The sequence below is a fragment of the Acinonyx jubatus genome, chromosome X (assembly GCF_027475565.1).
Source record: "Acinonyx jubatus isolate Ajub_Pintada_27869175 chromosome X, VMU_Ajub_asm_v1.0, whole genome shotgun sequence".
Classification (NCBI taxonomy): Eukaryota; Metazoa; Chordata; class Mammalia; order Carnivora; family Felidae; genus Acinonyx; species Acinonyx jubatus.
In genome coordinates this window covers 87,391,028-87,535,206 of record NC_069389.1, presented here as the reverse complement: position 1 = coordinate 87,535,206, position 144,179 = coordinate 87,391,028, and the positions used below count along the sequence as shown (strand labels likewise).

Below are 144,179 nucleotides of genomic sequence, written 5' to 3'. Positions count from 1 at the left end.
TCTTCAAAATATGATGAAGTGTTCACAAGTGTAGCGCTGTCCATAGAAACTCGTGCTCACAGTGGTTTTAAATTAATTAACAATACTGATTTCAGCGTTCTGGCTTTCGGGCAGAGTATTTGAGTTATTGTTGTTATTAGAGAAAGTCTGAGTCAGGAGGATTGCATAGACAAATGATGACATTAAAGGAAGTCAGGGGAAATTTCACACATCAGGAGGGTTGCACGGGCAACGAAAGCCACTTTTACTTCACATGACACGCTTTAAGTAGTAGCGCAGGGACGGGGAGGGTAGGGAGGTGGGGAAGAATTGATTTGCTGCAAACCTAGCTAGAGGCAGCTCTTGCTGTTCTGGATGTTAGGGAGGCAGCGGTGAGCCAAAAGCCTCGCCCTCCTGGGACGTTGCTTCCGTTAAGGGTCAGCACACTGTGGCTCGCAGGCGAAAGGTGGCCTGTCACCTGTTTGGGTAAATACCACTTTAACAGAACACAGCCGTGGTCATTCATTTATTTACGTGTCGTCTATGATTGCTTTTGTGTAACAACAACAGAGTTTGGGCAGTTGTGGCGGAAACTTCCTGGCCCACAAAGCCTAAAATACTTATTAGCTGGTCCCTTATTTTTAAAAAGCCTGCCAGCCCCTGTTCTAGCAGAAGGAAACGGTTTTTAAAAAGAGATAAATATATAATATCATGGGGTGTTCAAAGTCTAAAGAAAACTAAAGCAGGGAGGGCAGAGAAGGAGTGTGGGGGGGAGCTTACTACTCTAGACATGCCCATCAGAGAAGATCTCACTGGGCAGGGGGCATTTGATCCAACACCTGAAGGGGGGCAGCGAGTGAATTACATTGATGTTTGAGTTGTATCCGGCATTGTAGGCCATTGCGAAGAGTTTTACAATCACTGTGTGTGACATGGGAAGTCACTGGAGGAATTTTGAGCAGAGGAATGACGTGATTAGTCCGGCTTGCAAATGGATAAGGGAATAATAGACTTGGGTGAGGATGGCAGGGACCAAAGTGATGAGAACAGTTGGGAGGCTAGTGCCATTATGCTGGGACCTGGATCATTGGGACTTCAACTAGGCAGTGAAAAGTCGTTGGATTCGAGGTATATTTTGAAGGTCGAACCAACAAGATCCGACAAAATGTCAGATGTGAGGAAAAGAAAAGAATCAAGAATGATTTCTAGATCTCCTGCCTGAGCAGCTGGAAGAATGGAGTTACCATTTACCATGATGGGCAAGACGGTGACGAGCAAGTTTGACAAGTGGAGTAGGTTTTGGTCAGGGCAGGGGGAGGTGGTGGTGGTGGCCCTGGGAGTGGCGGGGGGATGGGGGAAATTGAGAATTCAGTTTTAGATGCAGTGAGTTTAGGATGCTATGTCAAGCAGGGAGTTGGATATAAAAGTATGCAGGGGTTGAGGCTGGAGATACACATTTGGGAGTCATCAGCATATAGATAGTATTTTATTTTATTTTATTTTATTTTATTTTTTAAGTAAGCTCCACATCCAGAGTGGAGCCCAATGCGGGGCTTGAACTCACGACCCTGCAATCGAGACCTATGCTGAGATCAAGACTTGGACACTTCACCCACTGAGCCACCCAGATGCCCCTAGATAGTATTTTAAGCCATGAGAATGGAAGCATCACCAAGAAGATCCAGAACAAAAGCGAACTAAGACTTCAGGTGTTCTTTTACCTTTCAGTTTTAGATTCAGTCCGTGACAAAATCCTATCAATTCTTCCTTTATAATGTCTCTCAACCCAACATTTTTTTTTTCCTGTTACCAGAGCTACTGCCCTCATCCAGGATCTCATTCGACACCACTTGGCCATTTGCAATAGCCTCCTAACTGATTAACTTGTCTCTGTCAGTGTGGAACTCATCATCTCACTTGTCCCTCCCCTCCAAGAAATCCTCTCTATTCCTGGGCTCCCCATCTTAAAGAATGGCATCACCATCCATACCTATTTGTCCGAGGCTGAAACTGGTAAATCAGCCTTGCCTCCTCTGTCTCTCCTACTTTCCGCATGCAGTCTATTACCAAACACTGCCATTGATACCTCCAAAATATAACACAATTCTGCCCACTTTTCTCAGTCCCTGCTACCATCACTATAACCCAAGACATGGTCATCTCCCACATGGACAGTAGCCGCCTAACTGCTTTCCTGCCCTCCAACCTAGTCTCCATACTGATGTCAGTAGGCTCTTTCTAAAACAACACTGTATGGACCTTGCCTATCTGTTTTGTAGGTCCACAGAATAAAATTCAAAAAGCTTTCATCATTTGACTCAAACGATTCTCTCTAATGGTACCTGCCATGGTCCTTTTAGATATTCCTCCTATTTCAGCCCTGTGGCCTTGTCCATAGTCATTAGACCCACAGTATGCCCCAGTACCTTAGTACGGACCTTCCCAAGCATATTATAAGTATCTGAGACTATGAACCGTTCCCTCTGGTCTCAGCGGAGCCAGGGAGAGTGCAGTTGAAACTCCTAGGTCACTTGCCTTGAGGCTGAAGCTGCTTCCTGTTTGCCCAAATGTGGTTTACAAATACTATGCTTTTCTCTGCGTGCCATGACATGATAAGCATTGGGAAGCACTGACTTAGTACACACCAGTCCCCCAGCTTGTGAAGTGCCGCTCCAACCTCTTCTCTAAGTTCTAAGTGCTCTTCCATGCCATGTTCAAGACTTGCCTTCTTTTTCTTAAGTTTATTTATTTTGAGAGAGAGAGAGTGCGCGTGTCCTCAGGGAGGGGCAGAGAGAGAGAGAAGAGAGAGAATCCCAAGCAGGCTCCGTACTGTCAGCATGGAGCCCGATGTGGGGCTTGATCTCACGAACCATGAGATCATGACCTGAGCTGAAGTCGGACACTTAACCGACTGAGCCACCCAGGTGCCCCAATGGAAAAATTGTTTGGCAGGTGAAAAGAATATGTTCTTCATGAGTAATATGGAGGCAGTATGGAGCATGAAGAAAGAGCTTGTCGAGGACACTGCACAAAGTCATGGGTGGAGGAAAAGCCAGTGGGGTAGGGGAAATTTGCTGGCAAAGTAGACGTGCCCAGTAGTGGTTGAAAAAGCATGGCAAGCACATGGGACAGAAAAATTAAGTCTCTCTGTTGAGAAACATTATAACATAGCCATCAGATCCAGAACGCCTAGGGCCAAAGCCTGGTTCTGACACTTACCGGCTACATGACTTTGGACAAATTGCTTAATGTGACCTCGGACAAGTTGCTTAATGCCTCTGAACTTCAATTTACTCATCATATGGGAATAATAATAGTGCCTGTTTCCAAGGAGTTGTTGTAAGACTTACATGAGTTAGGGGCGCCTGGGTGACTTAGTCGCTTAAGTGTCCTACTTCAGCTCAGGTCATGATCTCACAGTTCGTGAGTTTGAGCCCTGAATCAGGCTCTGTGCTGACAGCTCAGGGCCTGGAGCCTGCTTCGGATTCTGGGTCTCCCTCTCTCTCTGCCCCTCCCCTGCTCATACTCTGTCTCTCCCCCTCTCTCTTTCTCAAAAATAAATAAACATTTTAAAAGAATTTTTTTAAAGACTTAAATGAGTTAATGTTTTAATGTGCTTAGAGCAGTATCAACCAATGCCTGGCACATAGAGCACTATAGGAGGGTGCATTACATTAAAAAAATGGTCTTCCTCTTCCTGGCCAAGCAGTACTCCAACCTCTATGGCTAGGACTTCCTCCTTGGGTCTGAGGCAAAGCCCACAGAAGCTTGGAGTTGCTCCCCAGAGTACATGTCTGATATCTGGGGTCCAGAGCCCAGTCTTCTGAGCCGGTCTGTCTCACTATTCATAGGATACTGGCCACTTTCATTAGGTTTCTAGCTTATAAAATTTCTTCGCCATTCTTCAGTCTTTTCAAAAGCCCAGTGGAGTTCACTGTGAGGACATACCGGAGTGGATTCCATGAGCTCGCCAAAGCAACTAGAGTCAAACTAGCATAATCCTTAAGACTAATGGCTTTGCAATCAAGCAAACATGAGTTTGAATCAGGGTTCTACAAATAATCAACTGGATGAACCTTGGACAAATGAACCTCTCTGAGTCTCAGTTTACTCATCTGTCAAATAAAGCCTAATAGGTGGCTGTCAGGATCAAATGAGAAAACAGACATGAAGCATTCAGCACAGAGCCTGGTACACAGTAAGCACTCAAAAAGTGTTAACTCTTACCCATTAATTCCTAGCATCACAGGTCTTGATTTTCCCGGCTCTAGAATGTAACTTAATTGTACTATAGCTCCTATCCACTATTGCTCTGTCATCCCAATTTGCCCCTTCCAAACTAAAAGGGTGCAGGAAAAAATTCTTCGAACCAGTAAATTACCAACACTCTCTCCGCATTTTATAGTCCATTTGAGGTTCATGCCCACATCGATAATTATGGAGAAAGAACCAGCAACTCTAAGCACGCCACAGATTTCAATGTCTGCAAATGCCTCAAAGACAATGGGGTCCCCTCAGCCTAGGGTGGACATCAAAATCACCATTTTAAAAAAATTTTATTAAATATATTCATTTTGTAAAATGGCAAATGATTTCTTTTCAAAACGCTTATACTTGCGTTTACCCTAACAACAGTTATCCTATTGAAACAAATCTCCAGTGGGGAGACAAGTGGCCAGGCAAGTATGTTTTGCAAAAGTCACCCAAGTGAGTCTGGTAGGCACCTCTGGTCTCGGAGAGGGACTGGAAAGTGAGTCTGGTGGAAAAGGCCAGGGCCTCCCTTTGAGAAGAAATCCAAGAAGGGTAGGTATAGCCACCCTGCCTCCCACACAAAGTGGGTGTGTAGAACTATGCCCTGCACCCACTGGGGGACAGCATAGTGATTTCTCCTCCATGCGTGAATCATGGAAGACTTCCCTCCCATAGCTATACAATCATCACATCTCGACACACCAGTTGGAGAATTATGCTCAGTGAGAATACAAGATTTGCCCCATGCTTCAAATATGCAACTATAGGGGCTCCTGGGTGGCTCAGTCAGTTAAGCGTCCAACTTTGGCTCAGGTCATGATCTCATGGTTTGTGGGTTCAAGCTCCATATCGGGCTCTGTACTGAGAGCTTGGAACCTGGCACCTGCCTCAGATTCTGTCTCTCTCTCTCTCTCTCTCTCTCTGCCCCTCCCCCGCTCATTCTCTCTCTCTCTCTCTCTCTCTCTCTCAAAAATAAACATTAAAAAAATTATAAAAAATGCAACTATATGTAATGACTGGATTAAATATACGTCATGCCTAATTATTAAATACTGTTTAATGTCTAAATCAAGATAGAATGATTACCAAATTATTTAATTATTTTGGGTTTACACATCTGTTTTCAATGCTAATTGCTAGCAAAAACTGTTTTGCCTTGATTATGATCATTAATGAGTGTGCTTGCATTTCAAATCAAGGAATCAGTCTCTCAAATGGCTTTAATCAGATCAAATAAAACCATAAATGCTTTTCAAAATAAAAGTGTAAAACAAAAAGAAAGTGTAAAATATCATAATTTATTTAATTTTCTTTTTAAAATTTTTTTTTAACATTTATTCATTTTTGAGAGACAAAGAGAGACAGAGCATGGGCAAGGGAGGGGCAGAGAGAAAGAGAGACACAGAATCTGAAGCAGGTTCCAGGCTCTGAGCTGTCAGCACAGAGCCCCACGCAGGGCTCGAACCCAACATTGAAATCATGACCTGAGCTGAAGTCGGACGCTTAACCAACCAAGCCACTCAGGTGCCTCAATATATTTAGTTTTCGTTATAAACTTTTTTTTTTTTTTTTTTTTGAGCAAGCAAAAGAGAGAGAGCAAGCGCTTGAGCAAGGGAGGGGCAGAAGGAAAGGGCCACCACAGAGCCCGATGCGGGGCTCAATCTCATGACCGTGAGATCAGGACCTGACCTGAAATCAAGAGTCAGATGCTTAACCTACTGAGCCACTCAGGCGACTCTAAAGTTGTCACTTTTTATTCCCTGATATATATATATCAACAACTTCTTAAATTATGATTTTTGGGTGGAAATGTTACTGATTTTTTAAAAACAGACTTTATATTTTAGAGAAGTTTTTAAAATTTTTTTAATGTTTATTTACTTTTGAGAGAGAGAGAGAGAGAGAGAATGTGGGGGGGGAGGGGCAGAGAGAGGGAGAGAGAGAGTCTGACACCGCAGAGCCTGATGTGGGTGGGGCTCAATCCCATGAACTGTGAGATCATGACCTGAGCTGAGATCAAGAGTTGGACGTTTTCACTGAATGAACCACCCAGGTGCCCCTCAAGGTGAATTTTTTAAATAAGAGCTTTTATGGAGATGTAACTCCCCATTTAAATTGTACAATTAGTTTTTAGTACCTTTACAGAGTTGTGCAACCATCACCACAAATCAATTTTAGGACATCGTCATCACTCCAAAAAAGAAACTCCATACTCGTTAGCAGTCACTCCCCATTAACCTACAACTCCTCTCCCCAGGCCCGAGGGTACCGCCAATCTACTTCCTGCCTTTATGGATTTGCCTATTCTGGACATTTCTTATGAGCAGACTCATCCAGCAAGTGGCTGGTGAGGGCCTATCAATGAATTTCTCTTGCTCATTTAATAGTTCGGGCCTAGGGATGAGAAAGTTTCACAGGAGACTCTAGTTTCCTTTTAAAAAGTTTCTAAAATTACAAAAGTAACATACACATGTAAAAAAGTTCTAATTTTACAGAATTATATAGGGAAAAGTAAAAATCTATTTTTATATCCATTCCCCCACCCATTTCCTTCCCAGAAATAACAATAACAGTTTGGTGTATGTCCATCCAGACCATCCTCTATGTATATCCATACATATGAATATATACATAAGAATACACACACACATATATATTTCTACATAAATTATACCTTACTATATATATTATTCTGTGACTTTCTAATTTTACTCAACAGCATGTTTTCAACATCTTTCCATTTGAGTACATAGAGATGTACCTCATTCTCCTTAATGGATGTTCAGCCATCCAAAGGATGGAAACGCCAATGGGTTACTTTTTAAAATCTTCAGTCATTGCTCTCAAGATAGCATCACGAGTCCCCAATTGCTGTGTGCTTTTTTTTTTTTTTTTTTTGGCTGAAAACCTGTATTTAACTATGTAGTGTGTAAATGTACAGTTTACAGCAAATTCATAGTTTGCATGGATCGTGAGTGTTTTATTGAATTTTCAGTTGTAGGGACAGAATGAAAGGCTAAGCATTCATGCAGAAAGGAATTTTCTTTAGGTAGGTCAGGAGGAAAAACAAGTCACTCAAATTACGACCAGCTTTCGAATATTTTTTCTTGCTGGGTTCTAATACTGAGAAACTAAATGTAAAAGAAGAATGGAGTGGAATGTGAGTAAATTCAAGCAAGATCTTGAGAAGCTTCCTCAATACAAAACTAACTGTTGATCTGGTGGATAAAACATTGAAATAACGGTAATAATCTTTTTTTTACTGCAAAGTTCCTGTAATAATTACTCTATTGGGTGAGAAACCAGCTCGGATAATTGAGAAATGCCAAAAAAGGGGCTAGCCACGTATTCAAAAATGATTACATTTACATAAATAAATACAGGAAGGAGCAATTAAAATGGATACTTCCAGAGTAAGCAAAATACATCGTGTCAATTTCCAACAGCCCTAAACTGTCTGTGCGCTAGTGATGGACATGTCAGAACTCTGGGCAAGTACTCACAAAGTTCACAAGTGTCATAACACTGAAGCAGTGTGGTTATGAGAGAAGAAAATGTGTAGAGATGGAATCATGGAAATGTCACTCACTGTAATATCTGAGCAGGAGGCTACAATCAAAGCAGTCAGCAATTAGAAAGTACAGGGCCCTAACTTCCACAGAATTTTCTGCTGTAAGCAGCTCCCACAGCACAGAGAACCGTTGTAAGATACTTTATGACAGAGCTTTGTTGGTGCTAATGCCTGCTTTAATGACATCTGGAAACAGCTGTTTTTCTCCAAAAGACAGCACCATGTCTGAGCCTGCCAAATACACATAATAAGGTGCATACCTATCATTAACAAAATTATGCTTTCCTTATTGACGGAAAAGATCTGTTCATATTGTGAGAAGAGAGTACATTACAGGACGAGTGAAAAGCTATTGAAAAGTAGCATATGGATGGCTGCGAAGCAGTGCTTCCCAGCCCTAAATTCACCACCCTGTAGGGTGTCTACAATTATCCTGAAGATCATCATGAGTTCTTTGAAACCGTCTCAAAACAAAATTAAATAGGAGGTGCTTTCATTTAAAAAAGTGATATTCCCATCCAGCATTTTGAGGGAAAGGAGGAGATGGCCCAAAATCAAGCTAACAATAACAGTGTGTTATTAACTCCCACAAGGTGGGGAGCCAATGATGGCAAGACTGGTACATTATGTGAATTCGGTGGCAGTTTTTATGAATACAGTATATTGTACCAACGCATGTCATCAAGATAGTTATAATCAAGTGCATGACTTTCCTCTGTGTTGCAAAAGTGGGCACTCACGTCACTAGCAAATCATGCATTTTGTCTCTAAGTTTCGGATAATTTTTGTAGTTAACAGTTTCCTGAGAGTCTGAAAATCTATTCCGATGCCAGCAAGGAAATCATTCACTCATGAAGAAATATTTATTGAGGGGCATGCTGTATGCCACATACGGATCCACAAGTTGCCAGATAGAAAGTTTGTATCAGTGATGTATAGGAGTACCTGTTTCTCTGAGCTTCTAACAGTGTGTTTTAAAATATCTTTAGCAGAACTATATTAGTGAAAAACAGTATATTATTGCAGTTTCCCATTGCTTTGAATATTCATGAGATTGAACACGTTTTCGGATGTCTATTGACCATGTGACCATTTGCAGTTCTTTTTTTGAATAATCTGCTCATACGTCCACTTTTCTACTGGTCTTTTTATTACTGATTTGTAAGGACTCTTTACCTATTACCACACCATGTATCTGACATTATTATCTTTGAGTAGTAGCTTCTAGAGAGAGCCACACCTGCTAAATAACTATCAGAGTTCAATGTTGTCAAATATTTTTATAAGTTCTATGAGTACCCTGTAATCATCTTGATGCTGTTAACTTCCATTTCTGCATTAAATTTAATTTCCTGTACACTAAATCAGTCCGTGCCTTAGCCAAACAGATTACAGGAATGTCCAATAAGCAATATTGTTCAGTAGTCAATAGGGAAGAGATTGGGCTATATAATCTTGCCAGTGATTTAAAACAAAACAAAACAAAACAAAACAAAACAAAACAAAACAAAACATAAAAAAACTAAAAAAAAAAAAAGTTTCCATACAATTCTTTTCTTTCTGTGATCCAGAGTCAATAAACATCTCCTGAGCATTTAATAGGCCCAGGTGCTTTTACATACAATCTTTTTACAGTCCTTGTCACTGATCTATTACATAGATATCCCCATTTTCATGTAAGGAAATTGTAGCTCCAAGAGGTTATGTGATTTATGATCATACTAGTAGCTATTAAGTGGCAGAGATGGTCTTCCAACTGCCCTCCTCGGCGAGAGCGGATGACACATGTGAATGCCCCAGGCAGGTTTTATGTTTTGCTGCCTCTCCAATTCAAAATTTTAATTTTTTTAATGTTTATTTCTCGAGAGAGAGAGAGACGGAGCACAAGCGGGGGAGGGGCAAAGAAAGAGAGGGAGACCCAAAATCCGAAGCAGGGTCCAGGCTCTGAGATGTCAGCACAGAGCCCGACGCGGGGCTCAAACCCACAAACCGTGGGATCATGACCTGAGCTGAAGCCGGACAGTTAGACGACTGAGCTACCCAGGCGCCCCTCAGTTCAACACTTTAAAAATATTTGCTCACATTTACTCAATGAGAGTAGGGAGACACTGAGTTTCTATTAGTAAAAGTATATACCTTTTTTATTATTTTTGAAATATGGCCACCACATGCACTTATCACAACAATAGCTATTATGTATTGAGCACTTGCCATGTATCAGGCAGTGTGCTAAACGCTTTACATGCATTATCTCACTTAACCCATCATCATCATCATCATCCCCATTTAATATGTGAGGTCCAAAGAAGTGAAGTGACTTTGTCAAGGTCACATGGATAGTAAACTGTGGAGCCAGGATTTAAGTTCAAGCCGGCTGACACTTGAGCCTATGAGCTTAACCACTATATTTTATTGCCTTCAACCATAGCAAGAATCCCAAGTTGACATTTTAACCTGCAGATTTGTTTCATTTCTTTTGTTTTGTTTTGTCCCTCAGAACTGACTATGATGGAGATAATTTACAGGGATATAATTGTAAAACCACATTTAAAAGATTTTAGAATTTCGCCTGTGTTTTTCCATTTTCTTGATAATAAACCATTTCCTATTCTCCTGAGGCTCTTGTTTTGCCTTTAGTTTCCTCTTGCAACTTTCCAAACCAGGCAACTTTCAGGGAGGTGTACTAGAGGATGACAATTTAATTTTTTTAAAAATGTTTTTAATGTTTATTTATTTTTGAGAGGGAGAGAGACAGAGTGTGAGCAGGGGAGGGGCAAAGAGAGGGAGACAAAGAATCTGAAGTAGGTTCCAGGCTCCGAGCTGTGAGCACAGAGCCTGATGCGGGGCTCGAACTCACAAACCGTGAGATCATGACCTGAGCCGAAGTCGGATGCTTAACCGACTGAGCCACCCAGGTTCCCCGAGGATGAAAATTTTAGATAAGGAAATAAACCCTTCAGGGGCGCCTGGGTGGCTCAGTCACTTAAGCATCAGACTCTTGATTTTGGTTCAGGTCATGATCTCATGGTTCATGAGTTCAAGCCCCACATTGGGCTCTGCACTGATGGTGTGGAGCCTGCTTTGGATTCTCTCTCTCCCATCTCTCTCTGCCACTCCCCTGCTTGCTCTCTCTCTCTCTCTCTCTCTCTGTCTCAGAATAAATAATCTTTAAAAAGTTTTAAAAAAAGAAGAAAAGAAACCACTCGTTTCTGATAAACAGCACTGTATTATTGTTTCACAATCCTAGCTGATTGTGGAGAGTTGATCACTTTAGGCAACTCCCAGCTTGTTAATCTCACAGTTGGTGGCACACCCTTCAGCTTGCACGTGCTCATCACAAAAACGGTGTGGTTGGCACCATTGAGGGCTGGCTTCTTTTTGCTTTTGATTTTTTTACTCAAGGGCCCCAGCCTCCTTCGTGAAAGAGATGGCCAACTTCCATCTCACCAATTACTTTGGGAAGCATTGGCGGAAACCCAGGGTAGTCGGCACCATATTTATGATGTATCCCAGAGCTTTCTAAATACCCCTTTTAAAATTGGCAGCCCAGAATGTTGCCTGCCTGGCCCATGGCTTAATCCTTTCTGTCTCAGAAATCCTGTTTTCACGATGGTGTGGCAGAACTCCAGCGTTGGTGAAGAAGGAGGGTATGGTTTGCATACATGCATATTGACTCAAATATTAAAAGGCAATTTTCTGAGTTTTGGTAGACACTAGTGGGCATACAGTTTCCAGAGAAAGCCCCATTTGGTGGGTTTCCTCTCCCTGCTATTTGTAAACAGGTGAAACCAGATTATAATGAATGTCAGAGGGCAGCTGTGACCTGCAGGTGGAATACTGATGTTGACAGCTGTGTAATTACAATGGCGTTTTATTACTGGGGCATTTCATATGTATGGTTATAATGAAGTGTGGATAATTTAGAAAAATGACTGATCATGAGCAATGCCAGGGCATCTACAATCTGAACTTCACCTTTCTGTTAATTAAAGCAAAACTTTCAAACAGGACTAGAAATGAAAGGTAACACACCTGGTGAAAAGACTCCCCCGACCCTGGTTTCTAGTCTGTCCATTCATTGCGCGTACTTCTGTGGAAAACTAAAAACTTAATATTGACTGAATACATCTGGGTTCAAGATCATACCTCTTCCTCCACCCTCTGCCCTGCTAATTCTTCATAGGCACCGGTCTGCTTTGAGTATTACTAAGATGTCTCTAACTAGGATTGAGGGTTTCGAATCAAGTGCAGGGATTGGAGGCAGTTTTGTGTCTTGGTGCCTGGAAAAACAAAGCCTCCTTCAAAGGCTGAAGAGAAATGCACAGTGATCGCATTTGGGAATTTCAAATGGGAGCGCATGGTCTGAAAATGGAACAGAATATTTGAAATCAGGACTGCCCCAGAAAACTTGGATAATTATAGCTGTCATGTATTTCAAGCACTTACTATGTGCCAGGCACTTGGAAAAAATACTTCCCATGTATATTATCTCATTTAATCCTTTCAACAACTCTAAGAGGTAGGTCCTAGAATCCCCATCTCTGCAGATGAGGAAACTGAGGCATGTTGAGTTTAAGACCACTTGCCCAAGGTCATATAGCAATTATATGCCAGGCCTGGGATTCAAATCCAGTTGTAAGTCCAAAAACCTTTCTCTTGATCACCAAGGGGGTCTGCCATTCTCTTAGATGTTGAGGCTTTCAATAGTTTCTTTGCAGAAGTGATTCACAGGGTAGGAGTCAAATAAGTATTTCCATCTGTGTATGACCTGCACAGTTTTTTTTTTTTTTTTGCCATATCTGTGGACAACATAAATTATAGGAAGGGCGTTCAAGCAGGATCTCTCTAATTCCATGGGGGTGGGGTGGGCAGCCTTCTCCACCTTAGCCTTATCCCCATAAGCCTACCCAGGATCCTTTTTGGCCATCCCAGTTGGTCTCTGGAAAGTGAACTGCCAAGACTATACTACTTTCACCTCAACTTAAGCAATAGAAGTCATAAAATCATGAGTTGGATGATAGATGTATTTTTAAATCTTTTAAAAAATTTTTTAATGTTTATTTTTGAGAAAGAGGGAGAGAGAATGTGAGCAGGGGAAGGGCGGGGGGTGGGCAGAGAATATGAAGCGGGCTCTGTGCTGACAGTAGAGAGCCCAATGTGGGGCTTGAACCCACAAACTGTGAGACCATGACCTGAGCTAAGTTCAACCAACTGAGCCACCCAGGCTTCCCTATAGATGTATTTTTAAATGTGCATGAAAATAGGTAATGTTCATCTGTCATGACCCGAAATCACCTCATGTATTACCTGATCTGGATAATCTCTAACTGACCTTCTAACCTTGACATCCAGTGCAACAGTTAACCTCTAAAAAGAGTTAAGCCCCTGCTTAACTGTCCTCCATTTTCCGAGAGATTTGTCACAGCTTTTCAAAAGGAACTGGGGACTTCCAAGAGAACAAGCTGCTTCTATTTCCACAGCTTCTGACCTTCAACGTCCATCTCAGATGTCACATCCTTAGCAAAGCTTCCTCTGACCACCCAATCTGAAGTAACCCCCCTCTAATATAAAGTAACCCCTGTCTTATTTTTCTCTTAGTACTTATTGCTATTTGAAATCATCTTGTCTGTTGACTTGTATGCCGCCATAATAGTAAATGTTCATGGGGTATTAGTCAAATGAATGCACATGATGAAGTAGGGATTCTAAAGTTAGGGTAAGACCATGGAGCTGATCAAACAGGCAACATAAAGAAAGCTAAACTTTGGGTGATGTAATTTATCCAACAAGGCAATGATCCAAAAAGGCATAAAACTGTCTGAGATGCTTACATCACTCATTCCTTCTTGAGCACTTATTGTGTTCAGGACACTTATGCTAAGCTGTCCCCTGTGGACTGGGTACTATTCAGCCCTGGGGTCTATGTCATTGGTAACCCCCAGTTCCATTAATGTAACTCACGTTTACTGAGTGACTACTGTATGTCAAGCACCGTTCTATGCTGGGATACTGTAGTAAACCGGACAAAGTTCCAGCCCTCTAGTGAAGGTCAAATCAAGAGCAGGCACACACCTTTATATAGTTTTTCCCAGATGGCGTTTCCTAGTGATGCTTTACCCTTCTAGCAAAACCAGATCTTTGCTTTGAAGGTGGTCCTAGGTTCACCCTCCCTGACCCACTTATATTTATAACAGCTACCATCTATTTACTGAGTATGCATGATGTGTCGGGCACTATGCTGAGGGCCTTATATGCCTTATATGATAGAATTTTTCCAATAACCCCACAAAGAAAGAACTAGTATTACCCCCATTTTACAGAGGAGGAAATCAAGGCTCACTGAGATTAAACGGCTTGTCCAGTGACATGTAGTTGTTATGTGGTAGAGCGGATTCAAAGCTGGGCAGGACGCCCCCTGGAGCTGTGCAAACCAGCTCCTTAACCAGGAGTATGCAATGGTGCCTCGTATGAGTGACATATGGCCTCCCTTCACTTAGGAAATCTACCTCTGAGATTCTGACAATGCAGACACTCTCAGGTACAAGGTTTGCCTGAGGAGCTGGCAATGAGATAGGCAGAGGGGTTTCAAGATCTGCCTGTGTGGTTCAAAACACGAGGCACTAGCAGATATATGTTACGAAGCAGTTGCTATGATTCATTACACCCTAGGAATAACACCGACTCTCATTAAAGATCAAATTATCGGAGATATAGTTCAAAAGGAAAACTATATTTCTGGACTTCTTTCATTCGAAAATGATTAACCACAAAGCAGTTAAAGAAAAGCTGAGGAAAACCGCCAGTGCATTTGTGGAGAAAATATTAAAACTATATCTCAATATAGGCGACTCAGATTAAGAGAATAAATACATTTCTGCTATCAGTTTTATCATCATATATCGTGCAGGTTCAGTATAGAACTGAAAGTTAGAAAATATGTTTTGGTTTTACACCGATTCTGCATTTTACTGAAATCCATTGATTTGATTAGCAAGTTTTCAAAGCAACTTGTCTTGTCTTCTTTCATTTAGGTCTCATAAAAACCTTGTAAGGTAGATCTTAGTTTTAGAAAAGTCTACACTTCAGGTACAGAGTGGACAAGTAAGTTTCCAAGAATACCAAAATAGAATTAAAGCAGCGAAATTTGGTCTACACCACCAGGGTGCAACAAAATGCCACATTTTTAAATCTCCCTACAACAAATGAGATCTGCTCTGCGCCTTCCACTTTTCCAGCTGGCTAAAAATGCACTCTCGTGCATGGTTTTTAGAGGCCTTCCCTCTGCCAAGGTAGTTGAAAGCCCTAGCAAATCGTGCAGACCAGAACTTTCAGGGCAGGCCCTCTGCCTTTTGTCCATACTGATAAGTTTATCATGCAAATGCACAGGTCTCTTGTGGTAAGATTTGTCACTTGCTTCTGTGTCACCCTTGGACATTGGTGAGGGGGTGTCTTTGCTGACGTTGGCAGCCTGATGGCCTAGTATCCAGCCTCTCTTAAGTGTACCATGCAGCCAATCTCCCTTGAGATCCTATCTCCTCTTTGGGCCACTAAAAGGGAACAAGGCTAGTCCTCGCTGCTCAAGGAATCTGTCATCACTCCCACCTGCTCTCGAGTCTTAGACTTTAAGAACTTCCAGGTTGGGTATCTTTGGCCACCTCTACTCAGAAGTGCCCATCTCTCTCTTTTTTTTTTTATATTAAGTTTATTGTCAAATTGGTTTCCATACAACACCCAGTGCTCATCCCAACAGGTGCCCTCCTCAACAGAAGTGCCCATCTCTTAACCCTCTGGGACAAGCCAGCATAATTCCTCTCAGTAAACCTTTTGAACTCAAAAGCTCTGGATTCAGGTGATCTTCAAGGTGCCTCTCAACTTCCGCTTTTGACATTGTAAAACAAAAGCTCCCAAGACAAGGGAATGGAAAGACTTGGCTATGTGTCGATGTGGGGGGAGGGAAACATACCTACCATAGCAGAAACAAATTATAAAAAAATTAATGTGTCTATAAATAACCCTACTGAAAACATTGTTACAGTTCCTATTGGCAGGTTTTTTTTTTAAATTTTAGGCATGTTATTTGTAAGTCAGCAGTAACGATGGGTCTACATTTTAGCAGCTGATTTCAATACTGTGCCTGTTTGTTAAACATGCACAATTCTCCTACTACTATACTACATATTGTATGGCATATGTAAGGAGAAAATGTATGGTTTTGTCTTTGAGATGTAAGGAAATGAATCCACAATGTGCTCTTTGACAATCTCTTGTTGGTGACTTTCAGATCCCACTATCCCAGGAGCTAGGATTTTCTTTTCTAAAGATTATGCCATTCACAGGGAGTGTCTCCTTTTCTTTTTTCCTTTTTTCTCTTTTTGCATTCACTTGAGAAACATTATATGCTAGCCATGGGGCCAGGGCTATGAGGAAATGGTGCTGTCCTTGCCCTCAAGAAGTAGAAACTAGGTGGAGGAAGAAAATAGACCTGCAATATCAGAGTAGCTTGATAGAGGAGGCTATATTTAATTCAGGGCATAAAGGATGAGTTGGAGTTTACTAGAAAAGAAGTGGGAAGGAAAATTCCAGAAAGAAGTAACCACATGGGCAAAAAAGGGAAAACATTCCCTTAAAATAAAAAATTAAAAAAGAAAGGAAATGAAAGAACATAGCAAGCTCAGGGAACTCTCAATAATTTGATTGGAGTACAAAGTCTGGGGGTGGGGGACAATGATGAAAGACAAGGCCTGGGAGCTAGTCTGGGTGTGATTCAAAATGTTCCTATATGCAATGCTAAGGAGTTTGGGATTCTTCTTAAAGGCCATGAGAAACCAACCAAAGGCTCACGTATGGAAGTGGCAAAACCAGAACAGCATTTTTTAAATGCTCTTTGTGGCAGAAGTGCCAAGGATAGACTAGAGGAAGGTGAGACTAGATATGGAGAGAGTAATCTTGTGGCTCTTGGTGAGAGTTGATGAAGTGAGTCAAGAGAAGTGGGAATGGATTTGAGGTAATATTGATCACTAAAAGGTGAGAGAGCCAAAGATGACTCCCAGGCCTGGGGTGATCAGGTAGATGGAGAGGACATTAACTGAAATCGAAAATACCCGAGAGGGCCACGGTTGTGTACAATGAGTTCTGTTTTCGGTATGTTGAATTTCAGGTATCTTTGTGATATCCAGGTGAAACTACCTAATAAGCCATTTGAAGGATCAGCCAGCAGCTTGTTTAGAGAAGTCAGGGTTGGAGTTAGAGACTTGAGAGTTGTTAGAGCACGGTTGTTGAATAGACTATGGCAATAAGTGTGGAGAAAAAGAAAAGGCGGAGTCTAGGGGTTTGAGGGACAGGTAGCTGGAGTAAGAGAAAACCCCAAAAGAGACTGAGAGAAGCAGCAATCAGATGAGGGCAGGAAGAGAAAAGGGGCATGGAAGACACAGGTAAAGACAGGTCCTGGAAGGAAGGGGTGGTCATGCGTAACAGATGCAGAGTAGAGGTAGGTGAGATAGGACAAGGATTGGAAGGGCCATCATGAATTGCGCAACTTGGACTTCACCGGTGGCTTTTGTTGGAGCAGTGTTTGGGAGCATAAGGCAGACTGCTGTGGTGTGATGACATAAGAGGAGATAAGGAAGAAGAAAATAGTGTATGAGGTTTATTCGGTCGAGAAGCCCGGCAGTAACTGGAAAGTGAGAAATATGATGGCAGCACAGTAGGCAAAGTTAAAAGAAAGATTGTTGAATGTGGGTGAATGCCTATGGAGAGCGAGAGGGAAGCTCTGGGAGAAGAGACAGCTGATGCATGGACTTGAGTCTCAGACAAGTCAGGGGAGGATGAGTTCTAGTCCAGTACTTCTCAAACGGTCTGTGATGAAGGATCAGCTTTTTAAATTTCCAGACTGGTACTCGTGTGAAATGTAATAAAAATTGCTAGGAAAATGCAGTAAAAAACATTCAAAATATAAGCCCCAACTTTTCATTATCAGATCCAATAACATACAATTATCTTATCAAATTGCTATCGAAGTTTCTAAATTCCTACCCTTGATTTCAGTGCTTATGTTGTTGTGGATCACTATCAAACAGTTTGAGGATTGGAAGGGGTCACCACCATACTTTGTATAGCACAATTCTAGACCGTAGGACCTAGAAAGGAGGAAAGAAAGAATACTCCTTCTTCCAAGAGAGAGGAAGGAAGAAAGAAAGTACAGGAGATTAGAGAGAACACTTAGGAGTGGAATGAAGGAGAGTTGAGGGAATTCCCACTGTCAGATAATTTTTTTTTTGTAGTGAAGTAAAAAACCTGACCTTTTCAAATGAGTCAAGCATGAGAGGATTTGGTGGGAGGATTGGTGGAGTGTAGTAATGGGTTGAAACAGCTGCTATGGGAAATGAAAACTGGAACTGAATAAAGATGAATGAAAGAGTTGTAAAAACAATAGAAGGAAGGCCCAGCTGAGGCTGGAAATCATAAATTGGTTGTGGAGCCAATCAGTTCAATTTTGTGATTTTTTTCTCCCCCTAGCAGTTTTGCAGCTTCAGGGCAGGAGCAGAGAAACATACGGTAGGGTTCTGGTAATATGCTGGGCTCTGTGTGCAAACTGACACGCCCACAGAAAACAACTAAAAATGCTGGATAAAATGCAACACACATCTTAAAGGTATCGAAGAGCTGGAAAGGTAGTAAGGAATTATAAGCCCAGATTGTAGTGAAGGCCAATTGAGGTAGTTCCTTCTTCGAAAAAAATTTGCTGAACTTAATTTAAGCTTCGGAGAATAAATCACCAGTGATGTGAAAACACAGAGTCAGGGGCCTACCCAAGGTGGGGAGCCCCTCCCCAGAGAAAACTGGCGTAACAAGGAGCTAAACCATCAGTGTATTCGTGAGCCAGAAATAACCCCCTACACACCCATAGGGAAACTTTGAGGAAAGAACCCTTGGTACTGAGTGGAGGGGGAAGCATCTGCCCCGAGAGGTTTAGAAACAATCTCATCTAATAAAGGTTTGCAGCCTAAATTCACATTACCCAGGTGCTCCAAAAGACCTCAAGCTCTGAATTTAGAGTAGACCCCAACTAGTAGTGCCAGGAAGCACCTGGCATATCGCAAATCCTCTCTGCAGAAGCCACCTCCTCCTGAACCTCAAAATAGTTTCACAAATCATTTTTCAAAACAATGAGAAGATCTTAGTTGAAAAGCACTAAACACACAACAAAAGGAGGCACCATGCATAAGGCAAATCGGAAGTTCAAATGAGACAGAGCTGAATCCAAATAATTCAAGTAATTACATTGAAATACAAATTGACTAAATGCTTATGTTAAAAAAGACTAAATTTAAAAAGTCTCACCATATGCCGTTTACAATAGTTACATTTAAAACATAAAGATACAGAAAGATTGACAGTAAAAGGATGGGAAAAGATACTCGCACAAATACTAACCAAAAGAAAGCTGGTACTACTATCTTAGTATCAGACAAAATAGATTTTGAGGCAAAAAGCACTGCTAAAGATATATAGGGTCATTTCTTTTGAATAAAAGAAATCTTTATAAAAGATTTAATTGAATAAAAATTCAATCCCACAGGAAGATATACAAATGTTAAATTTTCATGAACCTGGTAATGGCCTTAAAATAAAGCAAAACTCAACAAAACTATAAGGAGAAACAGACAAGTCCATAATCATAATGAGAGATGTTAACACACCTCTCTCAATAATTGATAGAATAGACCAAAAATATCAGTAAGTATCCAGAATATTTAAATAACACAATTAACAAAACTTACCTAATAATGTATAGAACACTGAACTCAACAATTACAGAATACGTATTCTTTTTAAGCCCACATAGAACATTCACCAAAATTGACCATATACTGAATCATAAAACAGAGGATTAAGGTAATAGAAATGACATTTTATGATCACAGTGCAATTAAGCCATAAATCAACAAGAAAATGATAACTAGGAAAACCACATATGTTTGAAAATTTAAAAACATACTTTTTATTTTTTTAATGTTTATTTATTTTGAAAGAGGGAGAGCCAGGGAGGGGCAGAGAAAGAGGGAGAGAGAGAATCCCAAGCAGGCTCTGTGATGTCACCGCAGAGCCCTATGCGGGGCTCAATCCCACAAACCGTGAGATCATGACCTGAGCTGAAATCAAGAATCAGACGCATAACCAACAGAGCCACCCAGGCTCCCCTAAAAACATCCTTTTAAATAAACCACGGGCCAAAGACAAAATCATATTGGAAATTGTAAAACATTTTGAACTGAACCAAAATGAAAATACTACCTATCAAAACTTGTGGGATGTAACTAAAGCACTACTTAGAGGAAAAGCTATAGCCTGAAAAAAAATTACATTTGAAAAGAAATAAACGTTGAAAATGAAAGACCTAGGCATCTATCTTGAGGAGCTAGAAAAATAAAAACAAAATAAACCTAAGAAAATACAAGGAAAAAAAAAACATGGTGAAGTTGATCCTGGATTAAAGGTTAGCAGGGCAGATGTGGTTGAGGGCAATAAGTGTGAGGGAATTGTGGAAGCTAGTGGAAGTACGGTAAGAGATTACTGCTAATGGGAATCAAGCTGAGCAGAAAAGGAGGTGAGCAGAGGTGGGGAAAGGAGAGGATGTAAGGAAGATTGGAGAACAGATATGGATCCAGGGACATGAGGTCACAAAGCCATGAGATCCTAAAGCAGTTCAGTGGGAGTTAGGAAGTGACAGGTGATTGCATAGGAGTTTTTGATTAACAAGCTATCCATAATTTTTTGAAAGCCCTCCTTTGACCCAACATTCCTCTCTAGCTATCCTTTCATTTTTCTGACCCTCTTTGAAGCCATATGCTTCAATCGGGTTGTCTATATACACTATCTGCAGTTCCTCATCTCCCTATTCACCTTTCGAAGGGCTTTACTCTGGCTTCTGGCACGTCCACTCCAATGAAACTACTCCTGTTACCGCAACAGGCAACCTCCATATTGCCAAATCCAAGAGACACTTCCCTACCCTCATCTTACTTGAGCTTCCTGCAGCATTTGCCAGTGAACGGTTTTTTAAATTTTTTTAAAATGTTTATTTTTGAGAGAGAGAGAGAGAGAGAGAGACAGAGCATGAGTGGGGGAGGGGCAGAGAGAGAGGGAGACGCAGAACCCGAAGCAGGCTCCAGGCTCCAAGCTGTCAGCACAGAGACCGACAGGGGACTCAAACTCACGTATCTTGAGATCATGACCGGAGCCGCTGAGCCGAAGTCAGACGCTTAACTGACTGAGCCACCCAGGCACCGTGTCCCCCGCCCCACCCCGCAGCATCTTAAAACATTTTCTTCTTTGGCTATTGTAACATGACGCTGCTGGTTTTCCCCCCTACCCCACTGACTGCACTTGTTTAGTCTCCTTTGCAGATTTCTCCTAACATTGTGATATTTCAGGACTTGGTCCTTTTTCTTTATATCCCTTCTCTAAGTCAGCTCATCCAGACAGGGTGTCTAATACCATCTGTATGCTGATAACTCTCAAATTTGTTTCTCTAGTCAATATACTCATCTGAGACCATGACATGCAGGTTTGACCATCTCCATTTGGGTACCTGACAGATACCTTAAACTTCTTATGCCACAAACTCTTTTTCCCTCCTCCAAACCAGCTTCTGTCCCTATCCTTCCCCTCCATCTCAATATGTCACCACCACTTATTCAGCTACTTAAACAAGAAATCGAGGCATCATCTGTAATTTCTTTCTTCACCTCGCCTCAGGAACATATCTATGTTAGCCTTATTGACTCTACCTCTAAAATTTATGTGAATACCTCCCTTCATTTCATTTTAAATGCTACCACCTATGTCCAGTGGGGCCTAACCTGGATTGTGGACATTTCTTGACCGATCTCTTTACCTTCTCTCTGTTTTCCTACTACATTCTAATTATTCTAATTAGAATATATTCTAATGTATTCTCCACCCAGCAGCAAAACTGATCTCATTGAATCCTTCAATGGCTTCTCATTTGGCTCTTTGCATAAAAGCCAAATTCTTTACTATGGCTATGCATGATCCACTCTTGCACCTAAATAAGTAAAAAGAAGACTAAATAACACTATACAACAACTAAACCTAACATACATCTATAGAGCATTCCACTCAATAACAGCACAATACATAATCTTCTCAAGTGCATATGGAACATTCTCCAAGATAGACTATATTCTAGGCCATAAAACATCAAACATTTAAAATGATCTAAATCATACAAAGTATATTCTCTAGCACAAAAGAATAAAATTAGAAATAAATAAAGAGATTTGGGGAATTCACAAATATTTGGGAATAACACACTCCCAAATAACCCATGGGGCAAAGAAAAAAAAGGAAATTAGAAAATATTTTGAGATTAAAGAAGGCAAAACTACAACATACTAAAATTTATGTGATACAGCTAAAGCGGTGCTCAGAAAGAATTTATAGCTGCAAGTCCTTTATTAAAAAAGAAGAGGGGCTCCTGGATCAGCCAATTAAGCGTCCAACTCTTGGTTTCAGCTCAGGTCATGATCTCATGGTTCATGGGTTTGAGCCCCACATCAGGCTCCGTGGTGACAGTGCAGAGCTTGCTTGGGATTCTCTCGGATTCTCTCTCTCTCTCTCTCTCTCTCTCTCTCTCTCTCTCTCTACCCCTACCCTGCTTGTGGTCTTTCTCTCTGTCTCTTTCTCTCTCTCTCTCTCAAAAATAAATAAATAAACATAAAAAAGAAGAAACAAATCAATAACCTAACCTTCAACTTTAAGAAACTAGAACAGAAAAGACATCCAAACATGAAAAAAAGACAGTAGGATAAGAAACAGGGAACAATGGATCTACAATACAACCAGAAAACAATTAGCAAAATGGCAGTAGGAAGTCCTTACCAATCAACAATTCAATGTAAATGGATTAAATTCTCCAGTCAAAAGACATAGAATGGCCAAATATATTGAAAAAAAATCCAACAATATGCTGATTACAAGAAACTCATTTTAGCTTTAAAGACACACATTAACTGAGAGCAAAGAGATAGAAAAAGTCTTTTCAAGAAAATGGTAACAAAAAAAGCAGAGGTAGTTATATTTGTATCAGACAAATTAGACTTTATTTTTTTAAAAAGATTTTGTTTTTAAGTAATCTCTACACCCAATGTGGGGCTCAAACCTACAATGCTGAGATCAAGAGTTGCACACTCTACTGATTGAGCCAGCCAAGAGCCCTCAAAATAGACTTTAAACTAAAAATGGTAATAAGAAACAAAGGTCATTACATAGTGATAAAGGGGTCAATCTGTCAAGAAGATACAACAATTGTAAATATTTGTGCACCCAACATTGAAGCACCTAAATATATAAAGCAAAAACTAACAGAGCTAAAAGGAGAAATAAACAGTGAAACAATAGTATTTGGGGACTTTAATACACTTCTCTCAACCATGGATAGATCATATAGACAGAGAATCAATAAGGAAACAGTGTATTTGAACAATATTTTAGACCAAGTGGACCAAACAGACACATACAGAACATTCCATCCAACAATAGTAAAATACAAATTCTTCTCAAGAGCACATGGACTATTTTCTAAGAAACTAGAACAGAAGAACAAATTAAAGCCAAGCAAACATAAGAAAGAAAATGGTAAAGATTAGAACAGAGATAAATGAAATAGAGAATTAAAAAATAGAGGAAATTAACAAAACAAAAGTTCGTTCTTCGAAAAGACCAGCAAAATTGACAAGACTTCTGTTAGACTGACCAAGAAAAAAAGAAAGAAAATTCAAATTATTAAAATCAGAAATGAGAGAGGAGACATCAATACAGACCTTACAGAAATAAAAAGGATTAGAATAGAATATTATGAACAATTTTATCTCAAAAATTAGTCTAGATGAAATGGAAAAATTCTTAGAAGCACACAAACTACTGAAACTGACTCAAAAAGAAATTGAAAATCATAATAGACATATAGGAAGTTATAAGACTGAGTCATTAAAACAAAACAAAATAAATCCCCCCCAAAAAAACCCCAGGACCAGATGGCTGGTCCAGATGGGCAGAGAGAGAAGGAGAGAGAATCCCAAACAGGCTCCATGCTGTCAGTGCAGAGCCTGACGTGGGGCTTGATCTCACGAACTGCGAGATTATGACCTGAGCCAAAATCAAGAGTTGGACACTTAACTAGCTGAGCCACCTAGGCACCCTGAACTCTACCACATTTTTAAAGAAGAATTAACACCAATTCCTCTTGAACTCATACAAAAAATAGAAGAAAAAACTTACTGTTTTATCCTATGAGGCCAATATTATCCTGATGCCAAAGCCAGACAAAGATGTCACAGTAAAATTCAGACCAATATTTCTTACGAATATAGATGTAAAAATCCTCAACAAAATACTAGTAAATTGACCTAGCAACATAAAAAAGGGTTATACACTGTGACCAAACAGGATTAATCCCAGTATTTGCAGGTTGGTTTAACATTCAAAAATCAATTAATGTAATACACCATATCAACAGAATAAGGGACAAAAACCACATGATCCTTTCATTAGAAAAGCATGAGACAAAATCCAACCTTTCAGGATAAAAAGACACCCAACAAACTAGAAATAGAAGGGAACTTCCTCAATCTAACAAAGGGTATCTTTAAAAATCCATAGCTAACATCATACTTAATGGTGAAAGACTGAAAGCTTTCCTCCTAAGATCAGGAATAGGACAGGGATGCTTGCTCTCACCAATTCTTTTTGACATTGTACTGGAGGTTCTGGCCAAAGCAATTAGGTAAGAAAAAAAAATGCATCCAGATTAGAAACGAAGAAGTAAAAATATCTGTTTGCAGAAAATATGAACTTGTATATAGAAAATCCTAAGGAATCCAATAAAAAACTGTTAGAACTAATAAACTAGTTTAGCTAGGTTGTAGGATACACGATCAATATACAAAAGTCAGTTGTGTTTCTATACAATGAATAATCAAAAACTGAAATTAAGAAAACAATACCACCTATGATAACATCAAAAAGAGCAAAATACTTAGGAATAAATTTAACAAAAAAGTGCAAAATTGTACTCTGAAAACAATAAAATATTGTTGAAAGAAATTAAAGAAGACCTTAATAAATGGAAGAAAATCCTATGTTCATAGACAGGGAGCCTTAAAATTGTTAAGGTGTTGATATTCCTCAAGTTTATCTTCATTTAATGCAAGCTCTATCAAAATCCCAGCTGGCAACTTTTCAGAAATTGACAAGATGATCGTGAAATTAACATGGAAATGCAAAGGTCCTGGAACATCTAAAACAATCTTGAAAGAGAAGAACAAATTTAGATGGATCATACCTCCCACTTCCAAAATTTATTACAAATCTACAGTAATCAAGACAGCATGGCTTTGGCACAAGGACAGACATATAGATCAATGGAATAGAATTGAGGGTCCAGAAATAAATCCTTTTATTAATTTTTTATTTATTTTTGACAAGGGTGCCAAGACCTTCAACAGGAAAGGTCAACAGGGATGGAAAAGTCTTTTCAACAAATGTTTCTTGGATGACTGGATATCCACATGTAAGAGAATGAATCTGGACACCTTCCTCATAATATACACAAAAGCTAACTCAAAATGGCTCAAGGACCAAAATATATGAGCTAAAACTGTGAAATTCTTAAAAGGTAACAGGTGAAAATCTTCTATGTGGCAATGCTTTCTTAGATATAATATCAAAAGTATAAGAACAAAATGATATATGGATTACATCAAAATTAAAAACTTGGTTTCGAAGGACAACATTAAGAATGTAAAGAGACAAGCCACAAAATGAAGAAAATATTTGAAAATGATAGGTCCAATAAGGGATTGGTATCCGAAATATAAAAAGAATTCTTACAACTCAAGAATAAAATGAATAATTTAACTTAAAAATGGGCAAAGGAGGGGCACCCAGCTGGCTCAGTCTCTAGAGCATGTGCCTCTGAATCTCAGGGTCATGAGTTCAGACCCCACATTGGGTGTGGAGCCCACTTAAAAAAATGGGCAAAGGATTTTAATAAATATTTCTCCAAAAAAAGATACACAAATGACTGATAAACACATGAAAAGATGTTTGACGTTGTTAGTCACTAGAGAAATTCAAATCAAGACTACATTGAGATACCACTTCTCACCCACTAGGATGGCTACAATAATACATTTTTAAAAAAGAAAACTATTGTTGACAAGGATGTGGACAAATTGGAAGCCTCATACACTGCAGGTGGGATTTTTAAATGGTGCAGCTGGTTTGGAAACAGTATGGCAGTTCCTCAAAAAATTAACCATGGAGTCACCATAACTCAGCCCTCCCACCACTAGACATATATACACAAGAGAAATGAAAACACACATCTACACAAAAACTTACACACGAATGTGCATTGCAGCATTATTCATGAAAGTCAAGAAGTAGAAACAACTAAAATGTCAATTGATGAATGAATAAACAAAATGTAGTATATCCATTTCATGGAATATTATTCAGTCATAAAGAAGAATGAAGTACAGGGGCACCTGGGCGGCTCAGTCAGTTAAGCATTTGACTCTTGATTTTGGCTCAGGTCATGATCTCATGGTCGTAAGATTGAGCTTTGGGACGAGCTCCACACCCAGCATGGAGCCTGCTTAGGATTCTCCCTCTCCCTCTCCCTCTCCCCCTCCCCCTCCCTCGCTCATGCGCTCTCTCTCTCTCTCTCTCTCTCTCTCAAAAAAATAAAAGAATGAAGTACTGATATATGTTGTGCCAAGGAGGAAACTTGAAAACATTATGCTAAGTAAACTTAAGGCAGCCACGAAAGGATAAATATTGTATGACTCCATTTATACAAAATGTCCAGAATAGGCAAATCTGTAAAAACAGAAAGTAGACTATTGGTTTCTTGGGTTTGTGGGAGTGGGAGGAAATGGAAAGTGACTACTAATGGCTATAGAGTTTTTTGGGGGATGATGAAATTATTCCAGTAAGTAAATAAGAAGAGATGGCTGAATATCTGCCACAATCATTGTGCATTGCCCATTCTGAGAGAATAAACTGTAAATTATGAACACTTCAGCCGTGAATAGAGTGGGGTGCAATGAGGTACACTTCAACCAGGATCCAGTCAAGGTTACGGGGCTCAGATTTCCTCCTCCTCGGTGCCATGAGTGAGCCTTAACTTTAAATCAAATATTTGCACAGAAAGGACTTTTAATTCAGAAGCTACATTTTTAAAAATATTTTGTATGTGTATTTATTTTTGAGAACGAGAGAGACAGAGCACTAGGGGCAGAGAGCGAGGGAGACACAGAATCCCAAGCAGGCTCCAGGCTCTGAGCTGTCAGCACAGAGCCCGACGCAGGGCTCGAACTCACCAACCATGAGATCATGACCTGAGCCGGGGTTGGATGCTTAACCGACTGAGCCAGCCAGGTGCCCCAGAACATATTTTTATATTTTAATTGGCAACGTTACTCCTCACCCATCCATAACTGTGCCTTCAGGCAACTGGAAGAGGTGTTCCAGAACATGATGAGTGCAGTTATAGAAAAATAACTGTATGTTTATGATTGAATTTAGAGGTTGGGCACAGCTGTGGTATATGCATTTTCATACCCCATTGTATGCCTAAATAAGAGTAGATGAAGTCTTTAAGGAGGAGAGAAAAGAGAGTCACGTAAAGATTGTCCAAACTATGGTCGACACCTTCATGTTTTAGTTGCATGTGACTCCTCTCACTACCCAAATATTACTCTTTTTGATCATCTCCCTAAAAAGCTTCCCTCTCCAATCTACAACTAGCTAGCGTTGTTAATTCTTCCGCATTCAGTGTAGATATTGCATATCTAAATGTCATTAAGGAGTTTATATAACTTTGTCTCAAGGAAATAGCTAGCAAAACAACATTCAACAAGTTTGCACTCCAGTTGACGATAGAAGATACAGATGAAACAACTAGAAAACGGTCCAAAGTAGATCCTGGTCCTTTGGCTCTTTGATGTGTTCATGGGATAAAGAAAGGACCCAGGAGGGAAGATCTGTTTTGTCATGAAGAGGACAAAATGGGATTTATCAATTTGAATTGAAAAGTGGGTAAAGAATCCCAGTATTTATTCACATATTCATTCAACTATAAAAGGGAACTAATCACCACCTCCACCACCACAACCATGTGTTACATGTGTACAAGGTTAGATCAAAGTGGTAGCTAATAATATTACATTCTGCAGTTGTTCAAGGATGACAGTTGAGAAAGTTTGATGACAGAGGATAAAAATAACACTTGTTTGGGCATAAATGGAAGTTTTTTTTTTTCATTGAACCATGGGAACATTCTTCGTCCCACCCACACCCCCAGAAACCTAAGAAATAATTTTGTGACATTAACCAGTATTTACTACCTGATCAAATTATAATGATTGTCTATTTTCTGCAATTAAAAAATGACTGTATTGGTAAACATGTGGATACACTGAGGTAATGATAACATAATCAGTAACTATTGGGTTAAACTCAATTTTGAGTTTTCCCACGTAGCAAATAATGTACATAACCTTTGTTCAAGAGGTTTTTAACACTTGTATAATAAAACATTTGACAAGAGTTAGCTAATAGCAATTTAGAGGCAGATGTACAGGCAGAAATGCTTATAGTTTGAATGTGCCTTGTTGACAAAGAGATAATGGCCTGTTTATCATTTTTTTTATTTAAAAGAAACATGGAATCTTTACCTCCAGCTTGACAGTTGGTTATAAAAAGCAGAAGACACCTTAAAGTTTCCTCTGGAGGGTATTATCACTTCGTTCCAGTATCAGTGGTGGGTAGAAACACATATGCTCTATCACACTTCGACCTTTACACTTCAAGTCAAGAGAATCCTGAGTGAGGTCAGTTTTCCCATCTAGTGTGCACTTTGCTTAGATGTAAAAACAAACAAACAGGCAAGAAAGCAACCAAAAAACCGTTTTCACAGAATTTGATCTGTAGATTTCAGTTACGCTTGAATGAAATACGTTTGTTTCTACGCTGGTGACTTTGCAAGAAAACAGGGCCAGGAGAGGCATTTCCTCAAAGGCTAAAAGGAGGCATTACCACCACCACCACTACTTGCCAGGGGATTTGCAAAGCATGTTGAGGCTCAAGGTTAGCATGGGAGATGAGCCAGGCTCAGGAGAAGTTAACACAGAAAAAGGTTAGAGTGTTTTTTCCCCTTACAACAAAGTACTTCAGATAGTAACTCCCGGTGGTCAGGTAACGGTGTGTTTTCTGCAACGATCAGGTTTGGGATTGTCTATTTTCTTTACGCTTGTGAGGTTTGAAATTGGCATTTCAAATCCTTGGGGGGAAAGCTATTTTTGTAATTCAGCTGGGATGTCCTTGTCTTAGGGTTTCCCATTGCATCAGTCCCTTAGCCTGGTACTATAGCCATGAGAGTGCTGTGTCTTTTAGATGAAATGCAGAAATAAGGACATGATTATGGTGCTTATTAAAGATTCCTTGCTATTTTCACAAGAGTAGGGGCGTTAGACTCTTGTCTACTGGCCAAATTCTAAATTGGGAGATTACATTCTGCTTTCCTAAATCCCCCTAGCAGAAGCAGCCATCCACGGTATCCTACTTTGCTTCCTTTGCTAAACTGTTGTGTGATATCATTGAATGGCACTGGTTTTCTACTCTAGAAGTGGTTACTTCATAGTGGAGTGGTGAGGAAATCAGTACCTATTGTCTGATATTGTGTTTGACCCAGTTGCAGACAAGTTAAAAAGTAGGCTCTGAGAGTTAAGGATGAAGTACAAAACAAAACAAAACACCTTAACAGTGTAGCAGTGATTGTGGAGCATTTTTTAAAAAATGAATCTGCTTTCTCTTCTGCAACATAGACCAAAAAAATTAATGTTTTTTTTTTTACTCCACTGGTAGTGGATAAGGAATAATCATTTGCTTCAAATAGGAAGATAGTTCTAACAGTGATGATGAGGTTTGAGAGGATGAGATCACATATCACAGAACAGTTAACCCATCTCTTTTGTCCTTAGGCTGCTGCTAACCATTCTAGACAGCTGATCCATTTCATAAAATCTCTTTTTAAGGAGGTTTTTTTAAAAAAATCTTTTCTTGGTAATATATTTTAGTGTTCCTCAATCTTTCCATGACAATGAAAAATTGTTTAATGTCACCATCTTTTATCCATCGCTAACCTTGCTATCGTGTCGTGGTTTTGAGAGGCAGTATAGCACAATGGCATGGTTTTTGAAATCTGACATTTAAATCCTTGCTCTATCACTTTCTAGGTGTGTGATGTTGAGTGATTTACTTCTAAGGTTCAATTTCCTCATTGGTAAATGAGCAACCTCAGAGGGTCGCAGTGAAGATCAAGTGAGAGGATATATTATTTTGAAGGGTTATGGGGTAAGGTGAAGCATAGTACTCAGCACCCAAAAAATAGTGGTCAATAAATAGTTATTTATTGGATTGTGTACACAGATCTGACTTAATTCATAAACTCTTTGAGAGTGGGAAGCATACTTCCTGGATTTCTACATAAGTACAGTGTTGTGCACATAGTATGGTGCAGGGGATCGATATTTATTGCATGAATGAACTTTTTTCGTTCCTGCGTGGAATAAACAGCCCTCAGCTATTTGCAAGATCCCATTTAGCTCAAAGGTGACAAAATCAATCAATACTCTGATGTCTCCAAATGTACTGACACCTTACTTTGTCTAGATGTTTTGGCATGGTGTAGATACAATGCAAATAACTTACACTTTCTATCAGGCTAATTTCTATGAATTTTAATACTTGAGTTGTCTTAGGTGCCCAGAATGGGACTGACTCAATCATACACTTTCTCATTCATCCAAGCCTTCTTTGATTGAGATTTTTTTTTAATGAATACTAAGAACCATCTAATTATATACCTGAACGAAACCTTCCAACTTGTGACTAAGTACACTACCTGCCCTATTTACCTGTAAGATCTGTGCTGACTACAGATATATTTCAAATTGCTTTGCTCCCAAGCAAAAAAACCCAAACCGAACAAAACAAGCACCCACCGCCGCAAGTTCCAGAGCGCAATCAACATCCTTGAACCAGGGAGATGTTGGTTAGGACTTTATTTTTTGCTTTTAAACGTTTGCACGGGGCTAGGAGGGAAAGTTGGGGGAACAAGGGAGAGGTACATAGATTCAGCCAGGCTCGAATATTTGTCAATAAGGAAGGAGTATTGCTCTTCGCCATAATCTTGGAAAACCCCTGGTGTGTGCTTAGGTGGGCATTAAAACGACCTCAGTGTGGCCATTTCCCTGATGGCTTTGTACATACTTTATAGGGGCGGTCTCAGGTGTGGAGCTCCAAGCACCTGCTTGCTCAACTCCCGCAGTTCAGAAACCAGCGTATTTGAGGCCGGTGGCTCAGGTTTCACGTAACTCGGCTCAAGTGTCACTAACACTATGTGCAGTGCCGGTCATCGAGCTGTGCTTTGGGACTTGGATACTTAACTTCGGACTTTCTTTCCCCCCCCCCCCCCCCCGCACTAGTTTTCCTTTCCCTTCTTCCTCCCCTGGAGTGCCCACCTCCTTCCTTTGCTCCCACTCTCTGCTTTCTCTTTCTTGTTTCCTTCTCCTTCCTCTCTCTTAGGCTTTCTGTCTGTCATCCATCCTCTGAGGGCCACAGTGCTTGAGGCTGTGCGGCTCGGGGAAGGCGCGAGTCCCCGCGGGACAGGCGCGAGGTGCGCGCTGGGCCAGGGGCGCGCGCCGAGCAGCCGCGTGGCCGGGCGGCCGGCCGGGAAGCGGCGCGCGCGCGCCCCGCGAGCCCCTGGCGCGCCCCCGGCGGCCGGGGCCGCAGCGTGCTCGCCCCCGCCGCCAGCTCGCCTCACTTATGGGTCGGAAGCGCTGCGTGGGGGAGACTGTTCCAAGATGGCGGCGGGTTGCTGCGGGGTGAAGAAGCAGAAACTGTCCAGTTCGCCCCCCTCTGGCTCGGGTGGCGGTGGTGGCGCCTCCTCCTCCTCCCACTGCAGCGGAGAGAGCCAGTGCCGAGCTGGGGAGCTGGGACTAGGAGGCGCCGGCACGCGGCTCAACGGGCTGGGAGGTCTAGCCGGAGGAGGTAGCGGCAGTGGCTGTACCCTCTCTCCCCCCCAGGGCTGCGGCGGCGGCGGCGGGGGGATTTCCCTGTCGCCACCTCCGAGCTGCGGAGTGGGGACCCTACTTTCTACCCCGGCCGCCGCCACCGCTTCCTCGCCCTCCTTGTCCGCCGCCTCGTCCTCATCGCCCGGCTCCCGGAAGATGGTGGTGTCAGCGGAGATGTGCTGCTTTTGCTTCGATGTGCTCTACTGTCACCTGTACGGATACCAGCAGCCCCGGACCCCCCGGTTCACCAACGAGCCCTAGTGAGTACCGTGCCCTCCGCCGCCCTCTCCCTTGCGCTCGGGATGGGGCTCAGAGTTGAAGCAAAGTACGAGTCCGCCTGCCCGCCGGCGGTGGCCCCTGCCTCTCTCTCTGTCCGGGTCCCCGGAGCCACTCGACCTAAGTAAGGGAGGGCACCCCGCGCTTTCTGCCCTCCGAGGCAAGCACCCCACACTTGGAGCAGGGTGCTGCTGCAAGAGATGGCTCACTGGTTCCCAAAGGTAGTTCGCTTTCTCTTTGCGATAACTTCGAGGAGTTTTGACCCTTTCCTTCTCTCCTTCGCCACCCCGCGTTCCCACCGCCCTGGTTTTGGAGATCTGGATTACTCAAGGTGTTGACCTCTCCTCACTTTGGTTTCCATTTACCCCCACGTGAAAGCCCCGCCAGTATTCCCGCCCCGCGTACCTTGCACAAGGAGAGTTACCATCCCATTGCAGGGTGAAAGCAACTATCCAACTTCTGTTCTGCTAGTGATGGAACTTAGCTCCGGAGCTTATGAGGTTACCCGTCTTTTCCTTCGGGTTTCCTTGAGTCCGGGGGAAGGAGGAGGTTTTTTTTGAAAAACACATTTTCCCTTCCTACCTATTTTTATCCGAACATACCCATTAAAATGTGTTTCTAGTGAAGCGCACCGCCAGCTCTCACAGAAGAGTGAGACCTCTTTTTTTTTTTTTTTTTTGTTAATTCCACCGCCTGCGTAATAGCTCATTCAGAGAGAGCTGTCCCCTATACAGTCACTGTCAGTTTGTACGTTAAGCGTGCATTCGCTTTTGTGTCGATTTCACTTGTAAAAAATCTGTTAGGCTCCACGATTTGAGAGATAATTAAACAATCCCAACAGTAAGTGTGTAGGAATTTTTATGCTTTCTTTTGGCTTGTGTACTTTCAGTTATTTTACCCTTCAAGTGTGTGGTTGAAATTGTTTAAAATAGCAGTTACAGCTAAAAGCAGGTTAATTCTAATCCCCATCCATTTGGATGTGTGGGAGATGGGGCATATGGTTTTTTTTTTTTAATGTGTAAACTGAGTGTAAACTGATTTTTTGAGTTAAATGCTAGACAGAATGTAAAGCCCAAGGAAGGGCAGAATGACAAAGAGGGTAATTGTTTTTATTATGAGTTCTTAGCATCATCAACAACAAAAATAATAGAGAAAAATTTCTGTGAAACTTCTGCTGAAAACCATCAACCCTTTTCCTAACTAACACAAGTGCCCCTTGTCGCCATATCATAAATACCTGAATTGATGTTCTTTTCAAACTGCTTCTTTTCATTTTGTGAGATTAGGGGATTAGACTACTACTGGATAAGTATAAACACTTCTGCCTAGACTAAAAATATTAAATTAATATGTAAAGTGCAAATTGCAATAAAGTGTCCTGGTAATTTTAAATTTGTATTGTTTGTTTTCTTTGGCTTAGTACTTTAAATGTATTTAATTTTGTATTTTTGCCACTGTTCTGTGGTCTGTGCATTTTCATTCTGACTTGCTTCATCTTTGGGCATTTATTCATAAAAAATGCATGAAAGAGCATCCAGACTGACACTTTGCCCAGTAAACTAAATATTTTAGAAATTTCATAGTTTTAATTCTGGGAATGTACATCCTAAACCCACACCTTTACTTAACCAATTTGGTTTTTGGTTAAGAAGTCAGATTCATTTGAAAGAAACTGCCATGTAAAAAAAAAAAAAAAGATCTGTGAAATATTTATTAGCTTGAGTCACTTATTTGTGACTTCTCTGCCTTCTCTTGGATGTCTATGATGTATTAAAGCCAGTCGTGGGATGATACATAGATTGGCTCTGCAAAGTCATGGGACTGCAAAAATTCACTCCTGTTCAGTTACATGACTTTGGCAAAGGCTGTTTTACTATTCACGCTCCGTTGCTCCAAAGCATATGAGAACACACTTTCGGGAGGTGCTATTTTCACACATTTTCAAGTGAGTTTGGGTTAACTGAATGACTATAACGAGAAGTTTAAAAGGAAAGTGAGCTTGACCAGTTCACACAGAAAAGGGTTTTGACGCTGTCATTTTAACTGGCCACTTGGCACATGTTTTTAAGGTATTGCTTGTCTTCTAATACCCCATCCCCTGGATTTCTTTTTCATGGACTTAAACAGATAAGGCACACTTTTCACCATCACAGATATGTTGAAACAGTGGTGGAAGAATCATAACCATTACCATCTAGCAGGCCTTGAATGTGTCATGTGTTCAACGAAACAACTAATTTAGAAGAGACACTGATCACGACCAAAGGGAAGACAAACATTTACTTAAGGGGAAGGAGGACTGCGTCTTATTTTCATTTGTCTTAAAGTCATTTTTGAGGTGTACTGTGGAAAATTCGAGAAAATTTCCTAAAAGCAGTGTTTGTGGGAGTGAAGTAACTAATCTCTTGACAGCGCTTTCATGACCACCACACATTTTCTGTTTTACATATTACGTATTTAACAGCATCGTGTACTTATTAGTGGCTTTGTGCTGGGGGGGGGGGCGGGGCATAAGCTGTAAATGGACATACTTCTTTTTTTCCCCGAGTTATTAGTATCATGTCATGAGCAGCAGTGTTTGAGGTCTTGTCTCTGTCCACCAAAAGACATGCTTTCAACAAGTCAGATTCTCACGTGTAAAAGCACACGGCTTTCACCCCTTCCCTGGGCCTTTCTGTCACAATGTCTGTACGTAGTGAAATCTGCCTTTTACAGGGTTAGAAGTTCTAGATCAAATTACCCTTCCATTCTGAAAGATTATTAGAAATTTCCTCTATGTGTTTCAGGTTTGGGGAAAGGATGTCAATATATGAACAGGCTGTATGGATACAAATTATTCACTGTTGGTGGCTGTTTCTTGGAGTACCTATTCACTGCACAGAGGTGGCAGTAGCTACAGCTTGAGAGGACAGTGAAAACTTGTTTAATGGAAGACAGATAACATTCATGTTAAAAGTTAGGAACGCATTACTAAATCCCTGGTCTCCGTTGTACAGGCCCATTTGCCCACAGAAATAAGGTTTAAGACATGATTTTAAACGTGACTTTGGTTGCTTTTTACTATTCAAAATCCGAGGTCTTGGACTCATGTGGGAACCCAGACAGTCATGTTACAGGAAACCATTTGCTACAATAAAGGGATCCACTGTGCCAAGTGTTGAGCCGGTTAGATTCGAAGCGGCGGTTCTCAACTTTGGCCACCCAGTGGAATCCTTGGGGAATTATTCAACCTATGGATACCCACCCCACAATCCCAGAGATTCGGATTGAGTTGGTCCTGGATGGGGCCTGGGCATCAGGATTATTAAATGCTCCTCAGGTGATTTTACTGTGCAGCTGAGGCAGAGAACCACCCGTTGTACAATATTCAGCTGGCCCTGTCTCCTGAGATTCACATGAACTTGGTCTGGGGTGGTGCCTGGGAACCCGTATTTTATAAGCAGCCCGGTGTATTTTTGGTAAACAACCGGTTTCAGAAACACTGGCAGTGTGGCCTGCTGAAGACTTGACCCGGGAGCTTGTGTGACGTGGAGGCTCTCAGGTCGCACCTCAGACCTGCTGGATTTGAATCTGCATTTGAACAAGCTCCCCAGGTGATTCGTCTGCACTTTAAAGTTTGAAGGGGAGCGGTTCTCCAACTTTAAAGTACATCAGAATCTCCTGTAGTGCTTGTTAAAGCACAAATTGCTGGGCCCCATTCCCAGAGTTTCTGATTCAGTCTGCCTGGGGTGGGGCCCTGAATTTGCATCTCTAACCAGCTCCCTGGTGAAGCGCTCCTGCGGTTCCCAGGACCACAGGGCTGAGACCCACTGGGTTATAGAGTGGTGGGGACCCCAGGAAAGTCCTGGAGCAACTGTAAAGGGAAGGGCAGTTTCCACCGCCAGTTTTCCAGTAAAGCACTTCCTGCTTCCATGTCACTATCCTTTGTCATGTTCTTTCTAACTTAGCACCAGGGAGATTGAATGCTGCCAAGATCATAGTAAGAGTCCCAGGTTCTTGGGATGGTTTCTGTCTGCAGTAGGGGGGAGGGGTGACTCTTAGAAACCGGTGGTGTGATTTTCGGTCTTCCCCCCACCCCCGGAAATGTTAAACGTGAGGGGCACATTTTAGGGGTTAAAAACAGCACTAATATGGTATCTTAAAGTGAGTTGTATTGATTTTGGTAAGGAAAGCCCCCTTTTGTTGCCGTAAAAAAATGCTTTGATGATTAGCTCAACTAAATAACACGTTGTGATAACATTTTAAAAGCTTTTCCTTACACTTATGCTTGCCGGATTGGATTTTAAGAATTTCCCTCATTAACAAAGAAATATAAAAGGATCCTGCCAAGGCACTGGGATTGTTCAGTCTTCTATGTTTAATGCTGTGTTGCATGTCCCGTCCCATGAACTATTTGTTTTAATCTCCTTACCACCTTTGAACTTAATGCAGCCCTACCTTGTGTATAGACCATGGCTCATAAAAGATACTTTACTATTAACATCAATACTATGGTTTTCCATTGCAGTGAATGACATATAGTTTTAAAAAATCCACCCTTGGACATGCATCTCTTGAGAGACTCCAATCAGGTGTTTGAACAGTTAACTCTTTCTTGTCTTGTCACAGCAGTCAAATTACTGTTTTCCAGCATACTTGGGAGGAATTGGGTTGTTTTAGAAAGGCGAAGTAGTAACAGTCCTGTGACATGTTTAAAAAGGTGATTGGACAGTGCAGCTCAGGTCAAAGTGATATTAATGCAGCATTTTAAACACAAGCTATTATATTTCTATTGTGTCTTTTTTAATGAAGACTGACCAGAATAGCCAGAAGGTTTATCTGTCTATTGCAGATGATGCTACTGGGCCAGTACAGATTTCCCTACCTATGTTGGCATAGTGGTTGGCATAATTTTTCTTCAAGAAAAAAAAAAACACCACACATCTTGTCTGGAAAATTGTTGAGCACTTTTGAAGGTATTATGCAGGTTGTTCTTCAACAATGTTGATTTCCATTGGAGGGCAATCTAGTGTCGTGTCTTATAGAAAAGAAAGCAGGCACCCCCCCCCCCAGTTTGTCATGTATTCTGTAAAAAAAACAGCCAGTGACTGAAATGGAAGGATGTAGAAATATAAGTTACAAAATTATTTTTATATCCATGCATAAAGGTGTATGTAGGACAAGGTATATTTAGTTAAAAAGAAAAACTCAAAGCTTATTTTACCTTCTCCCCCATATGGACAAAGGGAGTGATCATCTAGCTCATAATTTTGCTTGCTTAGGAATAGTGTTTGTGCTGCATCAGGTCCCATTTAGTGGGTGGCAACCAAGCAGGGATCTTTGCTGGGATCTCTCAGTCCAATAGGAAGAAAGACCACTGCTGAGAAAGTGACAAATGCTCTGTTAGCCCATGTGCATGAGTTGTTGGGGTGTTTTTCCCTAAGTACGGGTTTCACAGAGACACGCTAATGTTCACATTGCTGTCTTTAAAAAACTGTATACACTTTTTGAAATTGTATTTGTGTTGAAACACTACACCTTATTATTGCAAAGGATTATAATTTTGAAGTCAGTTGGGCTTCCCACTTAGAGACCATCTTACTTTCTGAGAATGTGTATGTGTGAAACACTAAAACTTGTGCAATGAGATTAGTCAAAGTTCCCTATTTCAATAGGCGTTATTCTGTTCTCTCGATGTCACACATGCTTGCCTGTTTTAAAGCCTCACAATGACCGGGGCTTTTTACATTTAAATTTTCTTCAATGGTCTTTTTTTTTTTTCTTTTAGAACTTGTGTAATAATGTCTCTTTTTGATACTGTTCTGAATCAATTAAGCTAAGTAAGTGAGGATCAGCAGTAAAAGCCAGGGGCTGCCAAGAATGGACTGTCAATGTGTAAGCTCTCTTTCCCCAATCAGTAATTGGGCGGTTGCTCACAGGACACTGGAGACAGTGTGGGAAGCCAGCGGTTGTGCAGGTGGGAAGAGTAGATTCCCCAACAGCAAACTTAGAGGTGAGCTTCTGTAGTTACAGTGCTGCTAAGAGCAAAAATGAGCTACAAGCTTACGTAGTAGAAATAAAAGAGCCCGAAGGAAGAAGCGTGGTGTAATAGCGTAGCTGGTTGGGTGGAGCATAGTTTATGTTTGGTCCAACAATAAGTGGCATCTTTTCTATCTAGTGTGGGTGTATTTTCTGTAGCCCTTAATGTACCATACTTGCAAACTTGCTCAACCTTAAAAATGTTAGTTTTGAAAAGCTGCATGGAAATTTTATGTCATTTTATGTTATTTCATGGAAAATTAAAAAAAAAAAACCTGTTATTTCTTGTAGCATGTACGTTAGGCCGAGTTCCTTGGTTGGAAAGCGAAGAAACAGTTCTGTCCTCACAGAGCTTACAGTCTTGTTCAAGGTGTGGTACAGACATCAAAGTCACTTCAAATGCTGACACTGCAATATATACATGATTGTATATGAATTAAAACAAAATGGAAAACACCGTACGTAAGCATGGTGATGCCATGGAATAAAGGAGTGGTTAGGAAGAAGGCTTTTGGGAGAGGATGACTCCTGAGCCAAGTTTTGAAATGGCAAGGGTACAGAGATCACTGGTGAAGAGTCTGGTGTGACCAGTAGATCTTGAAGTCTTACTGGCGGTTCTCGAACTCATTGGTCATCACCACACCTCTTGTTACAGTACGTGGGGATTCCCAGCAGCTGTCTTCAGCTGCCAGCTTGCACCCTCAGCATTCTTCATACCACTCCCCTTGCTCTGGTCTCAAAGATCAGAAAACTTCAAGGAAGCTCCAAGTAGGCTTTTGTCTTGGGAACCCTGTGGGAAGGCTGGATAAACGATAAGTGGATCTGGTTGTTGTTTTTCGTGTTAGGAAAAGAACAGTATTGACAGAAGAGCCCTCCGGGATGTAAGATGAATTGGAAGGAGAAGAGTCTCATGATAGGGGATACCAGCTGGGTTTGAAGTCTGAGGGCACTAGGAAGACTGGCATTGGAAAAGTGGGGAAGCCACCCTAGGGGCAGAGTTCATGCATATAGGAATGTGGCAAAAGCGAGACGTGGAAGAAGGTATCAGCATATGCAGGGACTCGCACTCCAGGGCCAGGTTTTGTGTGGGAGTGGAAAGATTGCAGCTCACCTGTTTTTTGGCTGCCATCCTTGCCTCCTCTTTTCTTGGCTCTGGGCCTAGCTATTCTTGTGCTCAGGAAAAGTTTGTTCAACAGCTTAGTTGGAATGGCTATGAAATTTGATCTCAAGTGTAAGAACCTCCCCTCCCCCTTCACCTATTCCCAGTTGTATCTAAATTTGAGAGAAAGGAGAGGAAGACACGTTGGTTTATAGAATTTGGATCAAGTGTAAATATCCCTGAGATAGCTTTTGGGTGAGGACCTGAAATTAATTGACTGCATGTAAGTAAAGAGGCATTGCAGACAAAGAAAATTCTACCAAATTCCCATTGCTGGGGGAAGTGAAAGGGAGAGAGGCTTTGAACATAATTTTGTTTACAAGCCTGAGGAACCAGGAGGATGGTGGTCCCACTAAAAACATGGAGCTGAAGGTATGGGAAAAACAAATAGTTGCCCAGGTGAAATCAGATTTCTCATTATGTGGTTTTCGAGTGTTGGCAGTTATCAAATGTCATTTCTTTTTCAATTAACAGAACCACAGAGCAGCGACAGAGCTATTGTGAGGGTTTGGTCAGTCTCTTGGATCCCTACAGCCTTCCCTGCCCTAGTTGGGACTTTGAATGCTCAGATGAGTAGAGATCAATGATAGTTTTCAGCTTTGTGTTGCTAGTAAAATACTTGACAGAATGTTGGGTCTCCTGAATGTAGCCATATATATATATATATATAATATATGTGTGTGTGTATATATATATATGTGTGTGTGTGTGTGTGTGTGTATGTGTATATATATATTATATATATATAATGTGTGTATATATATTATATGTGTATATGTGTGTATATATATGTGTGTATATATATGTGTATATATGTACATATATATATACACACATATATATACACACATATATATACATATATACATATATATGTATGTGTGTATATATATGAGTGTATATATATATTATATATATATATAATGTGTGTGTATATATATTATATATGTGTATATATATATATATATATATTCCATTTGTAGAGCAGTCAGCGATTCTTATGTTTCCTTATGTGAATATCATAGCAGAGCATTCAGCAAAAATAGAGCCTCATGGAGGACCATCTCAAGAACTTGTAGTTTCAAACCTTGGATTAAAGGAAATTTCTGAAGGGCTGGAAGTACGGTCTGGTACTAGATTCTCAGTCCTGTGTCGTCCTCAGGCTTAGCAAGTAAGAAATCAAACTGGATCCATTTTGCAGCATTGCTCACAGTGAATGATAGATGCTATCAATGGACAGGACTGGCCATATTGCTTCATGGTCATTGTGATCTTCAGTGGATGGGCAAATGTGAAAGCTCTGCTTGAGTCCAGGCCTACTAATATTAGTTTTTTAAAAAATGAGGTCTGTGATAGTCTTGATGATTCTTGCCTTTCCTCTATCTGTTTCATTTTACAGATAATCCACACTGTGACCCAAAGCCACATGCAATGCTGGGAGAGCACAGTTGACTGTATTATGCAATATCCTGCCAGAAGATGCTGACCAGCTCTCTAGTAATGGAAAGTAGTGAGATTGACTTAACAGCCTATGTAGCTTGCCTGGCCATTCCATATATTTTCTGTAAGCATATGACACGCAGTTCTAGTAATGTACCTTGTATTGAGATTTTGGATCCCTGCAAGGTGTCAACACCAGATTCTATGCTTTGCTTCAGGCATGAGTTGATCTCTGAGTCATTCTCATTGAATGGAATCTATGAAAAATTGGTTTTTGTGCTGTCAGCCTCTAGGCCCCACCGCACTGTGACTGCCTCAAAGAGATGCTTATGTGTTAGCCACACTAGTGTGCTGCTTCTCTGTGACATTATTATGGCCTATGTAGCCTAACAACCATAGAGGCATAGATGTTTGGGGTGTAAGCAAGTGATATAGCTGGTGAAACTTGGGTCTCAGTATATATGTCATTGTAGTAAGAGAAATACCTTTCGTATCCTGATTTTGAACAACAGTGAGGTAAGTGTTTAGATGATGGGTCCTTTTTTACATCCTTTTCAAGTTATTATTTGGTAAGTGGAAGCTGATGTTGGTAATTTGGTCACTAAGGGAGAATCTCACGAAGTCTTCTGGCCTTTTTCCATGTTAGAGCATTGCTCTCAAGGCATTTTACGAAGTTTCCCATGATTAAAACAAATCGACAACTCTCCATGCTTCCTTGGCACTCCAAACCCAAGACTTGCCATCAGCGTGGCATACTTGGTTTCTTAGTTCATGGAGTAGCTCTTTGATGTTAGGACTAAGTGTCAGGTAATCAGTGAGTAAAGGTTTTTGCATCTACCCCACCCTCTTGTCAGTTCAAAAAGCTCTCACAACAACAAATGGGAATGCTACTGTTCTCTTTCTCTGACACTAATAAGGTGATGATGTGTGGTTTCTGATGCGTTTTACCCCACAGACTCCTCAAACCATTGCTCTGTTTGGTAAGTCCTTTTGCAGAAATCTACTCTTTCACCATGGGAAAGCGTTAACTCTGTGGAGAAAGAGAGTCACAGAGGGCTGGAGGCAGGAATGGAGGGCACATGGGAGCCAAGGAGGGAGAAAAATGCGATTATCGTCAAGTGAGGTGAAGCCTGGATTCAGGGAAGAAAAAGAAGACCTAGTGCCTGGTCTGGAGTAGGGCTGCCCCAAGAGGCATATTTTGAAATATTACAAACCCGGGGATACCTCCTTTAGAACCAGTGGCCATGGTGCTCTTGTTAAAAAAAAAAAAAAAATTATTCCTGAGAAACAGATGCACAGCGTAAAATATAGTAATACTAGAAGACTTGTATATGCACCCCCTGAGTACTTCCAAGAGACCATGTTGAAATGAGAATGAGGTCTCTGGGCAAGTTTGGTGGCCATGGGACAGATAGCCTAAGTATACCCCAAACAGATAAAATGTAGGCACTCTCTGATCATCATTGTTTCTTTTTTTCTTGGCTTGTCTCCGAACATAGTTCTAAATCCTCAGGTGTTCAGATGTGTCTTATTTTTAGATCTGTGTTTTTCGGTGGTAAGAGATGTATGAAGTTTCATTTATAGCTTGCGCAGTTATTCTCCATAACCAAGATTATGGAGCAGATAATATTAAAGGATAGACTCAGCTATAATTTCAGACTGCAGAATGCGGTTATGCATAGGAAGGCATTCTGTTGACCAGATTCTGGTCTTCTATACCTTTTCTCCAGTGTCTCTCAACAGGACATACTATGGTCCATCTAATTTGCCGACTACATTCTCACAGATAACTGGAGGGTCGACCATTTTCAGTTAATCAGTTTCTCTTTAATCATACAGATGTATGCTTCTTTTAGAAAATTAATTGATATATCTATGAATTAGTGGTTAAAAAAAACCACATAACATGAGACCAACCCTCTTTCCAGATTTTTACGTGTACAGTACAGTACTGATAACTGTAAGTGCCATGTTTAGCTTATTTTTTAAAAATTGTTTTTAAAGTTTATTTATTTGTTTTGAGAGAGAGAGAAAGAGCATGCATATGTGCACAAGCTGGGGAGGGGCAGGGAGAAAGAGAGAGAATCCCAGGCAGGCTCCACGCTCAGCTCAGTGCGGAGCAGGACACAGGGCTCAATCTTCTCACCAACCGGGAGATCGTGGCCTGAGCTGATATCGAGAATCTGACGCTTACCTGACTAAACCACCCTGGTGCCCCTAGCTGATTTTTTTAAGGTACGTGGTAGTGGCTCCACCCCAAAGCAACTAATGTTTCATTAGAATTTGGGAAAGCTCTTAAAACTTAATCTTGCAAACATGTATTAGAGATGTACAAAGCTTATTGACAGGAGAGCCTAATTGAGGCTTTGAAGTATTTATTTTTCCAAGCTTACTGAACAGTATGAGTAAACTAGATTAAAGGCATTAGAGTCAGAAAGAACCGTTAAAAAATGTTTCACTCTAGTAGGGTGTCAGTATTTGACGTGGCATTTATCATTCACTTTATTAGTATACTTAATACCACCTATCTGTATTTGAATAGAGCTTGATTTTCTAGCTCTCTTTTTGCTATCCTCTGTTCTTTATGGCTTTCTAATGAATTTGCTAATGATCATATAAGGAAACATCTTTGATAGGTAGGAACTTTGCCATTGTTTACTCAGTCTTAACAGTGAAAGGACCAAGGGCCAAGGCATTACAGGGGAACGTTCGTTTTGACAGCTGAACCTGATATATCTGAGGAAATGTGTTTTCTAGAGAGACGGAAAATTGGAAAACACGTTGCCTAATGGGATACCATAAGTAAGGCCTTTTAAGTCCATATGTGTGTATATAAACCACTTTAGTTAAGCACTTCTTGAAATTGCTTCTTATTTGCTTTAATGAAAAGCTCATATCTAAAGCCAGTAGTGGAGTACTCACTTTGGGAGCACATATACTAAGTGTGGTAGTGGAATCTGAAATAATAGGTATGGTCAAGTCATGGGTCTTGAAAGTTGTTTATTTGCCTCATTGTCTACGCAGCCAATGCGAGATTCTTTAGCGGAGGTGTAGAAATTTTTTAATATTCTCCCTCAATTGTGATGCATTAATTTGGATTGTGGAGCAGTTTCTAACTTCTTCCATTTAGGGATGGCTTTGCAGCTTTAGAGAAGAAAGTAGAATTTCCACTATGATTATCCCTTTCCTTGCAGACCTTTTAAAATAAATATTTGTTTAAGCTTCAAGATTTATTTGACAATATTATCTTAAGACGGTGTATTTTACATCAAAACCTATCGTTCACACCTGGTACTGCTCTTCATATTGTAAATTCTCATATTTCAGTTCAACAAGTCATATAGTGGTTATGTGTGGAACACCATGGGTGTAAGGTAGAGGTCTATAAAATAGGCATAAGCCATGCTTCCTGCCCTTGAAAAGCTTGCAGTCATATTGAGGAGGTTCATGAAACAGATAATGGGGTCACATGATTTAACGGCTGAATAAATGATGGAGACAATGAGGTCTGTAAGAGTTTGGACAAAGACTAATGTGGGCTTGGATTATACAGGAGGGCTTCATGGACAAAGTAGGATTCAGGCTGGGAAGACCTTTCACAGATGGATAAAGCATTCTAGACAGGGAAACAACTTAAAGACACAGAGGTCAGAAAGAGCATTATACAGTAGTCAATGGGTACCAATCAAAGGTATATTGAAGCGGGGGAGATCGTAGCAAGAAAAGGGACTCGTCAAGCGATTGCTATAATTCAAGCATTGGGAAATGAAGGTCTGCCAGTTGACAATTTTAAACTATTAATGGCCTGTGAATTGCTTCTTTCTTGGTAAAGTTTCCCTTTTGTCCAGTTAATTATGCCTCAGCAGCTCCTTTAATGTCATGAATGTCATGAAGCCTGGACAAGAGACTTGGAAATAACGTAAGCAGGAGTCTGCTGTGTAGACAAAGTGCTTTCATTTATCAATAGACATTCAGCATAAGTCAGTTAGATTAACACTGGTTACATCACCCTTTGCCTGAGTGCCTTCTACATTCAGTGTTCTTTTTTTCTTCGAAACTTCAGTGTCTCAAATGTGAAGTTGAGAAAGTTGAGTACCAACAAAGATTGTGTAATTTAAAAAATAAGCTACCCTATTATAGAATTAAATGGCTTTAAACCACTTTTTTTCTCCTTAAATGAATGAAGAGATTTTACTTGGATGTTACAATTGTAACTCACATAAGGTAGGTCCTGGAAAATGATAATAATTATAGGAGAATTGTGTGCTAATCATTGAATGATGTTATTTATCAAATTAGCTTCAACATAGATTAGTCTAATGGGTATGTTCTTTCTGGTTCCTAACATGCCCTATTCTAGAATGCTACAACTCTAAGACACAAACTAGATAAACAAAATCTGTAAAAGTTTTGTAGTGTTACCCAAAAACAAAATTCTAAAATGGTTTCCTGAATTACAATAAAACAACATATTTTTATTTTATGTTGAACAAGGTTTACCCGTTGAAGAAGAAAGAGCAGATTCTTAGTATTTTTGTTGATGATTTGTCTGTAATTATATGAGATATACGTTTAGGACCCAAAACAACTTTTTCAGTGATCACTGTAAAATTTAGTTTCCTTTCATTTTATTTTAGTAACTCTCTTCTTTTTTTCCTCCTGACTATGTTTCAGAATAGAAGAAAATTATTTCCTAACTGTTAGACTGATCTCTGACAGGGTCTAGCCACATAACCATGAGTGTTGTGGCAACGTACTCAGGAAGGAGAAAAACAACACTGGCACAGTGCTTATTAGCAGTGTTCTCTGCCTAGTCAGTTCGGGGTTGTCGTTGTTGTTGTTGTTTTTTAATAAGTAAACGAGCTCTCCATGTCATAGCCTTGAAGTACATATTACTACAGTGAGGTAAAGGAATGCCAGATGTTAAAAGAAAAGAGTGGTAGTGAAGTCTTTTTGTGTCCAAGCTTTTGAAGAAGACATGGACTTTGACCTAGGGACACGATTGTAGACCTTTATTAATAAAGGTGAACACTCTCATCAAGGGAAGGAGAGGTGATTTTGTTTATACAGGGTTGCACTGTTTAGATGCCAATTTCACTTTTCACAGGCTTCAAACAATAGGCACGTTAAATGGGCAGTGGCCTCGCCTCCATAGTGTGGAGCACAATCAAGGAAAAAAAAAAGGCAGTGGTTTTCCGTTTTGGCTATGGCAAGAGAACAAGCAAATCCTATTTTAAAGTGAAAAAAATGGGTGTGGGTCCAAAGGGTCCTGGTTCCTGTCTCCGTTGGCTGCTCTTAGAACCTTTGCTGTGTTTATTTCAGTACAGTCTAGAGAAATTCAAGTCAGTTTTTACAGAAGAGGAGCATTTCAGTCTTGAAGCTTTCTTTCACTTCCATGAAGAGTATAATTATTCACCATCCCATCATAACCATGTGTTAACCCTTTGCTAACTTAATTAACTTGCACCAGCCCAGCAGAGCCACTGGTGCTGTCTTGTTCTCAGAATTATTGTTATACTTATTTGTGTATTTTTGACTCCTTATCTCTCCCACCCCAAAATTGAAGTATAAGTCAAGGAATATCCTTCTCTTCCCCTACCTCAACATAATTTCTCTTTGGAGCTTTGTCACTTTTGAGAGAAGCAGTCTTGAATATCTGAAGACTTTATAGCAACTACATTAAGTAATTTTTGCCACTTAAATTCTAGTAGTGTTTACCACTTTGCATTATCTAGAAAGCTTGCTGGTTCTGCTAGTCTTCCAATTTGGGGAGGTGGTAGAGTGATGAGGAATAAGAGATTGTAAATTGATGACTTCTAAGTTTTTTCAAACAGTGGATTTGAATATCTAAAGGAGTGTGTTTAACTGGACTGATTTTCAATTTGGGCAGTGCTAGATCTCAGAGATTTCTAGAAGTTTTTCTAAGAGGGTTTTAAAGCAGAGAATGAGAGATGGTTCATTGGGTTCCTTCCTATGCCTTACCTGAAAGTGAGGATCTTTGTGTCTGTATGCATAACTAACACCAAAAGATCTTTGTGGCTTTATTTGATATTGTTTACTATTTGAAGACTGACCTGGCTATATGTCGTTATACACAGGATGGACATGTGTTTATGATTCTTAAAGAGGCATAGCATAGGCTTTAATTGCCTGCTTATCTTTTACTCTATGATTCCATTCATATCGAATGTTGGAACACTTGGAAGGCTATTTGGTACTATTTATTTTTCTGGTGTTTTTATTTGGTACTATTTATTTTCTGGTGTTTTATTTTAAACTGTAGGTTCCCATATGTTTAGATAGATGCTTCCTACCTAATATTTCTACAGTCAGGAACTTTTCATCTAATGTCTAAGAATGGATTTTAGGGGGTCAGCAAACCACAGTGGATATCCTACATTTGGTGAAAAAAAGGAATACCTTTATTTGTTTTTATGGAAATTCTTGATGTGTCTGTTCTCACATTAATATAATTTAGAAGAAGGAAAACAGATTTGAAGAAGCCTGACCCAAGGGATTTTAAGTTATCCTGAAAGCACAAATAATATTTTAGCATGTAATTTCCATCATAAAATGTTTTATGGCAGACTTGTTTATGTCATAGTTCTGAGTCAAAGCTGAATTCAACACATTAGTCTTTAACTTATCCACAATTAATATCTTCTGGCTACGAACCAACACTGCTTCATGACTCTTAAACCATTTCCTTATATTAATCACCAGCTGTAGAAATGTGCTTTATTTGGGGGGGCTATTTAAAAAAAGAAAATGAAAAAAAATTTTCACTTCCTGAGTTACTGCATAGTTTACAATGCAAAGAAAACATCCAAGCGTCGTTGGATAACAGGATAGTTACTAACTTAGCAACTTATTCACCCATTTTAGCCTTAAAGTACACAAGATTCAGATTCTTCCAATTACCGTCTCAGCAAAATGAAAAATCGTTTAATCAAGGACTTTAATGGTTGCTCATAAATTCCTGAAATTGCAGATTTTAAGTTCATGAATTCTAAAGATACATAGTAGGAAAAGCCTACCATGTTATATACCTTCATTGTATGCTGATCCTGGTTTAAAATATGTATGCAATAGGACAGGGAAAGTAAATGATAGCATCATAAGTATCAGTGAGACTACTGTGGATTTGTATGAGTGATTTCCTCTATACTAAGGATCTGCTCAATTTAAATTGGTTTTCTTAGATAAGATTTGAATGGCTTTGTAGTCACTCTTACAGTGTTTCAAACATTTAGTGAGTGATTCTCAACATTTTTCTTCCTGAAACACGACTCTGTGCCTTGCAGCATAATTCCCAAACCCAGCGTTTCGCATACAATTCCAGGTGCTACTTTAAGAGGGGAAGGTCGGTTACTTTGAAAGTATTATGCATTTGTTCTCATTCTTCTCCCCACTTCTCCCTCCCCTTCTCAAACACACACACACAAAGGTATGAACAGGTTGTTTTCATATCGTACCTGCAGCTAAATTCATTCAGGACTCCCAGAACTACCTAAATGAAGAACCACTTATAATATGTTTGACTAGACATCTCCTAATTTAGTATGAGGATAATGCTACCATTGAGATCAAACTTTTTCACAACTTTGGTTTGGCAACATTATAATGAATCATCAATTGTGTGGGGTAAAATAGTAAATTTTCTATTAAAATGAGTTTTAAAATGTTTATGATTCTTTAGAGAGTTCAAGACTTAGAGCTTATAATCACCATCCACCTCATTTCATCTATGGAATACATTGAGACCTTTTCTTAGTAACCTTTCATCTGTTACAACTCTAGGCATTGAACTAGATTCTGTGCTTTCAGTCTTACCATGAGTTGGATAAGTCATCGTCTCTCTTGTCCTTTTATTTAAAATTAACATATGTGAATCTTTAAAAAGTAATACTTAAATAACACTGAAAATGCAGCCAAATGTTGATAACAATAAATGCCTTTTTATCGCATCTATTATCAAAAAACACATTTATTTCCTGGTAGTCACCAAAGGTAAAATGGAATGTAAATCTAGGCTGATCATATTTTCTCTCTTCTAATTTTATAGATGTTGATGAATACTTTAACCTAGCAATTTATGTGTAGATCTCACCAAGGACCCCCCTATATTTCTGGGTACTTTTAAGAGCTGAAGGTTACAGTCTTTTTAGAAGACACCAGTCTCAGAATGATTTTCAAACTCAAGAGGGGATTTCCAGAATATTGGCATAAGGATCTCAGAAAATCTACTCTACAAAAGCAGCGTGGACACTGGCAAAAATTTTCAAGACTAACCTTTTCAGAATTCTTGAAATTAATCAAAGACTTCCAACAACCTGAGGAGCATTTACTCATTAAAAACAGCTGATTTCCATGAGAACCGTGAGCTTTGTTGTGTTTTAACTTGCCCTATTCCTGTCTCCTTTTGCCCACTTCCACAGGGAAACCAGCAGCCATGCAACCACAGTAGCTGTGAAAACCAGTAGCCACTGGAGGGGTCAAGCTCCCCAAATATCCCTATCACCAAGAATTATCACTATTTGACCTGCCGAGCAGCTCCTGGAAGGGCTCCGTTCACAAGGCTTGTCTTTATTTGACCTGACTCATCCTTGCTCAGTGGAAAAGCATTATCAGGGCAGTTGTTGAAAACAGGCAAGGGCAATTGTTTAACATCGCATCTGCCTGAGCTAGTGATCCCCGGGGAGGGCAAAGAAGAGGCTGGCCGAAAAACTTAAAAGGAGGATCTGGGGGTGCGATAGGGGGCTTTAACAAGCTCCAGGATATTCCTGGGTATCTAGAAGATCACAGACATGTGTAGGGCTGTGTGTATGCCCAGAAAAGACTTAAGGAGGCCCTATTTGCTCACCACTGGTTGACTTTAAGAACCTACAGAATCAGGAAATGAAGGCTAAAGCAGAGTTGTAAACTGCTGGAAGGCATGCCCCAATACACACACACACACACACACACACACACACACACACACACACACACACACAGGGTCTCTTGACATACGATGAAAGATCTACTGGTTCAAGACATTTTAGAAAATCTCTTTCCAATCATTAGCTGACCCCTAAGCTAACTGAGTGGAGACTTCAATTGGCCACACATGACAGGGAATACAGATTTGACAGAGTTAGTCCAGGGAAGTCACTAAACAAACAGCAAACCTTGGGGAAGGATCTGATTTCCAAACTTGCTATGTTACATTATTTAAAATGTCCTCTTTTCAACAACAACAAAAAATAAAATACAAAGACATAGGAAAGTATGACATACAGGGAGATGAACAGTCCATAGAAACTGTTTCTGAGGAAACTCAGATGTTGTGCTTATTAGTCAAAATTTTAAATGAACTATTATAAATCTATTAAAAGGAAATCATGTCTCAAGAATTAAAAGAAAGTATGTGAATGTCTCATCAAATAAAGAATATCAATAAAGAGATAGGAATTATTTTAAAAGGAACCAAATGGAAAATTTGGAGTTGAAAATTTCAATGACTGAAATGAAAAATTTACTGATGTAGTTTAACAGCAGATGTGAATGATAGAATTAAGAATCAGCAAACTTGAGGATAGATTAATTGAGATTATATCCTCCAAGGACCAAGAAGAATGAAGGAAAATGGGCAGAACCTAAGAGACCTGTGGGACACCAGCAACTATACCAATATGTATATAGTAGGAGTCCCAGAAGGAGAAGGTGGGGCAGCAGAAAGAATATTTGAAGGAATAATGGCTGAAAATGTCCCAAATTTGTTAAAACAACAACAAAAACACATCGATCTACAACATCCAAGGGGCTCAGCTCAAAGTAGGATAAATTCAGAAGGATTTACACCTAGACACCTGATGGTCAAGTTGTTGAAAGCCAAAAACAAAGAGAATCTTGAATGCAGCATAGACAAGGGATCCTCAATAAGATTAACAGCTGATTTCTCATCAGAAAGCATGGAGGCCAGACGGGCAGTGGGATAAAATATTCAAGTGCTGAAATAAATGGATTGTCAACCAAGTATCTTATATCTAGCAAGACTGTCCATCAGAAATGAAGGAAAAATTAGGACATTTCCAGATAAATGAAAACTTAGAGAATTTATTGCTACAGATCTGCTCTACAAGGAATACTAAAGGGAATCCTTCAGGCTGAAATAAAAGGACACTAGATAGTAACTTGAATGTACACAAAGAAATAGCACTGGTAAAGGTGACTACATAGATAAATATAAAAGACAGTGTAAAGGTATCCTTGTTTGTAACTTTTGTTCTATCTGATTTAAAAACCAGCTGAGGGGCGCCTGGGTAGTTCAGTCAGTTAAATGCCTGACTCTTGATTTTGGCTCAGGTCATGATCTCATGGTTGTGAGATCGAGCCCTGCATCAGGCTCCATGTGGGGTGTAGATCCTACGTAAGATTCTCCCTTTCCCTCTCCCTCTGCCCCTCCCCTGCTTGTGCTCTCTGTCTCTCTCTCATATCAATCAATCAATCAATCAGTAAAATAAAACACAGCCAAGTAAAGCAATAATTATAAAACTATTGATTGGCTTATCATGTACAAAGGTAATTTTAATGATGATAGTAGCTTAAAGGAGCAGGGTAGAGAACAGAGCTATAATGGAAGAGAGATTTTGTACACTGTTGACATTGGTCACTATTAATCTGAACTAGATTTTTTAAAATTAGATGTTAATTATAGCTCCCAAGGCAGCCATTGAGAAAATGGCTCAAGCTAGAGTAAAGAATTGGTAGTTAGCTTTAGAAATCTCATTACTTTGCCATGCAGGTTAGATTCTGGGAGTGCAATTATAGATTCTTTATTTTCAAAGTGAAGTTTTATTTGAAAGTTTTTCATATGCTGTAAACAGGTTGAAGTATATTGCCTACATAGCATATTTTGGGCTCTTTCCAGGTAAACCTTAATAAAATACTAAGAAAACTTCATACTTACCAATTCTCAGAACAATCTCATGAACTAAGAGTTTGTTCTTACCCAGTTTTTAAGATGGGAAAACTATGGCAAAGAGAATTTAAGCCTTGCCTGTTTCTTCTTAGCAGGATTTCTAACATTGTGAAAGTTGCGGTACTCAAGCTTTGGTTTTATAACTTAGTCCTCCCCTCTCCTAAAAGTGGTTAATGGCACATATTTATCTTTTGATATTAAAATTAATGTGTTTAAGGGGCACCTGGGTGGCTCAGTCATTTAGGCATCTGGCTTCAGCTCAGGTCACAATCTCATGGTTTGTGAGTTTGAGCCTGGTGTCTGTCTGCTGTCAACAGGAAGCCCATGTCGGATCCTCTGTCCCCCTGTCTCTCTGCCTCTCCCCTGCTCACATTCCCTCTCTCTCTCACTCTATCAAAAATAAAAAAATAAAATAAACACTTAAAATTAATATATTTAAGGTGCACCTGGGTGGCTCAGTAGGTTACATGTCCGACTCTTGGTTTTGGCTCAGGTCATGATCTTGCACTTCGGGGGTTCAAGCCCTGCATTGGGCTCTGTGCTGATAGCATGGAGCCTGCTTGGGATTCTCTCTCTCCCTCTCTCTCTGCCCCTCCCATGCTCACGCTGTCTCTCTCTCAAAAGAAATAAATAAAAAAATAAAAATATGTTTAAGAATTTTATGACACCTCTCAAGGTTAACTGACAAGTTAAAAATCTCTCCCTGAGCTTGCTTCCCTCTCTTCTAGAACTAATTCAAAGAGACCTTCAGTCTGATGTGTAGCATCTGTCACAAAAAGTATATATCTATTGCCTAGAAAGTTGTTTTCAGGGGCCCCTGGGTGGCTCAGTCATTTAAGTGGCTGACTTCGGCACAGGTCATGATTTCACGGTTTCTGAGTTCAAGCCCTGCGTTGGGCTCTGTGCTGACAGCTCAGAGCCTGGAGCCTGCTTCAGATTCTTTGTCTCCCCCTCTCTCTGCCCCTACCCCACTCACGCTCTCTCTCTCTCAAAAAATGAACATTAAAAAAATTCAAAGAAAGTGGCTTTTAGCTCAAGTAGAGGTCTTAAGAGACTGTGGGAAAAAAATTTTTCTTTTCTGAAATAAGTATAGCACATCAATTAAAAAAATGTTGAAGTGTTTTCACAGAAATTTTGAATTTTAGAAATAAATCATCTGTCAGTCTGCAAATTAAATGCATCCTTGAAAAAGTTAATGCAAATAAGTATTTTTTAAGAATTTACTATGACCAAGGCATTGCAGGAGATTGAAGGATAGGTAAGATGTTTTTCTTGCCCTCATCAAGGCTTGTTATTAGGACAAGTGTGAAGTGTTGTAATATTTAATTAATTTTATATTAATGCTGACTTCAAAAACAAGAAAGAAGAACTGTAGAGTTGTAGTATAACCTAACCTCTTGGAATGTTCATAACCTAACTAACAAAGTACGGAATGGACTTACAGGTCTAGATGATAAATTCCGTTATAACCCACATTGTAACACTGGTGACTTGTTCCTACTGGGAGAAAATCAGCTGTAACTTTGACTCGCTTTCAGTTCTGTTGGTTTGAGGAAGAAGTAATGTGGCCGACACCAATGACTCAAAGCTCCGAACAGTTTTGAATGGATCTGGAAGCGGCCGCCAGTAGCAGGAAACCGGGAGTGCACTGCTTCTGGGGGGCTGGCTGTCGAGAGCTGGGGTGTCCAGCAGAAAAAGCAGGATTCCTTGTAAGTAGGAAGCTATTGAACCCGTGCTCTCAGAAGGGACTACCATCTTCTCTCCCCACCCCCTAAGGGATCTTAGTCTCCTTATTTAGCATTTGTTTACCAAGCTTAAAGGGAGTAGCTTAGCAATTTTGTAGTAATGTTTGGGTTTAGCAGCAAGCTGTGCGTGGTTGAGGAAGAGAGAAAGGAGGCAGTTCCAGTATACAGATAAAGAAGGTGCTGGTGTTACCTCCACAAGGCCAGAGCAACACCCTCGAGTGATGCTGCGGGGTTGTTTATGATAGCACAATTCCTGTCTATAATATACTTGTAACAGTCTTTTATTTGCCCTCACAACAAACCCACTGTGCTATTTTAAGCAAATTAGTTCAGTTATAAATTAAATTATTTTTTAAGTTATTTAATTTTTAAATTGGCAAGTCTTAATTAAATGAACTGTTCAAAGATGATTGACCTAGACATTAGTTACTTTGGGAATAATGAGATAGATACAGCTTCCCTGCCCTTACGAAGTTTATACTCTAGTAAAAGAGCTAAGTTATGCACTGAGATAACTGTAATACAAATAAGTAAACACCTTATAGAAGGACAAATAAACCCTACAGAGGTTAGAGAGTGAGGGGTGTGGATGGAAGATTTTAGCTAAGATGACTGAAGCGTCATCTGGTTCACAGACATACAGAGGTGAAAAGAAAAAGGAAATTTACAAACCACCTATATTCCCATGAAAAGTCTTGGCTTTACCAGAATAAGCCTGCATCTTTTTGAGCATGGCTGTCTGGGGATAGGCAGTCATCATGCTAATGAGAAGTTAATTTTCTAAACATCATGCCAGGGCAGGGGCAGACTCAATGGTAAAGAATCCTTCCAGGCCTGGGGTTTTAAGAGTAGGTCAAAAGGGACAGGATAATAGGTCAAATTAACTCAAAGGTAGTCTGTGTCCCTAGATATGACAGACATTGTGCCAGGTACAGCTAATGCTATGGTCCCTTGCCCTCGAGCAGCTAGCTCACTGTCTGGCAGGAGAACCCAGAATGCTGGATCAATGGAAGAACCTATCCCTAAATCCCACTCCATAATCCCTAGGCCTTCTAAACTGGGTGGAGGGGAATATATCAGATAGAAGGGATACTTTAAAACCTTCTGGTCAGAAAATTGTGCCCCCAGGATGAACCTTTTTCGAAGAAGTAGTATGTGCACATGTTATGAAATTCAGACATCACAAGGGGACAGTGACATGGAGCTCTCCCTCCCCCCCCACCCCCCTCTCCGGCTTCCCAGTTCCCCTCCCCTGAGGCAATCACTGCTGCCACCAGTTTCTTCTGCATCTTTACAGAGATAGCCTATGCACTGACTAGCACGAATGCATATACACATACCCTTTTGTGTTGCACAAAGAGTAGCATAGTATAATACTTTTCTACATCATTTTTGCAGTTAAGAGTCAATCTTGGACATACTTCTATATCAGCACACCTAGAAATGCCTAGTTCTTCTGTTTTCTCATTTAACTTTTAATTTTGAAATAATTATAGACTCATAGGCTGTTACAAAAATAGTACAGAGAGGGGTGCCTGGGTGGCTCGGTCAGTTGAGCATCTGACTTTGGCTCAGGCCATGATCTCACAGTTCATGGGTTTGAGCTCCACGTCAGGCTCTGTGCTGACAGCTCGGGGCCTGGAGCCTGCTTCGGGTTCTGTGTCTCCCTCTCTCTGCCCCTCCCCTGCTTACACTCTGTCTCTCTGTCTCTTGCTCTCAAAAATAAATAAACGTTAAGAAAATAGTACAGAGAGACTCTCATGTACCTATCACCAGCTTCCCCCACTAATGATATAACTATAGTATATTAACAATTTAAAAAAACTGATTGCCACAATATAATTAGACTATAGTGCCTCTTTTTTTTCAATGCCTGCAAGATATTTCATTGTATGGATGTACCATTTAACCAGTGCCTTATTGATGGACGTGTAGATTGTGGCATTGCTGGTATAAAGACAGGAGACAGTAAATATCCATGTATTCAGGGCCGCTGCTAGCACATATATTGCCTCTGTGTGAATTGCATGTCTATCTCCCACATTGGATGGTAAGCTCCTTTGATAACAGAGACCTGATATTTTTATCTTTGTATCTTCTTTCCCTTCCCCTCCTCACTCCACTATTATCCACCTAGATGGAATATTGTTTTATATAAAAGTGTTGAGCAAATTTTTGTTAAAAATTTTTCTTAAGCCAAGGAAGTTAACAGGTGATTTTTTAATCTGCCTCTTGGTACTGCAGAAGGTGTCATAAAAGTTTTAAACCCAAATTATTTTGAATTAAAATACCTACACATCCCACATTTGTAGGAGAGAAAAAGAGTGTGTCATGAAGTCAGCCAACTAATAATGGGGTACTGCAATTTCAAAAACATAAAGGCATTATAATATTGAAAGGAAGAAAATAGAGTAGCTGCACTCCTTGAGAAATTATAAGCAGGTTATTAGGTTCTGTCTGGTTCCACTGAATGTTAAAAAATAGCAATGAGAATAATCCCTGATAACGGCTTTTTAAAGAACTCATAATGGGTACAAAGGAAATATATGCTGTTATAGATAAAAGAGTTTATTTTTAAAGCTCTCTTAACAAAGAACCTATTTTATACGCTTATGTTTAATAAGTACAATTTTGAGAAGTTGCATAAACCTTATCCCCTAAAAATACCTAATTTCATCAGGTCTTAACTTCCTATGCCATTGGTTTAGAATGAAAATCGCCTGTTTTCACCACTGGCCTTTTCATTACTGTTAAGTGCCAGAAATATTTCAGGCAATGTTAATTACATTAATATTTCATTAAAACTTCCATCATTGGAGCCATACGTGTACATATCAGTGCTTCTATGAACACACAAAGAAGAACGGAAATGTATTATTAAATCATCTTGTATTGTGTAGACTTTATATAAACAGTGTAACTAAATAAAATCAGCAGACCAGCCATACAACCTAATTGGCATAAACCTTCAACAAGTGACAAGTTAAAATAGATAACAGTATTTGCAGAATCACTGGATTCTGAAGATTATGTCCATGGCATAGGCAATAAATGGACTTGACATCTATCGTAGTTATGTTTGCTTGTGTATAAATTTAGGGAGGTAAGCCTTGGGGGTGTGCCAAATAAAACTGGGGAGGGGAATGTCTTCGGATCTGAAGTTCACAGCGAATTATCAACTGAGAGAATTATCAACTGCTTTGCCAGCAGCACACAAATATTTTTTCATTACAGGGAGTGACTGTTACTGGAAGATAATTGAAGAAAACATTGGTTTTCCTTGATTTGCTGTAAATAATTTTTTATGTAACTGAATCAACAAACTACTGTGCGTTCATTATGAGAAAGAGCATTGTTATTTAGACGCTCTGTTATCCTGACGTTAACTATACTGGGTTTTTACCTGTATTCCAGGAAATAAAGCAAGTTGGATTGATTCCAGTAGGTTTTAATTTTCAGCTTTAGTGCTAAAATCAGATTGTGTGCAACTCTGAATCATGGTTCTATAAATTCTTGGCTATACTAAGTAAATTACAGTATATCTTCCAGTACAATTATAAGAATGCTGTAACATGCAGGATCCTTTTCTTGAGTGTTTTTATGATTAAAGATTAATTTCCTACTGCACGTGGCTGGATAGGTTCCCATTCAGCTAGTATTGAAGATCACTGTCAGCCACCACTTGAGTGCCATCTGTGTATTTGACAATTTACTGCAGACTAATAGGAGTATAAAGAATAGCTTGGTTTGGCAAGATTTCTTACAGGGATGAACAGGTGGGCACGTTTACCTTGTAAGTATGTGGGTTTATGCGCACACACATTTCATATTAATCTTGGCCTATAAACTACTAGTATACTTATAATAATTTACCAACTTGCTTTTCGCCGAGACATACATAAGTAAACCATCTTTTCTACGTAATTAAGCAGGTGGCTATTTCCGTAGCTAGGGGGTATATTTCAACTTTTAATATAAATGGACGTAATTACATTTTACATATATATGTAATCACCCCTCATTATCCCTGCTTCTGAAAGGGACTTTAATGCAAATAGTGCAAAATAGTGACTTCGTTGCCCCTTTTTCTTGACTTTTTCCCACATTTTTTGTAAGCTGTCTATATGTCCCTTCCCTGTCATGCTCCATCTAGCACATTTACCACAGTGGGCATATATATCCTAAGCCAGTATGTGAAAAGAAGGGATATGGTCACATGTGGATATTTGGGAGTTGGGTATTCATGATTATACGTGAGAATGGCGGAGGCATATTAGTCATACTAAAGTTGATGGACTGACTTATTAGGGAAGGATTTTGAATTCACAGGTGGGTTTTTTTTTTTTTTTTAAGTAGGCTTCACTCCCAGTGTGGGGCTTAAACTCATGACCCTGAGATCAAGAGTCAGGTACTCACTCTACTGACTGAGTCGCTCAGGTGCCCCTAATTCATTGAAGATTTTGAATTATGTTTGAAATCATAGGGATGTGGAATTTTATTTGGGGGGAATGGACTACCTATTCTAATCGGTGAAAATCATAAACAGAGTTGATTGAGTAGTTTTGTTCTGGGAACTATCAGGAAATGAAGATGTTTGAGAAATCTTGAATCATAGGTGGGTGGGGGGAGGCTTGGAATTAAAGCATCTGTTCATTCATTTTGACTTGATTTTTTGACTTATTGGGAAATACAGGCATAGGAGTTGTGTGGTTGAACCAGAGTGAAAGAATGGTCACATTTGAAAACAGATTCATTGTTGAAGAGAAGATTGGAGTAGGTTAGCTTAGGACTCTGGTTTACATAAAGATTTGCTGTGAAGTTAGGTTTGAGATGAAAGAGTAGGTGCAAATAGTGGTGCAGGAATGAAATGGTATAGGTTGGCTTTTTACCGAATAACGTGGGTGGTGATCTAGAGGTTCATGTTAGGCTCACACTGTTCATCCAAAGAGAAGGGCAATGCCATTGCCCAATGGATTTTGAAGAGTTCTGTCAGCCATACACTGTTGAGGCCCTGAAGAGTAAGGTCTGTATTTTTTCCTCCAGCTATACTTTGGAGATCTCTAGTTTTTTCTCAACTCCTGAGAGTGCACAATCTGATTCCTGAAATTCTGGTAGAGCTTGGGAGGAGAAATCAAGAACAGTGATGTTTGCTGGGCATTTCTGTGGCATACACCCTGCTGAGTGTTTTACACCCACTCTTCTTTCCTGTTTCTCCACCAAATCAAAAAGTCTTTTGTAAGGGTATATGTGCAGATGGATGGGTGAGTGGACATTGTGCTGAGAGAAGTCTCCCCGCTGTCAGAATCTTAGTCAACTAAAGAAGTCCAGAAGCAGTGGTGCTCCTTCAGCCCTGACCAGGAGCTTTCTAGCCTTCTCCCTTCCTTTTACTCTACCTTTGATGTGTACTATCTGGTGGCTACAAGCCACAGATCTTGAGCTAAAGTAATTTCCCCCATCATGGTCCAATACTTTCTTGCTTCCCTGAACTCCCACATTAAGTGGCCTTCTTCTGTGCCCCATCACTTCTCATTCATAGCTATTTCTTATCATTTGCTGTTTTATATTAAATTCTATTTATGTGTTTCTCTCCTTCATTTAACAAACTCTAAGCTTCTGACGAGTCGGGTTGGTCTTTTTCATTTCTGATCCCTAGTGCATAGCATATAGTAGAGAAGGTGCTTCATAATGGTTTGTTGCACTAAATTGACCCTATCAAGTGTACTTTGGCTTCTTATCTTGCTTCTCCCTGTGGGATGGCCCCCACCTTCTATTGAGAAAGAATGGGGCAAGGAAAACCTCTTAGCTTTCTTCGTAGTCTCTCTTAATCCAGACAACTGTATGCCCCCAAAACCTAATTCTGACGTGCCTCCAGACAACAGACTCTGTCCTCCAAGGGCATAGTATACCCAGCCCTAACCTGTACTACACAGTGTCAGGTAAACTAGTAACTTGGAAGATCAAGATACAAGAACTGGTTGAGGGGAGGAATTCTGAGCAGCAGTATACATGCTAATTTCTTCCTCAGAAGGATGGTACTCAGGAAACCATGGAGCCCTGGGTTACCTAAGGAGGTGTAACCGGCTCCAGATTGAAATTAGATCTAGTCCTGCTAATTGATGGTCGTTTGTGTTCTTTCCAACTCCCAACAACAAGGTGGCCTCTCTTTTCCAGGGTTGGAGAGGAAACCAGAACGATTTGAAATTCTTACTCAGCTAGGTCTGCAGACATAGCCATTTTGCTGAAGTGGGAGATCCTCTGGTAAAACAAGGCCTCCTCAGTCTCAGGCACATCAGATGCCTGCACAGTTAGGGTGTCTCTGCATTTTGATTTCTATGTGGGAAGAGCATTCCCAGAAGGAAAATTGACAGAACAGGAAGAGGTGGCTTATCCTTCATCCCCCTCTTTTGACATCCTACTTGGAAATTCTAGTAGATAGAATTCTCTTATCTTTCTTAAACCTGCTACTTTCACAAAAAGGTAGATTAGATTGTTCAAACTCACCTACCTGTGACTGACTTGAAAGCAGCAGGTCTCATAATTGAGGGAATCACTGGCAGTGAGGCCCTTGACTTTTCTAACCAGCCTTGTTTTTATAACCAATGGTTCTAAAATGCTGCTTGGCTATCCATTTGGATCTCAAGAAACTGCTAACTCATGAACATGATTCAGTATTGAAGGGCCTTGTATCCCTTCTTACCATCAAAGACAATGAAATATTCCAAACAGAACTCTTGAACTGGTATTAAAATGCATTAGTAGCTTTTCTAGGATACTTGAGATAAACCTGATGATCTTTTACTAAGGTCTCCAGATTTTGGCCAATGAATTTATAAAACCAAAAGGATCTGGTAGAATGGAAAGAAAGAAAAGATGACCCTAAGTAACTTCTCATACATGCTTCTAAGTTTTTAGGGGTCATGTGCCCATACAGCCTTCATCATTCAGGGTGAGTCATAACCAGAGACTGTATGAGGGTATTGTGAAATTCTGTGCAGTTCTTGAGCCATACGGGTATTGGGTTCTTTTAAAAATAGACCATTTCCAGACAGTTACCTATATATTCTGGATTTCCTGGGGCAGCCCTGATTTCAGTTTGGCCCATTGTGTCCACAAGTATGGTCATATTCATTAGACTGTACCAATTTTTCGTGTGAAAAATATAGATGCCAGACGTAAAGGACTTCCTTCTTGCCAAATGAGAAGAGTCCATCACAGCATAATCTTGTTCTTTCAGCTCTATCATTTTTACCGCCAGCGGTTTTCACCCACTGCTAGCAGTTGCTAGTTCTGTTCCCATCTTGTTTCCTTCCCTTACTTTAACCCTTCAGGAGTTAATTTACCTCTTTCCCTGTGGACTCTCTTTCCTCTGGAGTCCAGCAAATGGTGTATCCTTACACTCTCACGAAGCTACTTGTATTGTAGCATTTAGGTGCTACCCTTTGGGGAAATAACACGCTTTTCATTCTTTCCAGGGCATTCTTGGAGGTTGAAAACTGTGCCTGGGAGATGCTCATCTTCACAGGCCTCCAAAACAGATTAAGAAGAAGCACCACTACCATTTATTGAGTGTTTGCTGTGTACTAGAACTTGAGTATTTTTTTTTAATCTCACTTTATCCTTACAACCTGTGAGGATGGCCTTAGTCCTTCCTCACAGATAAGGAAACATGCTTAGAGAAGTTAAGTAAGCTGTCCAAGATCTCTCCTTAGTAGCCTCTATTTGGAAATCCTTGCTACATTCCAGATAAAATATTAGTTGTGTGCATACCAGACTCAGAATTGTGGATGACCTGGCCAAGCATTCCAACCCCATGTTAGAAAAGAACCTCTACCTTTATACTTCCCACTACCAGGAAATGTATATTTCTGTACTCTTGATAGTTGAATTTTTATACATTCTTCTTATATAGCAGTGGTCCTCAAACTTGAGCATGCACAAAAATCACCTGGATGGCTTGTAAAAATGCAGATTGCTGGCCTCACTCCCAGAGCTCCTGATTCAGTAAGTCTGGGGTGGGGCCTGAGAATTGGAACCTCCAGCTAGTTCCCAGGTGACCTCAATGCTGGAGGTCCAGGGAACACACTTAGAGGATCATTGTAATAGGCTGCTTTTTATTAAACAAATTATTATTTGGCATTTACTCTGTCCTAGGCACTGTGCTAAGCACTGGGAATATAATAACAGAAATGGCAGACAGGGTCTTTGTTCTCATTAGGCTTATAGTCTAGTGGGGGAAACAGATGACTAATTTTATTGGGAGTAAGTAAACAGGGTTCAACACAGTAACAGTTGCTCTCCTCTACGTAGGTTGTGAGAAAGTCATTTTGAGAAAGTCCTGTTTAATCTAAGACTTAAAGGATGTGAAGAGTTTGCTATGGCTTTCAGCATTGGTTTTCTCAGCTCCAACCTCTGTTGCTGGCACTGGTGATGACCACCCTGGGAGAACCCCACGAATTCCAGACTGACCTCTGGGCAGTGCATTCCTTGGGCACTTTCTGTGGCCTTGCTCAAGCTCGATTCCATACTTGCTCTATGACTGTTTCCCTCCTCTTCACCTCAGCCTCCCCCCACCAATACCCAATAAAGATACAGGGGTCAGAGGAATTTGAAGGGTAGGCTAATTTTGTCTTCTGGCTCCACCTAGGTCACATTCCTTGGTATCCGATGGCTTGGGAAGAATATATACCAAGGATTGGGCCTGTGAACCTACCATTCATGGTCACTGCCTTCACCTTGTAACGATTAGTGACATTTTAGGATTCTGCCTTATTTGCCAGTTGGCAGATTTGCTCGGAAAGGAGTGGCAGTATAGGAATCCACACAACTCCCTCGCTACCCCGATGCTGGGTTTCTTTAACGAGAACTCCCAGATTCTTGTGGTCTAAGAGGATGCTTTCTGCTTTCCAAAAGGCTAACAGAGCAACACAAAACCAAACCTTGCTTCTAGTTGTTGACCAAACCTGGAAAAATTCTAGGCATTTGACCATGACTATGCTCCCAGCTCTCCTTATCTCTTGCTCTAGATTTTTAGCCCTGAAATTGGATGATTTACCATGTTTGTTGTGTGTGTGTGTGTGTGTGTGTGTGTGTTTTGTGTTTTTTGTGTGTTTTTGTTTTGTTTTTTGCTCTGGATATGCCCTGTCAATTTTTAACTAGCTTTTTTTTTTTTAATGTTTTTATTTATTTTTGAGGAGTGGGGGAGGCAGAGAGAGAGGGAGACACAGAGCAGTCTCCTCGCTCTGAGCTGTCAGCACAGAGCCCGATGTGGGGCTCAAACCCACAAACACAAGATCATGACCTGAGCCGAAGTCAGATGCTTAACTGAGCCACCCAGGTGCCCCAAGATTTAACTAGCTTTTGCTTAGAACCTTCTGCCTCTGGAACCATTTCCTTGATATCCAGTTTTGCTCTGTTTTGATTAAACATTTCCTCTGGTATTCTGTTCCTATAGAAGTAAAGGGACTCTTACCAGGTATTTCTGTGCGTATTTTCAGGCAGAGCATTTCTTTTGGGGATAACAGACTTCCTTAGTCACCTCTCTATAAAATCCCTGAACCCGAGGTTGTTTATCATATGGGGAATACTGGAAATTGACTTTTCTGGTTGCTGAGGATATCCTGAGTTTACCTAAGAAATCCTTTAAAACAGTCATCCAGTGCAGGAATACCCACCTGCACCTAGGGGCCAGATGTAACTACTTCTCCCCAGATTGAGAATCACCCTTTCCCTGCGTATTCAGAATTTCTTACTGTTTATCTGGTTCCTGATGGTATAGAGTGGAGCAGCATTTTTTTGTTAGCCCATATATCAACCACAAGAATGACTGAAATAACACAAAAAGGAAATGGTGCATAAGCTCACTTTTATCTGAAGACGATAAACCTTTTCTGTGGCTTTGGAGTCAGATAGCCCTGGGTGATAATGTCAGGTCTGCCCCATTCTAGCAGTGTCTTAGGCTTAAGTAAACCAGCCTCTCAGCCTGTTTTCTCATCTGTAAATGCCTGTTGAAAACAGTGTCCTTGTGAAGAGTAAAATGCTATTTTATTCCTGTTTGCCCCTAGTATGCTCTCCCTGCATGTCGGCTCTTACTTCCCTCCTAAATGTTCTTAAAGTCCTGAACCACTTGACTGAGCAAGGCGCAGTCCCTCATGGTGCACCTGTCAGCACCAGAATCTCACATTTCCCAAGAAATGGAGTCCATTCACGAGCCACCTGTGAAATTATAATACTTACTGTAGCAAATTATCACACTAAATTATAATACTCAAGTATCCCTGCCTCTCCTAGGTATCCAAAGAAGGGATTTAACAGTTATTGAGGGGCTACTTAATAGAGGTCTCATTGGTCAAAATGATAACAATAATTATACCTTTATTGTTACAGCATTATCATACTTGGCAGCTTCAGGACCTTTTACAGGGCTAGTGTCTTTGGATTCCCGTGGCAGTCCATCAAGCAGACAGCACACTCGTCCCTATGCTGCATATCCTTGTCTAAAGCTGAGGGAATTGGATGAGTCCTTCCAGGCCTTTAGATTAATGGATGGTGGAGTTGAACCTCGGCCCTGTGTCTTTGGACATCCCATCACTATTTCTATGCCCTCCCCACCCTCTTCCAGCACTTTTATCCTATTATACCACACTGATTGGAACTCTGAGGTCCTAGTACATGATTTATCCGATCACTAGAATTCTAAGAATAAAACATGTCTTAGGTTTCCTCCTGATTTTATCCCTGAGACATTTATCTTCCTACGATTTCTCTCTAAAGTATGAGTTTTAAACTCTATGTAGAGGCCCAAGAAAGCTGTTCATGCCTTTGGTATCAATTCTGTGTGTCACGGTTAGAGGCCCACAACACACTTGAAAACATATTTGTGGGGCTCAGACCCACAACAGTCCCTTTTAGTGTGATCCTCATTAGATCTTTTAAATTATTTCCTTGATTCACCAAACATATATTTAGCCCTTACTGTGTGCCAGGGGCTAGGGATACAGCCATGCAAAAGACAAAGTGCCCCCTTGGAGCTTACAGTCTAGTAGGTCGACAGGAAACAAATAGTGGCATGCACTGTGAAGAAAAAGAAAACACCTTAAAATTTTTGCTCAAACCATGAGATTGTAATAGTTACCAGTGACCCCCGGTAGACTGTCTGAAAGAATCAGTTATTTGAAAAATGGCCTCAGAAAGGAATATTGCCTCTGACACCCCTTAGCAGTTTCTCCTTTTCATTCTTCAGACTAAGACCTTGCTTTTGTGTATGGTTGTGAGTAACCCTGGTAGAGCTGGACTGTAAGCACATGGCCAAGTACTTAAAGACAGATGGTAGAGGAAGGCCATTGAGGTATAAAACACCTCCGGGAGAAGCAGTCTCACAACAAACACTTGGAGAGTTGTGTTCATCTTTTATATTTTAAATGTAATGTTTTGCCTTTATAGGGTGTTACATGAAAACATTGAAAATAGATAGATTTTTAAATATTTTTCAACTGTGCTCTGTTTAAGCAAACACAGTATAGGGGCACCTGGGTGGCTCAGTCAGTTAAGCATCTGATTTTGCCTCAGGTCATGATCTCACAGTTTGTGAGTTTGAGCCCCTCATCAGGCTCTGTGCTGACAGCTAGGAGCCTGGAGCCTGCTTCAGATTCTGTGTCTCCCTCTCTCTTTGCCCCTCCCCCACTTGTGCTCTGTCTCTGTCTATGAAAAATAAACGTTAAAAAAAAAGAAAAAAAAAGAAGAAAACGGTATGAAAAAGCAGCCTCCTCAGATGCTTCTTGTTTTATGGCATAAGACTGTAGAATAAGTTTTTGGGTTTTTTTTTTGGACATAAGTGTTTCAAAAGTTTTGAAGAACAGGGAGTCTGCAAGTTGGAAGGAGGCCATTCTTACCATGAGGCAAATATACTTGAGTTTAATTTTTAAACTATAACTGCCGTTTGACCTTAAATTAAGACAGTCTGTTTCCATTGTGGTGTTTTACTGGTTTAACAATGAGAACATTTAAAGCAGCTGCCACCAATTAAAATGATTCATAAATGCTGGTTGTAAATAAATATTCTTGAAGTTTTAACTCAATGAAGTCAAAATTTTTTTAAGTGGCACTGTCGTTCTGGAAAGCAATTTGATAAAATGCATCAAGAGCTTTAAAAAATGTTCATACACTTTGATCTGGTAATTATGTTCTTAAAAAAACCACCTTATCCTTAATAAATCTAAGATCTGGATAAACTTTAAAAAAATTTTTTTTTCAACATTTATTTTTGGGACAAAGAGAGACAGAGCATGAACGGGGGAGGGGCAGAGAGAGAGGGAGACACAGAATCGGAAACAGGCTCCAGGCTCTGAGCCATCAGCCCAGAGCCTGACGCGGGGCTCGAACTAACGGACCGCGAGATCGTGACCTGGCTGAAGTCGGATGCTTAACCGACTGCGCCACCCAGGCGCCCCAGATCTGGATAAACTTTAATGCACAGAGATGTTCCCTACAGTTTTAACAAGAAGGAAATGATTGTCTAGATTATGGTACACCCATATGATGAAATATCATGGAGCCATTAAAATATTTTTGAAGAATCTTAAGCATGTAAGATAATGTTCATGTAATTCAGTTGAAAAACAAACTATCCGAAAATATACAGTATGGCATTAGCTATGTGAACCCATTTTCATAGAAAATGACTATCAGGAAATGTAAATTTTCATTTTCTTTGGGTTTGAGATTATGTGTGATTTTTATTTTCTCCTTTCTACTTTTCCATATTCTTCAACATGTTCTTATAGTGAACATGCCTTACATTTGTACTAATTAAAAAATGTTATAGAAGTGTTTTGATCCTTTCAGTGTGATGCTTTTTTTAATACCCAGTCCATTTATATGATCATGACATAATTCTTCGCAGATTTTCATCTTTACAGCACTTCTTCTTTCTAGTGTTTCATGTTTGAACCTTCTGTTTCTTTTAATTTTTATGGTATACACAGTGTCAACAATTGTATTTATGCTTGTGCTAGTTTCCAGGTGTTCCTCTTTAAAGCCAGTAATTCAGTTCCCAGTTGGAATACTATTTTTCGGGTGGTTTATATCAAACAATACACACACATTCATAGAATGGGATAAACAGAGGTGGCCCTGGGGCCACACCACAATACCAGGCTCCAAATCCTGACCCCACCACTTAGTAGCTACGGAACTACTGACAAGTTAATTGCCCCCTCTGATCCCCAGTTTATCTGTAAAATGGAGGGTAATACTAGTATCTTCCTCATAGGGTTATGGTAGGGATTTCAAAGAATTCTCACATGTAAACACTTGAGAAAGACCTGCCACATAATAAATGCTTGGTAAAAGTTAGCTATTTTTAGTAGTGTGTGTGTGTGTGCACGCGCGCGCACATATATAACCACATACATATTGTCATGATCACTTGCAAAATACTGCTTTTTATCTGGCTTTTATTCCTTTATACAGTTGTGATTTAAAATTTTTAATCTAATTGTCTCATTCGTAGGTAGTCAGAGTTCGTTTTCCTGTTATGCTTTGAAATTATTTTTTAAAGCTCCATAGAAATCTTATTGATTTGTCTTGCAATCACATTTTCCTTTTCCATATTTGGAATTGATGATCGTTCATGTGGGCTGGATGGAATGAAGGTTGGCTTTGTTCTAGGTATAAAAGAACTTCCATTTACATACAGATAGTTGATGTACTCATTAACAGTTATTCTCATTGGTTGAATTATTTACCTTCCTTATTAAACACCACCTTAGACAAGGAGGGGATGGGCAGTTAAGTAGGAGCTACCCCGAAGTAATAAAACTACATTTGTTTCATTGGAAACTCTATAATCCAGATGTCTCTAATTCATAAAGATTTTTTTTAATGTTTATTTTTGATAGAGAGACAAAGCACAAGTCGGGGAGGGGCAGAAGAGAAGGAGACACAGAATTTGAAGCAGGCTCCAGGCTCCGAGTGGTCAGCACAGAACCCGATGCTGGGCTCGAACTCACAAACCGCGAGATCATGACCTGAGCCGAAGTTAGAGTCTTAATCGACTGAGCCACCCAGGTGCCCCTGGATGTCTCTAATTCAAATTGATCCTCTCATATTTGGGGTGAAAAGAGAGCTGCCTTTTAGGGAATCATGCATTGGGCTAGGCGCGTATATTATGTAATTTTGTAGTCCATATGAGAACTATTTCATTATAAGTAGAACAGTCATTCGGCAATTTTGTTGTCGTACGCTACAAAATGAGAAATGTATTCCTATAGATAACTTGGATTTAAGTGATTAACTGTTCCTTATAGCTAATTACAATAATGTTGCCATTGCTCGGTTTCATTTCTTTAAATTAAAAAAATTTTTTTTAATGTTTGTTTATTTTTGAGACAGAGACAGAGCATGAACGGCGGGGGGGTGGGGGTGGGCAGAGAGAGAGGGAGACACAGAATCTAAAGCAGGCTCCAGGTTCTGATCCCAACGCAGGGCTTGAACTCATGGACCCTCACGGACCCTCACGGACTGTGAGATCATGACCTGAGCCAAAGTCGGTTGCTTAACCGACTGAACCACCCAGGCGCCCCTCGGTTTCATTTCTTTAAAGAAGAGGTGCTTCTGTGGCATGTTTACATTGGCAGAATGAGGAAAGACGCTGGGCGAGTTTGAAAGCATTAAGCTGGTCACTGAAGAACTGTTTTCAGATAAAAAGATTTTTCATCAGTCTAGCAGTAATCAGTGGAGACATGTAGAGTCCAGAGATCTGCATCTTTAACTGGAAATTTGGTTAGTGTTTAATGTCAAGAAGGGGTGGGAGAGGTAAGCCCGATGAGAAATTACATTTTCCCTGGTCTTTGGTTCTACAGCTATATAGAAACACTGGATTGAGCGTGAGGTTCCATAGGTGATTTTTAGATCTGGAAGTAGAGACAGCTCGAATAAAATACTTTATATCTGTCATATTGATCTGAAAAGCAAAGGCTTGGGGTATTTTTGCTGGTTTTAAAGAAGAGGACTAGGTAGGCTCAAGGGGAAAAATTAGCTTTCAGAGATGAGCATGTTCAGTGGCTCACGCAGGTGGCAAATCTTTCTTTCTTGTATTGCTGTAATGAGGCTGAGTAGGTCACCATCATTTCCAGACCCTGTGCACCACCTTTGGCTAATCTGTAGTCTTCCATGTACCTAGAAGTTCAGCTGGAGGCTTTTTAAACCAGAGTATTTAAATATACAGAGGAAGTTGTTGTACTGGCTCTCTTTGGTAGGGCTGCTGTGTTCCTTCTTATCTTCCCAGGGAGTTTGGTCCCTTTGTTTAGCTTCTGTTTCATTTGTTTACAAAGTTCTAGGCTTTGAAGTAGGCAGTTCTATAGGACTACCTAAAGAGAAGTGTAAGGCAAGAAGGTCAACAATTATTCTTCTCATTTCACTACCTTATTACCTTGGTTTCTCAGCCAGTACCATTCATGGATTTTGCTTTTTTTCTCACAGGCTCTGCCCTGGCTCCCGTACTGCTATCCTAATTTTCTGTGAAACCTTCCGTTATTTTGCGCCTCCCAAACTAGAAGCTGGCTCGATTTCCTTTTTGAACATCGAGCTATCATGATGTTGCCTGATGTGTTGGTTGTAAAATAATTTTTGATGTAATTTCATGGCACACACCACATGATTTTTCTGTTTGCTCCACCATAAAAGAAGTTGGCATATTTGAGTTCCTTGTTCTTAGGTGACTGCCCTTCTATAGGTATGGCTTTGTGATTGCAAGAGTTGTACTGTTAAGACTATGATAAACTTTGTGTTATCTAGTACAGTAGTGAGGTAAATAGCTGTGCCACTAAATTGTTTAAATCATCATAGCTGAAAAAATAGCCCTGCGAATATAGCAATAACAAAACAAACATACATCAGACATCATTCGTGATTATTAAAAACTTCCTCAAGACTTTTTAGGTGTTGTAAATAAGGCTGTTCAGATTGCATTTACTTTTTTTTTTCCATTTTAACTTGTATGGAGGGAGAATAAGAGGAGCGAGCTATTTTTGGCATCGACTTAGAAATACCAGTGTGACTGTTAACTGACACTTGCGTCAAGTTCAGTTTCAACCTGACTGTCTTGATTTTTTTTTTTATTTCATTACTCTGGATTTTAGAGCTCTTGAGTTGATATTTTTTTAAGATTGACATCTGTAACCTTTTGGTTCCGAGCAGTGCGTTGCCCCTGAAATTGGTTGAGTCACTTCATATTCTTCTAAGAGTTCACCACCTGTCATAGCTGAAGAGATCTGTCCCTTTTACTTTCTGCTTCCCAATCCATTTTCCTGTTTACTGTGGACTTTATTTGTGGGAGGCTTTTTTCCACATTTAATATGTGAAGCCTATCACAGAGTTTGACCCTTAAAGTGACTCAGTTTTAAAAGTCTTCGGGGGCACCTGGGTGGCTTAGTCAGTTAAGCATTGGACTTCGGCTCATGTCATGATCTCATGGCTCGTGAGTTCGAGCCCCACATCGGGCTCTTTGCTACATCAGCTTGAAGCCTGCTTTGGATCTTCTGTCTCTCTCCCTCTCCCTCTCTCTCTCTCTCTCTCTCTCTCTCTGCTCCTCTCCTCACATGCGCACGTGTGCACACTCCTCTCATAAGTAAACATTATTTAAAAAATTAAAACAATAAAAGGCTTTGGGAGTTCCACTTCAGTGCAAGAAGTTGTAACTGGTATAACACTTGTTCCCTTCTGCCTCACGTACCCTGTAAACCACCAGGAACTGGACAGAAGATATTAAACAACTGTTCTCAGATGTTGGGCAACAGGTACCACAGAACTGAGAAAAAGGGAACAAATGAAATGAACCCTACAGTCACTCTGGCTTTTTCCCTACAGGCAGTTTCTGGACCATAGCATTGTAAGAGGGAACCCAAGCAGAGCCTGCAGTGTTGTTGAATTGATGAGACAGAGATACAACTCCGGGAGGTCTAGGTGGCAGGAATTTGTAGAGCAGAGGACTGGGGGTGGGGGCCCACTCAGAAATAGCTCCAGAAATCTGCATAAATGTTCCCTTTATCTTTGGCTGAATATGAATTTGTGCATGTGTTGGGAGAACCACCATGGGGCTGGGCAAAAAACAATTGCTCAGGAGCTAGAAGTTGAAAATTTACTGGAGCTCATACAGGACCAAGAAATATTTGAATTCTTACAGCAAGAGGTAGGAGACCTTGTTGAACACCCAGAGTATTAAACAGAGACCCCAGGAAGGTCATACGTTAGTAATAGGGTGAATGTTAGCCCTAAAGTAAAGGGTACTCAGAACCCAAACTAACAAAACTTCAAGCCAAGCTTTGAAAAATAATTAGCTACAAATAATTTAGATGCATGACAAAACAAACTTCATTTCTTTGAAGCAAGACAGTAAAATCAAAACACTCAAAAATATAATGATTATAATATCAGATATCCCCAAAATTATTAGACAGTCCAAGAAGCACTAAAAATGTGACCCATAATCAGGAAGAAGTCAGTCAATAGTAACAGAACTGAAAATGCTGGTTATAGAATTAGCAGATGAGGAATTTAAAACCGCTATGAAACTATGTTCAACAATTGAAAGAAAAGCTTGAATATAATGAGGAAAGAAATTGAAGACCTATAAAGAACGAAATAGAAATTCTAAAGCTGAAAAGTATAGTATATGAAATGAGAAAGTCACTGGATGAATAGCAGATTAGATTGCACTCTGGAAGAAATGATCAATGAATTTGAAGACCTAACAATAGAACTTATCCAATCTAAAACAGACGATGGAAAAAAAAAAACAAAGAAAAAGAGTTTCAGCAAACTGTGGGACAATGTCAAGTAGACTAGTATACATGTAATTGGATTTCCAGAAGGAAAGGGGAGAGAAGGATAGGTATAAAAAAATAGTTGAAGAAATGATGGCTAAAATACTCCCACAGATCCAAGAAGCTCAATGAACTCTAAGTGGGGTAACCACAAAGGAAACCACACTAAGACTATTATAATTGAGTGCTGAAAACAAGTGTTAGAGGGAGCATTTGAAAAGAAGAGGGAAAAAAGAGACATGTTACATACAGGAGAACAAAGATAAGAGATCCTGTATACCTCATCAGAAACAATGCAAGCAAGAAGACAGTGGAAGGACATCTGTAAGGTGCTAAAAGAACAAAAGTACTGTCAACCTCAACTCCTGTCTCCAATGAAAATAAAAAATTAAAGCAAAAAGAAACGAAGGTGAAATATATTTTTTTCAGACAAACAAAAACTGAAAGAATTGTCACCAGCAGACCTGAACTACAAGAAATATTAAGGGAGGTTCTCCAGGATGAAGGAAAATGATTCCAGATGGCAATCTGGATCTCTACAGAGTAATGAAGAGTGCCAGATAAGTGCAGTAAGTGTGGGGTAATTAAATAAAGATTTTTTCCCTCATTTTAAAATGTCTTTAAAAGTTAAGTGATTGTTTAAAGCAAAATTAATAATCTGTTGTGGAATTTATTTATAAGGTATATAGATCTAAAAGATATGATAATAGTCCCAAGGGATGGAAGGAATGAAATGGAAGTATGCTGCTAAGGTCCTTATGTTAAAAGAGCAAGGAAAAGATGGGGAATGTAAAAACAAAAATATAAATATGGTAGACTTAAACACAATCATTTCAAAGTTACATTAAATATAAGTAGCTCAAATATTTATGCAAAATGCAAGACCCAACTATGTATTATCTATAAGAAACCAACTTTACGATTAAAGACACAGGTTAAAACAAACAGATGGAAAAAAGATATGCAAATGCTAGTTATAAGAAAGTTGGAGTGACTGTGTCAATATGAGACAAATTAGACCTCACGACAAGCAGTTTTACCAGGGAGAAGGAGGGACATTTCATCATGGTAAAGTGGTGAGTTCATCAAGAACACAGCACAATACTAAATATGTGTGCTCCTAACAAAGCTTCAAAAGACATGAAGGAAAAAAAAAAAGATACAACTGAAAGTATAAATACACAAATCTACAATTAGATTTGGATATTTCAGTGCCCTTAACTCAGTAATTGATAGAATATGTAGACCAAAAAAAAAAAAAAAAATCAGTGAGGAGTTAGAAAACCTGACCAACACTACTATACCTAATCAACTGTACCTAATTGACATTTATGAAACACTGGAGCTAAAACTACCAGAATACATTTTCTTTTCAGATTCACATAGTGCATTTACTAAAATAGACCACATTCTGGGCCATAAAACAAGCCTCAGTCTATTCAGAAAAACTGAAATAATACAAAGTATATTTTCTGACCAAAATGGAATTAAATGAGAAGTCACTACCAAAGGGATAGCTGGGAAATTCGCAAATATTAGGAAATTACACAGTACACCCTAAATAAACCATGGATCAAGGAAGAAATTATAAAAGAAAGTAGAAAATATTTTGAACTGAATGATAAAACACAACATTAAAATTTGTAGGATGTAGCTTGCACAGTGCTTATTGGGAAATATATAGCTTTAAAATAAGATCTAAAATCAATAATCTAATAATCCACCTTAAGAAGCAAGAAAATGAGGAGCAAATTAAACCATAAAAGGAATAAAATATTAGAAGAGTAGAAATCAATGAAATAAAATATTAACAATAGAGAAAAATCCATGAAACCAATAGCTAGCTGTTTGAAAAGATCGATAAAATTGATAAACCTGTGGCTAGACTGATACGAAAAAGATAAAAGCACAAATTACTAATATCAGGAAGGGAAGAATAGACATCACTATAGATCCTACAGACATGAAAAGGATAAAGGAATGTTGTGAATAAGTTTATGCCAATAAATTCTACAACTTAGATGAAATGGAAGAATTCCTTAAAGGATACAAATTACCAAAATTGACTCAAATAGAACTAGAAAACCTGAATGGCCTTATTATCTATTAAAGAAGTCGAGTTTGTAATTAAAAATCATCCCATAATTAAAATCTAAGCTCCAATGACTTTAATGTGAATTCTATCAGATATTTAAGGAACAAACCAAACTTGTAGAAAATAGAGGAGGACAAAATTCTTCCCAGCTCATTCTATGAAGTTGGCATCACCATGATATCAAAAACTGAGAAAGCTATTACAAGAAAAGAAAACCACAGACCAGTATTCCTTATGTTTATACACACAAAAACCCACCACCAAATATTAACAAATTTAAAAAATGAACCTCACAGTATACACAAAAAATAACTCATAATGGATCATAAACCTAAATGTAAAAGCTGAAATCACCAAACTTCTAGAAGAGAATAGGATAAAATCTCCATGACTTTTGGATAAAGATTCCTCTATCAGACACAAAACATGAACCAGTAAACAAAAATCCATTAAGTTAAACTAAATTAAAATTGTGTGCTCTTCAAAAGATACCATTAAGAAAATTAAACGGCAAACCACAGATGAGGAAAATATGTTTGTAATAGACATTTGTGATAAAGCTTGGTATCCAAAACATACTTTTTAAAAACCTACAACTCCTGTAAAAAGAAGACAATCCAATTTAATTTAAAAATGAGTCAGAGGTGCCTGGGTGGCTCAGTCAGTTAAGCTTCCTGACTCTGGCTCAGGTCATGTTCTCATGGCTCATGAGTTCGAGACTCACGTTGGGCTCTGCGCTGACAGCTCTGAGCCTGGAGCCTGCTTCACATTCTGTGTCTGCCTCTCTCTCTGCCCCTCACCTGTCTCTCTCTCAGAAATAAACATTAAAATTTTTTTTTAAAATGAGTCAATGAAGTTAAACAAGCACTTCCCAAAAGAAAATATGTGAATGAATAGTAAGCATTTGAAGAGATGTTCAGTATCCTTAGTTGTCAGAGAATTGCAAATTAAAACCACAATGAGATATCCCCTCACACATTAACTTGAATTAAAAAAAATACCGAGTGTTGGTGAGGATGTGTAGCAACTTGCACACTCCTACAATGCTGGTAGGAAGTGTAGTTGGTATGGCCACTGGAAATTGGTACAGCCACTTGGCTATTTAAATAGTTTGGTCGTTTCTTATAAAGGTAAAACATACACCTACTTATAGCCCAGCAATTCTCTTTATAGGTAGTTACCTGAGAGGAATGAAAACTTACGTTCCCACACAAATTTGAATGTAGATATTATCATAGAAGCTTTATACATGATAGCCCCAAACTGTAAGCAAACCAAATATCCATCAGCCATATCCAAATTGTGGTATATCTATTCAGTGGAATACTACTCAGCAATAAAAAGGACCAAACACATGCATGAATGTCAAAAGCATTATTTTAAGTGGAAGAAGCTAGACCCAAGAGAGTGCATGTTGGATTATTCCATTTATATGAAATTATGGAAAAGGCAAAACTATAGGGACTGAAAGCAGGTTAGTGTTTGCCAGAGTCCAGGAGTGTGGAGAGGGACTTTATTGCAGAGAGGCACAAGGGAACTTTTAGAGGTGATGGAAATGTTCTGTAATTTAATTGCACTTTAGGTTATGTGTATGTACACATTTGTCAAAATTCATTGAATTTTACATTTGAAATGGGTGCTTTTATAGTATAGAAGTTCTACTTTGGTGGGAAGTAGAAATAAAGGTGATTTTTTAGAAAGCACTTTGGAAGTGAGGATGTCAATTCCATGTTAAAAAGAAAAAAAAAAACAAACCCTCACCCTCTTGGGCATTTCAAAATAGAGGTTCTTGCAAGGTTGAACTCTTTCCTGCAAGGTAAAAGAGGGGAGGGGACAGGGGAAGGTAAAGGCAACCTAAGCAGCCCTGATACAAAATATGGTCTCAGTTGAGTGCTTTGCCCCTAGATCCTGCCTTTCTTCTAACCCCTAAAATGAGAAGGGCTTGCAGAATTCCTGCTACAATAAGCTGAGTCTCTCCAGCTCTTTTCTCTCAAAGGAGCAAGTAATCCAATTCAAGGACCTTGAAATCAAAACAGTTAACCTTTCTAAACCCCAAAAACTTCATAAACAACTACATCACAGATTTATTGCAGGTCTTATGAACCTGACAGATTACACTGGATCTCCTTGGAATGGGAAACAAGATGGAAATCTAGAATGAAGGAGCTAGATAGATTACTTTACAGCCCTTTTTATATTAGTGTTTAAATCTTTCAGCCTATTTATTTCCTGTCTGTTTCTGGTAATTGAGTGGGTTCTGAGGATAAGACAAGATGGTAGAGAAGCTAGATCATTAGCTGGGAAGTTAAGATACAGGTGAAAAACAAAACAAAACAAAAAACCTTTAGTTGTTTTCATTGTTTGAAGTATTAAGTATTCCCTAACCACCCACCATACGAGTTATAAAATGGAACCAAACATTTGGTACCAAATACAGTTCCATAAAAGTTTTTAATTGGCATAAAAAATAAAAGTTGACTGTATCAAAGCATTCTAAAACCCCTGAATCCAGTTCTCCTAGCTCTCTTAGTTTTGCTTATATTGAGTTTAGAATACATAAGACTTCATTAGAGGGTCTTTTTTTGCCTGGTCTGTTTTATATTAAAATAATTAATTCTTTTCATAGTAAAGGCAGAGTCTCTCCCCTTAAAGCTCTTTGAGCAAATTGCTTCAGAACAGGAATTCTGAATATAAATTATTTCACTTTGGAAATCTATAGCAATTTGTCATTTAAAGTTTATTTTATGAGTTTATGAGCCTCATCCTTAAGATGCTACCTATATTAAGTTTAATACTCACTGCAGTATAAACTAAGACTAGAAAATATGTGTAAATTTAGTGTTTTTTTTTTCCAATGCAGGCAGACCTTCTCATCTAATTTGGGGCCCTAAAAAATAAGACAGGCTATCTCAGTGTATCAAGTCTGAGACTGAATTTGTCTTTTAACTTTTTTTTTAATGTTTTATTTATTTTTGAGAGAGAGAGAGAGACAGAGTACGAGCAAGGGAGGGGCAGAGAGAGAGGGAGACAGAATCCACAAAGCAGGCTCTAGGCTCTGAGCTGTCAGCACAGAGCCCGACGCGGGGCTCGAACCCGTGAACCACAAGATCATGACCCCAGCCAAAGTCGGACACTTAACCGATTGAGCCACCCAGGCGCCCCTGAGATTGAATTTTTTTATGTTTATTGAAAATCATTGATTTGGTCTTGCTAAAAGGAAGAAATGTTTCTTTCAGGTAGGAATTTGGCAGAATCAATCTAATCCCTTAAAGGATGCTTGTGATTTGGCTAGTTGTTTGCTGGTGATCATTACACTTGATTTATAAGACACACACACACACACACACACACACACACACACACACACACACACACACACCATTCAACCTTCCCGGTCATCTGTAAGACTTCAGGCTGTCTCTCTTCCTCTGGCATTTGCCAGTTAAATTAGCATTATAAAAACGAGGGAGGGATATAATGCTGTCATGATAGAATTTCTGGGAACACCAGGCAAAGTACTGACAGGTTGGTAATTCCCAATTCCCATTTTCAGATATTTGTGGTCTTCTCTACTAACCCATGCTGTCTGTTTATGTAGGGTCTCCTTATTTTCCTGAGCCCCACGGGATACAGGCTATTTACAGAAGTTGGAGAGAGAGGAGTATTGTATAAGGCTGCAATGATGATTTGGTGTTTTTTCCTTATCTGCAGTAAAGGATTGGTGAGAAGGAGAAAAGTGTAAGATGTATTGGAACCTTACCTTCTCCGCTCGCCCTCCCACCCCCATTTACTGCCTCCTACTGTTCTCCTTTCAGGGTTTCTTAATTTGAATTTCAGATTATCTGGAAGAGTTAAGCCTCATTCATCCATTAATGATTCATTCATTCATTTAAAAGCCTTATTAAGTAATATGAATTAAACAGATCAATACCTAGCTTGGTAGTTGCTAACCAGTGGTAAATGGAAATTTTCATATGGCGGGAATTTTGACCTGGCAGAAATTTGTAGATATTAGAACACTTGACTTTGATCCAGGGTGGCTAGACAGTAGGAAAAAAATGAAGGAAAGAGGTTGAGAGGGAGTCAGAAAGGGTGCTGGGAGACCCCCCCAAAGATAAAATAGTAGGTTTTGCTATGGGCTTCTAATGGGAATAGTATAGAAGCTTGTAAACTGTATCTAGTGTTTCTGGGCTGATCCAGCATTTCTAGTTTGTCCTGATATCTTAGCTAATCTCTCCTTTCCTGGAAGGAGGAGAATGAGATTTGTGCTTACATGTTTACCTCTGTCATATTCCTAAGAATTTCTTATTCTCCAGGATATTAGAAGACATCTAGCCTTGCTACTCACAGTTTTGTTTTCCTGCACAAGTAAGAAAATTTGGAGTACTAGCCAGATTTTACAACTAACTAGCAAGGTGACTCTGCACTTAGTCTCCCTGGATCACTTTTGTTTTTCACCTGTACAATGAAGAGGAAATAGGCAACCTCTTAAAATTTCTTTCAGCTAACAACCTTAGATAATTATATAAACTTTGAACTATGTGCTCAAGCTCTTGTAGGGGGTTGCTATGGACTGAATTGTGGCCCCACAAAATCAATATGTTGAAGCCCTAACCTCCACTCTGATGGTATTTGGAGATAGGGCCTGTAACGAGATAATTAAGGTTAAATGAAGTCATAAGGGTGGGCCCCTGATCCAATGGGGTTAGTGTCTTTATAAGAAGAGATGCTAATTCTCACTGTTTCTGAATGCTCAGAGAAAAGGCCAAGTGAGTACAAAACAGTCCTCTGCAGGCCAGCAAGAGCTCTCACCAGAAACAACCCTCTGGAACCTCGATCTTGTACTTTCCAGTCCCCAGAACCATGAGAAAATAAATTTCTATTGTTTAAGCCGCCTGGTCTGTGGTAGTTTGTTATGGCAGCCCAAGTAGACTAATACAGGATTTAACCACATTGAGTGCCTTTTTACAAATTGAATCTGTAGTTTGTATGACTTGTAAATGAGATATGTCACTTCCCTACGCTGAAACAGGAAGTGAAATGTTTTAACCTGGTGGTGGAGGGAAGACTCCACCATTTCTGTTTTCCCGTGAGCTCCTAAGTTCTGGGGCAATTATGGTATTGAGTTGGGTGTTATGAGTATTTCAGTTGGATTATTGAACTGCGTAACAGAACCTTAGCATAGTTGAGAAGCAAGCATTCTTTGATGGCAAAACAAAAGAACCATAACTAGGTAGCTTCTCTTTTCCCATATCTGTGTATAATACGAATAGCCTTGTTGAATACTCCGTTGTAGTCAGTAGGGTTAGACTGGTGGGGATCGATACCAGATTGTTAACATTACTAACTAAAAATCTCATTCTAGGGAGAAAAAATTGCCAGATCGGGGACTTGCAAATGTCTAAGGCTATTTTGTTTTCACCTGTTTCTGCCTTGGTATGGAGGAGATTTGTGGTAAAATATTGTTAGGTAAATATACCTTTTTCATAGCTGTACGTTTCCCACAGAAATCTGTCTAATCTGTTCTGGTCTGCTTCAGTAGTATCAAAAGAGGGATGTGGGAAGTGGCATACAGCTTGGACTGGGAGTATCCTGTTCAGATTTACCTTGCTTTTCTGTACTTTTGCTCATTCCATGCAACTACATTTCCCTGAGAGCCACTACTATTTGACCTGATGGTATTATTGGCTGCCAGTTGGCAGAGAGGATTCACCTAGATTAGGTGGTTACTTCCTTTTCCTGTCTGTAGACTTGGAAAAATGGAGAGAGTTTACTTTCCTTCAAAAGGTTTCTCAACGTAATGGTACAAAATGTTCACAAGTAGGAAAATTCCTTAAAAAGCTCTGTCTGGTTACTCTCAGATAAACATTTCCATTAATATTTCATTTCATTTTGAGCGCCCTTCTAGTTTGTAGTATTTTTTTTTTTTTAGTGTATGTAGGTGGCTTCAAACCATATGGTAAAAGTATTTTCCAAAAACATTCAATCTTTGTCTTACTCTGAACTGTTTTCCTTATTTCCTTGTCGCCAAGCAGCTCCTCTCCACAGGCACAAATCCCTTTTTCTACGTTGATCTATCTCTGATTATGTTGATGTGGTGTGTCCTTTTGGGAACTCATACATGTTTAAGTAACACATTCAAGAATGAAATTGCCTATTCCCTCTGTGCATTGGGAAAAGAAAAATTTTTGTTGCTATTTTTAGGTAATACGGATTGAATGTTCCCATCGTCATTGCCCTTTACAGAGTCATTATCACACACAAGATGCAATCTCTTGTGCTCAGTGGTGTTTATTCTGTTTCAGTCTACTTGAAAATTCTTCACTTCCCAAGTTCTTTCCCCCATCAGATGTTGTGTGTAGGTATTTTGGTTTATTTTAATCCCATGTATGTGTTCTTTTTAAAAATCCTCCATTGAAGAATAATCATAATACAATACTGTATTAACTTCAGGTATGCAACCTAGTAATTCAGTATTTACAGACATTCTGAAATGGTCACCACAAGAAGTCTAGTTAGCGTCTGTCACCATACAAAGTTATTACAATATTATTGACTATCTTCCCTATGGTGTACATAACATAGCCTTGTACCCTGTAACCCCCTTCACCTGCTTCGTTCATCTGCCTCAGCCCCCTTCCTTCTAGCAGCCATCAGTTTGTCCTCTGTGTCTCTGGGTCTGTTTCTGTTTTGTTTTGCTTGAACATGTACGTGATCTTTATAAAGTACACCGGATAAGCATTTGTAAATGAGAAATTACAGCCCGAGATTTTGAAGGCATAGTTTGATTCTGTCTACCAAAAGGCTGGTTTCTTCCATCTTCAGGCATCTATCTTAAACACAGTGCAGTTATAAAGTAGCAGCCTCTCCCATTGTTGACACACACACTTCCCCACGATACCAACCCCCAGAGTGGATGTTGCCCCGGGGCAGGTAAGGAACAGGGGAAGTACGGACAGTTCTGCATCTGCATTACCTGTTGTGAGGTAAAGAGAGCTCTTGAGAGCAAATAGTCCGCAGCGCCTAAAATTCATAAAATGTTAAATCTGAAAGAGACCATGGCATGTTCTCGAGATTCGCAGACTACTTTCCGTTCCCTCAAAGTGCTGTGCTCTATTACATCTCCATGCCCTTGCTGATGATGGAAAGGAGTACCTTTTCTCCCAGGCTACCTGGCTTACCCTCTCGCACCCCTACCCCTTGAATTCAGCGATAGCATAGCATTATAAGAAACCACATATAACTTTCCCTACTATGTGTCTTGAATGCCCTCCAATGTAGTTCAGAACCTAGTGATTAATTTGTATTTTTCTTCTGTTTACCCTTCAAATTTTGAATGAGTAGATGAGGATTATAGTAAGAATGATGTGCATATATATTTTAGTGGGATAAATAAGATAATTGAAGGGAAAGCACTTTTAAATATATTTTTTAAGTTTATTTATTTCGAGAGAAAGAGAGAGACTGAGGGAGTGTGTGAGCAGGGTAGGGGCAGAGAGAGAGAGGGCAAGAGAGAGAGGGAATTCCAAGTAGGCTCTGTTCTGTCAGCTCAGAGGCCAATGTGGGGCTCAGTCCCAGGAACCCTGAGATCATGACCTGAGCCAAAATCAAGAGTAGGTTGCTTAACTGACTGAGCCACCCAGGTGCCAGGTAAAAGCACTTTTAGATGACTTTCATTTCTCGGGTTTTTGATAGGGAATGAATTCACTCATACCTTTAGGTTTCTCAAGTCACCCAGGAAGAGAATATACCACTTAGTTCTGTGTCGTTGAGAAGCCATCATGGTATTTTAAAGACATGTTCGTATATGTGTTACAGTGTGATTCACTTGATTCTGAATCTGCCAAAGGATGTGTTATGTAGAGATGATTTGTGTAGGTGCTGTTATGGGAGAAGATTGGTATCTTACTGTCTGTGTAATGGTTGCTGACAGCAACTCTACCAAATTACAAAGTGAGAAGTAAAGAGATGAAATTCACCTGTAAAGAAAATATGTGGATTTTAGGATAGTAGTATTCGTATGAGTTAAGCATTTAATTCTCGTCTTCCTGATAATTCTTAGTCAAGAGCAGTTAGAGAAATGGTCCCACTGGAGCATCAGTATCTTGTCTCAGGTTATTAGATGTTTAGGTACATATGAGTGGAAACAGGAAACCTGGAATCTTCTGTTTGCTTTTCATCTTAGTACCTTTAATGTAGGTCATCCAAAACTTGAATACTAACATTGATAATAATTTGGCCTTATACTTAAGTCATTTTTTTTCACTTCCTCTGGGCATTTGGTTCTTGGAAGAAGGTAGTACTTAGTACTGTTCCCTGCTTTGTATACGTTGTTTATTTGGGAACCTGTCTGCCCTTGTGGCTACCTGTCAGAATTCGGCGTTATTTAAATGTTTGAGATGAGTGATTGAAGTACTTGAGCAGGATCTTTTCTCCCAATTGCTAACTAGCGAGTACTTTAAATACAGAATGTGTTCTCCAACTCGATAGCATATTATTAGAAATATATGACATATGGTATGTTCCCCTAAAATTTAAATTTTTAGAAAGCAGAAATGTATTATATTATACCAATAATACTGTGAATACTCAAATTAACATGAACCACCCCCAACTGTAGGGTAGTTCTCTTTACACAATGTGCTAAAATGTGTAAATTAACTTACTTTATAAAAAGTGACATACAGAGTTGCTTCGAACTAGAAAAGAATTGTTTTTACACTTACCCATTAATTGAGGCCGTTGCTGGTTTGCTGCAGCATCCAAACATCTACTGTACTAAACTTCATTTAAAGCTATATTACTTTCTTGATGCCATTGTATTTGATGCTTGAGAGATTGTATTTGTTGACAGTAATTTTATCTAAAAATTAAAATAATTTTTCTGGTTTCAGAGCGTTACTTTGTTAATGTTTGCTCTTGCCCTTTACCTCTCCAAACCCTACTCGTTTTTCTAGGCCAAGCTGAAGATAATCAAACTTGATGAAATTTTCTTCTGTCCCCGTAGACTAATTTATGGCATTTTGGGCACAGTTGAGAATACTTATTTTCTTTTGCCTTGTGTTAGTTAGCTGTGAACATGCCTGCCTTCTGTACTGGCTCCTACGACTATGCTTTAGGCAACCTTGTATTTCCCATAACTGCTTTCACAGTACTTTGCCCTGATATATTCAGTATTTGTTGAAATTTGGGTGGTTTGGGTTTTCTGTTGTTGTTGTTGTTTGGTTGGTTGGTTTCTCTAAACTGGACTTAACAAATCAATTAGTAACGTGAGGTTTAAATGAGGACTCAGGCAGTCAGCCATGCTGGCGAAGGCTTTATAGTCAGGACTGCCCAGGTTGATGTTCCTATTTCATTATGAATTAACTGTGGAGCTGCCTCATCTGTAAAATAGGAATGTTGGTAATAGCATTACTCAGCATCTGAGAGTTGTTGATGAGGATTAACGTAGATAATTTGTTTAAAACATTTATTGTGCCACCTAACTTATAGGATACACTCAATATATTCTAGCTATAGTTATTGTTAAATGCAGTCCCATTGGGCTAGACCCAGCCCCTTGGGGGCCTTTCATGTGGTCTTCATATCTCAGGCACTTAACCCTGCATATAGTAAATATTCAGTAAATAACTTGCTTGAGTTGAATTGATTGATTGACCCTATTTTTATCTTCCATTACAGCCCACTGTTTGTAACATGGAAGATCGGTCGAGACAAAAGATTGCGTGGATGCATAGGTACTTTTTCTGCCATGAATTTGCATTCAGGACTCAGGGAGTACACACTTACCAGGTGAAGACCAATTTTTGTTACCTCTGCTTCTACATTAAAAAAACAAAACTTATGAAACTTGAACCTGATACCTTAACTTCTTTGCCTGTCCTAAATTGTCAACATTCTTGACTCCTTTCACATCAGATTTTTTTCTTCTCTTCAACCATTTGCCTGATCTCTGGTGAAATGTTATTGCTACATATTACCATAATATAAAATACCGTGATTACATGTGTTCTGCCGTAGACATTGTGAAGTGTTTACCTTCAAAGGCCAACTTTATTTTGTATAACTCGAAAACAAGTGGCCAGATGTCAGCGGCTTACCAAGATGTATTATTTCCACAGTAACACTGGGTCTCCTTTCTTAGGCTCTTTAAAAATTGTTGAAGTCTATTTCATCTTATACATGTTGTTACATACCTTTATGTACTTTTGAAATGAAAGAGGGGACCTAGGAAGAAAGTGATACCGCAGCCTGGTAGCCCTAAAATCATTCACCTCACCCAGAATTAATTGTAGCTTCCTTATTTTCGTTTCCTCTAACATGAGGACAGAGTCATGAATGCCCCATTGCAGTTGCTAAGACTTTGTCTTTAATTTCCAAACTCACAAAGAGCTATCGAGCATGCCATCTGATATTCGGGGGTCCAAGTTTATATTTGTTCCAAAATTATTGCAAAAGGAGAAAACTCCTTAAATAATAAGCTATTAGTAAAGGAATTTCCTGTTTTTGCTCACATTTCAGGGTGATTATCTGATAGTTTCTGTGGCTGTAATATTGTACATGTATCTGTCCAATAGGAAATTGGTCCCTACTGACTACTGGTACTTGGGGTACGTTGCTTAACCTCCAATAGATAAAGTAGTAATTACAGTATTTTGTTCTATCTACTTCATAGGGATGTTAGGGAGGTGTCAGGGGAATGTAGTGGTATTCAATCACTGCTTTGCTTCTGGATTAACGTTGTAGAACATTCATTATTTTATTACAGAATTGCATAAATGTAGCTCATAGTACCAATTCATAAAGTGCTGAAATGTAGCTCATACTACCAATTCATAAAATGCTGGTAACTGAGTTTAGTATTCTTATATTTAAAGGTGTAGCTCACAACTATACTGTTTTCTTAGCTTACAGTGCAGCCCAGAAAGAAAAGCATAGGCATAGAGGGTCACCTTCATTTTTAGACCGACACAGGTATTAGAATTGAGTGTTTGGACTTGATTAAAAACCTACAGGTAGTAAAGGGGTCAAGACACACATTCTGGAAATGACTCGAACTTGCTAAAGATAGTATAAATGCTGGCTGAAGCAAGTTGGATTTTTTTTTCCCTGACCTGAAATATCATGGACTCATTTTGGTACTTTAGCAAATTCTGCCAGTGACTGCTTCTTTGGGACAGGTACATATGAAATTACTCTTTTAATAGCTAATCAGAGGCAATTTATTATCCCTTTCCAAAAATAAGTTGTTATAAGGAGCCCTGGTTCCTTGGTTATTGCTTTGAAAAAAAGGATTCTGTGGCCAAATTGAGTTTGGGGAACACTGGCTAAACAAATTTAAACAGCTGTGCTCACTGCAGGACTTCTTAGAACCTGTTATGTTAATAGTGTTGTGGACCTCTAGGAGTGAGATCTAGAATGTTGTGTTTCCCAGACTTCCACTTTTTTGACCATAGAGCCCTTTTATCCTCCCACTCCATTCATTGTCTTATGCCATTAGTATCCCAATGAGCACATTTTCAAAAACGTAAGTCTGTCATAAAATTACCAGTTTTCTTTCTAGTTGGGGAGTCTGAGTGGAGAGTATAGAAAGCCTTTGTACTTTGTAATGAAACTGTGGCAGAAATCCCAGTATCAAATATTACGTACTTTAGAAATCCTTAGTAGCGGTAACTGTAGTAGCGGTTTGGTTTTGTTTAAAGAAAATACGAAATTTTTTTGCCTCCATTGATAAGAAGGGATGAAAATATTCAACTTCTCCGGACTTGTCGATCTGTTCCCTAGGGGTATTGCCAGAAGAATTATAGTGTATTTTTCGGACAACAACGTGATTCTGAGTGAATCAGTCAAATAGATGAGCTTGGAAATTTGCCTACATTTGTATATGTCGCTACCCTCATTGCAGTCTGTGGCTCTTCCTGTTTATTTTTCACCTTTTTTCTCATGTTTTTTACACAACTTCCTGAAATAGCATATGGCACACAAGACATACGTACGTACGGGTGTGTGTGTGCGCGTGTGTGTGTTTTTTCATATTTGTCTGGCTCCATTCCTATTGCTTACATGACCATAAGAATGGAGTTATTTGGAAGAGGGAAACAAAAGAAAACACTCCTTACAATATACAATTGCTCTTTTTTCTAGATTCATCTTAGAGTCAAAACTGTGGAGTCATTGAGAAAAGCTGCAGTATAATATCTTTTGCTCCAATGGGGGCACTTATCATTGCTACAAGCTGCTGTTGATGGTATTATTATTAATAGCTGCCCATTTATTAAAACTTGCTACATGTTGATACTGCACAGGGGCTTTGATTTATATGCATGCTACTCCCAACTCGTAGGTATTAATAACCATGTTTTAAAAATGAGGAAACCGAGATGTGCAGAATTTAAATAACTTATCCACTCCCACATCTGGTAAGTGGTAGAACCAGGATTCAAGCCTAGGCCACCTGACTGCAAAATCCAAGCTCTTAACCACGACATTTAAGAGAAGACAAAATAAATTGTTCTGAGAAATTACATTTTGCAGCTTTGTCATGAAAATATTGAACTTGAAAGAGAGTTACTATAAATTGTATAAATCATGGGTTGATAATTCTTCACAAATTCTAGATAGTAGTTAAGATTGAAATTTTGGAACATTATGTCAAATTCCAGAAAATCCACAGATGGAATTATAAAAAGTATATAACACAGGGCTGTATAGACTAGCTGGAAGAAAACTAACTTGGATTAATACTGTAGACAAGGACAATGCTTATTACAAAATTATACCTCTATATGATATAAAATTATACTCTGGCCACATGTAAATAATAGACTAGACTTTGAGAAGAATACATTTTTTAAAAATGTAACAATTGGCCTTGAAGTTTGTTCTTCAATCTTAAAACCCCATAAATCACAAAATTTACAGATGGAATGAAATGAACTTTGGGCTTTAGGAATAAAAGGGAAGGACAAAGCAAGATAAAAAATAAACGGTGAAATTGAAGATTCACTGGGTAGAGATGTCTTTTTTAAAAAAGTAGAATATCTGGTTTTCTCTGTCTTCATCTGTGATTTGGTAGACTATTATTTTCAGGATATTACTCAGATATACCCTTTTTTATTATGAAATATATATAATGTGAAATTTACCATTATAACCAAATTTAAGTGTATAGTTCTGTACATTGATATGCAGCCATCAACACCATTCATATCCAGAACTTCTTTATCCTTCTCAACTGAAACTCTGTACACACTGACTTCCCATTTCTTCACCCCCCCAACCCCTGGCAGCCATCATTCTACTTTCTGTCTGTGAGTAGGACTTTTCTACATGCCTCATATAAGTGAAATCATACAGTATTTGTCCTTTTGTGATAGTCTTATTTGGTTTAGCATCATACCTTCAAGGTTCATGCATGTGGTAGCATGTGTTAGAATATCTTTCCCCTATAAAAGGCTGAATAGTATTTCATTCTATGTATCTACCACATTTTGTTTATCCCTTTATCTGTGGGCATTTGTGGGACTTCAACCTTTTGGCTATTGCAAATAATGCTGGGGTGAACATGGGCATACAAATATCTGGTTGAGTACCCTTTTTTTTCTTTTCTTTTCTTCTTTTTTTTAATGTTTATTTATTTATTTATTTTGAGAGAGAGAAAATCTGAAGCAGGCTGCATGCTGTCAGCACAAAGCCCAACGCGGGGCTCAATCCCACAGACTCTGCCGAAATCAAGAGTCAGACACTTAACCAACCGAGCCATCCAGGTGCCCTACCCTTTTTGTTCCTTTTAAAAAGCTAACCATTTTATAGAAGAGAGTGATCTAGTTTGTTTGTGGTCCCTTAATCTCTAAAAGCTAAATCTAAAAAGGGACCGGGTACTTTTTAAATGAAATGCCTATCCTCGATTAAGTATTTATAAACATACAGTTTTAAAATTGAACACCTGTCATAGTCAAGTTTTATGTTCTCCTAATTGAAACTTTGATTATAGACTGAACGAAAAACTAATAAATAGGCTAATTTCCTCCCAGTTGTAAAAGTGCATAATTTCTGTATAGACAGCAGAAAGACTTTGTGAAGACTTACAACGTAGAACCATTAAATAGACTATTCCTTCCTTGTCCTTGGAGACTAAGTAAAAGCAGGAAAGATTAGAGCAAATAGGAAGCAGGATGGAGAGCTCAAAATTACTGATAGAAGTTTATCCATGGTGACATACTAAAGCCCACAAATTACTATATTTCTTAGTGGTCAAATCTTCAAAGTAGAAATATTCCTTGTCCCAGCTGAAGAAGAACACTGTCTAGTATTTGCCAAGCTACTTGCATTTATGGCTGTTACATGTTAGAAAGCAGAGGCAAATTTATTTCCTCTCTTTTAGTACTTAGAGTATATACTTTAATATGGAAGAGAATCACAGCTAATATAGATGAACACAAACGTCTCAGACAAAGAAGATTCATTAACATTTTGGCCATTAAGTTGCCCAGCAAAGTGTAGGTCTATTTCTTTATGTAAATTCAAGTTGGTGGTAATTCTTCTAGAACATATAAGTGATTAATAGATGTGCTCTTATTTCATAAAACAGAAATGTGGTCTACCATTCAAGGTTAACAGATCTTTCTTTTTGTTTACTCTGTTGTACTTACACCTCTTAGCAGTGAAATAATTATGCAGGTGTGTGGGCAGTGTCTGGAGCTTGATTCTTAACAAAGCTACTTTGTTGCATTACTTAATTCTGAGGAATTAGCCGTGGAGGTTTGTTCTTTTCTAAGGAACAGGGTGACCACATAAAAGGTGATGTGTTTTGTTTAGGGGTTTGTTTTGTGAGAGTGAGGTTTGTTTTGTGCATGCATGCGTGTGTGTGTGTGTGTGTGTGTGTGTGTGTGTGAGAGAGAGAGAGAGAGAGAGAGAGAGAGAGAGAGAGAGAGAGAGAGGGCGATTGCATGTTACAAATGTTCGTTTTCTATTAGGATTTTTGAGCTATTAGAAATAGCTAACAGACCTACTATATTACTTTCAAAGGTCCTGGCTAGATTGGGTTCTTCTGGGTGACTAGATTTGTTGTAAACCAAATTTGCTTTTGTATTTAGTGTTATAATCTGTCATTTTTCTAAAGCAGTATGAGTTTAAAACCACTGTAAGCAGCATAATTATATTTTTCCCTCTCAGAGTGGACTATTTTGTCATCATTCTTATTGATTATTTTAGGTAACTGGACTTGGCTCATGGAGAATAATTAGTTTAAACAAGCCCCCCCCCCATTTAATATTAGTCCTCATGGTAGCATCACTCAGATTGATTTTTCTTATGAGAAGAAAAGCTGTACATGAGTCACTTCTAACTGCACTATTGTCACGGAAGCTTATTCTGGAGATCGTAAGGCCAGACTGTTTTTGGCAAGTGTCTGTGGCGACTCCTGACTAAAATACACTTTTTGGAGAAGTAAATTAGATGTATCAAAAACACTGTACAAAAATAATTAGCTCAATTTGCAGCCTACATTTTGGTGCCTGTTTACAAAAGGCAGGTTGGCCTGACTTCTAAAACTCGTACCTAATTTGTTAGTTTCAGTGTATAAGTTACCAAATGAGAAATTGTTTCTCAGATTTCATAAGCATTTAATTTAAGGTGTAGTTTGGAACCTAAATTGTTATATACCCTTTACTCAAAATTATTCATAAGTTAGCATGGCTAAATAGAATCTGTGGAAATCTGGAATCCTCTTTCTAAATGCTAGTTTAATGCCCTCTATCATCATTGCATATTTGTGCTAAAGTATAGAGATGTGGCCAGCAGAATGTGGAAGGAGAAACTAAAGAATAAGAACCATTACCAGTATGGGTAATGGCTCCTGAATTAGAGAGAACTATCTGAATTCATAAAGCACCTACTACCACAGAAATTAAGTGTAGTGAGTATGTCAGATTCCCAATACCTTATCACATCTTTCAGATCTTCATAGTCTCCAGCTGGAATCCCCGGGTGGCTACAGGCACAATGCCTTTGCGTAGAAAAGCACGAAAGGCCATCTGTAAAGAGCTGAAGGTGGAGAGAAGCTGAAAATAGGCTTTTGTGATGTCAGAGCTCTTGATTCTTGGCCTTTCATAAGAAAAGGGGAAACTACAAGAAATTGACCCTATTCTTACATCTATCTATAAACTTGACTGCTTTGTACTGGGAGGCTGCTATTTCCCCTTTAATCATGTTTAAACAGTTCATCCTGCAAATCTGGTCTAAATTTTGCCTTAGAAATTTATAATATAGTAGGAAAGGTAAGTTATATAAATAATTATAATCTGAGATAGAAAGTGAAATTTGCCAGAGTCAGAGGTGGCACTGGATAAACAGATACTCTGCATCTGTAATAAAAGTAGAAATGTATTTAAAGCAACTTATGAAATCATTTCATTTGGCCCATCCCTTGTCCACTTCGAGCAAAAACAAAACACTTTATACCATTTTTTGGTTTGTTTTTATCCGATATGGATAAAGAAGTCCAAATTCCAGGGATGAGTATAAATTGTTAATATCAAAGGACCATATACAAGGTATTGAGTTCTTTTGAGAGATTAATAACACATATTTTAAAGAGAAAAATGAACTTACTGTGGAAAAATTAAAACCTCAGAAACAGAGCACGCTGAAAAAAGAGTGTGTGTGTGTGTGTGTGTGTGTGTGTGTGTGTGTGTGTGTCTGTGTCCACACACTCACACAGTTCACCAAAGTGTAACTAGAACCAGTTGGGTTATAGCCCTGATGCTTGGCAAATAAAGAAAATTAAAGGTTAATAGTTTAGTTTCAATTTCTCTCTTGTCCCATGAAAATGAATTCATATTTTGTTTCAGTACAGTAAATTGATATCTACCTCCTGTCCTGAGAAGCATTGCTTGAGATATTCTTCTCTTTTTCAGATGAAAAACTGAAGTGGTAGAGATAAATTAGAACATAAATGTTATATGAAATCATTATTATATTAGATGCAGTCTAAAATCACTCTGTAGGCATTTAATAATGTATTTACTTTTGTCTGCACATTTACAAAATAAATATTGAGTCTCCTTATAAGTATCTCAAGTATTTGAATCATGAGGACCTGAGTGAACAAAAGAAGAGATTTGTATCTTACTGTCTTAGAAGAATAAGATGCTTACACCAATATATGCTCAAGGCGATTACTCCCATCTAGAGTATCATACAGATAATATGTTCTTACCGCTTCTAGAGGACAATGTTGCTAGTAATTTGAGTACTTGAAAATAATTGAATGTTTAGACATTGTGTGGCAAATAATAGTAAATTTTTAGTTGCTATTTTATAAGCATGAGAAAGTACTTTTTCGAAGATTTCCTTAAAAGGCAAAGACAACAAAGCCCTCGTCCGTGATCTGTACCCTTCTCTCAAACTTGAAACTACCTCAAATGTGGAAGGCCCAAATAGTGGCCTTTGGAAAACTTTCCTTTTCATCATTGATAACAATTTTATGTTCTTTAAATGCTAAACACCTATTGTTAGCCCTTTTATCTTGCGTTATAAATATATTTGTTGTAGAAACAACTTTCAGATTTTTTTTTACATTCTCTTCAACTTAAAAAAAATTTTTTAGCGTTTATTTATTTTTGAGAGAGAGAGAGAGAGAGAGACAGAGTGTGAGCAGGGGAGGGGCAGAGGCAGAGGGAGACACAGAATCCAAAGCAGGCTCCAGGCTCGGAGCTATCAGCACAGAGCCCGATGCGGGGCTTGAACTCATGAACCGTGAAATCATGACCTGAGCCAAAGTCAGAAGCTTAACCGACTGAGCCACCCAGGCACCCCTCTTTCACCTTTTAAATAAGAGCAAACATTTGCTATAAAAGGTTTGTCCTAAAGAGCCGCATTATCTGAGCTGCTTCATAGCAAAAGAAATTTAAGAACTCATACTATATAATAAAATGGGCATGGACAAATGGTAGCTTTTTAAAAAGTTCTACTGGACCAAGAGTTTCATGGGTGCTAAGAATTGTTAAAGGTGGAAAATGGTATTTAATGCATTCTATTGAGAATGAGTATCACATTTGCCCTTCCCATATGTTTAGAATTTTAAAGTGAAGAAAATGCCTTAGAGTCATAAAGCATAGATTGACAATTTGTCTCATGTTCAGAAAACTCATTTTTATTAATTTTATACTATTTACCTCAACTCCGAAACTGATCCTGTAACTACATATATTAGAACTATAGGTTTCATCATTCAAATTGGATCAGCACGATATCAGTCCCATTTTGAACCCTCCTTTTTACGTGTATACATGCAAATGCCAACTTTTGTGTCCTTCCTAGTGGTGAAAGAAAAGATTCGAAAAAGCCACAAAATAAATTCTTCAGAAGCTTTAATTAATTCTGGGATTGCCCAGAACTCAACTTCCTTTTGCTATACACAGCTACTTTCAGGACTGCTTTATAGGTGACACAAAGCTGATTCAAAAGGTTCTAGATATTGCTACTTCACTGAGAAGAAAGAGAATCTAATTCTTCAGGCTGGTGGGTGGATGTATGGCTGTGTTAAATCACTATATCACACACCTGCAACTAATATATGTAACTGTATGGTAACTAACTGAAATTGAAATAAAAACTTAAAAAAATCCTCAGGCTGCTTTCAACCTAAGCCATTCTTCTAAGACGACCTTCTCTTGCTCCCTAAGCAAAGGGGGATTGATTTGCTTACCTAGGTCTAGAGAAGTCTGCTAAGCCTTTGAAATGAGTGGAGCCATGTTGCATATGAGCAGCAGTAAATAACCACACACGGCCATTAAAACTTACACTGCTAATGAGGTCATGGGTTCGATCACCATTTGGGCCAGTTCGCTTTGTTTAGCTGAACACACTGCACCCAGTTACAAGGGGGCTCAAACAAGAGCATGTGGATGACTCAGTACCGCACCCAAAACTTCAGCCTCGTGTCAGCATATGAAACATGCTGCATTTGGAGTACCCAACACTGAGCTTTCTCACAAATAGTTCATTCTAACAATAATTGCTTTGAATATAACAGAAAAAAATGAGAATATTTTTTAAATGTTAATTTCTTTTCAGAAGCCCTCTGGAGAGAGCCAACACGGTGTTGGGGGGCAGGCAGGGGGTAAAGCTCTTTGGAGTGGCAGGTGGAACTGAGAACACAGGATGGGTTTCATTGGGCCTGGAAATGTTCTGGACAGAAGGGGAGATTTCTGGTTGGGTTCCTGGCCTCACAGGAAGATTTGCTTATTCGTTCCTCTTTTCTGAGTTTCTACTTCTAATCCAGAGCAGTGGCTGGGAGCAGTCGTTGGGAATGGGAGTTGTTGCAGGTAATAGTGGATTTCAGCTTGAAGCCACTCTATTTTTTTGTTGTTGTTGTTGTTTTGAGAGAGAGAGAGCACAAACAGGGGAGGGGCAGAGAGAAGGAGAGACAGAATCCAAGCCGGCTTCGTGCCATCAGCACAGACCCCTATACAGGGCTCGAACCCACGAACTCTGAGATCACCACCTGAGCCGAGATCAAGAGTCGGTCGCTCAACCGACTGAGCCACCCAGGCGTCCCAGCTCGAAGCCACTCTTAAGTCCTTCTACAGTGGAAGGACTGTGTTAAGTTCACAGATGTGTAGGTACATGCTATAAGATATAACTGTTCTTTCCAAAAGTACATGTTTTTAAAAGGCTGCATTGTCAAGTTGTTACCTGCGGCATACAGAGATGCTCCTGTGCCTCATGTATGAGCTCACTAAGGTGTGTGTCTGTTGTCTGAGCATACGTGCACCCCCTCTCCTGTCGTCGTAGCTTCCTCTTCAGGGCTTTCATTACTGTGCAGAGCAGCACACTTAACCCCGGTAGCCTTACTGGCCATGAGCACACCCATGGCCGTGACTAAACTCTCCTCAGTTACTGTTAACCCTTATGTCTGAGACAAGAAGTCCCCCTGTGTCTGCCCATCTTGCCCAGAGTAAAAACCAAAGTCATTCCAAAAGCTCTGTTTCACTTAAAGTTAGGGCTCTACAGTGCCATCACGCTGTCTGCCCCTGCCTCTCTCCCCCCCCCCCCCCCCCCCCCCCCGTCTCCTGCTCCTATCCTTCCTAAGAAGCACGGCCTTCAAGGCCCTAACCTCACACTGCAGCCATGCACAATTATTCACCACTCGCCAAGTTTGTCTTTCATGTCTCTCTGGCTTTGAACATTGTTTTTTTCCTCTGCCAACCACGCCTCTCTCCATTTCTACCCAGCCAACTCCTACTCACCCTTCAAGATGCAGCTTGCTCATTACTTCCTGTATGAAATTTCCTTGACACTCCCACAGCAAACTCGGCCAGTCTCTGTATTCACACGGCACTTTGCTCAGGCCTCTAGGATGACACCTAACACGCTGGTTTGTAATGATTAGCTTTAAGTGTTTGTCTCTCCCTTTTGAAATTGTCCTCAGCAGTAGTTTACCAAGCCACATCAAAGCAGATAAATAGGAAACAATCTCATCACTTTGTAGCCACTTGATCCTGATTCCTACTTTCTTCCTTTCTGTCTGCTCCTGTTGGCTTAGGTGTGTCGCCTTTCCCTGCTGCCACCGTACTTGAGCTATTGGAAGTTTCCGATTCTGATTGGTAGTGAGAAGGATAGCTTAAGGCCAGTTGGAGTTAGACCGATCCAGAAGACAGGGATTCTTATCCAGAACACTTTAGAAAGCAAGTTAACATAAGGTTGATCTCTTGTGATGGCTGCTAGAAGTGACTAAAGCAGCACAATGTGGATTGGTGCTCACCCTGGAACCATAGAGCTAGAAGGAATCCTTTTAAGTCCTCTAGTCCAACCCTTATCAGATACTTTAATCTCCCATACAACCTCCCAAGAAATGGGCATCCAGCTTCTATCTGAGTGTCTCCACTGACTCGGAACTCCCTACCAGTTAAGTAACCATTTCCTTTTTGAACACCTCTAAACCCACTGCTATAACTCTGGTTACCACATAGCTTTAGTTGAAGTGCCAGAAGTCAAAGATTGCCGATATTTAGCACTTTACTCTTTATAGAAAGCCACATTAACCAGCAGTGGTTAAACTTACCCTCTGCGTAATGTGAGCCCTTAGAAGTTGAGGAGTGGTAAGATACACAGCTTTACAACTGACTCCCATCCACCCACCCGTAACAATTTTAACTGGCCCCTTATTACTGAAACCTTTGAAGCTGCTGCCACCACGGCTTCCCTCACTGCCTACGTTAGACTTCTGGAAATGGCTGGGCCAGAGAGTCCATAGATTCCGAGATAGAACTGGTACTTGATCCTTTAGCGCCCTCTAACAATTCAACTAGTGCCAAGTTGGAACTAGCGTTAGAACACAGGTCTTCTGACATTGCCTGGGACCGTCACTACAATTTTCATGACAGAAGGGCTCAATAAAAACATTAAATGAATTTAGATTACTTTCTTTTTAGGAAGCATACCGTTCCAGGGGGCCCTATAATAAAACAATCATTTCATAAGGTAAAATCTCACTCTCACGTTATCTGCCTTAAGTTTTTGGCATATTTCCACAAAATGAAAAATATCTGGAGCTAGCTATTCAACCAAAACTACAAGAGTAACAGAATCTGTTAGACAAACCCAAAGCAGAACCCAAAGCAAATATATATATATAATATATATATATATATATATGATGCACACATACACACATATTCATCTATGTATACATACGAAGTTGATCCTTCTCTTAGATTTCCCTTTTCCTCAAACATGGCCTCCAACATACTGCAGTTATATTTCCTAATCACAGTAACCACTAATAACTTGTTTTAAAAGTTTTTTTTTAATGTTTTTTTAATTTATTTTGAGAGAGAGAACGTGCAAGCAGGGGAGGGGCAGAGAGAGAGGGAGAGAGAGAATCCCAAGCAGGCTCCGCATCGGCCATGCCGCCCAATGGGGGGGCTGAAACTCACAAACCATGAGATCACGACCTGAGTCAAAATCAACAGTCAGACGCTTAACCAACTGAGCCACTCAGTCACCCCACTAATAACTTCTATTTGTGTGTTTTTGTGTTGGACCTGTCCGAGGTATTTTCTATAAGTTACGTCATTTAATCTCTTCAATCATTATGTGATATTGAAGGTATTTCACGTATATCACAGGTAGTGAAAAACAGGGCTTAGGTTAAGTACCTTGCTGAATAACAGTGAGTTCATGACCGCACCTGAATTTGCACCTGCTTTTGTCTGGCTCTAAAGTCTGTTTTCCCAACCACTATGTGGACTACTCTCCTCCAGTAACTTCACTCCCTCTTCCGTGAAAGCTTCTTAGAGCCAGTTGCTCTACTAACTCAACTGGTATCCCCTGGCCTCCACCCAAAGGTAAAACGAACAAACAAACATTGGATAACTTTTCCCTGCGTTTAGGGACTCAATTACTTAACTCACTACTCCAAAAATCTCATACCTGCAGTCTGTAAATTCCACTCTCACTCAGCTTTTCCTGGATTGTGTTTCCTTTTAGAATCCTGCGACACATCATCTCCCTCACATGCTTCTTTTCTTCCCAGTCCCGTTTGGTGTCCGAATCCCGAGTCCCATCAGAATGGCTCATTTACTCAGGGATACCCCCCCCCCCCACACACACACACCTAGCTTTGATTGTTTTTGTGTGTGCCACACCTGCACTTAACCCAAGCAAGTTTACATGGAATACTAGTTCAGCCTTCAGGTTTCTGGTCAGCATAACCCTCTGAAATCTAGTAGGCCTTTTGCAAGGGTTCAGGGAAAGCTTCACCACAAAGGGATAAAGGCCCTGGCTCTGCCCCTCTCTACAACTGGTCGAAAGGGAGACATTTCAGGGGTAAGAAGTTAGTCTGTTCCTTAGAAATTGTCATTAGGGAAAGAAATTCCAAATTTCTAGGTAATTTATATCAAATTTATTGCTGTAATTTTCATTTTTGCAATGTGATGTTCCTTGGGGCAACTTAACATAAGACAAGAAACAGCTATGTAAATGGAGGACACGATGACATTGTTCTCATAGAAATGAAAAAGGGATTTTAAGAAGGAACTGTTATGTATTTAGTCATGGGTTCTGTCTGTTTTTCCATTCTTTGATTTCTTAAAATCATAGGGCTTTTTAAAAATAATAATAAAAATTGTCCAGATTGTGTCTCTTCCTTACCGCATTTGGGATTTGGGGATCTGAGTATTTGAAAAGCAAGGTCGATTTTTTTAATGTATTTTTCTTTTTTACTGTATACAGGTCTTTAATGGGCACATTATCTCTTTAATATTTTGAGGCAAGCAGTAATGAAAACTAGAACCTTGGGCATTGTGAGTATCTTGGGTTTTGTTTTTATTTTTTGCCCTCGATCCAATTTAAATCTTCTTTATCTGAAACAAATAGTACATCACCAGAAGTCTGTTTCCAGGATAGGTATTTTAAAGTTTGGCAGGAAAATAGCTTTCAAATTTTTTATTCACATACTGCCTGTTAATGATTATAAAATGAATACCAGTGTTTCTGGATACATTGTCCATGCCTCGTGTTTCCTAATAGGATTTCAAAGAATTTTGCCAGCACAAGAAGCTGTCACCTCAGCTGTATTCAGGTCGCACATACCAGAGACTCATCACAGCAAACCATGGCAAATTAACGGTGCAGCGAAAGAGAAACCAGCAAATGGCTGGAGGTGCTTGCCCAGAAATGAACAACATTTTTAGTCTCTGGGATGTCAGGGAGGCTAAACAGTGCCCTTAAGGGTCATTTGTAGGCTTCTGTCATAGGCCAAAGAAGTGAGAGGAAAGAGTGATGAGTCCTGTTAGAGCAGAAACTCTGCCAAACAGTTGACTGTCAGAGTTGACTGCCGCCGTTCTGTCTCTTGCCCAAGGTGTATCCCATTTTAAGTTCAAGACTCCGAAAACCGTCCAGAAAGAACATTTTAGATTTCCAAAGCAACGAAGTTAGTAAAATACTCATGGCTCTATAGTTCCACAGGGCAGATTTCTTCTGTTTCCCGAAGGACACACCCAGGGTTTTCCTCAAACCCCCAGAGTTACTGCTTCTTCCTTTGTGTGCTCATTACACACTGCCTTGCCGCACACTTAATTTTGGATGCGATTCTCTCCCTTACTTAGATTGGCAGTCCCTTAAGGACCTGAGCTAAATTTTTCCCCGCTTTGCATCCCTTCGGTGGCTGTGGGGGATTAGGCATGGCTCAAAATCCATGTTTGAATAAGAGAGAGAGTTCCTTTAGTATGCCAAAGTATTTGTTTACTAGGTGGGTAAGGTAATTAAAGTATTAGGAGCCACAGCCTATGCAAAGGAAGTGAGAAATGAAGGATAAAGATCTCTGAAAATGGAAGCCATTGGAAAATACAATTAATTTTCAAAAGCAACGTAGTTTCGGGGCGCCTGGGTGGCTCAGTCGGTTAAGCGGCCGACTTCGGCTCAGGTCACGATCTCGCGGTCCGTGAGTTCGAGCCCCGTGTCGGGCTCTGTGCTGACAGCTCAGAGCCTGGAGCCCGTTTCAGATTCTGTGTCTCCCTCTCTCTCTGACCCTCCCCTGCTCATGCTCTGTCTCTCTCTGTCTCAAAAATAAATAAACGTTAAAAAAAAACACAAAAAGCAACGTAGTTTCAAGTTTTTAGGAACCTAGACATAAGCGTAAGGTGAGACACACCTGTATTTCGTTTTCTATTTATAATTGTAGATCAAGGAACTTTTTGCCCATGATTTGCCTTATAATCACATCCGCAGTCATTTGATAAAGGATGGGAGCACTCAATTCCTATGAGAGACATTAGACGGAATGTTTAAGATATTCCAGTTGTAGCCATGAAGGTTTGCTCTTATGAAAAAAATGAAACTACGAAAAGTTTAACATGTGCTCTGCTAGAAAAACTTACTAATTCTACAAATGAGATGAAGAACAGAAATAGCCTAGGATCCTGTGTAATACTTACAGCACCTGGTGCCATAAGGCTGCCTACTGGAATTGTTTCGTGAAGGACACTTTATTCACAGTGGGACTAGTGTCCATGTGTTTTTTGTTTTTTTACTGCTCATAAGACAGGGATGGCCATTTCCGTGAAGCTTTACAGTTCCTAGTCTTAAAAAAGGTTGGGTGAGTGGGTGATGGGTTGTCAGAAATGATCTTCCTGTGATGGCTGAATGCCTTGGGGGAGTGGGACCAAAGTTTCAGGTAAGCATTCCGAGCTCATGTCTCTGCGTTGTGCCTCTTATGAATATGTAGTTAATTATGCTTAATAATTATTTTAATGAAGCCACATAGAGAGTCTGTGTTGACACAGAAATAAAACTTGAATTCAACAAAGCAGTACCTTCCCTGCCCCCTGCCCCATGTTCCCAAGGAAGAAGCTTTGGGCTAGGGATGGTGACAACATTTGGATCGTTCTATTTAGCGAGTTTCAAAAAGTCCTTTTGAGAGATGGGGACTCGAGGAGCTCTTGTCCTCAATTATCAACTGGGGGAATATTCACTCCTGAATGGATCCCACCCTATTCTGAGCTCGACTTTCCTTGTCGTTCCTCCCCGCCATACACATTGTGCAATGAACTGTCTGTGTAATGAATAAACCGTTTGGGGATTAAATCGAATGCTCCATATAATAAAGCCCGCTTGCAGTGGAAAAGAAGAAGCAATGTTGATAAGCATTTGATGGGAATGTGTTAATGTCAACAGAACATCTGGTATGCAAAAAAAAAGTTGCGAATGTAGGACCTTTGTGAGGGGGTTAGAGAAGGAGAAGGGATTTACTGTGCTTAACAACTGCCAGTAGTTAAGCCACTTCCAAGTTGTGATTTTGTCAGACTTGGAAATTAAGTGGGATCAAGTCGACTCAGCCCTTCAGTGGGAGTAGATCCAGATCCATCTGGAGCAAGGAGCAGTTACTGATTGAGAACTAAGGCTCTACCCAGTGTCTCCTAGCTAGTTTTCACTACCACGCTTAATATTGCCCTTTTTTATATTCTGGTTGGAGAAAAAAAAAAAAAGACTGTCTTTGTGGTCTATTGGCTGAACTTGTACAGCTGAATCTACTGTAAAAGGCCTTTGTTCATCGCCATTATTTTACTACAGATTTCAGTGTTCTTGCTGTTTGACTTCTTTTCTTAATAAGGTAATTCAAACTTAGAATAGTTACTGTAGTTTCAAAGCTTGATTGAAAGATGCATTCAGTATTTTCTCTAAATAAGCAGCAATTATAACAACACAGCTGTAGTTAAAGATAGAATTTATTATAAATACTGACAGTCTTGCTTCTCAATTACATCAAGCTGAAGTAAGGTCTGTTCAGTTCAATTCTACATTTATTATGCCCATCACTCTGAGCGAGGTACTGTGTACCAGGTACTGCTGAGGTACAAGGATGCACAATGTGTGCTGTCTTCCCTCTGTGAGCTTGTAGTCTTGTAAGAGAGACAGCGCGCACAAAAGAACTACAAAGAAGAGTGTGGTAAGTGCTACCTTAGATGTATACACAACACAACTGGAAAGTGAGGGAAATTGGCTGTGGTCGGATATACTGGGGAAGGTTTTACAGAAGAACTGACATTTAAGCTGAATCTCTGTGGACATTCAAGACTCAATTTCCACATTCAAAAGTGAGGACGTGGAGAAGGTATGCATTATGTGTCCAAAAAGTTTCTGAGCCAAATACAAGGAGACGGAACAGTGTGTGTTGTTTAGGGGAGAACCGTAACCCTGTGTGGCTGGAGCTCTCTCGTGACTGAGAGTGGGAGATACAATGATAGCCTAGGGCTGGATTTTTTTTCTAAAAGCAAAGAATTGGCATTGAAAGCTTTTCAGCAAAGTAATAATGTCGTTCAGGGATGACTCTGGCTGCTTATAGATACAGGATGGAATGGAAAGGATAGGGATGAGAAACAGAACAGTTAGGAGGCTCATTTTAAATATTCCACACGAGACTTGCTACAGATGTGAATTCGATTAGTAACAGGAAGGATGTAAGGAGACATAGAACAGAGACAGGGTAGTGCCAGAACAAGGGGAGACTGTATGAGAGGAGTGAGGTAAAGGGACGGGTTAAAGACCGCTCCAAAGATTCCTTCTTCCATGATGGGGAGATGACGTCATCAATAGGCAGCCCAGAAAGAGGCATACCTCTCACACATTTGCTTGCAAAAGAGTCATTTTTAACATCAGAGTAATTTTGACTTTCATCTTAGGGTCGCTTTATTTCTCCATTTGAGCACTGAAGAGTTTTCTAAATTAAGAGTTGATTGAAAATTGCTTCCTTTCAGGATACAGTAGTGAGAGAGGAGTCTATGATCTAATACATTATTACATGATATAGTACTACCATTTAATATTTTATGTAAAGGTGTAATAAAGAAAAGAGAGGAGCAAGACCCTTGATATTGTTCTTTTCTTTTAGCCCATGCCACAAAGCAAAGCTTAGAAAATAAAAAATAATTTTTATAGGGCTGCCACTTGCTTGGAGGAACACCGACATTATAACGTTTGTTAAAGTACAGCTGAACCCTCAGAATTCCTCCTTGCAACCACATATACATTTTGTGGAAGAGAAATCTACAAAGAAATAAATGTTTGTAAACACTGGGCAGTTGTTATGGAATTTAAATATCTGTACTTATTACCTAAGATGTCTGGGTTTCAAGGCTGAGTTAAAATAGATTCCAGGCTTCCTTAAAGGTAAACAGCACATCTGCTGATTTGTCCAGGACAGTGGAAACTGACTTTTGTACTGTGATAAAAGTCAGCATCTTCTCTTACCCAGAAGTCATCATTTCTCCTGTGGGGAGCTTCCCAGATGTTTGGTGAAGATGATTCCAATTTAGAAGAGTTGTTGTTACAATGTAGCTGAGTGATGTTCTAACTCAAACTCTTAGACTGGTGTTTTGCTAGCCCGGTGACACTTTGGATTTCTTCACGTGGCTAGATTCTCAAAGCTGCCTGTGGGGGCTGATGCCTGGTGTGAAAGAATCCAGCCCCTGTGGCAGTAATTTCCATTAACAAAGAAAATAACATTTCCAGGTAGCAGCCGGGGTCACTACATTGGGAGTGATGTTCATGTAGTGCTGTGAAAATGAGCAGTTAGCACCACAAGATGATTTCAATTGTTCCCTAGGTACGGATGTTGACTTGTCTTTTCTGGAGGGAAGAAAAGCCCTGAAATGTAAGGAAAATGACAGGGTGGTTGCTGTTATGCACATAGTTTAAAAAATTTTTTCAAATAAAAGATGGCAAACTTTTAAAAATGTCGGTGTATTAGAATTCCCTAGCATGAAGTAGTGAAACTTTAGACAAGTGGCCAGTGTGTGTTATGACTACATTTGTTTCTTAATATTTATTTACCAAATTCGTGGTCACTGCTTAGTTTTATCCAGGTGTGGATTATGCTGTTGATGATCTTCCATAGAAAACCCTCCTAAACCGGAACAGCCCTAAGCTGCCTCACCCCGCCGAGCAGGTGGTTTGTGCCCTGTGTTTGCTGACTACCTTCAGTATTTTCTTAAGCCAGGCAAGAGAGAGAGAGAGACAGAGACAGAGACAGAGTGGGGCACCTGGGTGGCTCAGTCAGTTGAGCATCCGACTTCAGCTCAGGTCATGATTTCACAGTCTGAGTTCGAGCCTCCCGTCGGGCTCTGTGCTGACAGCTCGGAGCCTGGAGCCTGTTTCAGATTCTGTGTCTCCCTCTCTCTGCCTGTTCCCTGCTCATGCTCTGTCTGTGTCTCTCAGAAATGAATAAACGTTAAAAAAAATAAAGAGAGACAGAGAGCGTGAGCATGCATGCAGGCGGGGGAGGGGTAGAGAGGGGAGGACAGAAGATCTGAAGCGGGCTCTGAACTGAGAGTGGTGAGCCCAATGCGAGGCTCGAACTCATGAACATGGGAGATCATGACCTGAGCTGAAGTCGGATGCTCAACCCACTGAGCCACCCAGGCACCCTGCCCAAAACCATTTTGAAGACGTTTTTTTTCCCCTATAAAATTTACTGGCTAGCATTTCACTTTGGAACATTGACCTATGATTATTTTATTCAGTATTCTTGTGGGATCCCTATCAATTTTAGTGTCCCAAATTTCCTTAAGCAAACACATTTGGTGGTTCTGGTTATTTTCCGAGGTTTCTATAGAAACTGGAAATCTTGGAGCCTTTTTTTTTTTTTTTTATTGCTCCGATTTACAATTCTGTATATGAAAAGAGGGAGTCTTATCACCCCAAACCAAGTGAAATTAGTGGAATACCCATCCATGACATGCTAATTCTGTGTGTTGTGCTTAAGGGAAACCTGTCCAAATCCAGGAGCATACAGTATAATCTGAGTGGTGAGACATGTCCTTGTGATAAGGTAACTGGGCCTCTGAGACAGTGAGCCATGCTCACAGAGTAAAATGAGAGCCAGTATGGAAGTGTGAGGAGTGTCTAAGGATGTTCCCTTTGGACAGTGATACTACTTTGTTGGGCTTTCAATTGACATTTGTTTCATAACGACTGAATATTTAGTACTTACAGATTTTCCAGGAACTTTGTTGCTTTGCCTCACATTTTGTTTGTTCTGGTGTGTGGGTCTATAACCTCAGGGATATAAGCGTTCCCCCCCCCCCCCATTTTACAACTAGATGTAACCCAGGGTATTAAAAGTTTGTAACTTCTTTAGTTCAGACAGGAAGTGGCTGAACTCAGTCAGGAGGCTTGGGCCACATTTCTGATTCAGTTATTAATGATGTACCAGGAAACTTGGACTTCCAGGTCTTTGAGCATGACTGTGACTGTAGGCGAGGAACTAGCAATACCAAAGTGGACATAAAAGCTTCCTAATTCAAAATAATTGCAGGAAGTCCAGTATGATCAATAAAGAATGAATGAATGTGTATTTTTAAAATAGTTGTGCTTGTTTTAATGACACAGAGAACTTGAAATGAGCTAGCAGAGTACTATCAAGTAGATGTCTTCAGAGAGCTGGTTTTTCATCTACAACAAAAGGTTCCTAATTATGATGTTACAGTGCACAGAGATGGCTAATTCCTTAGTCCTGAAAATAGTTTCTCTTTCAGCAAGTCCTGTACTTCTCTCATAACCTTAATTACAAAGTTGATTTGTTTAGCGTAGCAGACCCTTCTTTTCCAGTCAGCCTAGGTCTGTTTGAATTAGCACAAATTTTGAATCAGTGGAGCCCAAATTAATGATGTTTTATTCTGTTACGAAGAGTTTGTTTTCCATCACCGATAATTATTTCCAGGAAAGTTAAGTCCACAGAAAATATTCTCTCAGTTTCCTTAATGTTGTTTACCAAAGTCTGAGAAGTGACTTTTAGTTCCATGGGGGAGGGAGAAGACATGGCAGCGGCAAAGGAAAATGAGGTGCTGTCACCTCGTCTCTCAGATTCGTGGAACAGGCTCTGGGCAGCCTATTCTAAACCAATATTATTCCTTGTAAAAGGCAAACCAGACCTGGGAATTTACAAGTCTAATGTGTTTGAGAGAACGCGTGCTGGTGCATACTAATCCTTTAACCCCTATCAGCCTGGTAAGTTGTAGAACCTCTTAGTTGATAAACATTCTGACGGCCCTACTAGAGAGGTCTATTAGTCTTCTTCTCTGGAGCCAGCCCTTCTCCCACTAGAACATTCTCATGGCTCCAGAGGGTTGATTTCCATCAAGTCCCCGTTTCCCTTTGGATGCTTACTCACCTGAAATCCCACAGAGAACCCAGAGAGGGGGAAGAGGAATCTTTCAAAGGATTTTTTTATTTGTGAACTGATGGCTGAGTTTCTTTAGGCCCGTGTTCTTTGAGGGACCGTTACCTTGTGCTTCTTTTCTTTGAGCCTGCCCTCGCTGACTTGTGATTCATCCACTTCATAAGATGTTCCTTTATCCCAAAGTGTGAAAGGCATAAAAATAGACCAGGAATATGGGTCCCTATATGTTTCCAACTACAACGGAATAGTAATAATCACCCCAGAAACATAAGAGGCCATCGAGCTCCTTCGGGATGCGAGGCATCTGTGTTTTCTTTGGGGGAAAAGGCCTGTAAGATCAAAGCAAGCCTGTGACTCTATCATGAAGATGGATTGTTGTCTGTTTGTAGCGGTGGTCCGTGAGTTTTAGGTAGAAAAATGTTGCCAAACCATGCTGCCCTCTGGATGCACAGCAACTTAACTGACTAAAAGATGAAAAGACGAAAAGGACGAAAAACAGTGACCACCTAAATGAGACAGGGGAAAACACACTTTAGTGTGGACAGTTTTTAAGTTGATGAATAAAAGGATATTTAGCGTATAGGGCAACGTTCGCTATTTAATACAGTAGAAGCAGTAGGGCCATTTTAGTGTTAATTATATTACCAACACATGTTTATTAAATCTGGGACTACCTTCCTATATTCCGTCTTTTACTCCTTCAGTGTTTCCTCAGCAGCTACTGAACACCAGGCACTGGGTATACAGTGGTGAGCAAAAATGAGCACAGCGGCCATACTCACGGAGTTTATGGCCTAATGAAGTTACACGTATAACACGTATGTGGGTATGGAAGAGTCAAAAACTTAGTTATTGGATTTCCACAGGGTCTTGCTAAGCCTGGTAGATTTTCTGCAAACAGGATAGCATCCATAGAGTGAAAAGTAGTAAGGCCTTGTGAATTTAGGTGCTTTCCTGTTTTGGGGGCTGATTTTTTGTTTGTTTCTTTGCTTTACATGTCTAAAACGTGAGTCCATTTATGAGATCTGTACTTATCGGTAGGTGTTCCGTGTTGCTCATATAAATGCCGGTCACGTTAAGGTGGTGTAGTAAGACTTCTGTGAAGTCAGGTGTTCCACAAAACTGCAGTTGAGCAGTGCTGTGCCCCTGGCTGTATACCGTGCTTGGCACATAGCAGGCACTGAATAAATATTTGCTGAATTCATTAACTCACGTTCATAGATACTCCCTTCCAACAGTAATCATTGGGGCTGCCACTTATTTGTGGCAGGCTCTGCTGTGGGGGACATAGCGTTTTGTCACTTGACCGTAACTTAAATTGCGTGCCTTTTATCCATTGCATTTTTTCCATCCCCAAATGATGCTGTTTCCTTTCAGTATCTATTGTGGTTTTCCTAATACGTACTGTAGTACCAAATCAGCAATTGCCGTGATTTAAGCAGCATTTTGCTAGAGCTTTTCCAGCGTATTTTATTACCCCATGTGCTTGTTTCAGGGAAACACAATCAGAGTAAGGACCTTTTTCAGTGGGAGAATGAAGTAATTTTTAATGGCAGTAGAATGGAAGACTATACAAGTGAAAGTTTTCTTGGCCTTTGAAAATTGGGTTTATCAAGATGTGACCAAACAAGAGATGAAGAGCTAAAATACCCTGGTCCATTGGATCCGGCTCAGTTTAAACATATCCATTGAAAGGAATAAAGCAAAACCTGTTCCAAGACTGGAAGGTAGGTTGGATTAAAGTCCGAGAGCTTTAGCAGCACATCAAGAGCCACATATCTCCCTCATGCTCCATCTGCGCATGGCATTGTGATATTTACTTGAAAATGGGCGTTGAGGTTATCTTGCCCTGACCGCCTTATAAATTTGACTTATTTATACACGCACAACCAGAACATACGGTGGCATTTACAACAGGGACAGAGCCTCTAGTTGTCAGAGCTGGAGAAAAGGGCATTAAATACGCTATTTTTATAAAATGCATAACTTTTCCGCTGAACGTTCCTTCCCTGCAGCTCAGCAACTATGGAGAACTGATGGGATGGAATAGATGGACTGTAAGGGCAAAAAGAGCAAAGAAAAAGCACAATCAGGAAAAAGCAACACGTCCTAGTGTGTGAGAGCAAAGCAGGATGAGGAGGGGGTGAATTAGAAACACAAAGGAGGGGAACAGTGAAGACCTTATTCGAATTTGCCACCCTCACGGGTGTTGGCTCTGGCGCTCCTGCACCCTTATCTGCTCAGTTTCTAGATTCTGCATGGCTTCAGCATACTGACAAGGGCCAGGTGCCTGGCAGCATTGGGTTATGCTGGGAAGCTCACTGCTTTATCCTAGCTGTTCCCTGGTGCCTTTGGCATCATTTTCTTCTTTGCTCCTTGAACATCCGTTCTGGAATGTTATTGGATTAAGACCGAGGCGGTCAACAAACATGTGAAAGGTCAGTGGATGGGGGACGAGGAAAGTCAGGAGACGTGCCGTACAGTCACTTTCTGCTCTAGTTCCCCCAAATGTCAAATGAAGAGTGCAAACTGGATGATCTCGGAGTGCTTGTAGCTTTGACAGTGGATGACCCTATGACTGCAGGGGGCCTTGTTCTTCAAGGGCATCTAGTACGGTTTCTAATGTAATGTAGCATTCACTTTGTCCACTTCAGGGAGCTGTTTTGAGGGTCAGCTAGGATAAAAGATGTGAAGACCCTTGGGAAACTCTGAAGAATCATATAAAACAAAGATGACAGGAATGATTGAAACTCTTCCCCGAAGGTACCACACAGTGATACAAATTAGAATAGTTCCACTTCAGTCGGTGTAAGGCAAGTGACAGAAGCCTTAACAACAGACACGTGGTTCTGATTCATCATAGAGAAATCTGCCACTGGAAAGTATACAAATCCGGGAGCTGATTCTAGACCCATTGCCTGTTTGAGCGGTGAGGGGGCCGAGGCCCTCGACTTTTCTTCCCAGCACCCCTTCTGCTTTTCAAGGTTACCTTTAAGACCCTAGAGAGAACCAAGCAGTGGATCTTGTACCTTTCTCTGTCACCGTCACCTGGCTACTCGCCAAAGGCTGAAATACAACCTTCAAACCAGTACCAAGGGGAATGAGTCATCTTGACCCCATGGCAGAGCATAAGAACCTGCGGTTGCCTCACACCCTGGCCTGTTACAGTGTCTGCTGGGGGCAGCAGCTCTGTGCCTTTGTCTTAGTGTTATCCCTATCCCTCTTTTCTTTCATCTCCTCCTTATCACATGTTCCTATTCTATCCTCCTTACCTTATTAGCATAGAAAGAGGAAAGGACAGAGGAAAACATCCAGAAGTTGGGGGAAGGGGGAAGAAGAGAAGGAAACTAAAGATGAAAGACATCTCAGTGAGGCAGTGGGGAGGGCTGGATTCCTTCTCTCTCTCTCTCCCTCAACCATGACCAAGTTGATAAGTTTACCTTGTACCTCATCTTTAAGACCGACGACATTCTTCTCCTTTGTTACCTTGAGTCCCCCATCAGTGACATCTGAGAAAATGACAGACCCCACAATAAGAACTAGCCTGCTGGCTCTCAGCAGACCTGTAGCATTTAGGACTGGCAAAAGTTTCAGAGAGGACAGTTAGCCAGTGGGTAAGGCCAGACCACCCTAACGTGGCACATAAGTTGCAGTGACAACATACGTTTCGCAGTTTGGGGTTTAATTTGTAGATCTGATTACCATGGAAAGAGGGGAGCAAAGAAATTGCAGGACTTTTGTGGTGAGGATGACAGAGCTTTTTCATTCAGGGTGGAAAAGCAAAGTTAAAAATCAGAAACAGGCCCGCCAGTCTAGATATGTCCAAAACTAGTTCTTTGGTAACGCTATTATTGACTTCCAGCAGATTAAATTTCAAATTGTGGAAAGGCTTCAGAATAGGGGAAGGCTTAGTGTCTCACTAATAGGGCTTATTAAATTTAGATAAAACATGTTTTTCAATGGCAGCAGCTCTGAATCACCAAGATCAAAATGGAGAAAATGAGAACAAAAACAAGCTAATACTTTGACTAAAAAAGTACCATTTATCTTAGTTTCAGAACCTGCTCACAGTTATAACCTAAAGCGTCCAGTTAAACCCCAGGGGAAGCAGCACTAATTGGGGGAAAATTTCCTTGAAACTGATGAAATGTGTGTGTATACATATATGTTGATTTGCTAACATTCTAGAAGTGGTACCATGCAAAGAGAATGGGCTCTAGAAACAGGCAGCCCTGAAGAGTTCAGATGTCAGCTCTGTTACCTTATTTTTATGATCTTCGGCAAGTTGCTTAATCTCACCAAACCTCAGTTTCCTCATCTACGAAATGGGGTTGTTTTGAAAACTCCAGCAAGGGGGGCGCCTGGGTGGCGCAGTTGGTTAAGCGTCCGACTTCAGCCAGGTCACGATCTCGCGGTCCGTGAGTTCGAGCCCCGCGTCAGGCTCTGGGCTGATGGCTCAGAGCCTGGAGCCTGTTTCCGATTCTGTGTCTCCCTCTCTCTCTGCCCCTCCCCCATTCATGCTCTGTCTCTCTCTGTCCCAAAAATAAATAAATGTTGAAAAAAAATTTAAAAAAAAAAAAAAAACCTCCAGCAAGGTAATACTTGCATAGTACCTGGCTTACAGTAGCTACTCAGCAGATATTGGCTCTTTTGTATTTAAGGCTGACTTTGCTTGTAATATCATGTGTCTACGTATATTAGAACCAGTCTCCTAGGATTTGATTAGGAGCTTTAGATTTGCAGTCTCCAAAGAGGGGTGCACCCAGACCATCCACTGTGGGGTGAGAATAAAAAAATTAGAAATTCTATTTATGATCCTTTTATCTAAAATAAGATACCCACTAACCTCCACTAACACTTCGTGTATAGATGGCCCCTGGTGTCCTCATTTGGTCTATACCTGAAGGTCACTGTCATATACTCTAAATGAGGGATCTTGAGGAAATGTATGATATCCATGATTTGATGGAAATTGATAGTGGTATACTCCTTTCATTCACTTTCAGCATATAGCAATGTATTTTAGTTTACATGCACCTGGTTAAGTGGATTCATGGTTCTTAGTATTATCTTCAACCAGTGGTTTCTTTGTAGGAGTCTTCTGAAGCCATCTGACCATTGTTCATAGGTTAGCTAAAGCTAGATAAACTAACCCATGCAGGATGGACAAGTAGCTTAAGACGATTCCTGCAAAGGAACAATGGATTGGTGATAATAGTAACAATATAAGCACAAGGCAAAGACAAGAAAATGGTGGAGCTAGCTAACCCTTCTACAAATTACCTTATGACTTGGTTGGACAAGTCCTAAACTAAGAATGAAGATATCCTAACAAGATGTCAGCCTCACAATAAGAAATGATCAAGAACATTATTTATAATATGTATTTATACATGCTATCTTTAACAACAAAGCTTACTCAAGCATATATTGTACTTTGGATATATTAGTTAGTGATAGTAGTACTTATAAATAAATATACATATTGGGGGTATGTGATCAAACTTTTCTTACTGATAAGAATCAAAACATTTAAACCAGGTGTTTAGAAGAGGAAAGCACATCTCATTCTGTGTCTGTTATTCAGAAAGTGTTTTGTTTTGTTCCTAAGAATTTTGATGTAGCATAACCAGTACAGTAGATGATAATATATTTAAATCCATTGAAGATAAATTGATAACAGTTCAGGGAACTGCATTTCTTGGTAAATGATTCCTGTATGGAAGTAAAAGACCAATCCCTGCCCTGGAGATTTTTAAAAATCTAGCTCAGGAACACTAAAAGTCACAAAGTAACATAGGAATGCATACCTGTAGAATAATAGAAATTCTTAATGAAGAAGCACATTACTTGATATAGTAGATTTGTTAACTAGAGAAAAGTATGTATACATTTCATTTCTGTAATATTTAAATCCATTGAAGATAAATTGATAACAGTTCAGGGAACTGCATTTCTTGGTAAATGATTCCTGTATGGAAGTAAAAGACCAATCCCTGCCCTGGAGATTTTTAAAAATCTAGCTCAGGAACACTAAAAGTCACAAAGTAACATAGGAATGCATACCTGTAGAATAATAGAAATTCTTAATGAAGAAGCACATTACTTGATATAGTAGATTTGTTAACTAGAGAAAAGTATGTATACATTTCATTTCTGTAAATTTACCTATAATTCTGGGTCACGTGTTAACCAGTAAGCCAGTAGCAGAGAGTGTAAAGCAGATCCTTCCAGAAAAGAAACGAACCTTATCTGACCATTCCAGCATTCTTATTGTATGTGATTTTAATAAATCTTTTACACATACCCATATATTATTTTCTAATCTATTCTTATATCCTCATGGCTCTTCACATGATCAGATGAATGTAACAGGTACATAATAAGTATTTTGAAAACGAAAGAGGGGCGCCTGAGTGGCTCAGTCAGTTGAGTGTCCAACTTTGGCTCAGGTCATGATCTCATGGCTCGTGAGTTCTAGCCCCGCATCGGGCTCTGTGCTGACAGCTCAGAGCCTGGAGCCTGCTTCAGATTCTATGTCTTCCTCTCTCTCTTCCCTTCCCCCCCCACACTCTGTCTCTCTCTCTCAGAAATAATGAATAAACATTAAAGAAAAAAGAAAATGAAAGAAAATAAAATTAAGCCTTCTCAAAAATACCATGCCTGGAAAAGTAGTCAGTATTCCTTGAGATGGCCACATTTAATTCCTAGAGAAGATAACTTGTTTAGATTCCCCTGTATCAAGGTTGAAGGGTCATTCTTATTATTGGGCTCCCTTTCTTTCACCCGAGTCATGATATGGGGACAGTCCTGTGACTATAAACTTACAGTGAAAGTTCTTTGACAGTCACTACTTATTGAGCACCTAGTGGATACAAAGCACTTATGCAGGTATTATTATTTTATTTACTTGTCACAGTAGCTCTGTGAGGTAGGTATTATTATTATCACCATTTTATAGATGAGGAAATTGAGGCTCATGCAAGTTAAGAGACCGGCCCAGATGCCACCCAACTAGTAAGTAATGCAGCCAGAATCCACATGCAGGTGTATCTGACTCCAGGATACAAGGTCTTGACCATTCTATGAAAATAGAAATACAGCATGCCAAAATCTATGAGATGTAGCAAAAGCAGTTTTAAGAGGGAAGTTTATAGCAATACAGGCCTACCTCAAAACAATAAGAGAAATCTCAGCTTTGCACCTAAAGTAACTAGAAAAAGAGAAATAAATGAAGCCCAAAGTTAGTAGAAGGAAGGAAATAATAAAGATCAGAGCAGAAATAAATGACATAGAGGCAAAAAGACAATAGAAAGATCAGTGAAACTAAGAGCTACTTCTTTGAAAAAACAAAATGGACAAATTTTTAGCTAGACTCTCCAAGAAAAAAAAGGGGGGCTCAAATAAATAAAATCAGAAATAAAAGAGAAGTTACAACTGATACAACCGAAACACAAAGGATCATAAGAGACTGCTATGAACCAGTATACACTAATAAATTGGACAATCTAGAAGACATGGATGAATTCCTAGAAACTTACAGTCTTCCGGGACGGAATCATGAAGAAATAGGAAATCTGATTAGACTGATTACTAGATCACTAGGGTAAGGAGATTAAATCAGAAATCAAAACCCTCCCAACAAATGAAGTCCAGGACCAGGCAGTGTCACTGGTGAATTCTACCAAACATTAGAAGATTTAATACCTACCCTCCTCAAACTCTTCCAAAGATTGAAGAGGATGGAATGCTTCCAAACTCATTTTATGAGGCCAGGATTACCCTGATACCACAACCAGAGAAGGACACCACAAAAAAAGAATTACAGGCTAATATCCTTGATGAACATAGATGTAAAAATCCTCAACAAGATATGAGCAAACTGAATTCATCAGTACATTGAAAGAATCCTATACCATAATCAAGTGGGATTTATTCCAATTCAACATCTGCAAATCAATCAATGTAATACACCACATTAACAAAGTGAAAGATTAAAATCATATGATCATCTAAAAAGATGCAGAAAAAGCATTTAACAAAGTTCAACATCCATTTATGATAAAACCTCTCCACAAAGTCCATATAGAGGAAACATACCCTCAACATAATAAAGTCCGTACGTGACAAACCCTCATGTAATATAATACTCAATGGTGAAAAGCTGAAAGCTTTTCCTCTAAAACCTCTAAGGCAAGGATTCCTACTCTAATCATTTTTAGCAACACAGTATTGGAAGTCCTAGCCAAAGCCATTAGGCAAGAGAAAGAAATAAAAGACATGAAAGTTAGAAAAGAATAAGTAAAACTATCACTATTTGCAGATAACATGATACTGTATATAGAAAACCCCGAAGATTCCACAAAAAACTTGCTAGAACTAATAAATGAATTCAGTAAAATTGCAGAATACAAAATACACAAAAATCTGTTGCATTCCTGTACACTAACAAACTATCAGAGAAATCAAGAAAACAATCCCATTTACAGTCATATCAAAAAGAATAAAATACCTAGGAATAAATTTAACCAAGGAGGTGAAAGACCTATGCACTGAAAACTATAAAACATTAATGAAAGACATTGAAAAAGACACAAAGAAATAGATATTCCACACTCATGGATTGGAAGATTTAATATTGTTAAAATGCGCATACTACCCAAAGCAATCTACAGATTCAGTGCAATTCCTATCAGACTTCCAATGGCGTTTTTCACAGAACTAGAACAAATAATTCCAAAGTTGATATGGAACTACCAAAAAACCCCTGAATAGTCCAAAGAGTTTAGAGAAAGAAAAAAACACAGCCAGGGGTATCACATGCCCAGATTTCTAACTATACCACAGAGCTGTAGTAATTGAAACAGTATGGTAGTGGCATAAAAACAGACACATAGAACAAGGAAACAGAATACCAAGCCCAGAAATAAACTCATGCATGTGTGGTAAATTACAACAAAGGGAGCAAGAATATACAATGGAGAAAGGACAGTCTCTTCAATAAATGACATTGGGAAAACTGGACAGCTATGTGCAAAAGAATGAAACTGGACTGATACCTTACACCATATACAAAAATTAACTCAAAATGGAGTAAAGACTTGAATATAAGACCCGAAACCATAAAATTCCTAGAAGAAAACATAGATACATAGGTGGTAAGCTTCTTGACATCAGTCTTAGTGATAGTTTTTTTTGTGGGGGGGAGCAGGGATCTGACCCCAAAGGCAGGGGAAGCAAAAGCAAAAGTAAACAAATGGGACTACATCAGAAGCTTCTGCACAGCAAGGGAAACTATTTTTTTTTAATTTTTAATGTTTTTATTTATTTTTGAGACAGAGAGAGACAGAGCATGAGGAGGGGAGGGGCAGAGAGAGAGGGAGACACAGAATCTGAAGCAGGCTTCAGACTCCGAGCTGTCAGCACAGAGCCTGACGCGGGGCTCGAACTCACGGACTGTGAGATCATGACCTGAGCTGAAGTCGGATGCTTAACCAACTGAGCCACCCAGCGCCCCAGTAAGGGAAACTATTAACAAAACAAAAAGGCAAACTACTGAATGGGAAAAGATATTTGCAAATCATAAATCTGATAAGGGGTTAATATATAAAGAAGTCATACAACTCAATAACAACAAAAATCCTTTTAAGTAATGAGCAGAGGATATGAATAGACCTTTTTCCAAAGACATACACATGGCCAAAAGACATAGGAAAAGATGGTCTACATCACTAATCATCAGGGGGATGCAAATCACAACCACAATGAGATATCACCTTACACCTATCAGAATGGCTGCTATCAAGAAAACAACTAACAAGTGTTGGTGAGGATGTGGAGAAAAAGGAAGCTTCATGCACTGTTGGTGGGAATGTACATTGGTGCAGCTGCTATGGAAAACAGCATGGAGGTTCCTTGAAAAATTAAAAATAGAACTACCATGCGATCCAGCAATTCTACCAGGTATCGGAGGAAAATGGAAACACAGATTCAAAACAATAAACGCATCCCTGTGTTCATTGCAGCATTGTTTACAATACCCAAGATATGGAAGCAACCTAAGTATACATTGACGGATGAATGAATAAGGAAGAAGTAATAACATGCACGCGCACACACACACACACACACACACACACACACACATACACACCCATAATGAAATACTCTTCTGCCATAAAAAAAGAATGAAACCTTGCCATTTGTGACCACATGAATGAAACTTAAGGGCATTATGCTGCTATAGAGAGATATAAATACCATATGATTTCATATATGTGGAATCTAAAAAACAAAATGAAAACGAACAAAACAAAACCCAGATTCATAGATGCAGAGAACAGACTGATGGTTGCTAGAGGGGAGTGGGGAGTTGAGCAGGGGTGAAATGAGTGGAGTCATGGGATGTAATGTACAGCATGGGGAATATAGTAAACGGTATTGTAGTAACTTTGTATGGTGACAGATGGTAACCAGGTTTACTATGGTGATCCTTTCACAGCGTATACAAATGTCAAATCAGTATGTTGTATACCTGAAACTAATATAATACTGTATGTCAACTAAACCTCAATTAAAAAAAGATGAACCTGGGTCATAAATTATGTTCATTATACCCAATGGATTTTCAGCAGAAAAAATAATTGAAACAAAAACTGTTCCTGGTAGTTCATTTCTAAGAACAGGATAGAGTAAATCCAAAAAGTCTGCAGACGGCGTTAGGTGGACATTATACGGAGGGAAATGAAGAACACCTGCCATTCACACTAAACATGTGGCCATCTGTTTCTTTATGTATCTTATATTTTCCAGTTGTAGTTCTGCTCCACTAAGTCAGACTCAACCCAGTCTCCTCATTTAAAGGCGAGGTGAGGAACTTCTGGTGAGGGAGGCAGATTCTTGACAGTATTGCTGTGGTCATCACAGCATGCAGCTCAGACAGTATTTTTCCCTCCTGGTGGGCAGCTACAGCTATCTCAGAGAGTAAAGCCTTTTAAGAACTTGAGGTTAGAGCAGTTCAAGAAGTTTACAGTAATCATGGGGCACCTGGGTGGCTTGGTCGGTTGATTTCAGCTCAGGTCATGAGCTCGTGGTTCGGGCTCTGTGCTGACAGTGCGGAGCCTGCTTGGGATTCTCCCTCTCTCCCTCTGTCTGTGCCCCTCCCCTGCTCTCTCTCAAAATAAATGAGTAAACTTAAAAAAAAAGAAGTTTACACTAATCAGAAGGCAGTGGATGATACCACGCTAAAGCCTAAGTGAATCCTATAGGATAGGAGCCAAATAATATATATGAAAACCTGCAGGACCAATTGCACTTTTGCTCTCTCTCCCTCCTACCTTCCACTCTTCCTTGTTTTCTCTGTTTGTCCTTTTGTGTGTATGTCTCTCTCTCTATTTTTTTTTACCCTTTTTTTTTGCCTCCCACTTCCTTTTCCTATTTCTTCTTTTCCTCTCCATTTTTCTGTCTCTCCTTTCTTTCTCTTCCTTTTGTTCCATCCCTTAGTGTTTTCCTCCACTCCCCATCAATTACCCATCGTATCACATTTTGTAATACATGTTAAAATCAATACATTTTAATGTTAATATGCATTGAGCACTAAGTAGGTTGTATTTAGTAGTCTAAAGGGGAAAAGCGTCCCCCAATTAAGTAACACTTACCTGTGGCTTACAATTGAAAATTTCCTTTTGGATCACTGGCCTCACTTACCAAAAGAGGGTTCCCTTCCTCCTTCCTTATCCATAATCCTGTCCTCTGTTGCTCTTCTGTATCCTTAGGTTTGATGCATAGTCACTTTTCTGCATTCTGGTTTACATCTGTTATTTTTTTTTAATAATGGGAAGCTAAAATTGCTTCTTAATGCGAAGTAGAGCTTATGGATAACTTTTGAGATTTAGGCTTAGGATTCTAGCATTCTAAGTTTCTCAAATTCAGACAAGCCACACGTGTTCCAGAATCTCTGATAAGGAATGGAAGAATTTCCAGATGATTGAAACCCCTCATGAAAGAAACGTTTTTTTGTTTTAATTACAGACTAATGTATGCTTGATTTGCTTTTCTTCACCTATCCAAACAGATTTTTTTCATTTTGGTTTTAATTGTGTTTCCTTGTCCTGAAAAATGATGGCCTGTAATATGAAGCCCTTCTCAGTGTGGTAACTTTCCACTGGCTAGCTGATTAAAGTCCTCAAAGATTTAGAAAGGGGAAGGAATGAAGGAACGAGTGAGTAAATGGCTAACTCACTAGTTTCACTTAAATCACTTCTGTTGCATGCTATGTCGCTTATGATGAGCCTTGTAAAATCTAAGGTTTTGTCTCCTTTCGGCTGTTTTTTTTTTCCTTCAGAGTTTCCAGGCACTGTCACAAACTTTGATTCTTTGATAGCTAAACTCTTAATTCCTTTTTTAAAATGTTCGTTTTCATTAAAGTGCTATTTAACATTAGATATTAACTTTGACAGACGTTAATGCTGCTTCTCAATTAGGTAAAATATATTCTTGGTAAGGTGCCAATTTGAATTGAATATATTTGAATTTGGTATGTGAATTAAACTGTTGTTTAAACCTTACCCATCCATCACATGCGTGATGGAGCAGCCAGCTGGTTTTGTATATAACTGGGTTTTTTTTCCCCCTAGCAATATTTAAACATGAGAAAATGGCTTCCTATTGTAGCAAAGAGAACTTCATATGAATTTAATACAAGATCTCCTTGTTTGTCAGGTTCTTAGACTGCCTAGAATTTAAATTGGCAGACACTACTTTGGTATAAAATGTTTTCCATGGACGATATTAATATCTTAAAATCCTTTTTGCTCCTGCAGATTTCCAGTAGACAGGAAGTCTAGCTCTATTTACCCTTTGGCTACTAATGAATGCTATTAAATTATTATTTATCTTCTTTAGGCAGAGGCAGTACAGGTATGAGATCAGAATTGCCAAGTAAGGCAAGCATTTAACTTTAAAATTACAGAAAATGCTAATCCATTGACAGGTGGCAACTGAAGTATGGATACTAGAAAGTATTTTGGACCCGAGTCAGAGATTTGGGGTTGTAGTCCACCTGTGTCACTAACTTGCTGGGTCACCTTGACACCTGTGGGTAACTTGCTGGGTCGCCTTGAGCAAGCCACTGCCCAACTCTGGATGGCATATCCCCTCTATAGTCTCAGCTTGCACACTACACCAGCCTAGCAGCTCTGACCGAGGTCAGTCTCCAGCTGCATTTTTCATCTTTTTTATAATCCCTTAAACCCTTGCTAGGCTTTCATTGCTAGTTCTTTTCCCTAGGATTTTGCATTTAGAAATACTGAGGGCTTCCTACCTTTTGGAATTTTTCTATGCTCATGAAATTAATGAAAAGTTACTTAGAGTTACAAAAAAAAGCGCCATAATTAAAAGTCTTGTTTGAATGACTGTTTTGGTAAAATCAGACGGTTTCTATCATGACTAATGTACCTTCACTATTTCAGTTTTGAAGTTAATACATTTGAGTCCTGGTATGGCGAGGCATGATTATCAGTTTGTCTCATTACCCATGCTAGTATTCTCTCACTTACTCATTGTTCTAATTAATCTTTCCTTTTTTTTTTTTTTTTTTTCCCCAGAATGATTGAGCAGCAAGGCTCCATATCATGGGAGTTACATTTTAGGTTCTTGAAAATTTCATTGACTTGAAATAGTTTGAATTGCACTAAGCTAAAATTTACCTTTTGTTGGTTTCCTAGGAAATAAAGTAAACAAAATGACTTGCGTCACAGTGTTGAGAAATTAACTGTTAATTTCAGGAGGTGTCTTGTTTTAATGTAAAAGCTAGAGATAGATTTTTTTAAAACCTCTTCACTAAAGGAGATCCAGCACTATTACCTAAAAAGGCAGGCAATAACCAGTGTTGGCAGGAATATGGGGAAATGGAACCTCATACGTTGCTGTTGGCAATGTAGAATGGTACAGCTACTGTGGGAAACAGTTTGCTGGTTCCTTAAAAGTTAAACATAGAGGGGCGCCTGGATGGCTTATTCGTTAAGCACCTGACTTCGGCTCAGGTCATTTTCTCGCCGTTCATGAATTCGAGCCCCATGTCAGGCTCTGTGCTGACAGCTCAGAGCCTGGAGCCTGCTTTAGATTCTGTGTCTCCACATCTCTCTCTCTCTCTCTCTCTCTCTCTCTCTCTCTCTCTCTGCCCCTCCCTTGCTTGTGCACGTGCACCCTCTCTCTCAAAAATAAATAATCATTAAAAAGAATTAAACATAGAATTACCATATGACCCAGCAATTCCACTCTTGCGTCTCTCCCCAAGAGAAATGCAAACATATGTCCACACAGAAACTCATACATGCGTGTTTACAGCAGCATTATTCATAGTAGCCAAGAAGTGGAAACAGCCCAAATGCTTCTCACCAGAGAAATGGATCACAAAATGTGATATGGCCACACAATTGAATATTATTAGGCAATTAAAGATGAAGTACTGATACAAGCTCTACAGCTTGGATGAAATGTCCAAAATATTATGCTAAAAAAACAGCCACGAAAAGCCCCACATTGTACGATTCCACTCACATGACAACTCCAGAATGGGCAAATCCATAGACAGAAAGTAGATTAATGCTTGCCAGGAGCTGGGGGCAGGGAAGAATGGAGACTGACTGCTAACAGGTATGAGGCTTCTTTTCGTGTGACAAAATGTTTTAAAATTGGATAGTGGCGATGGTTGTATAACTCTGTGAATAAAGTAAAACCCATTAAATTGTGTACATTAATGGGTGAATTTTACAGTATGTGAATTATAGCTCCATAAATAGTTATATATATAAAAACATTAATGACCCTATTATTATAATTATTTGAAATTATGAAAGTATATTTAAATTACACTTTTGCTAAGGGCTGGAAGGAAGGAGGAGTGGGGAGTTCATATTGAATGAATACTGTGTTTAAGTTGGCAAGATGATAAAAGTTCTAGAGATAGATGGTAGTGATGGTCGTACAACACTGTGAACGTACTTAATCACACAGAACTACATGCTTAAAAAGAGTTAAAACAGCCTTTTTGTTGTAATGTGTGAGATTCTTCTATGTTTTAGAACTTCTGTTCAGTATGTGTGTTTGTTAGGGGCAAGGGTGTTGGTTATACACACATATACATGTCTTTATCTTGGCTTTGGATGAGAGCCTGAAAAAAATATTTTTAATTTTATCTGCCAACAGGAAAATAAAAGAGGCCAAACTCTGGAAAAGTTATGTTGTTAAATTATAAAATAGTGAAATGCTGTTCTCAGAGTATAAATTATCACAGATTTCCTGAATTTCTTGGCTAATCTTGGCTCCTTGAATGGGAAAACACCTTTATACTTTATATAGTACATATCTATATAAGCATTTCTATAAGCATTTTCTATAAGCTTTTTCCTTTGAATAGTAGGATAGAACCATCACCAAAATGCAATGAGGGGCACCAGAGGGGGCTCAGTTCATTGAACTGCTGACTCTTGGTTTCGGCTCAGGTCATGATCTCACAGTTCATGGGTTCGAGCCCTGCACTGGACTCCATGCTGACAGTGTGGAGCCTGCTTGGGATTCTCTCTCTCCCTCTCTCTCTACACCTCCCCTGCTCCCCTCTCTCTCTCTCTCTCTCTCTCTTTCTCAAAATAAATAGACATTAAAACAATACAAACATAGGGGTTATATTTTAACAATACAATAAACAAGTTTCAGAATGCAAAGGAAGGGATGGAAAAATGAAAAAAAAAAAATCCAGCAATGAGGAAGTCCCTGAAAAAGGTATTAAGTGATTTCTAAGGGCCATGGAACTTTTTTATAACCCCCATGCAGTTTGTAGGCTCTAAGTTTGAACTTCCAGGGATTAATCTGTGAGAACATTTTCTGAGTCTGGCTGCTATATAGGACATTTGGATTTGAAGACTGGAAGATCGATGGCACAAATGCCAGCAGTGCCACTAACATAAAGTATAATCAGAGGTGTGTTTGTTTTTCTTGACCAGGAGGTAGTTTCTTTTAAAAGTATAAGAAACATACAGCGTCTCCGTGTGTGTGCGCATGTCTGTGTATTTTCTGTCTTTTCTTCTGTTGCAGGGAGAATTATGGTCTTCCAACATCTTTGTCCTTTACAGTAGGGGTTTTTCTAGAATTTGGCACTGTAGTATATTACCCTTGATTACAGGATCCAATCAGAGTTGATGTACTCAGAAATCCATTGATGTGATTAATGGTCTCCTAATCATACTTTTATTTCCTAGATTAGCCCAATTTCCTGCAGTTTCACAATTTTTGAGTCATATCTTGAATTACCCTTTATAGGGGGCCTGAAAGCCCTGTATTTTTAGTCAGTAATCTGCATGATTATTTTAATTTTCTTTGATTTCTTTTGCTTGAAGAAAATGAAATTTTGATCGTTTTTGAACTCTGAGTGCTGTTCTATGGTAACTGGCCAACCTAGTGTGAACTTTTTTTTAACTATATATATTTTTTTCCACCAGCCCTAGATCTAGAAGTCTTCCCCAAAATTTCTACTGGCCTGGTTTTTATTCTTCTCAAAAGTAAACTAAAATATTCTCAGATTCTACAAGTAACAGGAAGTGCACCAGGAAATGACTGTACAGTAAATGTAATTGACCATTCACTCTTTGCAATTGGTCACAGGATTGGCTGATAAACAGTCTATTGAATGAAAAAAAAATGACTTATAAAATCTTTGAATACATTTGAAGATCATTGGCATCTTTGGCACCTTACTGATTTTTTTGTGTGTCTCTTAACCTTTTTCAAATGATTGCATTTGAAAGTAGGAGTCTTTCATATCTAGTGGTTGCTTTAATATTTGCTTTGTTTTCAACAGTGCCCTTAAAGATAGCCGTTTTCCCCCAATGACAAGGGATGAGTTACCACGGCTGTTCTGCTCAGTGTCTCTGCTCACTAACTTTGAAGATGTCTGTGATTATTTGGACTGGGAGGTAAGACTATAGAAATTTCTTAAAGAAAAATGAAGGTAATTCCTGAGTAAATGTTAAAAATTAGGCCCAGAAAACAACTCTTTCAGCCCATTCTCCAGTGGGGTGGAGGTGGAGAGTCACATGGATAAATAAACCTCACATCTGATCAATGAGATATCAGTGAAGGAGTTGCTGTTTTTTGTTTTTTTTAAGGCATGTGTTGTTTTAATCCCCAAACTGAAGTTGCTGTTTGTTTCTATCCTGTTACTGTACCACAGCACCTCACAAAAGCTGTTAATAAGTAGTAAGAAGGACTGATTAGAATTTATTTCTCCTCTTATTTTCATTCTGATGTATTTTGGTCATAACGGCCTCCAAGCAGCTAGGTGGTCAGAGGATATATCTCAGAAGCAAGGAGCAAGACAGGATAATACAGCAGTTGGGGAAATCAGCATGTGGATACACACAGGGTGTTGGATAAGTACACTTAAATCATGTCAATTCATTCTGGGCTACCTTAATTTATGCACTTAAACACGCTGACAAATAATATTAAGGTCACATCTCGGGTATCTCTTGAGCATTGTCGTTATCGAAATAGCCTACATCGATCATATTTTTTATTGTGTAGTATGTGGGGTTGGCTTTTTAAGGAAGTTTGGAGGTTCTCACTACGATTTGTTTTGGTGGTTGGGAGGAGATAGTTGACCATATTTCCATGAAATTTCACACACAAATGTGCACACATTACTGAATGCATACTACATTCAAGGCACTGTGCTACATACACAAAAGTCGTCAGATTTGGTCCCCACCATAAAGTGTCTTATAGTCTACAAGCAGAGAAAAAGAACTATGCACAAAGCGTAAAGAAATAAGTACTCCAAGAGTGAAACAATGGGACTGCAGTGATACACGTAGCATCCTCTCACATAAACACTGATGAATGACAGGACTGTATCTTTTTTTTTTTTAATTTTTTTTTTAACGTTTATTTATTTTTGAGACGGAGAGAGACAGAGCATGAACAGGGGAGGGGCAGAGAGAGAGGGAGACACAGAATCTGAAACGGTCTCCAGGCTCTGAGCTGTCAGCACAGAGCCCGACCGACGCGGGGCTCGAACTCATAGACCGTGAGATCATGACCTGAGCCGAAGTCGGACGCTTAACCGACGGAGCCACCCAGGCGCCCTGACGGGACTGTATCTTTACGGTAGAACACGTTTTAATTTTTCTGCCTTTTTAGAATGGCTACCTGCCATGGTAACTGAGATACTTTTCCTTGTGGACAGATCACTGTCTTGATAATTGATGGGACCTGAATTTTATTTTTGGCTTTGCCCTGATTCCTTGTGAGACTTGGGACAACTTATTCCACTGCCATTCAGTTTTCCACCTATAGAATGTGACATTTATAAAGTTCCTAATCTTCATTGGAAAAAATCTCTATGATATAAATTATTGTTGTTATACCTGAGCTGTTAAAAAGACATTCTGCAGAGAGTAGGACAAAAGAGTTCCTTTTGAGTTTTGTAGTACATGGGGTTTTTTTGGAGTATTATCAGAATATGAAAGCATTTGGGGATTTTTTTTTTTTTTTGTAAAGGAAAAAATAAAATCAGTTGCTACTGTTGATCGGAGCCAAGTTGGATGGTGTAAAACCTTTCATAGCATTAAAATGTCCTAATTGATTGTTTTCTAGAAGTTCATCGTTCCTATTTGAATTTTTCTTAAAGAGAAGTCTACCAATATCACGGGAGCATTCCCCAGTGTTTTAGTTTTAAATGATCCCAAATTATATCCGTCACTTATTAACAAATATTAAAATTTGGGTGGTTCTTTGAATGTTTGAAGGCTACTCCTTCCTCTTCTCTAGCTAGAATTTTATTTCTGCTTTCTGAATTGCAGAGTGCCGTCTGTGTAGGGGTAGGGGTAGAAGCGATAACGGGGAACAAGCCTGAAATGAAATCTAAGGGATGACTGAGCTACAAAACCACTCCTACTCTTATCTGCTATCACTGAGTTTGGTTGTGGTGTGTGGGGGTTTGCACATGCGCGATTGTGCATGTGTATGGCATGGATGTATATTGCATAAATATGCATGCATGTCTTTTGGAGGGAAGGAAAAATGGGAGAATCCAATAGTAGTTAAATCACTACGGGCAGGTGCACAGTGCACCACCCTCTTCTTTAGCCCATGTCAAGTATGGTCTACAGCTAAAGTTAACCTTCATACGTTGTATATTGTATATTTGTTTTATTTGAAATTGTTTTAACGTTTATTCATTTTTGAGAGACAATGTGTGAGTGGGAGAGGGGCAGAGAGAGAGAGAGGGAGACACAGAATGGGAAGCAGGCTCCAGGCTATGAGCTGTCAGCACAGAGCCCGACATGGGGCTTGAACCCAGGAGCCATGAGAGCATGACCGGAGCCGAAGTTGGACGCTTAACCGACTGAGCCACCCAGGCGCCCCTGTATATTGTATATTTAATGCATTCCTTAAGGCTTAAATATTGACATCTATTTACTGATAACCTTCTGGTTAAACTAATAACAACAAAAATACATGTATATTTGTACTTGTAACATGCAGGTATTTGAAAGTGAATTAGGGACTGTCAGAATGGCTATGCCTAGAGGAATAGACTGTCTTTTTTAGTTAGTTCATCATAGCTTGAAGTATTTAGCATAAGAGAAATTTGTTCCCAAAGAGTAAAGGTGAAAATTATATTTTTTTAAGTACAAGAATGTGATTTGGGCTTAAAAAAATATACCATAGTCAGTGATTAAAAATGGTATGGTATTATTATGGGGATGCTGTCATAAGGGTTATCCTTAATAATTCTGGAAAGACACTGGTTACTTGAAATACAGAATACCAAAGTAGAGTTAAAAGCATTTTTTAAAAAGTATGTGTCAAGCCATTTGCACTCCTAGGTATATACCCTCCCCCCAAAAATGAAAACAGATGTTGAAACAAAAACTTGTACACAGATGTTTATAGCAGCACTATTCATAATAGCCAAAAGGTACTGACACAAGACAAATGTATATCAACATATGAATGGATAAACGAAATGCAGTATATCCATCCAATGGAATATTATTCAGCCAGAAAAAGAAATAAAGTAGTGACACATGGAGGAACCTTAGATACGTTATGTTAAGGGAAAGAAGCTAAGCACAAAGGGCCGCATGCTGTGTGGTTCCTTTTGTATGAAATACCCTGAATGGTCACCTCCATAGAGAGAGCACATTAGTGGTGGCCACGGGTTGGGGGAGGGGCTGACTGCGTTTAATGGGTACAGGGTTTCCATTCAGGGCGATGAAAAAGTTATGGAACTGGATGCTGTACAACATTGTTAATGTACTTGGTGCCACTGAATTGTACACTTAAGAAGGGTGAAAATGGTAAATTTCATATTATGTGTATTTTACCAGAATAAAAAGGCATATATGCCTATGCACATACACATTTAAACCTATTGTCCATAATAGTACAGTGATTCTAATTTATTGAGCAAGAAAACTTTGGAAATTCCAAAATTATAAAGAAAGGCAAGCCATTTGTAATTACGCCGTTCTGAGATAACTACTGTTAACATTTTGGAATATTTCTTTAAATTATTTTTCTGTGTCTTTGTATCAATAAATGTGCATATTCATGTAATCGAGGCCATATCGAATATACAGTCATTATTAAAAAGGATTGTGGGAAAGCCTTTGTTTATGGTTTATCTTTATATATAAGTTAATTACTTGTATTGCAAATTTCCTTTACAAGGGGGTCAGTCTATATTATGAAAGCATACGTTTCACTTGGAGAAATTTCCCACTGTCAAATAGGTATCCCTTTTCTTCCAAGAATGAAATCTCGTATTCACCATAAGTATCTAAATTTAACCTGAACTGCAAAGAGCTGCATATGTTTATGCCACAGGGGGAAACAGGAGATGATTACCGAATTTTAATAGAGAACTTTTAAGTCAAAGATCAGTAACGAGTATGTTTTATATAAGCAGAAGCCTCTAACATAGGGCTTTTCTGGTAGAAGGGCAGTTGGAGAGTTGACCCCCACCAGTGAAGCGTGTTACTGCAATCGAATTCCTAATTAAAGGGGCGCAAATGCCCAGATCAAAGCCGGAAGAGGGCTAAGTCTAGAGGTCCCAAAGCATAGAGGTGAGTAACTTCAGTAACAAGAGAGACACCCCTGTGGTCATGAAGACGAGGGACGTGACCGGTGGTAATAGCCACCTAATTTTCAAATGATGAGGAAACAAGTGAGCTACCACAGAGCCAGCTACTGCCCTCCTCTTTTTCTTCATCCGTGGTTTTTAACTGAGCCTGTTTGGGACCTCTGTTTTGGTTACATGTCTCTAGTTTTATAATGGAAGTTAATAAGAAGATGGGATTTACATCAATCGGACGTGGTTTTGGAGGCTAGAATGCTTCTCTTTGATACTGTGAGGGACATTTGATAAATGGTTTCACAAGTAGATGTAATTAACTTCGAGTCAGTGTTGAATTGACAGAATGATCGGTGATGCTTCCATGTTATATATCCTCAAATAATAATCATAACATGTAAAATGAGTGTCTGTAGGTGGCCTGTCAAGGAATCTGTGTAGTGATTTAAAAACCAACAAAACCATCCTCAAAGACCATAAAGACAAATTGGAACTCTGGCCCCACCCTTCTGAGAAATGCTCATTCTAGTCCCCATTGTGGTGTACTTATTGCCCTGGTAGGTATGTATGAGAAGGATGAAGAGTAAATGATATGGGGGAAAAATTCATTAACTGATAAATTGAAATATCTATCTGTGAGGCGAAAATGGCTGTTAAATGAGGAAAATTGCTCCCCTAGGGTGAAATCTGAAGTGATCTGCCTGGTGTTTGAACACAAAAACTTATTACCATTGTTCTGTGTTCTTCAGTTGACAGGATTCTCTTAATTCTGAATGACAGGATGATGGGCAGACATGGTACTTCAGAAAGAAAGAAACGCTCAGGCAGTATGTTGGGGTCCTTGAAAATAACATACAGGCTAGAACATGTATAGTTATACCATTTGGGAGCCATGTTTGTTTTTCAAGATCTGAAAGGATATCAAACCAATGACATTACAACAGCTGCAGTCTGACCTAAGGGGTGACTCTAAGTGTGTCATTTTCAAGATGATATAAATGAGTAAGCTTTTTTGCTTGTAGGAGAACTTGTATAGCCGGTATATAACCAGTGATCTTGCAGGAGCTCATGTAGCAGTTTGCTGACAAGAGACAAAGTATTTTCTAGATTATAGTCAAGCATCCTTTATTTCTGTGCTTCCATTTTGAAGGCATGAGGAAGAATTCTAAAGTAGACCGTTAGGTCATATTTCAATAGATTAGTAACGTTTTCACAAACCATAAGGCACTTTTTGTTATATCTAGCTCCCTGGATCACTGATACCTCAACTCTGTATACCGCTGTCACTTGGATCGTGGACTGTTCCTTTTTAGCACCCAGCACTTACATGAAATCAACCCGTGCTGTGTGGGGCTGGCCAGCATGATTCTAGTCTGATACCAAAAACCTGTCCCCAGAGTACAGAGCTAGACCCCAAGCCCCTAGTCTCGCTCTGTCCCTAAAGTACCAAAACATCTGTCATTGTGGGTGAGCTTGTTAGAGTCCTGGTACTCAGAGTGAGACTCCCGGTACTCAGAGTGGTGTACTTCACTTTAAAAAGCACACCTTCTGAGCGATCACAGCTCCATTTCTGACGTGTTTGTTTGCAGTTAATAACATCGTGCTTTTGTAATCACCTTCACAGGCGTAAACAGATGAGTAAATTGGCTATCGTCATTATCTCTCATATATTTTAGAAGGTCACGATCTCCTTCTCACCCTCCCTTCCCCCCCTTAAAGGTTTACATTTTTCTAGCTCCTCTCAATGTACTGCTGAAAACAGAGTTCCCATTCAGACACAGATGTTTCGCATGACTCACGTTGAAATGAAACGGCTTCTCGTTGGATATGTTCTCTTTACCTCCCCCTCATTATTTTTCCCTAACTATGATATAACCATGCTTTGCTTCTACATATATATATATATGCTTTGTATTTCTCAGGGACATTGAGATTTTTGTATAAGATGTGCCACTATTGTTACAATAATTTAGTCTTTGTCCTGATGCTGTACTTGAAACATTATTTTCAAGTGCCGTGGAACATTGGGAAGGGAATGCTTCAAGCTTCCTGGCCATCTAGTAAAGCATTTGCTGTGAATCAGCACTTCTGTGTATTAGAAGTCTAGTGGGGAAGCAAGCCAAACAAAGTAAAGTAACTTCTAGAAGGTGATTTGATGCATGGAAATTTCCTGTAGCTATTGGTACCGTTGGTGAAATGGGCGTGCACAGTGTGGTCTGTCGTCAGGCCTCCTCCACTTGCTTCCTGCTTTTCTCCCAGCGTGTTGGTTGGGGCGGGGGGGGTCATTTTCCTGCTTCTTCCCCCAAAGCCACAGACCCTTCCAGCCTTTTCCCTCCTAGTAGTTGCATTATAGTCTGCTCCTCCCTGGATCTCTGTTTCCTCACCAGGATGCTAGAAAAGTTGGACTAAATACTACCTAAGGTCTCTCCGGAGGCTGACCTCCGTTTGATGCTGTGACCACCCCCCTTTTCAAAATGGCTTCTGTTTGATTTTACTACCAGAGAATGAATCACCACTAGCCCTTTAGAAGTCATAACAGAGCCCTACCTTTTAAAATGGGAGGGTGGCAACAAAGGTGAACAACAGTCCAGTTTTTGAAGCTGTACATTCTAGATTTCCTTTCCACCAAAGATTTCTCTTTCAGAAGAATACTATTCTAAACAGCTAATGCTACATTTTATTACTGCATCATCCCCTGTTTTAAGTCAACATTACATTTATAAATCTAAATGAAGTAAATATATTAGGGAGTGACTGTTCGCTTGACAAAGATATTTTGCTTTGCAGAAGGACTCACTATAGAGTTTCTTTAAGGCCTTCCTGGTGACTTCAAGATTAATCCATTTACATAAATTCAACACATATGTAACCTTTTAGGAACAAATCTCTTTTGTAGCCTGAGTAAAACTGTATCGAGTCCCATACTCCATGTAGAGTTCTAACCTGTATAAGATTTTTCTGTCTCTTATCAGGCAAACAACATTATTTCATATTAAGTCTTTGCCAAGAGGTATTTTTCTTCCACAGCCTTTGAAAAGCACACTGATTCACATGTCTGGATTTTAAGAAAATTTCTTGACTTGAGTTCTCTTTGCCTGTAAATTCACTCCCTTCCTCATCCCCTTAAAAATGGTAGGAATGCATTTTTCTAACTTTTGATGAAAAGCAGGCTTTTTATTTAAAGGTCACCTGTGTTGCCTGAACTTTCCTTGGAAAGCTTCAGGATGTTCAATTTTTAAGGAATGCTCATTATAATTAATCATTACAGAGAATTGGTTTTTTTTTTCCTTACTTGTACACTGAGCTGTCACTGCATGTCTGCAAAACCTTAAGAACAGTTTCTTTCATTGCACATGATCTATAAACATGTTTGGCTCCACAGCTTTTCAAAGCACCTCCTCATTAGCCATGCTTTATTTAAAATCTTAGCTAATTCTTTAAAAGTTCATGGGGGTGATTATTAGCTAGCTCAGGTATTTTAGAGCTGTGTGTCTGTTATTAGTTAAAATAAATGTTATCAGATTTTTCAGTGGCTTTTGTGAAATAAATTGGCAGGCTTGCATTCCTGATAGACAAGATGTCCGAGGCTCCTACAGGAATCAAAATTGGCACTAATTGGTCCTTTGGTAAGCTCTGTGAAAGCCAAGAATCAGTCCATGGAGACTGAACTAATTTCTAAATCTACAGGTGACTAATTTGCAGGGATTTTAGAAACGAGCAGTACATATGCATTTTGGTCAAGGAGACCTTTGTGGTTGCTTTCACAAAATAACAGTAAAAAAAAATAACTTCAGGTGAGGTTGACGACAAAGCAGAGTTTTCAGGGTAGAATATATTAAAAGGTTACTTGTGCCCGAATGATAGCTTTGCAATCGCTTATCCTTTTTGACCAACTTTTCTAGTATTTCTTCCATTTCTAAAAGCATCTCACTTAAAGGAGATTTGAAAACAAGGGCAGCTATAGACATGGGTCAACTGATGGATTAAAAATGGTCTAACAGGCTAGTATACATATCCAATGGAATATCACTCAGCAACCAAAAAGAATGAAATCTTGCCATTTGCAAGTACGTGGATGGAACTAGAGGGTATTATGCTAAGCGAACTTAGAGAAAGACAAATATCATATGATTTCACTCATATGAGGACTTTAAGACACAGAACAGAAGAACATATGGGAAGGGAAGCAAAAATAATATAAAAACAGGGAGGGGGACAAAACATAAGAGACAAATAGAGGGTTGCTGGAGGGGTTGTGGGAGGGGGGATGGGCTAAATGGGTAAGGGGCACTAAAGAATCTACTCCTGAAATCATTGTTGCACCATATGCTAACTAACTTGGATGTAAATTAAAAAATATAAAAAATAAAATAAAAAACGGCCTAACAGGTTAGTCCATGATGTTGTCTTAGTTGGTTCAGAACATTATTTTTCTTTCTTTCTTTTTTAAAATTCTTTTGATGTTTATTTCTGAGAGAGACACACACACAGAGAGAGAGAGAGAGAGAGGGGGGGGGGAGCAGGGGAGGGGCAGAGAGAGAGGGAGACACAGAATCTGAAGCAGGCTCCTGGCTCCCAGGTGTCAGCACAGAGCCCAACGCGGGGCTTGAACTCACAAACCGTGAGATCATGACCTGAGCTGAAGTCGGATGCTTAACTGACTGAGCCACCCAGGCACCCCAGGACATTATTTTTCAAGTCACTAAGGCAAGAGTTGTTCCTAGGTGGTCCTAGGATTGCAGAACATCTTTGTTTTCTCTTTTGTACCTTCCTAAAGAGATTTCCCCCCCTCCCCGGTAATATGTGTGTACTCTTTTTATAAACAGGAAAAACAAATCCATGTTTATGATTGTTGAGGTTTACAGAAGTAAAACTGAGTTAAAAAAAATGATTTGCAACAATGCTATTTTTAAGATGTATGATTTGGCCAGACTCTGAAGTGTTAATTGCTAACAATTTTTAAGCGTTCATTATTAATCAGATGGCACCTTCCAAATTTCAGACGTACTTCTGAAATTGGTGGGTGGATTGAAGTAGTGCAGATTCACAACTCTGAGGATTTGATGCGCAGATCTGGATAATGTGTCATCTACTTTTTTTGTTGTTTTTAGGATCAGGATTGAGGAAAGTGATTCATTAGGATTTGTACAAATCATCATCAGCCTTTATGATTAAAATCTTAATTTTTCCTGCCCCAGTGAGAATTATTCAAGATGATACACATAAAGTAGGACCAAGAATAATGGAATATTTTCCTTTTTTACGGTGAATTTGTTTTCACTGGGAGAAGGAAGAGTCACTGTCTTCAGAAGGCTGAGCTGGAGGTGTCCAGAAGCCTCTGTAGGGCTATAAGGGAAAGAGTGGAATGTGTGGCATTGTGGTTTTGGGGCTTTTAGGAGAAATACCGCATATGGCTTTTTTTCTCCCAAGAATATAAGAAACTCGAGACTCTGGGTCAGACCCATGGGCTGTCCAATGCAGTGCTTGTTTCTGTCCGTGGTACCATGGGCTGTTTTGTGAAAGAGCATGTGTGTCTCCTATGATGCCAGCCTCTAAAGGTTAGAGGGTGTGCCAAATATCCTGAGCTTCTCTCATTGGGAACAGAGTCCTTTTATTCAGTTCAATGGAACTGGCATATTGAGCCTGGCAGGTCAGTCTTATGTGAATGACCAGTGACTGGCTGTTTTGTTAATTGCAAAGCATATTTTGCCAAATGATATCAGGAACAAAGATATGGTCAAAGCACTTTCAATTCCTTGACTTCCTGAATATCTATCTATATATCTATGCACACACACACACATATATATACCCACATGTTATGTATATATGTATATATACATATATACATACCCACATATACATATATATTTTTAAATATATACACATAAATAAATAAATAAACATATATATATATATATATATATATTTTTTTTTTTTTAATTCAAGTGAATGCACTGAAAATCAGTGGACTAAGTTAGGGCCATAGCGTTACAAGGAAACCCAACATTTGGTCACTAAGACCCAACATTTGGGGCTAACTGTGGCATCTGCTAAGGCAGGATGAACCTGAGGAGGTGATTGGTTTTATTGGCCAGGATGTGTTCAGGGGCAGATTTAGCTTTGAGGGTCAGGACTGTGGAGGTACTTGTGGATCCAAATGATCCCCGGCTTGCATGGAGCCTACCTGATTTAGCCAGAGCACGTTTTATGCTCACTGATGCTTTTAGCCAGATGACTCCTTCTTATGGTTTAGCATATCCAGATTGTTGTCTTGCTGATCAGCCTTGCGAGTACAAGTGAGGCCCTTTGGTAGTGCTGCTGGTGGATTACACTTGCCTTACAGACAGACTAAGGTGTATCGAACTTTGTGCAGTTGTGAGGAGCAAAATATGGACATGTGTCGTAATGGGGTAGGAGGGGGCACTTTTTAAATGCTCCTGTGTTGAGAGTCGCTGCATTAGAGGATAATAGTTTTAAATGAAGCCACATTTCTAACAAGGGACCAGATAACAAGGATAAATGAAAGCTGCAGACAGTCTAGAAGCTTCATTTTAGCCATTATTTATAATCTCTTCTCCTATGAAACCTTTTGCTACGTAGCAAAATTGATTAATTTGCATGTATCTCTCTCTCTGGGCCCACATGCTCTCTGACAGAGGAGTGAACAAATAGCGGCATGGACAAGGGAGGAAGGAGGACAGGGCCAGGTGAATAATCAGCTCTAGACTAATCAAGATACATTTTAGGGTCTCAACATTAATCTTGATATTTAATCTTTCTGGGCAATGTTAAAAACGAAAGATTGTATAATGGCATTAATAAAAATCACTCGCTATGGAACGGTTCCGAACAAATAGGACTTTCTTTTTAGCATGCAATAGGAGTCTGTTGAACTGGCCTTAATGTTCCTCTCGGCACACACAGATATGGCTCTGTTTAATTCCATATCCTCTTATCTATAAGTCCTACATTTCATTTACTACCATTCGAATTGATTTATAGCTTTGCTTAGCAAAAGTACAGTCTTGATTAAAAGGACATTATCACAGCTGATGGACCTTGAAAGCATTTTTTTTCTCAAACCTTCTAATAACATTTGACTCCCATAAGGCTCGATTTGCAAGTCCCCAGTTTTTGTGCACCTGGCTGTACTTCGGGCAGTGGCAGTTGGGTGTATGTTAGGGGTACTAGGGGTGACATAAAGTTTCCCCGGTGCTACCTCCTTATTCATCCCTGAAACGGAAGGTTAACTACAACGCTGAGGTAGAGTTTTAGTTTGGTGTAGGGAATCTCAGTACCCTGGTGAGCTGATCTCTTCTCTAGCTGATCATTGCCACTATAGCCTTTGTCTCTTGGGATGCAGCTAGGCCGAAGGATTCTCCAGTCTAACAGAGGATTCGATTATCATACGAATATCATGTTTGATTATTACGATATGAGGGTTGCATTTTGGAGTCGTAGCTGGTGACACATTCCTCCCTCAAAACAATACGGGATTAGTTTTCACGCTCATTGCAGTCGAAAGGAATTAATTTGCAAAGCCACTGATTTCCATGGGTTGGCCACATTCGGTCATTCTCCACAGCAGGCCATGCTCCACTCCCCGGTTTTGATTGCGCAGTATGACTCTTTGGTGGCGTCTGTGGTTCTGGGAGTAAAGGAAAATGCTGTTGCTCAACAGGTGACAAAAAGCTATTATGCTTTGATTCTGGTCAGAACATTATTGCCATTCTCCTGGATTCCAACGGTTGAAGAAATGAGTCACTGTGGTTTTGGATTTCTGTCACTCTGGAGTATTTTTTTTTTTTTTTTTTACCTATGAAATAAGTTACTTCTCACAAAAGGTTCACTTTAAAACCACCATACTTACATTTCAATTTACAGATACTTTCAACTGTTCAGAATCCTAGGAACACAGAAAAGAACTAAAAATTGTAAATGTGGTACTAATTCTAAATGGGAGAAGTTTGATTATTTTTTTGGTCACATTAAGTTCAATGGTGGGCCCTTCTGAAAATACAGAAGGAAACGAGTCGTTTTTATCTTGGTCAGCATGTCTTTCCAATTCAGTCTTAACCTCTGTCACCTCTTTCTTTCTACTTACATAGTCATATATATATATATAAAAATATGTAAATATATATCTGTAAATGTATCTACACACACACATATATAAGCTTTAGTGAGATACCGTTCATACACCATGCAGCTGGTCATAATCACCTTTAATTGTTAAATTACTAGGCTTAAAACTCTCTGAAATTTTTGTTAAAAAACACAATGCACTCCTGTGAAGAAAGGATTTAAGTGTCTAAATCACCTCCAATTTGCCTAAATCACTTTTTTTTTTCAATACCCAGCCACAATCTGTCAGAGCTAAACCGATTATTAGAGGCTTTCTAGTTAACCTAGAATAAAAATCACCTGCAGAGTTGTTCTTTTTCCAAACTATACTTGCTGAAGCATGAAACCTTCTGAGATTCTGATAAACTTCACGGCTCCCATTCCCCCCGCCCCATACCAGTTAAATACCCCTGATTGTGTGTAACACTCTCATCTCACAAATAGCGAAACCTTCTTCTTCCTCTCACAGTTTTGGTTAGACACCTTAATAAACACCAAAATTCTTTCCCATTTTAACATGACAGATTTTTAATAAATTGAGTCAAAGATTCACTGCAGTGAAGGACGGGAGCACAAACTATTTCTGCTGTATATTTTTAAAAACAAGTTACGACGGAGCCGATCTTGTTGAAGGAAAGAGACTTCAAAGTCACAGATCAGAAAGTCCGTATACAGAAACTGTTGCAAATTTGTCATTGTGTCAGTACCGTGTCAGACACTGGGGAGATTAGTAGATGTCCTTTATCCTGGAAATGCCTGATAGCTAAGCCTCATATTTCTTCTCAGCTGTCCACAGTCATTTCCCACAGGTTATGGGAGGCCTTATTGTGTTAGTTTCTAAACAGCTGCCCTGAGTGCATTTTCAGCAGAAGGAGATTCATAAGAACACTGATATTAAATAGAAGAAATCGCCACACAGATAGCCTTTCATAAAACAAACTTCTCAGAAGATCTGGCAGATTGTAATGTATGGATGTGTGAAGAGGCCCCGGGGAAAGAACAAAATGGATTTTTTCAGAGGACTTCTGCTTCCCTGAGAAACTGGGAAACTTCAGGCTAAGGGCAGAACAAGCAAAAGAGGTTTTCGGGGACTCCTGCTCTTCTTCTAGACCTCAACATGCATATAGATGGAAAGAGTCCAGGTCTATGACTTCACTCACCTGCTCTGAAAAGAATCCTCTTTACTGGATAAAAATGTTTTCCTGGTCTTACATCCTCCCTCCAGTCCTTCGGGTGACCTTACACTCCCCTGGGGGACCGTTGATCTAAAGTGACTGTAGGTTTGGGAGAATGGACTGGAGTTGTTATACTTTTGAAATTTCATTTTTACTATCAGCATTTACAAAGAAGAAACTCCCGTGATCCTCAGTTCTGTATACCAGTCTGCAGGATATGAGGGGGAAAGACAGATTCCTTCTGACGAGATGCTAATCAGAGAAAAAGTATATTACTTTCTTAAAACATTAGCCAGAAATTGCCCACACTCAGAGAACCCCCTCTTCTTAAGGCATCGCCAAAAGTCTTCATGCTTCACATAGAGTTATAGTGGTCTCTGTGTTAATAGATAAGAAACTGCAAAAATGCCCTGCCCCAAAGCGATTTGAAATCCCTATCACTCGTAAATTTAGCAGTAGCGTGTAAGGGTAATGATGTAGACAGACAGTGAGGGTTTGCCACAGGCCCACCGTAAGCCATGACATATATCTTAGAGATATCATATGGAATGGGGTGATGATGTCGGATCTGGTGGTGGTTGGCTTTTTTCACTCTCACCTGGGTTTGCTCATCTACATACAACTCAAGGTTTTAAAGAGACTCAACAGTTTGGGAAGGGAGTCAGCAACCCCACGAGTTTCAGAACTGAATCTGAAGTGGCGACTGTACCTGAAAAGAGGATGTGTATCTGCTGTCTCTTGGGAGTCAGCTTCCTTGGTCTAGTTCCTTACTGTCATGAGCCACAGTTTGGGAGCGGGGGCAGGATTCTTGCCATCTGCTGTCTCATTCTACATACAAGCCCCAGAATGGGTGTTCCGGTTCCAAACAGAGTAGCATAGCCCAACACATGTTGGGCACACGTAAATTAATGTTTTCTGTCTCTGTGGCCATCATAACGGCCCTCACACCCAAAGTCAGGGCTTTGGAAAGAGAAAAATGATAGGCCCTTTTAAAAACAAGGGGAAAGGAAGATTGCATTCTCTTGAGAGTTAAATTATAACTTTTTCTTTCTGTTTCTATGAAGAAGACTGTACTAATAAAACTGCCAATTTCTTTCAGGTGGGTGTACATGGCATTAGAATAGAATTCATCAATGAAAAAGGATCAAAACGCACCGCCACCTACCTACCGGAGGTTGCAAAGGAGCAAGGTCATTGTTGTACTTTATTTCGTATGATCTGGTGAAGAATTTGAACACATATACAAATTGCAATGCGATATCTGACCTTGCAGTTATGTCTGATAATTGATCAGTGTCAAATCATAAGAAGTGATTCTTCCATCACTGCCACTGCAATGTCTGTATGAAATTGGTGAATTCCTCACACAGGAGTCAAGTCCCTGCACTAAAGTTTGATAGCAAAAACACACAACAGTGTACTTTCACAAAAGCAAAGATTTGTAAACTTTGGCTTTTATTCTTAGGCGATGGCTTGCTACGAATTTGAAGTGCCATATTCCCATATTCCATTGTGCTGTATAGCCTTTTGGCACAAACAAGCCTTTTGTTTGACAGTCAGCCAGCCACTCAGTTCATTGTCAGTATCAAATGTTTCATTCTTAGGTGGTTGCCTGTTACTCATTTGCTACTATTAGCATTGTAGGTTTCCCATTAAGATCTGGAGCACTGAGATTAAATGAAGTATTAGTGTCTGATATGCCTGCTCTGCGCTTCCTAATCAAAAGTTTTTTTGTTTTTGCAGATGTAGCACAAACCTTTATGAACCACCACTGTAACACAAAATAAGTCTTCACTCTGTAGTATCTGGTCCTTTGTAGCCACTACTGAATTCCAATCTCATGTTAGTTGAAATGAATATTTCTTTATCTTATGGAGCTTATTTTTCTCATCAGAAAGCATCTGTCATTTGGTTTTCTCACGTTTGTTTCATATAAATGTGAGATACATCACAGTAAAGTCTAATATCATTAGATTCCCCCCCCCCTTTGCCCCCCCATCCCCCAGACAGGAGAGTTACATTTGAAGACAGCTATCTGAAGATTTATTTGGGTTGCTGTCGAAAATGTCTTAATCCTGTAGTTCTGTTGGCTTCGTAAAGCTTACAGAAGAGAGAGGGCCTCGGATATTAGTATACCATCCCATGTCAGAACCAATAAAAATGCCTCTGAATACTTCACACAAATAACACTTGACTGACCACAGAAGATACCATTAAGAACAATAATTACCATGAGTTAGTGTGGGAGTCTGAATTACTGCTGACTTGGCAGAATGACATTTAGGCCTTTCCCTCCCTTTTAGAGGTGTCACTGTCAGAGGGGAGTACGGTGTCCGTGGTTTGCTACCTAGACATGACTGAGCAGTTACGGCCAGCCTCTTAGATTTCTGGTCTTTGTGGTTGAGATTAAAAAAAAACCAAACAAACTAATGTTGTTGGCCATCATGGGTAGCTAGGAATTTAAGGTGTGTGATGGTAGATGTGCTTCCGTACAGGAGGAGACCGTAGCCCTTCTGTGTGATTGTTTTTAGGACCAAAGGACATGATGGCATTTGGTGACACTGATAGCTGCCGTCTACAAAGTCGTTTTGTATTTAACTGAAAGTGCTTGTTGCATGTGTTTGACTGGTGTTTTATCTGGTCTGCTCTCCACAGGATGGGACCATATTCAGACCATAGACTCCTTGCTGAGGAAAGGAGGCTACAAAGCACCGATTACTAATGAATTCAGGAAAACCATAAAACTGACCAGGTACAGAAGGCATTTTCTAGCACAAGGCTAACCAGGACGTTTTGATGCGTATGTCTATAATCCTTTGATTTCTTTGGTCTCTCTTACTTCTCTTTTCTGAAACAGAATGGAAATGAATGGCAAGGCCGGACTGAGGGTGGATACAGTGAACTCTGGTGGGCAGTAGGGCCTGTATGATGTACGAACCCATCCTTCCCATCTCTAGCTCTCTGCGATTACTCTGGCTTTACATGAGCAAGCCCTCTGAGCCTTTTTCAACTACATTATAGATGAAAGTCACCTGAATTAGCGATTGGCTAGCTTTTGAATGGCTTAGCAGAAGCCCCGGATTCTGCTAAGCAGTCCTCAAATTTGAATTTAACCTTAGGATGTGGGCAGCGATAGAAGTCTACCGTGAAAGCTTACTAGAAATCACAGTTGAGCTAGACTTACAAATGCCAAATACATTTCTACGTGGGATTATAGGGATACTTTTTTTTTTTTTTAAATACCCAACATTTTAGGAAAATGGATTGCTGTTTCCATTTGTTTCAATTCTGTAAAACCACACTGAATGCCTGTAGTCTAAAAACGGACTTTTCTCAGCTCTGAGGAGTTACAGATTTGAAAATGCCTTCCTCTCTGCCTTCCCCGGGTTCAGCCTAGGAGAATAGAAGGGCATGCACAAGAATAATTATTAATATAAGGCAGAATGTGATGGGTGGTATGAGATCATACAGTAGGGAAAGAGGAATATTCCAGGAGGGATATAGTTTTGAGGCTGGGCTTGAAGAATGGGTAGACTCTTTGAGGGACGGGGGGAGGGATTAATTTAGTGAGTCGAGGCAAGTTCTGAGGAATGTTCAACAGTAAGATGCGGCTGGTCTTTCAAATAGATCTGTAAGGAGGTGGCCATTAGAGCAAAACACGGCCGAGAAGGTGGGTTGGGTCATGTGACGGAGGGTCTTGAGTTCCAGATGAAGAAATTGAGACCTGATTCTACAGGCAGTTAGTAGCCATTGAAGGGTTTTTAAGCACGTGGATTTGCGAAGGTGTAAGACTGGAATAGGCAACAGGAAAATTAGGAGGCGTTACTGCTACCCAAGAAGCTGTGGGAGCAATCCAAAGGAGGTGAAATGGGAGCGTTACTAAGAGCTGTGGCGGGAGGATGAGAAGAAAGGAGGAAACAGGTGAGAAAACACCGTGCAAGAAATGACAGGACTTAGTAACTATCATTCAGAAGTAAGGAACAGGAACAAGTCAAGGCTTTATGTAGAAAAGAAGGACCGAGGCAATCCCTTTGACCCAGGGAGGGACCACAGGAGGAGAGCCCCATTTTGGCACTGATTCTGGAGTTGAAGCGCCTCCTGGGGTGTCTGTGTAGAAACGTCCGGTATGTCACCGAAAATGTACACGTGCAGAAGTCATGGCCAGCGATGGTGACTTGGGATCATCTGTCAAGAGGTCATGGTTGAAGTTGTAAAGGTAGGGCTCATGGAGGGGGCACAGAGCATGGGGTCAAAAGAGCCGAAGGCAGAAACACAGCAGAGTCCGACAAGGCAGGAAGGAGCAGGAGGAATAGAGAGATAAGGAGCAGTCTGCGAGACAGGGGGCTGGGGCGGTGGAGAACCAGGCAAGTGCGTTATTGTAGAACCCGTGACACGGGAGAGCTTCAGAAAGGGAACGGTGGGTGGTATCATACTGGAGAGGTCAAGCAGGAGCAGTTCAAACAAGGAGGGGTAGAGTAGAAAAGAGCGCTGGACTCAGACTTTGGATTCCTGGGTTCTGACCTCAGCCTTGCTACTTAGTTGTGTGACATTGGGCGAGTCACTTGCTTGTCTCTGGACCTCTGTTTTTCCTGTTGTGTAAGGTTATCTCTGAAGTCCATTCCAGCTCTGAGTGCAGTATGTCATCTGTTTCTTGATGTTAACTTTGTCTCTTCCCTGACTTTTTCAGGTACCGTAGTGAAAAGATGACCCTGAGCTATGCTGAATACCTTGCTCACCGCCAGCATCATCATTTCCAAAATGGCATTGGGCATCCCCTTCCGCCATACAACCATTATTCCTGACACTGAGCCGCACAACCAGTCACTGGGCCTCTCTGCAGACCTCTTCCCAGGAGACCCTACCCCTTCTTGGTCTAGCTATCTCTTTTACTGTACCATTTTATGATGATAGTTTCCGTTGCCATGATGAAGCTTGGACATTGTCTGTTAAGATCATCATGGTAACGGGTAGGAAAATGGCATTTGTTAAGAAGATTCTGTTTTATTATTTTAGGTCATTAATTTTTTTTTTTTTTGCAGCATATATAACTTCTGGGGTTTTCTTTCCTCGCAATATTGCGTAGGATTTTGCTTTGCTCTCTCAATCAGGTTTCTGTCTTTCTGTCCTTCTTGCCTTCCTCCCTGTCGTCTCTCCTTCCTCCCTTCTGTCTTCTCTTCCCTCCTTCTTTCAACTGTGGATGGAAGAAATTGTGCAGTTTTTAAGGATTTTATTTAGGTTTTTCTTTAGTTTTCTTCAGTGAGATAGATCATTTTTGATAGCTGAGTTTGGGAGCAATTCATATCAAATTCAGGTATTTGTATAGGACTCTGGAATTTGCCTAAAATTCATTTTGCTATGAGAGCTTAGTGTGTGGATCTTCACTCCTTAGGTGTGTGTTTTTCCCATGGTTGAAATATATGAACTTTAGTTCTAGTATAGAACATTCGAAAGTCCATGATAGGGCTTGTCACAGAGAGTGAGAAACCATTTATGCCTATTTTGCTGGTTATCATAGAAGAGATGGCCTCATCACTTTATAAAATCAACTTACAAACAAAACTACAACACTGTTTTAAGAAAGTGCAAGCTGCCTTTCAAATATGCTACAGAAATCATTTTGAAGAGCAACAAATATCAGGAAGAGAGCAGATACAGAATTTAGTGCCTTTGAGAAGAATTTACTTAAATGGAAAGGAGAGAAGTTGGGGCGGGGGGGAAGGCAATTTAGAGAAATATTCTTATAAAATTTTATTGTTTCTATATGTGAAACAGCAAATGAGACAAATTCCTTACTCTTAAGTATTTTTTTAAGGTGAAAAAAATTTATTTTGAGCAATTAACCAAAAAGAGACATTTGTCTATGATATATTAATTTAAATTCGTTAGCTTTAGGTTTCAAGAAGTCATGATTGGCCAGAGGCAATTCTAGCTACTATTTAAAGAAAATAGTAAAGAGAATCTAGTGAAACAAAAGTTCATATATTGCCATGATTTCAGATTATGTTTGTCCTGGGGACAATACTGGAGTCTTTCTGCACTACATACTTCTGATAGAAACACCTTGACTGTGTTGGTAAGATGTTATGTCACACCTATAAAAATGGCATTTAGAGATGATATAGTCGTCAGAGCCCAGCCCGTTGGCCAGGCTGGTCTTCTTCCCCTGGTGCATACAAAGAGAACTTCCTACCATCAGTAGGAAGCCCGTGTGGACATCCCCAGGAAAAATGACAGATGATTCTGGAGAAAGATTACCTTCACTTTACTATAATAACTGTGTGTGTGTGTGTGTGTGTGTGTGCGCGCGCGCGCGCCCACGCATGTGTGTGGGTGGGTGTGTAATTTTTTTTTTCAAACAGGAAACTATATGTCAAATGAGGAATAGAAGTATGGTGCAGAATATATAGTCCAAAACTACGAGATGTCACTGTATGTCAAAATGGCAGAGCTTAGGTGACAAGCGACAGACTGCTAGTTCAGAAATCAAAAACCCTTTTCTAGCTTGCAAGGGAACTGCCTGAATCCCTTCTGCTTGCCGCTGTGGCAAAGCACACCGCTTTAGTTTTTGATGAGCATTCTTAGAAGTTGGTTGGTATTCCTTCATCCACAGCCCCCATTATTGGAATAACCATTTTCAGTTGTGATGCCTTAACTAAGAAGCCAATTGTTAGCCTGAAATGCAATCTCGGTAGCCGGTTTCACTGAGCATCGAGATTAGTCAGAGAAAGCTAGCTGTTGGTCTTTTGAAAGGGATTTTGAATCCTTTCGTTTCTACTTGGGAGCATTTTGGAGCAGATTAGTCTTTCAGTGTAAAACCAAGTGGCAACCTAATAGAGACTTATTTCTTGCCCTTATAGGGAAACTGAGCACAAGCTGAATGCTATTGTCTGCTGCAAAAAAAAAAAAAAAAAAAGGGGGGGGGGTAAATAAAACAAGCAAACTGAAAAGACAGAATAGACCAATATTGACCCATCCTATCCATCATCTCATCAATTCAGCAGGCTCCTCGTCCTGGGTGAGCTCATGGTTAGAAGTTGTTGTGTTGTTGTTTTTTTTTTTAAGAAAAGATCTATGACATACATATGTGTGTGTGTATATACATATACTTACACATACATACACACATATGTGTGTTTATGTATTTAACGGTGCTAATCAATCTTGAGCAGGTCACGTGACTGGTCATGCGGACTCTAAAATCATATCAGATTTTTTAAAATTCTTGATATATGCAGATGTTATACAGATTTTTCTTAAACCAGTGTAATAATGTTATACTGAAGAAATAACCATCCTGCAGGCTTCAGAGGACGAGGTCAGCAATATTTCCCACCATGGCTTGGGGGAAAAGGATAGTTTTGTCTCCTTTTGTTTTCAAATTAATGCACAGTGCATTTTTGTCTCTAGCTGTTGACTAAAAAGACTTTGTAGCTTTGTAAAGGGTGTTATACAAACTGTAATGGTGTGCTTCAAACAAACAAACGCTAGACCCTTTCGCCTCTGTCGTATACTACAAAGCTGTCAAATATGTGGTTTGAATTCACTTCGAACATGTTGAAATATGTAGCATGTGTCTTTAACTCAGACGAAGATTCTGATTGCACAGGTTGTTTTAGCCAGTTGTGGTTTATTTGTTCAGAAACACAAATGTGAATTGCACTCTTATCACCAGAATATTGTATAAGTCAGCGATCTTTAAACAGCTCGGAAGTAATACTTGAACTTCATTTGAGTAGCACAAAGTTTACACTGCCCCCCCTTTTAAATGTTAATTAGTTCCATTTCTGTTTTTTGTTTTTAAATGCAACTGGGTATTTTTCCTCTTGGAAAACAGTAACGCGTTTTACTTTTTGGTATGTAGCAAAAGGCTTCCGTTTCTGGAAGGTTTTCTTGTTCTTAAACAAGGTTAGCCAGGTACCAGATTCTAAGAGAACAATTGTGCCCCCTCCCCCCCATTAAGTGGCCTTCTGACTGCACGAGAATGTGCTACTACCCGCTTCAGTCTCCCCTGCCGCAAGAGGTCGGTGTATTTGATGGAGGAAGTGCAAGGCTCGCTCTTCCCCCCCCCCACAACCCCCCCCCGCCAACCCCCTGTAAAGCAGTTGTAAGATTTTCAGCGCAGCACACACAGTCCCACCGCCCAGCACACCGGAAGTTTGTATACTGGCCTCTTTTCATGTCTTCAAATGTGCGGGAAATTTGAAACTGTCATCTGGAATAGGGCTCCGTCTCTTAACGTGTGTTAGATCAAACCAAAGAAGCCCCCAGCCATGCCCAAATGCTGCTCTAAAAGCCTGCCTTCCAGTCCTTACAAAAACCTTGCAGGATTAAATGTGTTCACTTTTTTATTTTTGTACAGTTTCTAAGTGATTTTTGCTAGTGATGTTAAATGGAATTAAGTTTATTTGAGTGGTGCGAGCACCTCCTCCATTGAAATAAACTGGTGACTTTCCTTTTATTTTTTAAAAGCAGAAACCCATTGTGTGCCTCTCGATTTAAGGGTTTCCGATTACATTATTCTTAAGACCAGCATCGATCCTTTGTATACAAAGATATGTTTTCCTTGTTTTTTATTACTGTTTCAGAAGAAAAGAAGCCTTTTATTTTGCTCTGGACCCAGTAACTGCGCTGGTACATAGACGCACTGAGAAAATAAACTTTTGTAACCACCTCTGACTGTTTTTGTATATCGAAGTCAATTACTTTTGAAATATTTGGATCTAGTTTCTAAGTTATTTTACTGTTTTATATGTTCCCCGAAATTACTTTGAATCGGTCACCAGCATACTGAGTTCTTGGTGATACAGTGGTGAGACTCGTAACAAGCAAAAGCTACCTGGAGTAGCTCCTTTTCCTTCCTTCCTAGTCCCCTGGTTTTGGATTACCGTGAGACATCACAGATCACCTGACACCCCTCCAGGTATAAACTAGATCCTCGTGCCCTCCACATTTAATTGCTTAATAGTTTGAAGAAACTATTGGAAATGGGCATTTTATATGACATGTATAGCTTGAAAATATTAAAACTGAGCGAAAGGAAACTTGAGAAGGTTTACGTGGGTCTGTAAGGTATGGCTGTGGAAAGATATTGTAGTAGTTTTGACACTATTGTTACTATCTTTAAAATCATTTACCCAATAAAACGTTAAAACCGAGTTAGCGTCGGTCGTCTGTTTCTTTAACCTGCCTCATCATGAGGATCTTGGTCTCGTGGGGGCTTCTGACTAAAACGCAAACTGTGGAAGACTTTGAAATCATACACTTCGGCCCTGATGCCGATGTCTTTCCAAACTCGCGCTCGGGAAAGCTCAGCTGCCCGCAGCTGCTCCCTCGCTACCCCGTGATCCGCCTGGGCCATTCTTTTGCCCAGCCCTGAATCCGGGCTTGGCGACTGAGTCCAGCCTTTATAGGACAGTCCGCCCCGGCCGCGGGTCTGAGGCAAGGATCAGGCTTGAGTTCCGGTGGTAGTGTAGATGTGCACGAAGCCGGCTCCAAATTCCTTCCAGATCACGGTGTTATCGATGGGTGTTTCCCCCTCGTGAGCTGGTAGGGAGCGACACCAGCACTACCCAGCGGGAG

General features: G+C 39.7%; 1 protein-coding gene across 2 annotated transcripts; it reads left to right on the top strand.

Moving 5' to 3' along the window:
* Positions 1 to 31,696: 31,696 nt before the first annotated feature.
* AMMECR1 (AMMECR nuclear protein 1) lies at positions 31,697 to 143,755 on the top strand. Of its 2 annotated transcripts, XM_027054968.2 has the most exons (6): positions 31,697 to 32,225; positions 83,162 to 83,272; positions 121,018 to 121,132; positions 135,700 to 135,790; positions 137,256 to 137,352; positions 139,288 to 143,755. In XM_027054968.2, exons 1-6 carry the CDS (start codon positions 31,756 to 31,758, stop codon positions 139,400 to 139,402), a joined length of 999 nt encoding a protein of 332 aa, XP_026910769.1. In that variant the 5' UTR covers positions 31,697 to 31,755; the 3' UTR covers positions 139,403 to 143,755. The 2 variants fall into 2 exon arrangements, with proteins under 2 accessions (XP_026910769.1, XP_026910768.1); XM_027054967.2 differs by lacking the exon at positions 83,162 to 83,272.
* Positions 143,756 to 144,179: the final 424 nt, after the last annotated feature.

What these genes read in the sequence shown, in the direction of transcription:
- AMMECR1 (XM_027054968.2), top strand. Translation starts at nt 31,756, where the DNA reads ATGGCGGCGGGTTGCTGCGGGGTGAAGAAGCAGAAACTGTCCAGTTCG. An exon ending in GTGATTATTTGGACTGGGAG is followed by an intron (nt 121,133 to 135,699) that starts GTAAGACTATAG and finishes AATTTCTTTCAG; the next exon opens with GTGGGTGTACATGGCATTAG. An exon ending in GGAGGTTGCAAAGGAGCAAG is followed by an intron (nt 135,791 to 137,255) that starts GTCATTGTTGTA and finishes TGCTCTCCACAG; the next exon opens with GATGGGACCATATTCAGACC.